Raw genomic sequence first — 130,331 nt, forward strand, 5'->3', positions numbered from 1 at the left:
GGGTGCACAATTTCTAGCAACCGACATTAAAAAGGTTTGATTTGAGCGCATATCAACCAATGTCCAGAACAAACCTAAACGTATAGCGCATATAACGTCTAGAGTATATAGAAGGGGGTAGGGGTTAATACATTCGTTGCTAATTCCCATTTGCTTTAAATATGATGAAACACACATGAAATTTAGATTATTATATACCTCATCGAATAAGGGGTGCACAAATTGTAGCAGCCGACATTAAAAAGGTCTAATTTGAGCCTTTATCAACCAAAGTCAAGAACAAATATTTTCGTTAATAGCGAATAACGTGTAGAGAATATCGGAGAATGGTGTTTCGGCCTTTCGGCATTTCGGCCTTTCGGCACTTGCCCCTCATTCCCACATGCTTTTAAATGTGCTTAAACTCACATGAAATGTAGATTATTATATATCTTTAATCGAATACGGGGTGCACAAAGTCTAGCAGCCGACGTTAAAAAGGACTTATTTGAGCGCATATCAACCAATGTCCAGAACAAACCTAAACGTATAGCGCATATAACGTTTAGAGTATATAGAAGGGGGTGGGGGTTAATACATTCGTTGCTAATTCCCATTTGCTTTAAATTTGCTGAAACTCCCATGAAATGTAGATTATTATATACCTCATCGAATACAGGGTGCTTAAATTCTAGAAACCAACATTAAAAAAGGTCTAATTTGAGCGCATATCAACCAATGTCCAGAACATATATTTTCGTTAATAGCTTATAACAATCATGTAGAGTAAATCGGTGAAGGGGGTTTCGGCCTTTACATTCGCCGCTAATTCCCATTTGCCTTAATTTTTCTGAAACTCAAGTGTTATGTAGATTATTATATACGTCAGCGAATACGGGGTGCACAAATTGTAGCAGCCGACTTTAAAAAGGTCTAATTTGAGCGTATATCAACCAATGTCCAGAACAAATATTTTCGTTAATAGCGAATAACGTGTAGAGAATATCGGTGAATGAGCTTTCGGCCTTTAATACATTTGGCGCTAATTCCCACATGCTTTAAATGTGCTTAAACTCACATGAAATGTAGATTATTATATATCTTTAATCGAATACGGGGTGCACAAATTCTAGCAGCCGACATTAAAAAAGGTCTTATTTGAGCGCATATCAACTAATGTCCAAAACAACCCTAAACGAATAGCGCATATAACCTCTAGAGTATATAGAAGGGGGTGGGGGTTAATACATTCGTTGCTAATTCCCATTTGCTTTAAATATGATGAAACACACATGAAATGTAGATTATTATATACCTCATCGAATAAGGGGTGCACAAATTGTAGCAGCCGACATTAAAAAGGTCTAATTTGAGCCTTTATCAACCAAAGTCAAGAACAAATATTTTCGTTAATAGCGAATAACGTGTAGAGAATATCGGAGAATGGTGTTTCGGCCTTTCGGCATTTCGGCCTTTCGGCACTTGCCCCTAATTCCCACATGCTTTTAAATGTGCTTAAACTCACATGAAATGTAGATTATTATATATCTTTAATCGAATACGGGGTGCACAAATTCTAGCAGCCGACATTGAAAAAGGTCTTATTTGAGCGCATATCAACCAATGTCCAGAACAAACCTAAACGTATAGCGTATATAACGTCTTGAGTATATAGAAGGGGGTGGGGGTTAATACATTCGTTGCTAATTCCCACATGCTTTAAATGTGCTTAAACTCACATGAAATGTAGATTATTATATTTCTTTAATCGAATACGGGGTGCACAAAGTCTAGCAGCCGACGTTAAAAAGGACTTATTTGAGCGCATATCAACCAATGTCCAGAACAAACCTAAACGTATAGCGTATATAACGTCTTGAGTATATAGAAGGGGGTGGGGGTTAATACATTCGTTGCTCATTCCCATTTACTTTAAATGTGCTGAAACTCACATGAAATGTAGATTATTATATACCTCAACGAATACGGGGTGCACAAATTGTAGCAGCCGACCTTAAAAAGGTCTTATTTGAGCGCATATCAACCAATGTCCAAAACAAACCTAAACGTATAGCGCATATAACGTCTAGAGTATATAGAAGGGGGTGGGGGTTAATACATTCGTTGTTAATTCCCATTTGCTTTAAATGTGCTGAAACTCACATGAAATGTAGATTATTATATACCTCATCGAAAACGGGGTGCACAAATTCTAGCAGCCGACATCAAAAAAGGACTTATTTGAGCGCATATCAACCAATGTCCAGAACATATATTTTCGTTAGTAGCGCATAAGATGTAGAGTATTTCGGTGAAGGGGTTTCGGCCTTTAATACATTCGCCGCTAATTCCCATTTGCCTTTATTTTGCTGAAACTCAAGTGTTATGTAGATTATTATATACTTCAGCGAATACGGGGTGCACAAATTGTAGCAGCCGACATTTAAAAGGTCTAATTTGAGCGTATATCAACCAATGTCCAGAACAAATATTTTCGTTAATAGCGAATAACGTGTAGAGAATATCGGTGAATGAGCTTTCGGCCTTTAATACATTTGGCGCTAATTCCCACATGCTTTAAATGTGCTTAAACTCACATGAAATGTAGATTATTATATATCTTTAATCGAATACGGGGTGCACAAATTCTAGCAGCCGACATTAAAAAAGGTCTTATTTGAGCGCATATCAACTAATGTCCAAAACAACCCTAAACGTAAAGCGCAACCTCTAGAGTATATAGAAGGGGGTGGGGGTTAATACATTCGTTGCTAATTCCCATTTGCTTTAAATATGATGAAACACACATGAAATGTAGATTATTATATACCTCATCGAATAAGGGGTGCACAAATTGTAGCAGCCGACATTAAAAAGGTCTAATTTGAGCCTTTATCAACCAAAGTCAAGAACAAATATTTTCGTTAATAGCGAATAACGTGTAGAGAATATCGGAGAATGGTGTTTCGGCCTTTCGGCATTTCGGCCTTTCGGCACTTGCCCCTAATTCCCACATGCTTTTAAATGTGCTTAAACTCACATGAAATGTAGATTATTATATATCTTTAATCGAATACGGGGTGCACAAATTCTAGCAGCCGACATTGAAAAAGGTCTTATTTGAGCGCATATCAACCAATGTCCAGAACAAACCTAAACGTATAGCGTATATAACGTCTTGAGTATATAGAAGGGGGTGGGGGTTAATACATTCGTTGCTAATTCCCACATGCTTTAAATGTGCTTAAACTCACATGAAATGTAGATTATTATATTTTTTTAATCGAATACGGGGTACACAAAGTCTAGCAGCCGACGTTAAAAAGGACTTATTTGAGCGCATATCAACCAATGTCCAGAACAAACCTAAACGTATAGCGTATATAACGTCTTGAGTATATAGAAGGGGGTGGGGGTAAATACATTCGTTGCTCATTCCCATTTACTTTAAATGTGCTGAAACTCACATGAAATGTAGATTATTATATACCTCAACGAATACGGGGTGCACAAATTGTAGCAGCCGACCTTAAAAAGGTCTTATTTGAGCGCATATCAACCAATGTCCAAAACAAACCTAAACGTATAGCGCATATAACGTCTAGAGTATATAGAAGGGGGTGGGGGTTAATACATTCGTTGCTAATTCCCATTTGCTTTAAATTTGCTGAAACTCCCATGAAATGTAGATTATTATATACCTCATCGAATACAGGGTGCTTAAATTCTAGCAGCCAACATTAAAAAGGTCTAATTTGAGCGCATATTAACCAATGTCCAGAACATATATTTTCGTTAATAGCTTATAACAATCATGTAGAGTAAATCGGTGAAGGGGGTTTCGACCTTTACATTCGCCGCTAATTCCCATTTGCCTTAATTTTTCTGAAACTCAAGTGTTATGTAGATTATTATATACTTCAGCGAATACGGGGTGCACAAATTGTAGCAGCCGACATTTAAAGGTCTAATTTGAGCGTATATCAACCAATGTCCAGAACAAATATTTTCGTTAATAGCGAATAACGTGTAGAGAATATCGGTGAATGAGCTTTCGGCCTTTAATACATTTGGCGCTAATTCCCACATGCTTTAAATGTGCTTAAACTCACATGAAATGTAGATTATTATATATCTTTAATCGAATACGGGGTGCACAAATTCTAGCAGCCGACATTAAAAAAGGTCTTATTTGAGCGCATATCAACTAATGTCCAAAACAACCCTAAACGTATAGCGCATAATTATAACCTCTAGAGTATATAGAAGGGGGTGGGGGTTAATACATTCGTTGCTAATTCCCATTTGCTTTAAATATGATGAAACACACATGAAATGTAGATTATTATATACCTCATCGAATAAGGGGTGCACAAATTGTAGCAGCCGACATTAAAAAGGTCTAATTTGAGCCTTTATCAACCAAAGTCAAGAACAAATATTTTCGTTAATAGCGAATAACGTGTAGAGAATATCGGAGAATGGTGTTTCGGCCTTTCGGCATTTCGGCCTTTCGGCACTTGCCCCTAATTCCCACATGCTTTTAAATGTGCTTAAACTCACATGAAATGTAGATTATTATATATCTTTAATCGAATACGGGGTGCACAAATTCTAGCAGCCGACATTGAAAAAGGTCTTATTTGAGCGCATATCAACCAATGTCCAGAACAAACCTAAACGTATAGCGTATATAACGTCTTGAGTATATAGAAGGGGGTGGGGGTTAATACATTCGTTGCTAATTCCCACATGCTTTAAATGTGCTTAAACTCACATGAAATGTAGATTATTATATTTCTTTAATCGAATACGGGGTGCACAAAGTCTAGCAGCCGACGTTAAAAAGGACTTATTTGAGCGCATATCAACCAATGTCCAGAACAAACCTAAACGTATAGCGTATATAACGTCTTGAGTATATAGAAGGGGGTGGGGGTTAATACATTCGTTGCTCATTCCCATTTACTTTAAATGTGCTGAAACTCACATGAAATGTAGATTATTATATACCTCAACGAATACGGGGTGCACAAATTGTAGCAGCCGACCTTAAAAAGGTCTTATTTGAGCGCATATCAACCAATGTCCAAAACAAACCTAAACGTATAGCGCATATAACGTCTAGAGTATATAGAAGGGGGTGGGGGTTAATACATTCGTTGTTAATTCCCATTTGCTTTAAATGTGCTGAAACTCACATGAAATGTAGATTATTATATACCTCATCGAAAACGGGGTGCACAAATTCTAGCAGCCGACATCAAAAAGGACTTATTTGAGCGCATATCAACCAATGTCCAGAACATATATTTTCGTTAGTAGCGCATAAGATGTAGAGTATTTCGGTGAAGGGGTTTCGGCCTTTAATACATTCGCCGCTAATTCCCATTTGCCTTTATTTTGCTGAAACTCAAGTGTTATGTAGATTATTATATACTTCAGCGAATACGGGGTGCACAAATTGTAGCAGCCGACATTTAAAAGGTCTAATTTGAGCGTATATCAACCAATGTCCAGAACAAATATTTTCGTTAATAGCGAATAACGTGTAGAGAATATCGGTGAATGAGCTTTCGGCCTTTAATACATTTGGCGCTAATTCCCACATGCTTTAAATGTGCTTAAACTCACATGAAATGTAGATTATTATATATCTTTAATCGAATACGGGGTGCACAAATTCTAGCAGCCGACATTAAAAAAGGTCTTATTTGAGCGCATATCAACTAATGTCCAAAACAACCCTAAACGTAAAGCGCAACCTCTAGAGTATATAGAAGGGGGTGGGGGTTAATACATTCGTTGCTAATTCCCATTTGCTTTAAATATGATGAAACACACATGAAATGTAGATTATTATATACCTCATCGAATAAGGGGTGCACAAATTGTAGCAGCCGACATTAAAAAGGTCTAATTTGAGCCTTTATCAACCAAAGTCAAGAACAAATATTTTCGTTAATAGCGAATAACGTGTAGAGAATATCGGAGAATGGTGTTTCGGCCTTTCGGCATTTCGGCCTTTCGGCACTTGCCCCTAATTCCCACATGCTTTTAAATGTGCTTAAACTCACATGAAATGTAGATTATTATATATCTTTAATCGAATACGGGGTGCACAAATTCTAGCAGCCGACATTGAAAAAGGTCTTATTTGAGCGCATATCAACCAATGTCCAGAACAAACCTAAACGTATAGCGTATATAACGTCTTGAGTATATAGAAGGGGGTGGGGGTTAATACATTCGTTGCTAATTCCCACATGCTTTAAATGTGCTTAAACTCACATGAAATGTAGATTATTATATTTTTTTAATCGAATACGGGGTACACAAAGTCTAGCAGCCGACGTTAAAAAGGACTTATTTGAGCGCATATCAACCAATGTCCAGAACAAACCTAAACGTATAGCGTATATAACGTCTTGAGTATATAGAAGGGGGTGGGGGTAAATACATTCGTTGCTCATTCCCATTTACTTTAAATGTGCTGAAACTCACATGAAATGTAGATTATTATATACCTCAACGAATACGGGGTGCACAAATTGTAGCAGCCGACCTTAAAAAGGTCTTATTTGAGCGCATATCAACCAATGTCCAAAACAAACCTAAACGTATAGCGCATATAACGTCTAGAGTATATAGAAGGGGGTGGGGGTTAATACATTCGTTGCTAATTCCCATTTGCTTTAAATTTGCTGAAACTCCCATGAAATGTAGATTATTATATACCTCATCGAATACAGGGTGCTTAAATTCTAGCAGCCAACATTAAAAAGGTCTAATTTGAGCGCATATTAACCAATGTCCAGAACATATATTTTCGTTAATAGCTTATAACAATCATGTAGAGTAAATCGGTGAAGGGGGTTTCGACCTTTACATTCGCCGCTAATTCCCATTTGCCTTAATTTTTCTGAAACTCAAGTGTTATGTAGATTATTATATACTTCAGCGAATACGGGGTGCACAAATTGTAGCAGCCGACATTTAAAGGTCTAATTTGAGCGTATATCAACCAATGTCCAGAACAAATATTTTCGTTAATAGCGAATAACGTGTAGAGAATATCGGTGAATGAGCTTTCGGCCTTTAATACATTTGGCGCTAATTCCCACATGCTTTAAATGTGCTTAAACTCACATGAAATGTAGATTATTATATATCTTTAATCGAATACGGGGTGCACAAATTCTAGCAGCCGACATTAAAAAAGGTCTTATTTGAGCGCATATCAACTAATGTCCAAAACAACCCTAAACGTATAGCGCATAATTATAACCTCTAGAGTATATAGAAGGGGGTGGGGGTTAATACATTCGTTGCTAATTCCCATTTGCTTTAAATATGATGAAACACACATGAAATGTAGATTATTATATACCTCATCGAATAAGGGGTGCACAAATTGTAGCAGCCGACATTAAAAAGGTCTAATTTGAGCCTTTATCAACCAAAGTCAAGAACAAATATTTTCGTTAATAGCGAATAACGTGTAGAGAATATCGGAGAATGGTGTTTCGGCCTTTCGGCATTTCGGCCTTTCGGCACTTGCCCCTAATTCCCACTTGCTTTTAAATGTGCTTAAACTCACATGAAATGTAGATTATTATATATCTTTAATCGAATACGGGGTGCACAAATTCTAGCAGCCGACATTGAAAAAGGTCTTATTTGAGCGCATATCAACCAATGTCCAGAACAAACCTAAACGTATAGCGTATATAACGTCTTGAGTATATAGAAGGGGGTGGGGGTTAATACATTCGTTGCTAATTCCCACATGCTTTAAATGTGCTTAAACTCACATGAAATGTAGATTATTATATATCTTTAATCGAATACGGGGTGCACAAAGTCTAGCAGCCGACGTTAAAAAGGACTTATTTGAGCGCATATCAACCAATGTCCAGAACAAACCTAAACGTATAGCGTATATAACGTCTTGAGTATATAGAAGGGGGTGGGGGTTAATACATTCGTTGCTCATTCCCATTTGCTTTAAATGTGCTGAAACTCACATGAAATGTAGATTATTGTATACCTCAACGAATACGGGGTGCACAAATTGTAGCAGCCGACCTTAAAAAGGTCTTATTTGAGCGCATATCAACCAATGTCCAAAACAAACCTAAACGTATAGCGCATATAACGTCTAGAGTATATAGAAGGGGGTGGGGGTTAATACATTCGTTGTTAATTCCCATTTGCTTTAAATGTGCTGAAACTCACATGAAATGTAGATTATTATATACCTCATCGAAAACGGGGTCCACAAATTCTAGCAGCCGACATCAAAAAAGGACTTATTTGAGCGCATATCAACCAATGTCCAGAACATATATTTTCGTTAGTAGCGCATAAGATGTAGAGAATTTCGGTGAAGGGGGTTTCGGCCTTTAATATATTCGCCGCTAATTCCCACTTGCTTTAAATGTGCTGAAACTCTCATGAAATTTAGATTATTCTATACCTCATCGAATACGGGGTGCACAAATTCTAGCAACCGACATTAAAAAGGTTTGATTTGAGTGCATATCAACCAATGTCCAGAACAAACCTAAACGTATAGCGCATATTACGTTTAGAGTATATAGAAGGGGGTGGGGGTTAATACATTCGTTGCTAATTCCCATTTGCTTTAAATTTGCTGAAACTCCCATGAAATGTAGATTATTATATACCTCATCGAATACAGGGTGCTTAAATTCTAGCAGCCAACATTAAAAAGGTCTTATTTGAGCGCATATCAACCAATGTCCAGAACAAATATTTTCGTTGATAGCGAATAACGTGTAGAGAATATCGGAGAATGGGGTTTCGGCCTTTAATACATTCGCCGCTCATTCCCACTTACTTTAAATGTGCTGAAACTCAAATGAAATGTAGATTATTACATACCTCATCGAATACGGGGCGCACAAAGTCTAGCAGCCGACATTAAAAAGTCTTATTTGAGCACATATCAACTAATGTCCAGAACAAACCTAAACGTATAGCGCATATAACGTCTAGAGTATATAGAAGGGGTTGGGGGTTAATACAGTAGATCTATTAGGAATAAATCATTGTCAAAATAATTCCATAAATTGGGGTAAAACAAAATATTTCAACTATTTGAGCGACAGTGTAGTTTGTATACGATATGCACAAGAGTCTGCAAAAGTCTGATTGTTCCTAATGTATTAACTGTAGTGGATTGTGAATAAATAATTAAACATATATATTATCAACACTACTTGAACTTCTTCTATATTCTATTTTTTGTTTTTTATGCTTCCGCCCAACGAAGGTAGTAATGGAGGCATTATCCACGCTTGATCAAATAAGAGACAGAAACAAACCGGAATGTGAGTTTGGTTGCGGCTTTTATTACCAAAAGGGTACGTACACCAACTCTTTTCCACAAATCAACATTTATGGCGATATCAATATCATATTTCATATTATCACCAAGCCCATAAGGCTACCTTGGCCCATGCCTTGACATGTACATACGAAATACCCTACCCATATTTCTTCACAACCAGCAAACTCTCGATACCCTTTACAAATATCTCAAAACTCGCCTCTTCTGTTAATAACATAATTGTAAAATGCATTAGAACATGTACAGTGCGTCCCAGAAGAAACGAAACCGAGAATTATCGATGTTATATCATTATATCAGTTATAATTGATAAATGACACATATTTGTAAAGCGTAGATCCTCCTCTTTCATTTGATACAACTCATATAATGCATATATCACGCACGAGTGATTAAAATCAATTTGAAGAGAGGAAACCAAAAAGTCATTTGGCGGACGGTATCTGAATTTCAAAGAGAAAATCACATTTCCAGAAAGTTGAGTTTCTGCCCTTTCATATGACACTTCAATAAGGAAAAAGGAGCTAGGAATAACAAAGTTCTGTTTGTTTAAAGGTACTTTGTCCCATTTGCAGGCCGAATTTACCGAATGGTCGTACGTTTTATGCTGCTCAAAGATTCAATCAGTTTAATTTAGGCCATTACAAGAAGTGGGTTATTGGTGTAGACAAATGCTCATGTACCCTTTACAGCTCATTCTATGTATGTTATTACCAAAGAAGACAAAAGCCAGTCAGTCACACAATAGTGTCTGACAGTGAAGTCTAGCAAGTAAACGGGTTTCCTTGCACAATTTGAATATTAGGACACTGCTAACGTTTAAATTTCACAGATAGGACATACATGACATATTCATAATTCCTGCAAATTTCTACAAAATTTGATGTTGGCTGCAAAAGGGACACTGTATCTTTAAAGTAGTGCTTGCATTTCCATAATTTTATTAAACGAATTCGTTTTCACTGACTGACTGCCGTAGCAACAAACGGAATTAACACAAGATTTAATTCTGTTTCGTTGACAATTAGTCATGCATGAAGTCTTTCGTCTACGGCTGAAAGCTGGAAACCCAGGCATTAAAAATATTAAAATCTAGGCAAACCTATTATTTTATTTTTTTTGTCACTCAGTAAAAGACTTTATTTATTTATTCAACCATGAATAAAAAGCAACTCGATTAATTCAAACAAATTGACATAACGGAAAAAGAAAACACGGCTACACCAGTTTGTTACAAATTATTGTTTTCAATACAATTAAGATCCCGCTCAACTTCATTAAAACGTTTTATCGTATTCTAGAAAGAATTTTACGATATCCGTTCTCTTTTTCAATTTGTATAGAGAACACAACATGTTTGCAGATAAAATGATTTTGTTTTCACTCAGTGAAAGACTTTATTTATTTATTCAACCATGAATAAAAAGCAACTCGATTGATTCAAACAAATTGACATAACGGAAAAAGAAAACACGGCTACACCAGTTTGTGACAAATTATTGTTTTCAATACAATTAAGATCCCGCTCAACTTCATTAAAACGTTTTAACGTATTCTAGAAAGAATTTTAAAGTAGATTTATTGATTTTAAAAACTAACTCTATTTTCATTATTGCAAAGTTGAAACTTTAATTCGACAAGGTTCTCAAAATTCAATGCTTGGAAACATTCGAAGTAATGATTATTATAAATTACAAAACGCTTATATACAGCCCCGGCAAAGCACCTGAAGAGCTCTCCGAACGCTGCTGAGATGTGTGAGATCACAGTATAGACATGATTTGCACAAGCAGACGATGTCCCATGACATCTCACACATTTTCAGTGCCTGTGTTTTCATCTTCTCTTACTTCACTACCGTCAGCCTGAATGTATAATCTATTGCCTCACTCTAAACCCCGCGCATGGTTTTATTTTGATGACAAATGCAGCGATACAAAAATAAAGGAATCTGTCGCTTGTAAACAAAATAAGACGCCATCGTATATTCAGTTGCACACACCGCGGTATGTTCGGCGTTTCAAGAGGGAACAAATGCCGTCCTTAATATCATTCCGGGGGGTTTTCAATTTGAAAGTCCGGTTTCTTTGATTGTTAATTAACCCATATTCTGTGTATTTACAAGCAAAAGATTTTAGTTATCAGAATCGGGTCATATCCCCTTTTGAATGGTTTGACATGCCACTTTATATACACTAAACTCATTATAATTTGACAAATAATAGCTTTGCAATTATGTTCATTCTTTATGGGATGTCGTCTGCTTGGGCAGTATTGGTCCATGTAGTGACGTCATTAAAACATCAGTGGCGGATCCAGAGGGGGGGCCCGGGGGCCCGGGCCCCCCCCCCCCCCCTTGAGAAAAAAATCATGTAAAATCACGTGATTTTTACCTTTTTTGGAGGTTGGGCCCCCCCCCCCCCCTGGCGCTCAAGGGGGGGGGGGGTGCAAATTGAAATTTTTTTGAGGATCAAAAAAAAAAATGTGCTCACTAACCCCCCCCCCCCCCCCCCCCCCCCCCCCCCCCCCCCCCCCCCCCCCACTGAGCGAATTTTTGGCCGGCGCGTTTTTCAAATTTTCGGGAGCAAAAAAAAAAAAAAAAAAAAAAAAAAAAAAAAAATTGTGCTCTGTTCCCCCGCCCCCCCCCCCCCCCACTGAGCGACTTTTCGGCCGGCGCGATTTTCAAATTTTCGGGAGCAAAAAAAAAAAAGTTGGGCCCCCTCCCCTAAGAAATCCTGGATCCGCGCCTGAAAACATCGTTATTTTTCCGGCGAATCTCTCGTATATCCCAGCTGCTATGGAGGTGGTTGTATTTGTATTTTTATAAATTACCCGATATGTAGTTGACCTAAAACTTGTACGATGGCCATCTGTTAACTTACCTGTTTCTAGTGATACATTAGTTGACATATTTGTGATTTTCTTTGAATTTCACCTTTAAGATAACCGTTCTCCTTTTCAATTTGTATAGAGAACACAGCATGTTTGCAGATAAAATGAGAAGGTTAAAGCTATATTTGTATACCATCTGGGAAACCAAACAAAAAAAGAAATGTTATTCAAATGCACTTCATTAGTTCGTTCGTTCGTGTCTCCTTAGAGCAAGATTAATGTATCTTGAGCTTCGAAGTAGTTGCTACTACCGGCCGTGTCAGACACGTTGCCCTGGGGTGCGAGATAGGACTCTTGTAGCGTGCCTCCATTTAAAACAATTATACAATAACAATTAACATTACATTTAATTAAAAGTATGAAACTATCAAAATTACTCTTATGTTACGGGAAAAAATATTATATATATATTATGAATCAATTGATTTGGTCGATCCAGTTCGATGGCACAAACACGGCGCTACTGGACAGAGATCCTAATAATTACAGAGCTTGGTCTTGTTGCTCTGTTCGCCAGCAGTTTGAGGATATGGAATCCCGCGGCTCATTACTCACAAGAGTTCTAACAAGCCAAGCTTTAATATACAGAGCCTATAATAAGAAATGTCGTGCATGTACCACTCACCCGATCGATCAAAAAAACTGAAAACTCAGAACTGAATACCAAAAAAATGAAGAAAAAAACAACGAAATGGTAACCATCTAAAATTTCACAATTGTGATAAATATTAGTTAGAAGAGAGCTTTGGAAGTCTTGAATAAATTGATGCATAAAAAGGCAGTCCCGAAATAAACAGTAAAATACTTTCATCAGAGGATAAACAAAATGTACATGAATTAGGATCAGCCAAGCCCATGCTAAGAAGATATTTGTTAATCCCAAGTATTCGGTGAAAAATTCTTTACTGAAAATGACAAGGCTTTGTATAAAGGCAACATTTGAAAGGAATATTATAATTTCTTCCCGTCTTGAACAGGTTGTCGTGGCCAATTTTATTTCCGATCGATCGCGGAACCTTCCGGATCCTTTCAACAGAAATTCGATGGGTACACCTGTTATCAATACTGATTTTTCACAATCACCCAAAATGAAAACGGATGCAAACTCTTCAGTTTGATAGCAAATTGTTGCAGTGCCACAAACCTGATAATAAATGAAACGGGGTTGATTGTGAAAAGTTAGTTCCGATAAGAGGTTAACCTGAACTTTCGGAAGGCAGTGTACCTCACAAGACTTTTTTAATTTAAATAATAATTCTTCTCGAGTTGTATTGCTGTCAGCATGGTGCTGTCGAATACAAGTTTTCAATTTTGTCATTGAAGACAGTTGATTTTTGTTTGTTTCGTGTTCTTTTGCTTTTCAGCTTTTAAATTTTTAATGATAGGCAAATGAACATTTCTTCGCATTTTCCTTCTTAATTCATTGAATGAAGGTCATTCATATTAATAATAAACACAATATAAAAAAGAGGTAATATAAATAAGAAATTGGCAAAAATAAATTTCAAACTACACTAAATGAAAGATGGAAGAAACAATAAAAGAAAGTGAATTTCATAGTTTTACAATATCACAATTCATTTATTCAAATGTCAGAATAGTCTTGCCAGTCGCTCCCTTGCGTGTCTCGATATCTCGATGACTAGCGATGACGTCATCCAGTTTGAATCTACCTCCGATGTACGGTTTGAGCCATCCTTCCTCTATCCCACGATACAGGGTATCATGTAAGGATAATCTCGCTTCCTACATAAAGTACACAAAGATCATAGAAAAGTTAAATTTAAATCAGACGTATGCTCGATGGCCCAATCACCCATTTCCTGGCCCTGTCAATGATAAGAAATCACTGCCCCTGCTTTCAGTTTTATTATAAAGACGGTTTAGATCAAGGTTTGTTTTGTAGTATGAAATCTTGGAGACTTTTTTATTGTTAAACTTTGTTATTTCAAACAATCAGTTAAAACTGTTCAAGGATCTAATCTAAGCGGGCATCATAATGCATGCCGCTGCCCCCCCCCCCCCTTTCCTTTCCTTTCAAAACGACCACCGCTTCCCTTTGGTAACATCCGGGGGGGGCACTCAATCCATGTTGAAAAATACGGATTTCTGTGATTGTTCCCATTTTCATATAATTAGCATTCCATCTTAAAAATAACTCGAGAAGACCTACCGTATCACAGAAAAACAGCGCACTTCCAGTCACTGTACTTTCTTTTGTCACCATATTTTGCGGATCACATTTCGTTATTCCGTGCTTGCCGATAATCTGATGAATTAGAATAAGTGCAAAATTCATATAAAATTCACGTTTTATCAACTTGAATAAGGAATTTGAAATGATGTACACTGAAAATTATTTAAAAAAGTTGTAAAGTGTTGAGTACTGAGTATTGTTGCAAAGCAGGAATATGAAGCATTATTTCAACCCGTTTGATAAATAACAATACAAGCGAGAGAGCAAGACAGTACATTATTTTACATTTTCATTCTTAATAAACGTACTTTCTTAGTCATGCCCTTATAAAAGGCATGGCAAGGGAACACAGCAACCGAAAATTCAAGTTTCTTTCAAATATTAAACATTTTAAATGCTTTCCAATTCACTTCTCTTTCTCAATAGGGACGCAAAGTTAACGAAAACCCTGATGTGTAATCGAAAGCACGGATTTTTTTTGTTAAAGTTGACAATTTAATAGTTATAATTTAATTCAAACGATTAAAATTGAACATTTAGATGTATGCACATTATCCTTTAAAGTGAGCATAAAAGTTACAAAAGTAGAGAGTTAGATTTTCTTAAATATCTAGATATTTAAACCTATTTAAAATCACTATTTACTCATCATATTTAACATTGGGGTGAAAGGATCACATCCTGAAGAAACAGAACAATACGAGGAAGCACAGGGCGCTTAAGAATATTTCGTTCTTTGAACCCTTTGGAAACCATATTTTTATGCAGTTTATCTTGAATTTAGGACTCATATAACTATGGTTGCCTTATCCTGAATCAAACTCCCCCCCCCCCCCACCCACCACCTTAAAACGCATGCCGCCATAGGTAAGAGTTTTTAAAGTTTTGTTAAATAACTTTTATGTATATATATATATATATATATGTATATTACTTTTTTTTATTACCACGAGCTTATATGATCTTATAACCTAAAATTGTGAGCATCATTTGACATAAAATGAATTTTCAAATCTTGTCACGATCAATACCAAATAATTGTATTATGACACTCAAATGAAACAAATCCACCTACCACAATGTGACCGTGTTTGGATATGATGTCAAGGTCGAAAGCAAAGTTGACGTCGACGTTGGTCTCTAAGATGACGTTCACACCCTTTGGTCCGATAGTTGCCTGTCAGTTGTTAAAATATGTCAAAGGGGTAAACAGTATACGTTACGTTATCAAGCCAACGGTATATACCATGACAAATAAATTACTATTTTCAGGTTCTCATGAAAGCAATAATACGGTTCCGATAGATTGTTGCTTGCATATATCTATTCCTAATTTCGGATTTCAGACAAAAACTCAAGATATTCCGTTTTTTGGTGTTTAAAAAAATGATATGTAGGTCATATTGAAACATTTACCTTTACAATTTCTCTGAAATCTTTGTCCTTGTAATCGAATACGGCTTCCGCTCCCATTTCCTTCACGATCTGCCGCCCTTTCTCGCTACCAGCTGTCCCGAAGACACTTGAAGCACCCAGTCCTCGAGCAAGTTGAAGTGCAGCCAAACCAACCTGGTGTGGAGATGAAAACCATCGAGCATGATGAGTTAGCAATGATAATAATAACAATAATAATAATAACACTTTATTCTTTTAAAGCGCATTTCATGTTTGTTGACATTTCAATGCCCCTTACAATATACATAATATATAACAAGATCATAAACGAAAGATGAGTAAAAAGAAGCACATACAGTTAATAATAAATAGTCAAAATGCCATTTGCATACATTACCTGTTGTTAGACAGGGCTAGTCATAATTTGTGTCTGCCCTAGCAACAACCGTATATAATTATTCACACCTACGCCAAAAGGCTGTATAATGGAATTACCTAAGGGTACCTAGTCTTTGTAAACATGCTTAGGATATGGGACTCTGAGTCCGGTGCAAAGAAAATGACTCTTGTCACGAAGTCATTCTTTCTTGCATCTCTATCTAATGTTGATAGTTTGGTTTTGTCAACGTTTGTCATTTATAATTGAGCAAGAAGTTCGACAGACAGATTTCCTTTTATGACCCGCTATGACAAAACCCGACGCTTCTAGGCAAACCCAATTGTACTGTAGGAGACTCTGAACACGACATTTTGACTTCAGGGACCAACACAATATTTGTAATGGTCGGATAGCTAGTGAATTTATTTTATATTGTTTTGAAGAAGGAATTAAGTCAAAAAGATTTGTGAGGTCAAAAGAATGAGAATTTATTGAGGTATCGCTTGCTGTTTTTCCTCTTAATTTACCACTTATTTATGTGTTGATCCCTGACACATTGGTACCGTAAAAGAAAGAAAAGCATGAACATTTCGAATTTGGCTATATGTATATAGCGGGTGGTCCTGAGTAGAAATGGAGTGAATGTATACATGTTATTCTGGCGAGAAGATGGAGCCAAATGCTTAACTTTAGACTCTAATATGTCTGTCGAAAAAATAATTGTAAAGTTTTCGAAAATAGTAATAACTTTGTCAAAATTCAATCAATTCCTTTGAATGAGGAATCATATCAAAGTAATTTCTTACTCTTACCAGTGATACCAAGAGCTAAATTTTCATTTTAACCGTGTAGCAGGTTACATATAATAAAGAATCCAATAAGAAGGAATCGAATGTGGTACAGAATTTTGAATTTGAAATTAAGGACGTATTATAAGCATATTTTGATGCATTTGTATTTCAAATCAGATTGGCATATCGTAAAATTTTCGGACAAAAACTTCCTTGGTCTTCAAACGGAAGAGGGGTGGCCTATATTAGCATACATGTAGAATGGATACTCCAGTTATCATGTTCCAAATCTGCTGAAATAATAATTATATACTCACTGCTCCACTTGCTCCCTGTACTAAGACACTGTCACCAGGTTGAAAGTGAGCTCTGTAAATCAAAGGAAAGAGAGAGAGAAAGAGAGGGAAAGTGAGAGGATCAGAAAGAGACAGGGAAAAGAAAAAAGAGAAGAAGAATAAGGAAGGAGGAGGTTTGGTTTTAAAGCCAAATACAGAGGGAGATAAAGCAGGTGAAATGGATCGATTGAGAAAGAGAAGGGAGAGCGGTAGAAGTCGGAGTCGGGCATCCAGAGAGAGAGAGAGAAGGAGAGAGAGAGAGAAAGATGTTAAACTTCAAAATTTCTTCCTAAATTTAAAGGTGCTTGCTTAAAAAAATGAGTATACAGTCATGTTCATCAATGAATTTAGATAATCTTCTTTTATAGTTAGGGTAATTAGTATAAAATTACCATTACCAAATATTGGCAAAGTTAAACGTTAAATTGGGATTTATACCAAGGCGATTCAAATAGCGCCAAATCTGTTTTTTCTTATTTATTTTTTACTTTGGTCTAAAGGACGATTCACATTTAAGCTACATATTCACTGAAGAAAAGCCTATTCTGCATTGGATTACATGTATTGTCAATGTATGGGGTGCCTCGAGTCGGAAGCCCATCTTTGTCTTGATACCTTCAACGACAGAGTAATATAAATTCAAGCTATTTATTCCAGTATCACGTATGGCAAACGCAATATTGCATACAGTTTATCAAAGAATGTTTTAGCAAGACGAATGCGCTCCTATTATGTTCGTTTATAAACGATCTCAATGTATTCAAGGTGGAGGCTCGGAGTTTGTGCCACGCGCCCCCCCCCCCCCCCCACCCCCGGGCCCACGCCCCAAGCTTGTACTGTTCTGGCGTGCCTTCCCATACTACGTAAGGCTTTAAAAAGAGAAACGGCCTCACAACCACCACCCCTACCAGCAGCAGCACCACCAAGCACCCTCACCTACCTGGTTAGAGCATGTAGCGCACTGAAGTATGGAATTGGTAATAGAGCCCCCTCCTCAAAACTGAGCTTTTCATGGAGTTCATACACCCTGTCTGCATCTGCTAAACAGTACTCCGCGTACGTGCCTGTAATTGGCTGGCACACATAGACACGATCCCCACGCTGAAGAAGACAAAAAGAAGTTCATTATTTTATTCCTGTACCAGTACTTTCACAGTAATTCTGTGAATCGCTTCCTGTGATAAACGTCCGTTATGACTGTAATTGTTTTTTGGTTAATCAAGCAAACGTGTTTTTTTTTTAATGTTTCATAGTACGGTGGCGAGAAAAAGACATAACAATAAAACTAATTCCAAGCATACGTTTTAAAACAAAAGGTTCTCTTTGCGACTGAAAGCTTGCCAGAGACTTGCCTAACATAGCAACAAACGAATGTAAGCAAAGTGAGTTCCATCCATAGAGATTCAATTTTACATAGCAGGTGAATCAAAATATTTGGTAATCAAGGGTCCGGGAAAGAAACATACGAACATTGAAATAGATTAGTAAACGGGGCAATAAACAGGTTTACTAAAATATTCAAATTGTATGCACACTCTTAAACAAAGGTTGTTCTTGATTACTTGAAAGCAGCTTGCCCGAGTTTTTCCCGACAAAGATAATAATCGAGAGTGCCAGGTGGTAGGAAGGGGAGGGACGGGAAAAAAAGAATCAATGTAGCATGGTTACAATAAGTTTGAAGGGTTTGGGTAATTCATATATATTTGTATTTCATGACAGATTTCATTCTGTATCTTTTTTGTTCTCTTTTTAACTCTCATTTAATGTTTGGAAACATGGTATATCATTATTTTGTTTACTTGCTCTAATCATTCAATTTTATTATGTATTAATTGACTAATTCATCAGTGCTCAACTTCATTTACTTATTTCTGTTTCTGTATATTCATCTAGTATAATTCACACTTTCAAATGGAATATAGTTTGTGTTGGAATCGAGTAACGATCACGGGGAAAATTGTCCTTTTTCGCCAACACCAGAGCCCCGTCTTGTAAAAAGTTGCGATACATACGAATCAATGGCAATTTGAAATTAATCTCAACGCCTTTATAATATACAGAGTTGAGATTGATTTGAATCATCGCAATTACGCATAATACAGGGCCAAGATTTGGTTGAATTACCGATAGGTATTACGTGTGTACAGGTCTCTCATGCAGCGTAACTCATTGTCCCATCATAAAATATCCCAGCTTGCCTTCATATAACTAGAGGATGAGAGAAATGTTATTACTATGAGAATTCCTTTGGGCCATATAGATTCAGGGCACAGTGCATTATCAGACCCGCATCTGATGCCAGACGGGTCCTCAGTAATAATGCGGGTATTAGTCCTGTCGGTCGTAAAAGTGAAGTCCACTCTTGGTGATTGGCACACCTTTTGGCGGTAAATTCCCAAATAGTTTCAAATTCTCAATGAAAACACACTACTTTAAGCAGTGAAAATAATATATTCCCTTCATCAGGGTTTGTTATTAGGTATTTCGAATGAATATATAGAATCCAAATGTCTTTTAACGCTTACCTTACAAGTCGTCACATCGTCACCTACGCACTCAACGACACCTGCTCCATCCATTCCGAGAATGCAGGGGGCAATGAAACCCCGCCAGCCTTTGGAACGAATACGAAGTTCAAGTTCGTTAATTCCAGCCGCATACAGACGAACGAGCACCTACCAGCAAGATGAACAATAAGAAACAATTTTTTTTTTTTTAATCTGTTTTGTAAAGAACCTTTGCTAATTATATATATAGTTAACAACTAAATTATTCATACCCTTACCAAGTTGTGTAAGTTTTTAAGTACTATGTGAAAATTTGATTTGTCCCGATTTGTTTCTTGAGAATGTGACATATTAAAACTTACATCTAAAAGTATTCAACAGAAGCTCCAATTCAAGCAGTCTTCCTTACATTCTTGAGTTACGGAAAAACTCAGAAGACCTCAAATTAATAAGGGTTAGGAATAATTTAGTTTATCACTGTATATATGCTACCCACAGTATATTTTGAGACGCGCCCCAATAGAGAAGGTGCATGGGAGAAAAACAGAAATTTATGATATTTTTGTATACGACGAACGGGAGAGTTGTCCGTGAGTACGTCATAACCCCATGACCAAATTATAGATTAAGTAATCTCATGTTTCAAACACTTATAATTTTCTTATTATTGGTCCGATATATTTTAAACCGCTTTCGTTCAAATAAAATTATTATAAGTGTTGGATTACCCTTTATGTTTCTGAGTTGACTATCCCTTATGCGATGCCGCAAATTCTATATTTCATGGCAGTCGTTTACGGCGATCCCAAATGGCAGCCGTATCATGTGTCGGTGCAATACAAAGCCAAACTGCTTTTTTTTATTTTTTTTATTCAGTATTTTTTGTTTTGTAATATTCTTTATTGTATTCACTCAATAAATAATATTAATTCATACAAATTGTAATATATAACATATTGAAACCAATTACAGAGTACAAAATACAGTAATCTCAATTATATTGAATGAATTAATATTGTTATAACCCCCCCCCCCCCCTCTATATTTTGTTCTGTGTTACTAGTATCCCTATTACATATTATAATTTATAACATATTGGAACAAAGTACAGACTATAATCAACTTAGTTATATCGAATGAATAAAGCTTGTTAAATCCCCTACCCCCGTTAAAAACAAAACCAACAACAACAAACACAAAACAAAAAAAACAAAAAAAAGAAAAAAGAAAACAAAAACAAAAACAAAAAACAAAACAAAAAAAAACAAAAAAACAAAAAACGATACAAGATGACGTGGGCAGTCTATGGCAGTCGAGACCGGTCAATCACACACAGCTGTGAACCGGGCAGGCCCCCCCCCCCCTTTCCTCATCCCTTGCATTTTCTTGCATATTATCCATGTTTACCTTGAGATGTTCCCATTTTTTATAGTGGAGCGTCAACGTATTTCGTTCAGTAGCACTCTTTCTTTCTTCCTGTTTACTTTTGAATATTTTCTCTCTTATTTCTTCAATATTTGGAGGCTTCTTTTTTTCCCTACTAATAAATATCAAATATTTAATTAATAAAACCACGTGATTAATCATTTGCCTATCTTCGGTTATTTCGTCTAATCCAATGTGAACTTCCTTCCAGCTCATATCTTTAAGGATTGGAATATCCAAACTATCACTACATTGATCCCATAATTTTCTCACCATTTCGCATTCAAAAAATATGTGCCTATATGTTTCCTCTTCTTTTCCACAAAATGAGCATTTATCACTTAATATGAATTGAAACCTGTATAAATAACGATTGACATAAACAATTTTATAAAGCAATTTGAATTGAAATTCTCTTAGTTTATTATCTAAAGTACTAATTCTTGGTCGGACAAAAACCTTTTCAATTTCTTTAACCGACAGATTGTATGATGAATGTAAATTCTGAAAACTGACAGGGACGTCTTGCATTTTTTGTATGCATGCCTTGTACAGATTTTTCGAACAAACCGATTCAAATTGGAATGTTTTTTGTCTGAACATAAATTCTATTTTTAGATCATGAAATGAAATTTGCCTCTTTGTTAAGTATAGTCTTCGTTAATTACTCGAAAAATATATCGATCGTTTTGCAGGCGTTCAAAGCTTTCGAGCGAGAAAAAAAATACACGAAAACACAAAGTGCACCGCATTCCATCATGTTATGTTTCCTTTATTGAAGATTATCATTAAAGGTAATAATTTACCAAAACATTTACGATAACAACAATGAGAATCCGGGAATGCATGCAAAAATGAATGAATACAATAAACTGTTATATCATTTTTTTTAAATATATATAACCACCGCTTACCTTTCCCTCCACAACTGTAGGCACGGGGGCGTCTGTCTTTATTTTCATCTTTTCTGCCTCGCCAAACTCTTCTACTAAAACGGCCTTCATTTGTCGTGGAGCAGCCATATCGAAGACTTAATTACTCTTATAATTAGTTCAAAAGTATCACACTTTGGCTTTCTTGAATTGATGGCTAAGTACAGTACACGTGACTGGTAATGAAGGAGTTCTCTCTCTCTCTCTCTGTCCGTCTTAGCGATTAATCACACTGAGAGATTTTCTTGTAGGTGAGTCTATACTTATAGACCAAATGATATTGGATCTATTAATGAACCAAGGATGTCCATAAGTGCAGTACCGGTAACTTTAACTTTATAGATATCATTCTGCAAAAAGGACTGTACCCGCCATTGTAAGAATGAACATATAGTCGCTGGTAGGATGATCTCCCATTTTCCTTCTTTGAAATCGTTTTAAATTAGTTTTCTTTCATTCGTCAGGGTAGACCGTTCACTTAAAATGACTTCTTAACCAAGGAGCCCCAATTCAACAATAATTTGCATTACATAATTGCATTTTTATAAAAATGAACATATAAATTGTAATGTCAATTTTAAAAGAATGAAAGGAAAAGTAAGAAATAAGAAATTGTAAGAAACATAGAGCGCATAAACAGAAATAAAAGAATGATAAATATATACAAGTAGACGTGAACTAATGTGAAAAACCCTGTTTGACCTGCAGGTGGAAGGTATAAAAAGAGAGCAATCCGTATTTGTACAGGATCACATTATTTGGTGCACTGACACCTTATTCTCTAAACTAAGAACACTAAAATTTGTTTGTGTGAATACAATTCAAGTAGCTGTTATTCTGTTCAAGACTAGTATATCAATAAACAACTTCCACCATCCTTGTTTAGTTATAATTGTTCTGTTCATTTCTACCCCACACGCATATCTAAAAATTTCCATCTAACTAACCCCAATTTATGAATAACGCACAAATCCATTAGACATTGTGGTCCGGATATTTGGAATAATTTTTCCGACAACATCAAATCTTTTTCAACCTTCTATTCCTTGAAAGCCACACTTAAACGAAAAATAATACAATCATATGTGCCGAATGCTCTAAATTAGTCTAATAGCTTTGTCTGAAACCACGATTTAATATTCATTTTACGTCTGCTGCACCCGCACCTGTAATTGCACTGCACCAAGAGAGTTTTGTTGCGAAATCTTTTTCTTTTTTTCACGAGGTCGCCATCTATTTCCAGCCTAACCGCTCACGATGGCGGTCTCCTGCGTTCTGAAATTTATCTCTTTAGTTCAATGAAAAATATATACAAATATCCGTTATACTTGTTTGTATGCTTTGTATAATGGTTATTGTATAATGTTATTAGACATGATTTGCTGTGTATGTAATACTTATGTAAAAATGTATAACCTTGTATTTTTTTTTATTGGAACGCAGAAATAAAATCAAACAAACAAACAAACAAACAAACTAACTTGCTTGTCAAGAGAATTTCAGTTGTACATTAATCCATTTCTTTACTGTAATCTATCGTTCGTAGATTTTCTTCGCACAATATACTAACACACAAGTATAATCATATTTCTGTATAGGACTGAGGGTAACTCTATACATACCTAAACCCAACCAGGACCCTTATAGTGCGGTATGGTATGTAATCCCGTAGGATTTTTGTGCCAAAGTTTTTTGTTGTTGCTGTTTTGGCTTCAAAGGGGTCCCAATTGGCCAAAAATGATGGGGTTCAAATTTTCAGACCCCTCCTTCATTTCCTGGGGGTCCCTATATGGCTTATATAACGCGCAATAGGGAAATTTGGTGTCTTCGGGAAAATTTGAACCCCGTCAATTTCTGATAGCTTGGACCCCAATGAATCCAAAAATGCAACAGAAAAAAAAATCAACTTTGGCACGTAAGTCCTACGGGAGCTGTTTCAGTGACATACCGTACCACACTATTATCTCTACCCCGACATTAACAATCAAATAATAAGCAGATTACAGTCTTCATTTATAGCGTACAGCGATGAGTGTCTAGGGTTATTATTTGCTGGTATGAAAACGGAACTCTATCTGATTAACATTCCAGCAGTATCCGAACTATTGGGCTGTTTTTGTTTTCTTTCGGGAAAAACCTATTAGTCTATATAAAATGTATACGTACTCTTAGAAAAAGATACAAAAGTTAAGATACAAAAGTATCCGGCCCCCATTATTACGTAAAAGGTAAAAAGAACCCCTCCCCCTATATTATGGGTTAACAACAACAAATATTATGCCACTAAGAATCCTTTTGCATTGCTTATGGAACTTTTATCAGGGGCGGATCTACGGGGGGGGGGGTCATCATTAGGTCAACCCCCCCCCCCCCCCTAGCAAAAAGCTAGATCCGGCCCTGTCCATCGATACTTGCAGCATCTTAAATGGTTCATAGGTTGGATATGGCTTCTGAGTGAACAACAACGACAACAAAGCGTAAATGAATTATACATTAATAAGCCATTGCTTCCTTTAAGACTGAGTGGAACTGAATGTGTACCAGCTCTTATATCTCTTCTTCATTCTATTTCTATATTAAAGTTTTTGACGGGGCGGAGATACGGAGGTACGGAGGACACGTGCCCTCCAATCGAATGGCAGAAATTGAAAGAGGTAAGAGTAAGGGAGAGATTATGGAAATTAAAGGGAAAGAACGTGAGTAAAATATTAGGGAATAGATTGCTCCAAAATGGTTCTAGGTTCAATTACCCCCAGGACAATCATCCCCAGCAATTACCAGCAGGCCCGTAGCCACGGGGGTGGGGGGGGGGGGGGGGCACGGGGGGGACACGTGCCCCCCCCCCCCAAAATTCTTAGATCGGTTGAACTTTTTTAGACCCCTCCCCAGGACGTCGATCAATTACATGTATGTGCCTCTCCCCCCCCCCCCCCAAAAAAAAAAAAAACAACATCAAACTCTAGCTACGGCCCTGATTACCAGCGGGACAATTACCTCCGGAAAATCACGCCCCCCCCCCCCCGATGACAGCCACCTCGAGGGCAGTTACCCCCTGAAAATTATCCCCTTTGACAATCACTCCCCCCCCCCGAGGACAATTACCCCCCGAAAAATTTGTTTTTGTTAAAACCAACTTATTATCAGGGTAGATTTCCCCTTTAATGAACAGGGGGTGTAATTTTCGGGGTGTAATTGTCATAGGGGGTAATTTTCCGGGGGGTAAATGTCCTCGGGGTGGTTGTCCTTGGGGGGGGGGGGGAATATTCCTGGAATTTTTGTCTGAGGGGGTAGTTTTCCGAAGGGTAATTATCTGGGGGGTTATTGTCGGGGGTAATGTCCTGATATGCTCCAAAATACTCTTCTAAGATTATAATTTTTTTTATTTTGTGAATGCCTCTCTTACACCAGATTATGATAAAGAAAATTCACGATTTTATTTGATTTTGAGTTTTTAACCTTTAACCCTTACTGTACTGGCCTATTTTGATCACCTCGTGACTGGGGGGGGGGGCTGGGCGGCCCCCCCCCCTATGATCTCGGCCGTCGAAAGTCCGATGAACACAGAATTTTGCATGTTTGTAGATATTTACGCAAGGAACAAGATGGTATAATTAGTTTTTTCCTAATATGCACATTTTTGTCGTTATAGCCTAATTAATTATGCAAAATATTAATTTTATGCATTTTACAGAAAACTCTACATACACTGTCGCTCATATAGGTGGAATATTTTTGTTTTACCCAAATTTATGGAATTATTTTAAAAATATTTTTGAAATAATAAATCTAGATAATAGTATACATTCTCAGATTTTATTGAATAATAATTTGTCAATGTGTGTTTTGCGTGACTACTAAAGCATGTGTATGCTACTATGCTTATCAACTAGGGGACCTACGCCCTTAAGTCACAAATGACAGTAATGAGGATTAATGCCCCACAATAGGGCGCTAATATAGCACATCGACACATTTGATCCTGGGGCCTCACAGTTACGAGACCATTGCTTTGTCACTGAACCATGACTGTACGCGGCGGGGGCTAGGGTAGGGGGCAGTTTTCATAAATAAAAATAAAAACAGAAAATGCAATAAATTTTCAATAATTTATTGCATTTTACCCCGGTCCCCAACATAAAAAATTCCTTTGGACGGCCATGCATTATGGCTCAAGGCATGGGCATACAGAGGATTTTTTATGTTGGGAACCGGGTTAAAATGCAATAAATACATGCAGCTGTTTTCTATAAAAATGTGTCAAGTTGTAAAATGCTCTAGTTTTCTTGAGGGGCGCCATATATTTGACCATTGCATATTTACATTGAAATGTGATGCAAACTCCTGGATAAATATTTCTGTTGAGACTGACTTTATGTGGTCGACATTAAGCTCAAATCCATCTCATTAAATGAGGACATCTTTAATGTAATAGTTGGTACAGTTTACTCGAGGCACAATAGGGCCTACCCGATCACTACTGACATCTCCATGGTGATACCTTTTTTTTTGTCAAATTTTTTAAACCTGTCTTTAGGAGTGAAAGATAGAAAAAGTCAGGAAAAGAGACAGTATGTATGTGTCCGTTTGACGTTAATATGCAATATTTACCCACTCAGTGCAAATGGCATATCCCCTCCCTACAATCTGCCCCCTTAAGTTTTGACCATTTGGTGCATTTATTTGTTGTTATATATTTGTTCTCATTTGCTATGTTATCTTTATATATATGTACATGTGTTTTTGAATGCTTTATATATGATTGTATGTTTGATATAAACTTGCATTTTTGGTCTTTGGACTTTTTGACAAGTCATGAATAAAACCTTATTTGAATCTTGAATCTTGAATCTTGAATCTTGAATCTTGAATCTTGAATCTTGAATCATTGTTTTTCAACTGCAGTGCCTGCAAGACATCTCTAGGGGTGCCGCAAGAGAATTGTTGTAATTTATTAAACAAAATATTCATGGAATAAAGTCAATTTCATGTAAAATGTAGATAAGTAACAGCGACAGTATGTAGTTTTAAGGGGAAAGAGCATTTTGAAGATAATAATCTTTCTTCTTTGTTCACCCGTAACATTTAGAAACAGAATTACAGGCAGCCATGTGCATGAATACCTCCATATGTGTGCAACAAGGATTGAATATTTTCACTCTGCACAGTCATTTTATACTCAGATGATTTCCACCAATCATTAGGCCATTTCTGACAGATAGAGCAACATGGAAGCAATGAAATTGTATACAAAATATTTATTATGGTATAGAATCATACTGCACAGGACGGAATGAAGATAGTAACTCAATAAATATAGTCTGCATGCATATCAAACACCTGACAAATTTTGTGAATATGAGAATCTAACCTCAAAACATTGCACAAGGAATTAATAACATGGAAGCATATTGGAAGAAATTACTGAGGAATTAAAGACTAAAGAGGTTTTAAAGAGATTTTAAAGATTGCTAGGGGTAATCAGATTTTTTTGGTAGGGAAAGTTTCAATAGATTATCTGGGTGAGATTTTGCGATAATTCCAACTCACAACACTTTAGTCATTTCTGCAATTTCTTTTTAGCCCAAACTAAGTATTTATATTGATTTTTTTCCAAATCAGGCTAAATTTTGATGGGCAGGTTTTGACAAAGATGTGTGCAATCCCACTGAATGAATTTACAGTTTGGACCACTTTGGTCATTTCGATCGATAGCTAGCGTTTTTCTGTGCTGCATGGGTTTGAAAGATGTTAAACCACGAGCTGAAAAAATTGGCCTGTTGTGGCTTACCGGTGCACTGTAAATTGTGAATCCATCCTATTGCTATACAAACTAGGGTTAAACCAGAATCTTGTATACATTTATATTGTAACAAATACATTCATTTAAGGTTCAAGAAAGATTCATGCTCTATATATATATATATATATATATATATATAATATAATCAAATCACATCTGACATTTCAAATCGCAGCTATTAAGATGACAAGATGAAGTTGAAGGGAAGTTTATTTCTCCTTAACCCCCCCCCCCCCCTCCCCCCTTTCATCGTAGACAGAAGAATGTTTCACTATATCCTAACATCCAATGCTCGAGGGCAATATTATGTTTTGGGTTATATTTTTGCAGATCGATGCATACAACAGAAATATATCCTTTGAGTTGTTGAAAAATAAGATCCAATGCAACTAAAATTGACAGAAATATAGTCAGCATCAAATCTTGAAGAAAATATCATTCTGTGCTCATCAGCAGATGGACATTAACAGGCAAGGTACATAATTACTAGACATGCTAATAATAGTGTGTTCTTGTACTGCGCTCATGTCTATCAAATTTGACACTCCTGGTGCTCCACAATTATTACCCGGCTTTAGCATGGCTGCCATTATGGCGCTCTAGCATTTCAAGGAAACAATTCCTGCCAAGTACCCATTAACCTCACCTGGATGGAGAGCGGCAAAAATGTAGATTAGTGTCTTGCCAAAATACATTAGTGCCGCGGAGGGACTCAAACCGCATATCATGTGATCCACAGTCCGGTGACGTATCCACTAGACCACGACAACTCCACAAACAGAAACATCAAGATATCATTTAAATGACTTGTTTTATAAAAATTCATAAGTTGTTTAAAAACCCTTTTTCACAAAACCTAGACAAATACTGTTCCTTCATTAAAAAAAAATGAATATTGCTCGGATTTAAAAAAATTCATGTTGATCAGTCTTTGGTAGTGCGTTGATCAGTCTTTGGTGGTGCAAAGTTCATATCTTTGGTAACATCATGAGGGGTCACCATACTCCTGCGTGTGTAGCGATGTAGGTACGTTGGTAACGGGAATATGTCCACCCATGCATCCTCGTCTATCGGGTCAAAGTTTGTGTCAAATTTCATGCCATGTTTCCTCAATCTCAGCATATAATCTGAATGGTATTTACCATCCGTGTAGTCCAGAAAACGTCTGTAGTCATTCTGAATATCCTGCAAAATAAGATATCAGCAAATAATCTCTAGGTTACACATCCTATGTCAATTGTATCAGACGCAACAATGTTCAGGACAGACATTCACTGATTTTACAGAAGACTATATTAATTTTCTATCATACTTTTACTCTTATGCTCCCATGTACAGATCTGTCTACAGGACAATGTTATTTTGATAAATGGGTACATTTCATCCCCCTTCTTTACACTCTCAAAACTCTGGATTACTTGTTCTTCATAAGCCGAATACTAGGGGACATGGCCGTCAATCTGAGCTTGAGCCTGGGGGGGGGGGGGGATAGGGAGGCCTGAAATTTGAAAATCGTGCAGGCTGATATTTCACTTAGTGGGGTGGGGGGCTAGTAGTGAGCACCAAAGTTTAGTTGTTGTTTTTTTTAACGAGAATTGAACTATCATCTCCTTGGCAATGTACTGGTATACAAAATCGTTGTTCCTGCATGGTGGTCCCCCTTCTTTTCTGACAAAACATGGGGGGACATTTGATATGATGTCCCCTCCTTATCGACGTCCATGCTAGGGGAGAGAGAACCCTTTCTTGTGCAGGACCTTCACAGTGGAATGCTTTGCCTCGAGAGATTCAAAATAGCTGATTGGTTGAAGCGCTCAATAGTAAGCTAAAACATGGTTAATTGATTTGCCATATAATTAATTACGTAAGTAATTTTACCTGAATGTTTCAAGTTCAAATAAAGATAATGTAAGAAGAGTTGCATACCTGGAAGTCTGTCTGTACCCAGTTTCTGGCTTGCATCTCATCACGAAGCTCCCTTTCGTTCTCATGAATACTGTCAAATAAAATTAAGAAGTAGATATAATTAGATATAATTACCAAAATACAATTTTGTGACCCTACGACTTTTGACCTTTTCTGCAAGAAATCTATGAAAAATTGGTTAATCCCTTTATCTTCATTTTTATCTCATCCAAGTTTGATTTGAACGCTTCAATGCTTTAAAAGTTATTGCAGTAACAAGATATTTCCTGGCATTTTTTTTCAACACTTTTACAACCCTGTGACCTTTGACCCTCGCTGCCAAAACCTAATCAGTTCATTCCTGTATAGTCATTCAAGCTTCATCTAAGTTTGATTTGAATTGTTTCAATTATTTTCAAGTAATCGCAGTAACAAGAAGTTTTGGGCATTTTTCAACACTTTTATGACCCAGGTGACCTTTGATCTTTTTTGTCAACAATATATTGAATCTGTTAATCTCTGTGTGCTCATGCATACTTCATCACATTTTGGTTTGAATTGCTTTAAAGGGACTTGGTAACATTGTTCAGATGAGAGATAGTGGTGCTAAGGTAGTGACTTCAATGCTAGATGTACAATTAAAGATAATCTGAAAATTTGAGTGAAAACGGACCATTATTCATGGTACAAATTGGGGAAAACTGATCTGATCGATTCCTTAATTCTCCCAACTATATTATTACAATTTAAATACATTTTAGGTGAATGGAAATCTCACAAAGCAATAAAATGTTATAAAGATATTTTCTGGCAGTTCTTAACACTTTTATGACTCTGTGACCTTTGATCCTTTCCACCCAATCACGTCATCCTTGTATGTGCATACACACTTGATCAAAGTTTAGTTGAAATCCACTCAATGGTTCTTGAGTTATCGTGGTAACGAAATGCAGCTATAGACTTACAACCTAAAAACATCCTGCCTCCAACACCATCTTCGTGCAGGAAGGATGAAAAAAGGGGAAACATACCTAATAGTATTATATAAGAAAGACTTACATCTTATTGAGTCTCATAGTTTCTTCTCTATGAAGCTTTGCAGCCTTTGCTGCTTCCTCTGCTGCCAACCTATTGCACTCCTCTTTTGTTGCTTCTATTGCCTTCTTCAAACGATAGGAAAAATGAAACTGAAATAGGAAAGAGAAAAATATAATACAAAATTGATTGAACATATAAACTAGATGGAATTTTGACTGCGCGCAGTCGAAAATGATGCCTCCGCCATAGAGCAATTTAAACAAGTTTGGAGTTTAAATCTCCAGTGGTTCTTGAGATATCATGATAACAATCTCAATGTATGGAATTTCATAAGTTGACCTCTGTGACCCTTGACCTTTGACCTACGTGCTCCAAAATCTAATCAGATTGTCTTCCTATGGTGATACACACTATCATTAAGTTTGAAGTTTAAATCTCCAGTGGTTCTTGAGATATTATGATATGGTGATACATACTATCATTAAGTTTGAAGTGAAAATTCTCCAGTGGTTCTTGAGATATCGCGATAACGATCTCAATGTATGGAATTTCATAAGTTGACCTCTGTGACCCTTGACCTTTGACCTACGTGCTCCAAAATCTAATCAGATTGTCTTCCTATGGTGATACACACTTTCATTAAGTTTGAAGTTTAAATCTCCAGTGGTTCTTGAGATATTATGATAACAATCTCAATGTATGGAATTTCATAAGTTGACCTCTGTGACCCTTGACCTTTGACCTACGTGCTCCAAAATCTATTCAGATCGTCTCCCTATGGTGATACATACTATCCTTAAGTTTGAAGTTTTTACATCTCCAGTGGTTCTTGAAATATCATAACAATCTCAATGTATGGAATTTCATAAGTTGACCTCTATGACCCTTGACCTTTGACCTACGTGCTCCAAAATGTAATCAGATTGTTTTCCTATAGTGATACACACTATCACTTAGTTTGAAGTTTAAATCTCCAGTGGTTCTTGAGATATCATGATAACAATCTCAATGTATGGAATTTCATAAGTTGACCTCTGTGACCCTTGACCAGAGCTGCCAACCTCCAGAACAGAAAATCAGTAATCACAAAGGTCAAAATCAGTAATTTTGGGTATAAATCAGTAATTTCCTATGCGGCGCTATGAATCTAAAAAAAAAAAAAGCACGCCGACACTGTGCGGAAGCACGATTATCTGATATTTTTGGTGATTTTACTCACACAAAGATGTTAAATATTGATATTCAGGTCACCACAACACAGTTTTCAATGAAAAATGGCTTCTCTCAGTACGGAATTTGTCTCAAATTCAGATTTAAAAAAATAAAAAAAATAAAAAATAAATAATCCGTAATTTGAGACAACATTCCGTAATGATCGTTAATTTCCGTACCAATTACGGGAAATCCGTACTAGTTGGCAGCTCTGCTTGACCTTTGACATACGTGCTCCAAAATCTAATCAGATCGTCTTCCTATGGTGATACATACTATCCTTAAGTTTGAAGTTTAAATCTCAAATGGTTCTTGAGATATCGCGCTAACAAACTCAATACAAGGAATTTCATAAGTTGACCTCTGTGACCTGTGACCTTTGACCTACGTACTCCAAAATCTAATCAGAGTTTAAATCTTAAATGGTTCTTGAGATATTGTGATAACGGTCAAACGGGACGGACGTACGGACGGACAACCCGAAAACATGATGCCTCCGGCACCTCCTTCGGTGGCGGAGGCATAAAAATATCATTAAAGGAAATAAGAGAAATGTTGCATTTTTCATTTTTTGTTTAAAAAATGGCATCAAATATATTGAAGATATAGAATAAAAAATACTCACCTTTTTCACAACACAATTTATTCCATTCATAATTTTGTATTATATTTGGTTTCAACTTGCTTGTTCATTGTTGCAGTTGATGGAAGCAACACAAAGTTTCTATGCTATTTAGTTATCATTTCACAAAGCTATTGAATTGTCTTGTTAATCTTTCGCACAAATTAGAGGGATAGTTGCCCGGATATAATATGGCCCTTACATACATGCATGTCACGTATCTCAAATATGATGTGTATAAATTTAAGATTTACAAATTGATTTATAAAATATATCACCTGTTAGGAGCTTGAAGGTCATCTACTCAAATATTCCACAGAGTTAATACCTCCAGGCTCCAAACAGATGAAATGGGCAGCTATTTAGAATTGTAGGTAATGTGCTCATCACCTCACTAAAAACTGACAAGTTTGCAGGCTCTAAGCATTACTCTCAGTGTTTCATAACCTAAATATAGCCTACAAACTAACTGTGACAACTTAAACTTTGTACACTAATCAACATGCTCTGTAGCATTTTCATTATATTTTTGTTTTGGCAATCTTATAGTCAAATATTTTCTTTTTTATTTTGAGATCCTATAGTAATCCCATATTACTATTCAAATTTACATCCAGTATACATACTCTTGCAATTTTGAGGGCTCTTGCAACAGCAAATTCCTTTGCAACAAGGAACTGTTTGCGTAATTGACGGGTAGTCTCTGCTATAGCGTCCTCTACTGCTTTCATTCTCATCTTCTCACATTCCTCCCATTGTTTCCGTAGAGCCTCTTCCTTCTCCTTCTTAAAGGCCCAAGTCAGTTTGGCAAAACGCTCTGATTCCATTTGATCTCTAGATGATCTGACTCTTTCAGCAGTGGCTTCTGCTTCCTGTTAACACATCATACAACAATATACAATAACAACACTTAAGACATTATGAAAAAAGCAGACTATTATGAATTGGCAATGAGCTTTAAGTACATCATGTAAATTCTTTGATCACTGGCTTGTCATTTTTGGACTATATAACCCAGGCATCATTCTTACCCCTGTTTTTACAGGTTCTATATAACAATGAAATATACATAAATAAGGGTCATGAAATATTAGTCCAAGAATACATGTAAGGAGGAGGAAAATGAGGTTGACGATGATGTTAATATAAAAAACTACCACACCTATGGGGCGTCTCAAGATTTTGATTACCAATATAAAATAGTACATATCCATCCTCATTGAAATTTCATACATAATGCTGTAGTAGCAGTGCACACTTGTAGACATTTGAATTAAAACAGTCATTAGAGGAAGTTTACAAGCACTGAATACAATGACCGGGGTAATAGCATATTTGTATAAAGCGCTTAGAGACATTTGTATTAAGCGCTATATAAAAATTAAATATTATTATTATTGTGATGGTCAGTACTAGATCTGATGCAATTTTTTTTTGTGAAGTTCAAAGGCAAAATAGAATGCTTTGATTTTTATACATGTCCGGACACATAACCCCCCCCCCCTCCCACCTCTTCCCCATCCTACCTGACAACGGGGGCTAGGAATTGATTTAGATATGACCAATCAAGTGAAGAATGAAATCTGCATAGGAATGCAGACTTACCAATCTCGCTTCTTCCAATGCATCCCTCTTGTCGTCTGCAGCCTTTTTCATTGCCTTTTCCAGAGTTTCTCTCAAGATCCGAGCTGCTCTTTCCTCTGTCTCCTGCACAGCTTTACGAATAGACTCCTCTTTGTCCCTCCTCCATGCTTCATGGGCCCTGGTGTAAGCCGCTCCACCAACATCTAATACAAACACATTTATAAATGGGATACATTCAAATCCACTCCAACACATACAATAATAATAATAATAATAGATCACATTTATAACGCGCCTAATACATTGTTTCTAGGCGCAGTGGTGCTGTTGTCCCAGCAGCCATTAGGTGAAGCAATATCCTTACACGAAATAAAGCTGGGACGACAGCACCACAAGTACACAATATTATTCAGTACACAATTATACAGTATGTTATGCTATGTTACGTTACAAAATCAAAATTACAGTTTGTTTATACAAATAAATGAATAAATCAGCATAATCTAACTTAAATTGTGCTAAAGATGACTTATTTCATAACAAATAGAAGTACAACATCATTTATTTATTTGACATGTTTAGAGAAGACAAAATTTATGGTATGTTTTTGAACAGATGGGTTTTTAACATTACTTTGAAAGTGGATGTAGGAGCATTTTGAATGTAGCACGGGAGGCTATTCCACAACTAAGGGGGACGCTACAGAAAGCGCTCTATCCCCGTATCTCGTTTTCACACGAGGGAATAAGTTGAAGGTGAGAGGATACAGTAGGCCATTTTCATAATGTAACCAAATTCACCTGTTACGTATACATGTAAATGTACTATCTCAATAGTCAGAATGCAAATAACATAGGTAGGGCAAGCTATAATGTTTTTCCTACCTAGCAACAACTTATGACTTACATATACAATTTTAATTTTGACTACCGGTATTAAGATACATTTATTTGCAGCATGTAATTGAAATAATTCCTATCAAGGTGCTTCACAAAGGCATACCGGTACGCATAAATTTGGTTACATTACAAAATTGGCTTATTCTTAAAAATGATGCAAAACGAGACAGAAAGTGGGTGCAATGTGCATGCATGTGCTTATTCTGGAAACTGTGAACTGCTGGTTTGTAAACATTTTATTGTTCTTGACAAAGTAGGCCTATAGAATGAAATTTTCTTCAGTTTTGTGTGTGAAAGATAGTATGAGGTACGTGTGTCCCAATTCATGATTGTTTAGTGTCTCCCATCTGTGGTTTACCATGAATCTCAGTTCTTACTGTCACTTTTTTCTTCAACTTGATGAATGTTATGCAGTTTGTGGAAAAAGAAAATGATGGATCAGAATCACAATTTCCCAAAATAAGTGTGATAATTTTGCACAAATCCTGCAAAGAACTTGATATACACAAATCACTGATTTGTTTAATGTTCTATTGCATCCAATATTTCCTTGCCTTATCCTTTTACTTTAAGGCCATCCAAAATTAATGTTACATTTTACAACGCTCAATTTTGAACATTCTATAAAATATTGCATGCTGATCATTGTTTATTGCCTATCTATTATCAACAAGCATTTGAGATTAAAAAAAAATAATATCCTTTGTCTCACACCAAATTTGAAACCTGTTAGAGGTATAAATAAAAATGCTATTGTAATAATAAGTGGATATTTATAATACCAATAGATGTTGTAGTAGTAATAGTACAAGTAATAATAATAATAATATTAATCATCATAATTATAATCGATGATATACTATTATTACTACAGTACTACTACTTCTACTACATTGTACTAGTAGTAGTAGTAGACTACTAATAATACTACCAACGATTATATTTATAATAATTAATATTACTATAATATCAATGTTGACTATAGTATTATATGCTAGTTTATGTCAAATAATGTTATTTCCTTACTACAATAAAAGATCATAATTATTTAACTATAATAATTGTGTTTTTGTGATTAATGTGATTCATGCATATTTAAAGGGGAATTCCACCCTGAAATTAAGTTAGTTTTAATAGGACTAGAAAAATGAGAGAAACAAGTCAGTGAAAGTTTGAGCAAATTCCGATTAAAAATAAGGAAGTTAGGATTTTTGAAGTTGTGATCAATCAAACACAAATTGGCAACTCTATGACGTATCATGCGAGCTCAACTTCCATTTGCTCAGTACTAAAAAAAATCTAAAATTTTCATTTTCCCTCAAGAAAAATTTCAACCATACATGCACCCTAAATATAATAATTGCAAATATGTTTCTATACTCCCCCTAGCTGCAAGGAACAAATATATATTCCGTCATCAATAACGAAGAAAACATGATTTTATGGAATATTATGCACAAAGCAAATGAAGGAGAGCTCGTATAATAAGTCACAGAGTTGCCAATTTGTATTTGATTGTACAACTTCAATAATTCATAACTTTCTTATTTTCATTCAGAATTTGCTCAAACTTTCACTCACCTGATTTTCTTATTATTCTGCCTCCATCAAAACAAACTTATTTTGGGGGTGGACTTTCCCTTTAAATCTTTAGATTAATCATGTAATATTGTATGATTGATTGTAGTAAAGCACAAAGAGAATTTATAATTATGCGCTATATAAAAATGACTTTATTTTTATGTAGGCCTATACAGTAGTCGACCGATCTACTCTCTAGCCCATTTTTCTTGGATGATATTTAAGAGACTCGAAATGTATGTCTCATCTCTCTAAAACTTAAAAGCCATGACAATATATATCAGCCTCCAACAGTAATATATCACCTTCAGCTTCATATAACACTCTTTCAACTTTCATGTGTCTTTGTTTTTGAGCGCCATGTAACGCCTGGCTGGAATGCTCCCCAGGGAGTGGAGATTGTGCACACATTGTGTGCGGGCAAGCACTGCATGAATCCAATGACCGGGGTAATAGTATATTTGTAAAGCGCTTATAGAGACATTTGTATTAAGCGCTATATAAAAATTAAATATTATTTATTATTATTATTATTTCTTTGTAAGTTACAATTAGTCTATGTAACACTAACAGTAACACTCGATATGAATAATACAACACTCTTCACACCGTCCATAGGAATAATATAGATCTATTCTGTTTATATTTTTCTATGGTGAACTTTGGAGCACGCTCTATTTTATAGGCCTAGAGAGTCTCTCAACTAAATTAACAAGAAGTTGCCTTAGATTAGAATCTTGTTTTACTATATACAAAACATCCGAGTAATCACCTTGAACATTTACATGAGCGATTCGCCTGGTTGTCAAACTTGTTCTTTCAAGCATTTGCTCCAAGAGTTCGCGTGGATTCTGTTTCGTTCTGCATGATCTCGTGGACATGATGATGATGATGATATAAATGGAGAACAATATGTCCTCAATAATCGCAAAATCTGCCAAAGGCTCACAGCTCAGGTCACAACATTCATCAGTTGGTTCACGTTTTTAGAGGATTGGACCCGTTTGGACGTGTATACTAGGCACAGACTATACGACGCGACCGACGGTCGTATCCCGATCGCGATAGCCTAGTAAATAGCCCAAGCGTTTGGCCGCGCCGGTGAAAACCAAGGCAACCCGTAGATCTATAACTCAACCCAAACCCAAACCCATTGCATCCAGTATACTCTACGCACGCGCGTATGGCGAGCCGTTTTAACATTTATTCATATTTCTTGATAGACATCTATCAAGAATTTTATTTTATCTAAATTAATTCTTGAAACACTTTTGAGCTCGAAATCAATCACTAACAATTTTTGATACCAAGAATTACCATTGGTTCACAACGGAAAATTATTTCTCGATTATATCAAGAATTCGATTATCAAGAAATAGACCTAGGTCTAGGAATAAATGTTAAACGGCTTGCCATATCACGCGCACTATCGCAGCTATAACAAGCGGCTAGCTCGCGCAGTACGCTTGCGAATTGCACGACTCATGGTTCGTTCACCTTTGACCTATTTTGGGTGTCACCGGCAAGCTAGTTCTGTATTGGCAAAATGGCGTCTCACATAGACAAGAATTTCCCTGTCGCCGGTCTGTTGCCGAAGAATGAAACAGGTGCAGCAGCTTTTCTCACGAAGTATCCGGAGTACGATGGAAGAGGTGTGGTTATTGCGATTCTGGACACCGGTGTTGATCCAGGGGCTCCTGGATTGCAGGTAAATACGACGACTAGCAAACAGACTTCATTTTATTTATTATAATTTAGCCGCTTGTGAATTAGTCTAGGGCAGGAGCAGGCATCCCGACCCTAAACCTAACTCAGGCTCAGCTCCAGGGAGCTCCGGCCTCGCCCGCCGAGGAAAACGATTCAAACAGCGGGTCGGGGCACATTTTGGTAATCCTCCGGTTTCTGCCCAAAGTAGAAAAAAAAGCCTGGACAGAGAATAGTTAGGCCCTACAAAATTTTAGAGTCAGGGTTAGGCATCTGTTCAACTAGACCACTTATGAAATTATGGCGCTATACTAGCTAGTTCAAATCAGAAGTCTATCCAGAGTTTGACCCGGAACTCCGGCGTGGAGAAACCCTACTACTAGATCTAAATCAACTAAATCTTCATCAATTGTTCACATAATGGTCACTATTTGAATTTCTAAACATTGTTGTTCCTGTATTCCTGTAAAGGTGATCTGTGTTTAACCAAGCTGTGCTTTTTTACATATTTTCAATGTCTTTATAACTTTCTTGTTATCGTCCATGAATTTATTCTTGTTGACGATGAACTTGTTCTGTTCATGAATGTATAGACAGCAATAACCATCTGATTTGGGTCATTTCTTTAATAAAACTGACATTTGTTGTCATTCCCCAATACAGATGGCAACCCAGAGATCTCGTACCGAGGGGATGGCTATGTACATATTTTCGTCCACGACATTTTCTCCCCGATTTTCTTTATTTAGATCTAATTTTCTGATTTCTAAATCAGATGTAAATTAGGTCGGTATGTCATTTGTCCTAATTACAGTTATCAAAATTTGATAACTTAATATTAAATACGTAATTTACGGACTTACTTATATGAATTATCCAATTTGTATCTCAGATCCGCGAAGCAGTACGTTCATGCATTCGAAATATTACCCGGCGGCCGATATATTTCCGGGTCCACCTACCAAAACATAGCCAAATGGCCACTCAGAGCACTCGTTTCGTGGGAGTTCGTTGGTCAAGCTGGGCCGACTCGTAGCGTAGCTACGGTAGCTATTGGACGTTCGAAAAGAAAAAATGAATATTCATCAACTAAAACCAAGACGGATAATGTTGACGACGAGACTTTCTCGGATTAATCATTAATTTAGGATCTAAATGAGGAAGCTATCGTAAGTCAAATAAGCTATATATATGTTATTTTTAATTTGTGTTGTAATTGCAGCAGTTATGAGGATGTAAAGAGTGAAAATCTCGTTGCATATCTCATTCATCGCGGTCCGGTCGAACCGAACCATTTGTTCCGTACAGTGCCTCACAGAAAGAGGTCCCCAGACTTCAGTCTCTATAATCGGAGGTCTAGTGGAGCCAGACGTAGTCTCAGTGGAACAACCGACGATTAGAGAGACTGAAGCTTTCGGTCTAATGAATGTACTGCTTTCATGTCAGTGTCTAAAGAAATAAATGAATCTTGAAGTTGAATCAATTAAAAATAAATGTGCAAGGGCCCCGGTGCAGGTGCCTAGGCTAGGGTAGACTCTAGGCTAACTTACTAAGTTAGTGAAAAACAGAAACATTTCATATTTCAAAATTCACAAAAGTAATATTATTATTGCAGTTTACTGAGTATTGAAGGCCTGATAAAAACCCGATTTAGAACTAAATCGGTTTCCCGATTTTTTTCTTGATTTTTTTTTTTCCCGATTTAAAATTAAAAAAAAAAAAAAAAATACCAGATTTTTTTTTTTTCACTAGGTCTAGTCTAGATCTAAATATATTTTATCCTGATTTTCCCGATTTCACCTCATTTTCTCTATTCTTCCTTATTTTGCCCTATTTTTCCCCAATTTTTTCCCAATTTTCTTACTCGAAAGGGGGGAATGTTGCTAGATGCCATTTTCCCCATGAATCCTCTTCTTTCTTTTTTACTCAAGGCCAAGGGGGCCTGGTTGAGGGGAAAACAAAAAACCTATTTTTTTTTTAGTGCTCACTATCACACCTGGCATTCCAAATTTCAAAATGCACTGTTTTACAATTGCAGATAATTCATTTAAACACATGTGCCAACAAATAAAATTGGATGGAATATGATATATCAAAGTCAAACAGCATTGTTTCATAAACCATAATCAATGCGATCAGTCATTTGCTGTTTCGCAACAATGTGCAGGCACGCACAATGTCTTGTGACTTTTGAATTGGGCCATTTTGTCTGTAAACTCATTCAGCCAGACAGTGATGAATATCTCTGATTTTCACACAAAATGTAGATAACAACTGTACCAATATGGTGGTAAGATGTCATTGTGATACATTCAAGGGTTATGAAATTATGGGCAGTTCTTTAGGGGATAGTTACTTTTTGTGTTCTGTTTAAATGTATGTGAAGTAAAATGGTGGTCATTTTGCCTGACTGCTAAAAAAGCATAAATGCTTTTCAGTAAGGCGCCACGGATTTATTCAACTGGCATTCGGAATGCATGTAGAATGCCCTATTCAGAATCTATTGTTCTGTTAATCCGCATTCCAGAATGTACCTAGAATGTACCTAGAATGCGGTACTTAACGACTTAATTGGCGCATTGTGGGTGCATTCTGGAATGCTCCATGAATAGGCCATCCAAACAAAGGCGAGATCGATCGGCAGCGACTACCTTCTTGATATTGCGTGCCGGAAGAGTTTCGATATAGAATGCACCATAAGAATTGATAGAAATCAACAGATATTTAATTGGTTTCGCTTCTGTCTCTCCCGCGATCGGTCGCTCTTTGCATTTCTCGAGCGCAGGTGATAATGGACTTACTTTGATTTCTTTCCGACGGCTTAATTTTTGTCATAAACTCCGGTAACATCAGCGATATTTAATTGTTTTCGCTTCTAGCTCTCTTTCTCTCACTATTTATTTCTCAAGCGTCGGTGATACTGTAATTGATTTTCTTTCTTTACTTCAGCTTATCAAAGATGGTGAAAAGAGTAGAAGAAAGATTGAGAAAGAATGAAGACAAATTTATTATGACATTCCCGCCAGGCCGCCACAAATATGTCCTGAGTCGGCGCTCTCAGAACAAAGGCGCGTAACAGTGTCAAATATACGCGGTGTTTTGAAACGTTGGTGTTGATTGACATGATGCCTCATTAAAGATGGTTTAAAGAGTAAAAGAAAGATTGAGAAAAAAAATAAAGAAAATATTTTGCATGAAAATGCGGATGAATCTGAATGATCAAAATGAGAGGAAGAAAGAGGATGCAAGAGATGGTGGGTGTTGAAAGATCGGAGGACTAATGAAATGATACATTTAGATAAAAAGCGAGAGTGGATATTTGTGGTGATTACCATTTTATTTTAAAACTTTTTGGGGGCAGGGATGGGGGGGGGGGGGGGTCCGTCTTTTTTTTTGGCCAGGGAGGAAGCAGCCTGGCCCCGTTGCCCCCCCCCCCCCCCCTCTTCATGAGTCTGCACATGAAGGAAAGCACATGCTTTAATGTAAACCTATGAAGTATGTTGTTTCATATAATCTTATTCCTAAACCAAGACAGACATAATTTTCTTTGTGGTCTGTACTTATGTTGCGTATCATTTTTTTAAATTTGTTACATCACTCACCTCATCTACCCTCTCTATTTTTTAAATTCCTTCTCTTATAAATAATGATTTTTTTTTTTGTGTGTGTGTGTGTGTTTTTTTTTTTCTTCAATTATAAATAAAATATGACTTACGGAATTTCATAAAAATTGTAGAGGGTGTGCTTATTTATAAATAAAATAATGACAGATTTATTATGTCATTCCCGCCACTACTATGTCGGCGCTCTCAGAATAAAGGCGCGTAACAATGTACGCGTGTTTTAAACTTTGGTGTTGATTGACATGACCCCTCATTTTAGATAAGAAGGAGACAGTGTTCATTCGAGATCTGGATTTATTATTATCGAGAGAGAGAGAGATTACAGGTGTAAATTGGCTGTGTGCCTATAACAATTCTAAAATGTTGGATTATTTTGTAATACACAAATGTTTTTGTCATCGGAAATAATTGCTCCTCACCATTGACCACGGTTGCAACAACGACATTCAAATAATGACAGATTTATTATGACATTCCCTCCACATGTCGGCGCTTTCAGAACAGAGGCGTAACAATCGTAAATATCGCGGTCTGTTGGAACTTGTGTGTTGATTACAACATTTCCAAGATACAGTCATCAATCCAACTTTCTACTTCATTCGTGCCTTTTCATCGTACCCACAAAAAATCAATAGACATATCAGAATCTCGATATTTAATTGCTTTCGCTTCTCTCTCTCTCTCTCTCTTTCTCTCTCATCACTGCCCCTATTCCGTTATCCTGTTATCCTTGTTATAGATAAAAAGCGAGAGTGGATATTTGTGGTTACCATCTTATTTTTAAACTTTTTTAGGGGGCAGGGATGGGGCGGTCCGTCTTTTTTTTTTGGCCGTTGCTCCCCCCCCCCCTCCACGAGTCTGCGCATGAAGGAAAGCACATGCTTTAATGTAAACCTATGAAGTATGTTGTTTCGAATAGTCTTATTCCCAAACCGAGACGGACATAATTTTGTTTGTGGTCTGTGCTTATATGTTGCGTATCATGTTTGTTTAGCGCACTCTATCCTACCCCTCCCCCCTTCTTTTTTTTTCATCACCTCCCTCATCTTCCCTCTCTAATTGTTTAATTCTATCTCTTTTTTTTCTTCTTCAATAATAAATAAAATATGACTTATATCATATTTCTCTACGGAATTTCATAAAAATTGTAGAGGGTGTGCTTATTTATTCCAAAAAAAAAAAAAGAGAAGGTCATATATAGATCAGTAGAGAGTGGGGGAGAGATGATAACTGAGTGAGAGGGGAATTGGAGATACCGAGGGAAAGAAAGAGGATGCAAGAGATGGTGAATGTTGACATATGAGGTGGTGAAATCTGATTTTAGTCTTTTTTTATATATATGAGAAGTAAAAAGATTTCTTATTTCTTATTTCCAATCTAAATAGTCCGTACTCCGTATGCTCTAATAATTTAACAATGTTATCTCACGCCAACATGGCATGTGGACAACAACATGACACGTGCGCAACAACGACATACCAATAATGACAGATTTATTATGACATTCCCGCCATAAGCATGTCGGCGCTCTCAGAACAAAGGCGCTTAACAATGTCAAATATACGCGCGTTTTAAACTTTGGTGTTGATTGACATGACGCCTCATATTAGATAAGAAGGAGACAGTGTTGATTCGAGATAGAGATGGATTTATTATTATTATCGAGAGAGAGAGAGAGATAGATTAAAGGTATTACAATCCTAAAATGTTGGATTATTTTGTAATACACAAATGTTTTTGTCATCGTAAATAATTGCTCCTCACCATTGACCAGTCGCAAAACGACATTCAAATAATGACAGGTTTATTATGACATTCCCGCCACATGTCGGCGCTCTCAGAACAGAGGCGACTTAACAATAAATATCGCGGTCTGTTCGAACTTGGGTGTTGATTACAACATTTCTAAGATACAGTCATCAATCCAACTTTCAAATCCCCACCAATCTTTCGTGGTCGGGGGAAGGAGGTGGGGAGGTGGGGGAGGGGGGGGGGGGGTAAGAGCATCATCCATTGATATTTGTTTGGTTCCTATCTCGTGAACTTAAATTGACAGTCGTAATGGATAACACTAGGTCTGAACCGTGAAACTACGAGACGTCCGGTAATATGAATACATGTATCTAAAAATGGCACATAATATTAATAGCATAACAAAATATCGGCCTTTAGACTGATCCCGCACCGTAATGTGCCCCTATAAAGAAATACGGGGTTCTCGAGCGATTTCGGTTAGATCGCAAGTAATGGAAAATTTGGCGGTGCTTTCTACTTTCATTGCGCCTCATTCAGTCAATTTCGTGATTCTTTTTGTAAATATAAAAATGAAAGTTCAGACTTTTTTTTATTTCTAAAGATATAAGTAATGTTCATCAATACGAAAAATAAGGTCTGTTATTTTTGAGGGAAATTGCCGTCTTATTTTGCTGAAGCTTGACGTCTTTCCTTTTCAATACACTCACGATACAAATTGCGTAAGATCGGTCGATACCTCCATTCATTCCCCCATTGTCTATGATTGTCGTGTGCTAAAGCTCGGCCGATTATCAACCGAGCCATAAATAATAGGCCTAAGCCTTCGTTTTACATGGGTTTTCGACACATTTTGTAACTATATTCTGACCAACATTATGCCATGATCTACACTAAATGCCCTTTCTTTTAAATGTGCAAATCAAATATAGGACTATTTGGGGAACTTATGCATTTTGAAATGAACATTGTTTTATTCTCGAAAACAAAAATAATATTTACTTTGAATACTTTCAACTTTGTTTCTCATAATTAGAAATATTCATTTGTCGTGTGCCTTACCATATTACAATCTTACCACTATTGCCTAGATATATTTTATGGAATAAAATGACACACAAATCCCATTTATCAGGATAACCATTGAACAGCTAGACTTGTTTTGGTTATCCCTCGTGAGAATTCAATTTATTTGTCTTCGTCTCCATCTGTGTTCTCGTTTAACCTATCCTGTCAATAAAACTTTGTTAATCTTCGTTTCATGATCAGTTCTGTAGATGGCATGTATACATGAAATGATGATGATGATGATGATGATGGCGATGATGATGCTTACAATATTGTAATAGAATAGTAATGATAATAGACATTAATTTCTTCATCTTGCACTCGCTTTTCTTTATTGCCAGAAAACTTTTTTTTTTTTATGTTGCCTTGCTTTTTTTCCCCCTTTTATCAATGGTAGCATATTTGCCCAGGAAAATTCTCATATTCGTGGCTATACCTATAACTCAAACCTGCTCTAAAATGGTTACATGCCCTCGTAAAGGTACATAAAGAGTGGTTGTTTGTATTGTCATGTAGCTTGACCTACGTTTGGGCCTACATCCTCTTCTTTCAACACGGTAATCTTCCAGAGTAGTTACACCTTTACATTCGTTTGTTCCTCTTATTGTGGGATCCGGTCCAGGCAGCTGAGATAAGCGTTTCATAATAGAGGAGGTCCATACATGAATGATTCGCTATATTGATCAAGTTGATAACATGAAAACTGTATTGTCAGAGTTCCGACACTGGTAATTACAGGGGAGAAGAATTACCAAGTCAGGGGTCGGTTATTTAATGGCTGTTTTCACAACCCGCAAAGGCCTTTGTTTTGTTATCTGATCTTGTTTATCGGATCGTTTTTCAAACTTTTATGAATGTTTTCCCCTGATTTGTTTTGCTTTCCTTTAAAGCAAATTTCCACCACAGGGTTGGATTGCCCATTTATTTTAATTAAGTACAATTTATAAATGCCAAGTCTCAGATTTTTCATATTCCATTCAATCTTTCGGGGAAGGGGGGGGGGGGAAGCATCGTCCATCGATATTTTTTGGTTTCCTAGGAACCAGTCGTTATGATGTTCCCACTGAGTAAAATACGTCCTTTGCCTCCACCGTTAAATCTTTTCCCTTGCATTTATTGAACGGGTAGTGTAATTTACTTGACACGCAGTTGATTTGAACGAAAGCAAAATGGCAACAACAAAAGAGAGAGAAAGAGATTGATGATAGTTTGACCGAGTTTAAAGAATTTGAAAATACAAACAATTTATTTTATATAAATGTAATCTTTTTCGAGCGGGAAAATACTTGTATTAGAACTCGTTCGTAGCGTCAAAATTCATTTTACCGGGGAAGAAATAAAGCGGCCGCAACTTTTTTATGGGAAAATGGAAACGTAATACCAAGATAATTTTTTCCTTCAATTAGGAGACAACGTGTTTCCGCTGTTATCAACTTCAGAAAATCAGAAGTTGAGAGAACGAATGTTATACCTTGTTTAAAAAGATAAATAAAAATAGCTCTTACTCCTTCTAAAAGTGCTCCGCGCTGTCTATATAAACTGATACTTATTCATATTCCAACACTATGTCGGCAGAAATATGAAAAGACAAACAATTTATTTTATATAAATGTAATCTTTTTCGAGCGGGAAAATACTTGTATTAGAACTCGTTCGTAGCGTCAAAATTCATTTTACCGGGGAAGAAATAAAGCGGCCGCAACTTTTTTATGGGAAAATGGAAACGTAATACCAAGATAATTTTTTCCTTCAATTAGGAGACAACGTGTTTCCGCTGTTATCAACTTCAGAAAATCAGAAGTTGAGAGAACGAATGTTATACCTTGTTTAAAAAGATAAATAAAAATAGCTCTTACTCCTTCTAAAAGTGCTCCGCGCTGTCTATATAAACTGATACTTATTCATATTCCAACACTATGTCGGCAGAAATATGAAAAGACAAACAAGTTATTTTATATAAATGTAATCTTTTTCGAGCGGGAAAATACTTGTATTAGAACTCGTTCGTAGCGTCAAAATTCATTTTACCGGGGAAGAAATAAAGCGGCCGCAACTTTTTTATGGGAAAATGGAAACGTAATACCAAGATAATTTTTTCCTTCAATTAGGAGACAACGTGTTTCCGCTGTTATCAACTTCAGAAAATCAGAAGTTGAGAGAACGAATGTTATACCTTGTTTAAAAAGATAAATAAAAATAGCTCTTACTCTTTCTAAAAGTGCTCCGCGCTGTCTATATAAACTGATACTTATTCATATTCCAACACTATGTCGGCAGAAATTTGAACAGACAAACAAGTTATTTTATATAAATGTAATCTTTTTCGAGCGGGAAAATATTTGTAGTAGAACTCGTTCGTAGCGTCAAAATTCATTTTACCGGGGAAGAAATAAAGCGGCCGCAACTTTTTTATGGGAAAATGGAAACGTAATACCAAGATAATTTTTTCCTTCAATTAGGAGACAACGTGTTTCCGTTGTTATCAATTTCAGAAAATCAGAAGTTGAGAGAACGAATGTTATACCTTGTTTAAAAACATAAATAAAAATAGCTCTTACTCCTTCTAAAAGTGCTCCGAGCTGTCTATATAAATATGATACTTATTCATATTCCAACACTATGTCGGCAGAAATTTGAAAAGACCAACAATTTATTTCATATAAATGCAATCTTTTTTCGAGCAGGAAAATACTTGTATTAAAACAAGCTCGTAGCGTCAAAATTCATTTTAACGGTTAAGAAATAAAGCGATCGTAACTTTTTTTTTAATTGGAAAATGGAAACGTAATTCCAAGAAATTTTTTCCCTTCAATTAGGAGACAACGTATTTCCGCTGTTATCAACTTCAGAAAATCAGAAGTTGAGAGAACGAATGTTATAGCCTGTTGCGCGCCGCGCTGTAGTCACTTTGGCAGGCATTTGAAGTCACGCAATTCTGATTAATCGCCAGCGTCTCGGGCATGCTTTTTAATCGCCCAATTCTCAAAAAGTCGATGCGATTTGCGCCTTTTGTCTAGAGAACAAAGGCGCATTCCAGAATGCATTCCAGAATGTGCGCATTCTGGAATGCCCCTTTGTTCTCTAGACAATAGGCGCAGGTCGCATCGATTTTTTGAGAATGTGGCTAGAATGGGGTCATTCCAGATACATTCCAGAAAGATTAACAAGGACATTCCGAATGCATTCCGAATGCCAGTTGAATAAATCCGTGGCGCCTAAGCAACCAGAGGACCGACGGTTTTAGGTCCTCTCCGAGAGACATGGTGATGGGGATTAATATCTTACCAAAGGGCACTAACCATTGCCTTGGTTTCAAACCGGGTCCCCGGATTACAAGACTACTGCTCTACCAACTGAGCTATCGTGCCTCCTCGAAAATGTAGTGTAAATGGTAAATGTAGTTTCAAACAGATTGGCTCATTTAAATCATTTTTTTTTGAGGCAAATTTGAACTTTATAAACAAACGTGAAAATGCAAAACAAATACCTGGTATATTTTCACTATTTTAGTCCTTTTTGTTACGGGGAAAGGGAGGTGGGTGGTAAATGCGCTACTTTTAGTAAACCGTAGATGGCATCAAATCACAGGCCATTTTATTGAAAATTAATCTTTTAATAACATGTTTTAATACGTGTACAAATTAATATCATATACAGTGTATAAGAAAGTAAGAATGTATGTAGCTATGAGCCTTTAACAAACAACCTCTTCAAAATGCAGAGGTGTTGTGGTCGAGTGGATACGTCGCCGGACTGTCGATCACAAGGTCCGCGGTTCGAGTCCCGCCACCGCACTAATGTCCTTTGGCAAGATATTGATCTACATTTGCCACACTCCACCCAGGTGAAGTAAATGGGTACCTGGTAGGAATTTATTCCTTGAAATGCTAGAGCGCTATAATGGCAGCACAGCTAAAGACAGGGTAATAACACTATGAATATGACAGACAAAGAAAGCGGACAAAATATACAGTTCCTCAGGTAGACAAAGGAACATCCCTTCACTGCTATTATGTAAAATGGTGAATATGCATGTGACACCTGTTCTACACATTTTTACATAATAGCAGTGAAGGGATGTTCCTTTGTCTGCCTGAGGAACTGTATATTTTGTCCGCTTTTTTGTCAGTCATGTTCATAGTGTAATATCCAAGTTTGGAAGCGCTTAGAGACTTATTGTGATTTGCGCTATATAAAAGCTGAATATTATTATTATTATTATTATTAAATACACTTTAACATCAAATTCTTACACATTTATTATTGTACATGTATGTATTATGTGCACACGTGTTATAATTCTGTTTAGGATCACATTCACCAATTTATTCTGTTTTGTTTTTCCAATCCATCATTGTGTCAACTCTCAAGTACGTCATTTTAACACCTTATATTGCTCACACAAAGCAAAAGGCCGCCAAAGGCAGCCCTTTCACAAGTATCTCATCAAATTGATAAAAAAAACAATTGATACATTTATGATACTTTCATACAATTTTTTTTCTTCATCATTTTTATTTGGTTGCAGACAACGACAGATGGTCTTCCCAAAATACTTGATATTATAGATGCAACCGGAAGTGGAGATGTGATTACATCAACTGTGGTAGAAGTAAGAGATGGAGAAATCACAGGACTGACTGGCAGGAAACTCAAGGTACTAGTCTCATCTGAATCATGATGGTTAAAGACACATACCCCCTGTCCACACGCAACATTTTCCGTGATTAGGTGTGATTAGCTATTCCGTTTCGTGATAGTTTTACAATGAAAATTGTGTGTGTGGACGCTCACTAACGATACGTCGTATAATGAAACTAGTCTAACGAAACGCAGGTTTGGGCATCGTTTCGAACTGAAACTCAATAAAGAATCACGCCTAATCACGCCTAATCACGGAAAATGTTGTGTGTGGACAGGGGGAGTGTAACTAGTGTAAACTAACTGGGCGGGGCTTAACGTGACCTCGAGCGAAAGGAGACCAGACCTCTCATTTTCGCTTCCATTTCATGACCGCAGTAGCAAAGTGCGCACCTATACGACATTTCGCTGTAGAGTTTCAGGATTACTTTCTTCTGTGTGTGGACATCCTGGAATTTATACAATGATTCTTTATATGACGTTTCGTTATAGAGTTTCGGGATAAATTTTTTTGTGTGTGGACACGCTGATAGTTGTAGGCTTTCATGGGGAATTCAACACCGATTGGGTGTTTAGCCAACAACAGGTGTGGTCAGTCACCAGGATTACCCTTCAGTTTTATGACTTACAGGCCTTATATAATGCTCTGCCTCTCGTCCCAATCGCCCCATATGGAGAAGAAAAAAACTTTATCTGGCATTTCCATCACCGGAACTTCCGGAAGACTTGAGTCTCTGAGAGACCGGGGGTATTTCTTGAAGGGAGCGTGGGTTTTGTGTGTGCAAGACTTGTGCATCGATTAATGTTATTATTTCCAAGTCTGGTGTCGGCAAATTATGACCAATAACACATGAAAGCCGACTACCATAGAATCTGGTCTAATGCCAAGCGCACATTACACGATCGTCCAGCTATCAAATTTTTGAACAAATGGCAATTATATTAGATATGGAAATGTAAACAAAAATCCTCTTCCTGATCTACTTTTGGAATGTTGATAAGAATACTAACAACATGAATTGTATAGCATTCAACTGTCCTAGTAGGATGAAACTGCTGGCATTCCCAGTCGATCTCAGCTCGGTTGACAGCACCACATGTATGTACATGTACATTTATTATGATCTTTCACAATTGCTATGGGTTAAACATGATTTTTAAATGACTTTTATTCAGAATTGCCAAAAAGAGAACTGAGTACATGTGTTTAATATCTGAATTTGTTTTTAAAAAATTCACATGTTAGTGCAAGAAGTTGAAGTTTCTTTTCTGTTCTGTTCTGTATCCAATCAGATCCCTTTGAATTGGGAAAATCCTTCCGGAAAATACCATATAGGAGTGAAGAATGCTTACGAACTTTATCCTAAGGGACTCAAGGAGAGAGTACAGGTAAGTTCACTTCCACTTTATTTGTTGATTTCTTTGATTGTAAAAACTTTTGTTGTAACTTTATGAAACTATGCACCCACTTCCATCACTTTCTGTCATTTCACATTTTTCATGTTAAATATTCATGGAACACAGAATGTGTATGAAGAGAAAAATGATCTTCATTGTTTTTTTTTCAGCTTATGTACATTTATGTAAAGTGTCTCTCTGTAGTTGGTTTCTTTTTTAATAAATGTATCACATGGTTGCCAACCATTACGTTTTTCCCAGAATTATTCTGTTTTTTCTTCAAAATTACCGTAGTACGTTTTTTATTCATAAAATACAAGTTTTTTGTTTGCACATACTGCAACGTCAACCAAATGCCCTAAAATGTTGACCAATACTTCAATAGAGATTTATAAAGAGTACAAATTTACAAATAAAAAACGAAAAAGAAAGAAGATAAAAAGTGAAAGGCATAATTATTCTCAAAAAAAATGAAACGTTGATAATACCAACAACAAAACTATAGGTCCTAATATTGAAATAGCGGCATGTTGAATGGACATTTCTGCATTGGAGGTGTGTCGCATGTGGTTGTAAGTTGTGTTTTAATGAATTCCTTTTTTCTTTGGTTGCACAAGGTTGGCAGCTCTGGTATTAATACATTTGACAAAAATTACCAAATAATACAGTGCACAACAAAAAGAACACCCTTTGAAAACATACTCCAAATTGATGATTTCCCAATACACTAAAAGTATTTACAATATTTTATACTTGAGTGAGCACTGGCTTCTTTAGAAAAAACTCATAAAAATAGGTTTGCTCAAAAAACGATTCATTCTTGATGGGTGCGAAGTGCTCATCAGACATCAATTGCTATTGCTCTGTAAATAAGCCAGTGCTCACTGAAGCGTAAAATATTGTCAATATTTTTAGTGCCATCCGATTGAATGAACCCTTACCAATAATTTTGGTAAGGAAATTTTAAGTCCTCTTTGAGGAACTTGGTATAATGAGGATTAATGCTTTACCACAGGGGCATGAGCGCATTGACTTTTTGAACCGGGGACCTCTGGGTTATGAGACTACTGCTCTACCACAGAGCCATTGCGCCCTCCTCCTTAAAAATAGCATGGCATTGACGTCAACTACTGTAAATCATGATTGAAATGATAGGATATCTGTAGCTGATGACTGTACATGATGAAAGGATTACTGGTAACCAATTGTTATGATGATTGTTTATTTTTATTTGTTATACCTACAGAAAGACAGGAAGGAGAAACTGTGGGATACATATCACAAACCTGCGATTGCTGAGGCAACCCGTAAGCTTGAAGCTTACGATGCTGCTCATCCGAATGTTACCAAGCAGGAAGAGAAGCTGGAGAGAGAGAACTTAGTAGCTATGTTAGATGTACTCAACAATGCAGATAAGAAGTACTCCGATCCTGGCCCAGTATATGACTGTCTTGTATTCAATGATGGCAACACTTGGAGGTACTTGCATTCAGCAGGGGTTTTAAATGAATTATGCTTGTATTATAATCAAATAAGATTATTTGTATAGTTGATATGATCCTGGTCATGGAATTAATTCATTTCGTCACCCAATGTGTACCATCTCCATCCCCTCCCTATTCAGTCAGTGAATTCCTCCCAAATATTTGGGAAAAGTTTGTTTGGGCTGAGAAGCTCTCTATTTTTCTTCCAAAACAGTAAAAGTTACTTCAATTGTGACGATTATATCCATTGCAAATATTTTTATTATGCCTCCGCTACAAAATAGCCGGAGGCATTATTTTTTTCTGGTTGTCCGTCTATCTGTACGTCCCGTTCTCGAGATCGTGTTATCTCAAGAACTGATTGATGGATTACCGCCACATTTAGGTCATGTATGAATCTTGCAGCGCTAATGAATTGATTAGATTTTGGGGTCACAAGGTCAAAGTTCAATTGTCACAGGGCTCATTATGTATGCAAAAATAGCTCGTGATCACGTTATCTCAAGAACCGATTGATATATTAGCGCCAAATTTGGGTCATGTATGTATCTTGCAGAGCCAATGAACTGATTAGATTTTAGGGTCTTGAGGTCAAAGGTCATGGGGCTCATGTATGCAAAAATAGCTTATGAATGTATTGTCAATACTGATAGATGGATTACTATCAAACTTGGGACATATATGTATCTTGCAGAGCCAATAAACTGATTAGATTTTAGGGTCATGAGGTCAAAGATCAACGGATCATAGGCCTACATGTATATGAAAAATAGCTTGCAATCTCGATATTTCTAAGAACCGGTTAATGGATTACCATCAAACTTGAATTTTTGTTAATTGCCTCAGTTTTGGTTTGTAAAATCGCTCTATGGTGGAGGCATCAGTTTCAACTGCATGCAGTCGAACATCCATCTTGTTTTTAAAAGGTCAGTTTATCTAATAATCAGCATCTTGATATGTCAATATCTCGTTCTTTAGAGTTCATTTATGACAATTGTTTAAACCTTGATGGCCACAGAAGGGGTTCATGTCTAACGCTGGCCATATGTTAAAAATGTTTACAATAGGTTAAATACAGATGACAATACACTGTACACTTTTTCTTTGTTATTATTGTTGGTAGAGCTGTGATAGATACTTCAGCATGCGGTGATCTCGCCTCCTGTACTGTACTAGCCAATTACAAAGAAGATCATCAGAAAGCTACACTCAGCAACCTTGGTATGTTTACTCAAATGATTTAAATCGGTTTCCTGATTTTTTTTTGATTTTTTTTTTTGTTGATTTTTTTCCCTATTTTTTCCCAACTTTTCTTACTCAAAAAGGGGAATGTTGATAGATGCCATTTCCCCCCCCCCCCGAATCCTCTTTTTTATTTTTTACTCAAGGGGGGGGGGGCATGGTTGAGGGGGGGGGAATTCAAATGAAATATTCTTACACACTATTAGCCATCTCAATTAGATAAGATATTTGCATGTATATTTTAATTGAATGCTGGTGTAATTTAATTGTAAAACATTTAGAAATAGTATTCAAGTGACTGAGCTTGTTGATGCAAATGGTATTTTGTTGACAAGAAATATGATTATCTGTGAATCTCTGGCTTAAGGATCACTAATTAGATTTAGGTAGAACCTAGACTTTACTATAACTGATCTATAAAAATATTGAAATGGTAGAAAAATACATGATGTATATATCGGACTTGTTTTTGCCTTCATTCAATGATAGCAGTCACATGTATCAGTTTACTGAATTAAGCTGGTACATATGATTTCAAATTTTGATTGAATTAAGAATTGCTAAACCAGGAAAAACTCATTCATCAGGAACACATAGAGCATACATTAAAACAAATATATTTATATGTAATATTTATGCTAATTATATTCACATTTGTATTTTGCTTCATACTTTGTATCAAAGCGCTTTATATTGTAATTATCATTACCCGGTCATTGGATTCAATTGCTAATCCGCACATGATGGTGCACATTCTCTGCTCCCTGGGGAGTATACCAGCCAGGCACACACTTACTAATCCAACCACATTAATGTTTGTATCCTTCATGGCACCCATTTATCACCTGGGTGGAGAGTGGTAAATGTAGATTAATGTCTTGCCAGAGGACATTTATGCCATGATCATACTAGCTCATTAATGCGTGCAGTCACATATGTTCTAGACAGTCAGTATTGAAGGCCCTATTTACTGTAAAAAGTATCTTCCATTAATCAGACTTTTTACTTTTGATTCATACTTTCTAGATATGCTGAACTATTCTGTGAACATCTACGATGATGGTAATGTCTTGAGCATCGTAACCAATGCTGGCTCCCATGGTACGCATGTAGCTGGTATTGCAGCAGCTCATTTCGCTGACAATCCGGAGAAGAATGGCATAGCTCCTGGTGCACAGATTGTAGCTATTAAGATCGGAGATTCACGCCTAGGATCTATGGAGACTGGTAGCGCTCTGGTCAGAGCGGTAAGTAGTGCTCTCTTTTCATATTTGATTATATCATGAGTATTAAAAGAGATATTTATATAAAATAATGGATTTATGGCTGAGATCATGAATCAATTAAATTTGAAAAGATATTTTTGTGATTTAAATCTTTTTTTCACTGCTTAAAGGCATTGTTTAACAATGTTTCCAGTTGTACAAATCTGAGATGCATGGCCCTACGTGTTATCAGCGTCTGTGATATGGTGTAATATTGAAGCCGTAACAAAAATTGTGCTTCAAAATGATCACGAAGTGCTTCAAAAAAGTAAAAATACTGTAGTGTTATAAAAAACCATTGGGGGAAAACTGTTTTTTTAATTTTAAATTCCAATCATAAATATCTTGATAATCAAAGAGGTGATTGGCTTTTAAAAGTCATGGGATTCATTTCTGACCTAAAGGTTCATAATTATGATTGCAGCATGAGCTAAATCCGGGATTTTGTTTAGAATCAGAGGCAAAGTTACCTACTATCTTTAATGTGGCAGAATATTGATTTGTGTGTTTGGTAGTTATAGGAAAACAGTTCAATATATAGTATATGTATATTCTTATTTCACCATTTCCATAATCTCTATGCGTATTATCTCCCTGTGTAGATGATAGCTGTGATAGAACACAAAGTTGACCTCGTCAATTTCAGCTACGGTGAGGCAGCCCACTGGCCGAATGGAGGGTAAGCTATCTTTTCTAAGTAAATAATCAAATTGTTTTGCTTAGGTCGGCTTGACACTAACACAAATTTCAGTCCTCCGCTGCGCTCTCATCATGCATACCAAGTTGAGAAATTTTGTGGCACACAGCCAGGTGAACAATATACAAATAATTCACAGCAGTGAGGGCATTAGTTAGAATTACCAGCACAAGGTACCTTTGGAACAAGTCTAACCAAGTGTGGATAATTTTACTAATGCCCGAACAAAATGATGTGTATTATTTGTTTTATAAGATTATGTTTTATTTGTTTTATTTAATGAAGTTTTTTTTGTTTTATGAAATGATGTTTTATAACGTGCTTTTACTAATGACCGGTCATTAGAATTGGATAATGACCGGTCATTATCCAAAATACGTGTTAGGCAAAATAAATGCCTGGTCACGTGTACGCTTTCAACCAATCATTTGATTACGATCCCCGTCATCATCTTGTAATACAATTGATACAACTCACTCCTAGATTCTAATAACATGGTTGGTCAAACGCAGTCATGTGTGATTCATTAACCGTGTCTATCTCACGTTTATTCATGAAAAAGCATACAATAGTTTCCAGTACTATCCAACAATGTTGATGTATGCGATGCACAGCAATGTGTGTAGATGTTAAGGCATGTTTACAGTGTGCGAGTGAATACATGCGTAGATTGTGACAATTTTCTTTGAATATCAAAATTCTGACCTGCACTTTTTCATTTACTGCACATGCCCATGAATACTTCATGCATACATGTAGCTGCCAACCATTCCTATTTTGGAGGAATTATTCCTCCTCTTTAGACCTCAAACTAATATTATCAATTTGAGATTCCTCTCTTTTGTCAAAAAGTATACAAAATGAGTGTAATCCTAATTCTGCCTTGGAAGGATTTTGCTTTGAAAGGTAGCCAGGTATGTTTATAGCTACTCCCCTCATTGTGATGCAATGACATGCCAAAGTGTGTCCCAATGCGTAAACCATTTTCATGCAACTCTCAATGCACCTCTACATCTAGAAAGATGAAGGCAAAAAGTATACTAATAGTGGATGAGATACCCAGAGATGCCAACCAGTACGATTAAATCATATTTAGTACGATAAGAAGAGTGAAATACGATAATACAAGATCAACTCTTAAAATTCGATTTTTCATCTTGAAAAAGAAAAAAAGGAAAAAACACATAAAAATAGCGGAATCGCATAAAAACATGTACAAGTAAACCCCCGCAATCCCAACAAAAACTTTGCTTTACAATTTTCTCATTAAATTTTAATGAAAGAGCAAACATTTTACTTGACTGTACTTACATGTACCAGTAAAACATTTTTCTGAAATTTTACTGGCTGGTGGCCGACGGGCCAGTGGTAGTGTCGAGTTTTCGCGAAAATCTGATTTTTCTCTCCATACTTACAGGTGTAGTCTGTTTTTTTGTGTCAAGAGGTTGGCATCTCTGGATACCATTATTGGTTTCCCTTTTTCCAATGGAAATATATCTTTTTTTTTCTGTTTTGTATTGTAGAAGAGTGTGTGACGTCATTTCAGAGGCAGTCAACAACCATGGCATCATATTTGTGTCATCCGCTGGTAATAACGGACCGGCGTTGTCTACTGTAGGATGTCCAGGGGGTACTACATCAAGTATTATTGGTAAGATCACTACCTCATTTTCACTTTTCTTCTTTAATCTAATTTTGTGGAGAACTTGAATGAAAGAATAGTGTGGATATTGTAAATAGTGCGTAAGTGTAACTCATTTGAAACTTAGACTTATACTTTTAATTAGAAATCAAGGAAGATTTTGTCAGTATTGAATGTTTGAAAACTGGTTTACTTTCCTGGTTGATACCAGTATAATTTTCATGGGGAATGAAGCATAACGAGGCATTATGAAGAAAAGCAGCTGTCTGTGCTGACCAGGTAGTTTGTCACTTTGTGCATGGTTTCTTAATGGGCCCAAGGTGAAGAAGCGCTTGCAAACAAGTATAAAGTACATTATGGAACTATGATCCTTCAATATATGTGAACGATTTGCCATGGGAAATGCCTAAGAAACTCATGCACATTCTGGGAACTTCTTTGTACTCTGTGGGGAGTTTGACATGATGAAACAATCCCTGGCTTCAAAAAAAAGAATTGGAAAACTCGGGCATGTTTTTACATGCCTCATGCCTCATGCCTCATGAGCCCAATAGATTCAGTATTGCTGCATTTGATGGCAAAATGTCTATACGCATCTAAGAAATCCACCCAAGTTTGATTGGTCCAACCTACTCGTATTGTTTTAAATTCTTCTTAAAGCTTGCATTTTGCATCACTGATGCTATGGTTCCTATAGAGTAGGTGCTTATACAGTATTTTGCAATGTGCAAGCTTAATCCCATCTTGAATGCATTGTGCTTTTTGAATTATGATCAAGCCAAACTTGCATTCTTTGTAGGTGTTGGAGCATATGTGTCGCCTGAAATGTCTGCAGCTGAATACTCGCTCAGGGAAAAGCTACCAGGAATGCCCTATACATGGTCATCAAGGGGTCCTACGTAAGTGATTTGATCATTTATTATGATAATGATAATAATATGCCTCTGTTAACCCAGGGTAGCCTCATTAGTTTTGGTGTGATATGGTGTAATATTGAAGCCCTTAAAAAATTGCGCTTCAAAATGATCAAGAAGTGCCTCAAAAAAAAAGGAATCTTTGAGTGACCGGTTTTACCATACTCGTTTTCCTCAATAGACTGTAGTGTTACAAAAAACATTAGGAAAACGAAACATTTGGTTTCGATTTTCAATGATAAATATCTTGATAATCAGACAGGCGATCGGCTTGTTAAGGTCATGGGGTTCCTCACTGACATAAAGGTTTATAATTATGATTGCAGCATGAGCTAAATCCAGGATTTTGTTTCAGAATCTGAGATAAAGTTACAGGATCCCTTTAATAATGTTCTCCTTGAGGGCCCTGCAATCATGTTATTACCCTGGCTTTAGCCATAATTCATATCTTGTTGATACAACAAATAAATTAACAACATAGTGAATCTGATGTAATAAACAGTTACAGTTAATAGCAACTTATTTGCAATCGATACAGATCTCAACTATGTAGGTACAAGATAGGGGACTGCAAACTTGCCATTGATTTGGATCAAGCGCAACTCTTTACAAGAGAGGGCCCTGCAATACCGCTTATCAATATCATCTTTTGATTTCAGTGTGGATGGTGCATTAGGAGTGAGCATATGTGCCCCTGGGGGCGCTATAACATCAGTACCAAACTGGACATTACGAGGTTCCCAGCTCATGAATGGTACCTCCATGTCCTCACCAAATGCTTGTGGAGGTATAGGTATGTATAAATAATCATTTTAGTTTAAGGGGAATAGAGGATGGGGTTCCCCCCCCCCCCCCCCCAATACAGTATGTGCTTCTTACTTTTAATTGAAATTCGATACATTTCTCATTGTATGTAGTTTCTATTTGTGTGTAGCCACTTAAGACTGATCTGAAATATTGATTTTTGGTAATATTAATGATATTCCGCATTTACATAGCACGTAATAAATCGATGATGTCTCTGAATGCTTTACAGCTATATCATTACCCCGAAAATTGGATTCAGGCTTCCCAGCACACATAGCATGTACATTCTCCACTCCCTGGGGAGCATTCCAACAAGGCGCAATTTTACAGTCGCTCACAATGCTGAGCTACATTAACATTTTCATCCTAACGGGTACCCATTTCACACCTAGGTGGAGAGTGGCAAATGTAGATTAACGTCTTGCCAAAGGAAGCTGGTGCTGGGCTGGGATTTGAACCCTGTAACCTGTCACAGTTGGGTGACTTATCCACTTGACCACAACACGTCCACCTTTAGTGTGAGCATAACAAGTTTTTGTCTCTTCTTCAATCAGGTCTAATTCTAAGTGGTTTGAAAAAGGAAGGTATAGCATATACACCCCACAGCATCAGGAGAGCTGTTGAAAGCACAGCACAGAGCTTGGACAATGTAGAACGCTTCTCACAAGGCTACGGTCTGCTTCAGGTAAACCAATCTCATTTAAATAGTATATCTCTCCAAAATGGACAATTCCTTATTCCTCATTTGGTATGTGCTCGAGTGAGAGGTTAATGTTTTAATAATATTATTCAGCTGAAATAATGTGGAAAGGTGAGCTTTGATAAGTTGTATGAAGGGGTAGTGTTTTGCAAATGAATATAATGCAGAACAGATGTGAAATTTGATTTCTTACATTTTTACCAAAATAAAGATTTGTTCATTTTGAAAAGATATACTTTTTTTACCAATGTATTTTTTGATTGTTATTCCCCAGAAATCTTTGATTTCAATCTTGGACCTGTATCACACCCCTTCTGTATTCATAAATTAATTTGCTGAGAACATTTTCTGACATTGCTAAAGAAATGTCCAGGATATTTGAGAGAATGTACAAATTCAGAAGTCTGTAGTACTGTGGTTTGCATCATGGTATTGGTGTTTTGTATTTCCTTTTTTTCGTCTTCCAACAGGTAATATGCAACGACTGAATTTACCAACCAGCGGCCCGCTTATTGGTTGAGCGCCTGTGTGCTTCGGCCAATAGGCTGTGTCCGTTATTGTTCTAATTATTTGACCAATGGCCTTCCCTAGAGTATAAAACACGCTTGCTTACATCATATTTTATCACCTGACGAAGTGTTGCAGCTGAGACAAACAAATATCACTAACAATATTATTTTCGATTCTACATCCGCAATGAGTAATGTATTTAGCACAATTGACTTGTTATTTAGGATAATACCATAAAATTTGAAAATGATTTTTAATAGAATCCCAATCATATATTCATTTGTTCAGGTTGTCCAAGCTTTTGAGTTTCTGCAGAAGTACTGTGATTGCCCTAGCCGGAATGTGAAGTTCAATGTATCATTCGATGGAGGACGAGGCATCTACCTCAGGGAGAATAACAAGGCGCGAGAATGCAATGTATCTATTGAACCAGAGTTCGTAGAGGGCACAGGTTAGAATCAATGGATTAGTTAATGTACAAGTTGCTTTCTGTCAATTTTCGTGAATCACCCACCAATCAGAAGTTAAATAGCATGCAGTAATGTTGCAACCGTTGCATTTCAGACCTTGAAATATGGGCATGTGTGCTTGTACTCTAAAGGGTATAATGCCCACCACCGGTATACGTACCATGCCGGTAGAGTATACAGTAATGTGCAGCACATCAGTACTGTCCTGCATATAGTATGCAGACAAAAACGGTTTTCTAACAGTGTAGACATAGTATAAGGCAGTAATTAAAAGCAGTCTACATTTCTATATCAGCATCTGCAATTGCACTACATTATATGGAGAATAGATATTGAGATTTAAAGCTTATCTGCCGTAGTTTACAGGAGGGATTAGACCGCTCTGCAAGGTCACTGGACAGGTGGTTATCTCATCAACTCAGCTCTCAATTAACATAAGAAAAAGAGGATCATGGGGGACCAATGGTCACCGATTAGGCATTGTTTGTTATATAGAGGGTGCAAGTAGCTACCAGTAGTGCAGTGGGCCTTTAAAGGTGCATGAGAATGTTGCATGACTGCCAACCACTTCTCTTTGTTGGACTTCAAGCTATTGTTTGAACCCTAGTTTCCTTTCTTTTTCTGAACTATTCTGTGTGAAAGTATGGATAATGGCGCTATATAAATCTTATGTATTATTATTATTATTATACAAAATAGACTGTATTCCTAATTTCAGCTCTGAAAGTTTGGCAGGTATAATGTGCTGCAAGAATTTGATGATACAGGTCATATGACCTGTATCATCAAATGTTGCAAAATTGAATGAAAAAAGGAGAAAATTTACACTTTACTCTTCTATATGGATGAGACCGTCATTGTTGGTCAAACAGTTTGTAACCCCTGGCTTGAATGCTGCCCAGGGAGTGGAGCAAGCACTGAAGCCAATGACCAGGGTAATAGTATATATTTGTAAATCGCTTAGAGACATTTGTATTAAGCGCTTTATAAAAGCTAAATATTATTATTATTATTATTCTAGTTGATATTCATTTCTTTGTAAATTCTTTTGTGTAGATCCTGCAGAGAAGATTGCATTCAATCTCCACATAGCCCTAGCAGTAGAGGCACCATGGGTTCAAGCACCAGCACACCTTGTCCTGATGAACACCTCAAGATCAGTCTCTATCAAGGTCGATCCTCAAGGTCTACCGGAGGGGGCACACTACACTGAGGTGAGGGTGATATCACCTTCATATAATATTGACTGGCCTTGAGGGAGATACCAGGAAATATTGCCTGTATTGAAAACATATTGATTGAGTCAAAGACGAGTTCAAAATGATTTCAGTAAGGGCAATATATTTCCTCCTATCTCCCGAAAGATAAGCTAGTCAATATTACAATTATTACGTATCTCTTTGTGAATCAGGAGAGGGTGCTGTACGGTTACTATACCCTACTACGGCGTCGCACGATTGTCTGCTCAAACTTTGCAGGGAATTATGCTGCTTGGAAGGTCAGGGATGTTATATGAGGCCAATACGTATCAGGCTCACTATTGAATACAAAGTCAATAGCGTAACCAGGAAGAGTGAAAATATCGGGGATTATATCCCTTATAGTAAGATTGTTGCATTAGTAAGTACACACAACATGAAAAAGAATAGTTTTACTAGAAAAGATGTTTCCTGCCGAATTGTTCATTTTTTATTGCTGACGTCACAAATAGTTCACCTTTTCCCAGGAAAAAGTGAACTATTTGTTTTTGGCGCTGTCTTGTCTCAACAAAAGTCCAGATTTTCTATTATCTCACAAGATGGTGTTTATTGTGTCTTTGACTTTCCATAAGTTTCTTTTCCAATATTTTGAATACCGCATAGGCCGCACCCCAACTTTGACATTTCAAAGAGGGGGGAAAAAAAAGAGAAAAAAGGGGAAAAAAACAAACGGACAAAACAAAATGATCAAAATTTAACTAATTTTCTCGTAAAACGCTATGTTTTTTTTACAAACTGATACCAAATTCATCAATATTCTTATAATTTACCGGAAGTTTAGCTCAAAAAGTGATCGCGGGCAGATTTGGTGTCCGATATATACCCCTACCACAATGTACGGCGTAATGCGAGACTGCATGAAATGGAAAACGAAATGGCGACTTCGGATGGATGCTTCGCGGCAGCTTCGTTAAATGGTCCCTTCCTTTACTTTTGCAATACATTGGCACGAACTTAGATCAAGATCTATCTGCAAATGTTGGTTTAGCAATTTATTTTCATATTCATGTCAACAATGCAAGATAAAATTGTCGGTAAGATGTGTGGAAATGTCCTGTACCATAGTGGTAAAGTTATTGTACCGTTCGTAGTCCCATATGTGCAAATTCGTGCTGGTTTTGACTTGAGTTTTTTCTTTGTTTACTCTTTCGCCGTAAAGGCCGCACCCCGACTTTTTGATATTTTCTCTTCCAAAAATACTGTGGCCTTTACGCCGGCAAGTACGGTATATGTTTATTTCGTTAGCAACAGAAGACTTCAGAAATGTTTAATAGTGTATCAAACATTAAAACACAGCTGGCAAAAACTAGTAGTGATAGCTTTAATGAATAATAATAATACTTAGCTTTTATATAGCGCTTAATACAATGTTTTTAAGCGCTTTACAAATATAATGTTACCCTCGTCATTGGATTCAGTACTTGCCCACACACACTGTGTGCACAATCTCCACCCCCTGGGGAGCATTCCAGCCAGGCGTTACTTGACGCTTAAAAAATTTTGACCAACAATGACAGTCTCATCCTACCGGTACCCATTTAACACCTATTTGTGCATGTTTGTACATATTTGTTTCTGTTAGGTGTGTGGTTTTGACCTGACTCAACCTGCTAAAGGACCACTCTTCAGGATACCAGTGACTGTGATAGTACCTCAAGACCTCAACGGTCAGATTGATGTGGAGTGGAATGACAAAGAATTCAAATCTGGCCAGATTAGAAGACAGTTTGTCAGGGTACCTCAAGGAGCTACGTGGGCAGGTAAAGCACAACTCTTTCCCTTAGAGGTCCAGTCAAAGCTATTTTGTCCACTACATCTACAGGGATGCCAGTGTTCAGGCCCTGGCGAGTTATTTTTAGGCCATAGTTTAGGCTTTTTTGTGTACAAAATAGCTTATTATAGGTGATTTTCAGGCCCTCTGATCAATTCTAACTGGCATCCCTGCATCTAGAATGTCAAGAATATCTGATGACTGCATCAAGTTGATAGCCATACTAAAATTTGAATCAGACAAAACATCAAATAAAACGATATGTTATGTCACTTTATGTTAACAGTTCCAATGCTATTCAGTAATACTTTTACAAGTGACAGTCTAATTTGAACTAATCATGGGACTAGAAGTTAAGTGTACCAATCGTCAAAAAGTGTTTAGTTCTGTATATTTAGGGTTCCATGTTGCAATACTACTATTTATCCAAGATATGAGCTCCAAATATTGCTGGCACAGAACCCAAGTCGGACTTGGATGCAGGCCTTTTTGCAGAGTTTTATGTTATTCTTTAACGTCTTCATACTCGTTATCAATTAACCTTTAGAATGCCAGGTAATTTTGTTTTGATGTTTTATTTCACACATTCTACCTTTACTGAAATGTGATTGGTGCACTTCAAGCCTCTAAAAACAAAATGTTTGTGTTCATGTTTGATAATATGTACCTTTTGTTTGTTAATCAAAGTAAATATTAGTATGTCAGTGGTGCAACTTTGTTTCAAACTATGTACAGTTGTGCAATGCTGTACAAATTGATCTCCCTTATGCATATAGGCGTGAAGAAAATGGTCTAGGAACGTGAGACGTAGCTGTACTTTACAATTTTATTACGAGCTTTCGGCTTGTGAGGCCTTCTTCAGGTTCTGAAGTGCAAACACATACAGAAACAAATACATTGTATGAACAGATATACATGGCATACAAACTTATTATCACTCAATCATAGTCAAGTATCATGAACATAGCAAAAATTAGTACGTTGTGAAAATAACTAGGGCTATTCAGGCCTAAACTTCAAGTAATCAGAGATTCTGAAATCTGAATTAGCTATCCTTCATGTTTCAACAAACTGATGGTGTGCCAGATCGTGAGTTAATTTTGTGTTTAAAAAATTCTTTCCTTTTCCCAGAGATCAGTATAACATCATTAGAGCGAGAGCAGTCTTCACGGTTCGTCCTCCACACCATACAGCTGCAGCCTCAGACAGCCTACAGAAACAATGAATTCTACAAGTTCCTTTCGCTGCAAGAGCAGTGTGAGGTCCAGCACTCCTTCGCTGTCCATGGTGGCCAGATCATGGAGTTCACCGTAGCTAAGTGGTGGGCTAGCTTGGGAAGATCAAGGGTCAAGTATAGTCTATCATTTCATGGGCTACAACCTTCTCAGAAGACAGTGCAAATGGTGAGTCACTTTACTAACAGTCTTTACCCAGATAAAGTATGGTTAGTCACTTTACTAACAGTCTTTACTCTTAAAGATAAAGTATGGTCAGTCACTTTACTAACAGCCTTTACTCTTAAAGATAAAGTATGTTTAGTCACTTTACTAACAGTTATCACTCTTAAAGCCTGTCTGCACTAGTTTGGCCAGGAGAGATTAGAGCTCCAAGCGTGGTCACTGATAGGGGGTTATCTCATCAAATAAGCTCTCAATTAACATAAGAAAAGGTGGATTATGGGGGACCAATGGTACCGCTTAGGCATTGATTGCTATATAGAGGGCGCAGGTAGCTACAAGTGGTACAGTCCCGCTTTACCTTCTCAGAAGACAGTGCAAATGGTGAGTCACTTTACTAACAGTCTTTACCCTTAAAGATAAAGTATGGTGAGTCACTTTACTAACAGTCTGTACCCTTAAAGATAAAGTATGGTGAGTCACTTTACTAACAGTCTTTACCCTTAAAGATAAAGTATGGTGAGTCACTTTACTAACAGTCTTTACCCTTAAATATAAAGTATGGTGAGTCACTTTACTAACAGTCTTTACCCTTAAAGATAAAGTATGGTTAGTCACTTCACTAACAGTCTTTACCCTTAAAGATAAAGTATGGTGAGTCACTTTACTAACAGTCTTTACCCTTAAAGATAAAGTATGGTGAGTCACTTTACTAACAGTCTTTACCCTTAAAGATAAAGTATGGTGAGTCACTTTACTAACAGTCTTTACCCTTAAATATAAAGTATGGTGAGTCACTTTACTAACAGTCTTTACCCTTAAAGATAAAGTATGGTTAGTCACTTCACTAACAGTCTTTACCCTTAAAGATAAAGTATGGTGAGTCACTTTACTAACAGTCTTTACCCTTAAAGATAAAGTATGGTGAGTCACTTTACGAACAGTCTTTACCCTTAAAGATAAAGATAAAGTATGGTGAGTCACTTTACTAACAGTCTTTACCCTTAAAGATAAAGTATGGTTAGTCACTTTACTAACAGTCTTTACCCTTAAAGATAAAGTAAGGTGAGTCACTTTACTAACAGTCTATACTTTTAAAGATAAAGTATGGTTAATCACTTTACTAACAGTCTTTACTCTTAAAGATAAAGTGGACTTATAGTCATTGCAATAGACCGGTTTACTTTCATATTCAAATTTATGGAAGTTTTTTCCTGAGGACCTAGTGACAAGGGATTCCATTAATTGATTAACCTGTTATTAATGAATGAACTATAATACTTGGAATCCGGTCCACATGCATTACTTGTTGCTATGTCGGCTTTCAGGTTTTAAAGAACAACCTTTCTTCAAAAAGTATGCATACAATTTAAATATGTTAGTAAACCAGTCTATTGCAATGTGGAAGCGATGGAAATTGTGCTCATGTGGCACATAAGTATTGGTGTATACTGTGAGGCTTAGAATCATCAAAATGATAGAGAAATCTTTTACTCGCATGCTGGAATGCTTACAGAATACACAGCATCGGGGTCTTGAGTTTGTCCAGTCTCACCACCCTATCAACTTGAAGCAATTGCACATACAGTCAAACCTGCTTTAGTGACCACCTGTCTACAAAGACCAGATTTTTTGTTTCCCTTGAAAATGGTTTCTCATTGAAACATGTACTAAAGGAACCTGTCTACAAAAAACACTTTGTGTGTTTCCCTTTGGTGGACACTATAGACAGGCCCTCAGGGAGAACAGTATGAATACTGATGAGGCTATATTGGGTAAACAAGACATATTATTATTATTATTATTATTATTACATGTGTATCTATCCACACTGGGCAGAAGGTGCAGCATTCAAAACCATTGCAAAACACTTGACATTGACAAATATTCTTCTAATAAATTTAAGTTTGCCAGTTTGACTGTTTTTTTATTTTTTTAATTTTACCCTCTTTGTGAGTGATCATACAAATAATACACATCAGTGATGGGCATTATTGCCTCGGGCATGTTAGACTGTTCCAAATGTACCTCGTGCAGGTAATTTTACTAATGCCGAAACAAAATGATGTGTATTATTTGTTTCATCAGATTATGTTTTATTTGTTTTATAAAACGATGTTTTATATTAACATGATTTTGATAATGACCGGTCATTATCCAAATTATGCGTTAGGCAAAATAAATGCCTGGTCATGTGTACGCTTTCAACCAATCATTTGATTAGGATCCACGTCATCATTTTATAATTATTAATATTTCTGTATTGTGTTTTGACAGCATGCTGCTAACGGAGTACGGAGGATATATGTGAAGTCAACACTCAGGGTACAGGAGCTTTGTCCATCCATATCTATCAAGAATTGTGTGCAACCTCTCAGGTAAGGAAAACCAGTCAGTGATACAGCTGTCCCATGTTGCATGAACTACACTGGCTCCCAGTTGCTGATAGAATACAATACCGGATACTTGTTCAAACTTTCAAATCTATGTCGACCACCCTTCCTGTATATATTTCCTCACTCTTTCAGCAACAGAGAACATCCTATTCTCTTTAGGTCTTCATCAGCTCCTACCTTTGTCATTCCCAAATCCCGTAAACAGGCTGGTTTCAAATCCTTTCAGTCCTTAGCCCCACGTCTCTGGAGCAAACTCCCCTCGTTCTTAAGAAACGGTACTTCACTAGATTTCTTCAAAAAACAACTGAAAACTTACCTGTACAACTCCTCTTAAATTGTTGATAGTCTAAGAGACAGCGCCTTGTATCCTTTGGAAAAGGCACTATATAAATCTTATCATTATTATTATTATTATTATATTGTCTACTCGGTAAAAAAAGGAAAGTGGACACTCTTGAAGAGGAATAGAAGTGCGCTTTCATGGGGAACTTTACACTATTCGAGGGGGGGGGGTACCCAATAACAGGTGCTGTCAATCACCAGGATTAACCTTAAGTTTTTATGACTGCCAGGGTTTATGTAATGCTCTGCCTTTTCCTCCCATTCGCCCATATGGTAAAGTTCTTATCACACATTTCCATTACCTGAAGACTAGGGTTTCTATGTGGATTGGACTACAGGTTTGCTGTGTGCAGACTTGTACACCCATTAATGGTATTTCCACCAAGTCTGGTGTCTGCAAATTATGACCTTTTGCACATAGAAACAGATGACCCTCTCCCTTTGATTTTCTCTACAAACTGTCAATAAAATATAAGAAAATCATTTAAGTTCAAGTTTTAAACTTCCATGCTTGGATGGGCACATTAATTTAACCGTTATAAGGTCTGATTAAGAAAATTGCACAAGTAATGATAATATTACATATTTTTATAGCACACATATCCACCACACAAGATGCTAATGGCAGAGCTGCTAACCATTACGTTTTATCTTTTTTTTTTCCTCAAAATTATGGTAATACTTTATTTGCACAAACCGCACATCAACCAAATGCCCTAAAAATACTACTTAAAAAGAAATCTTCTGTAGAGAATTATGAAGAGTACGAATTTACAAATAGGAAACGAAAAAGAAAGATAACAAAAGTGAAAGGCATATTTATTCTCACAAAGAATGAAACGCTGATAATGCAAAAAAAACTAACTACTTGTAAATGAAATATAGGTCCTAATATGGAAATAACAGCATGAGGAATGGACATTTGTGCATTTGAAGTGTGTCAGGCAGGCATGATTGTAAGTTAAGTTTTAATGAGTTCCGTTTTTTGGTTGCACAAGGTTGGCGGCTCTGTTAAGGTTCTCCACTATTACCCCGGCTCTGCTAGCCTACCTATATTAATGCTCACTGCATTCAGGCAATTTCTTACTACCGGTACCCATTTAACACCTGGGTGGAGAGTGGCAAATGTAGTAGGATTGTACAAGTATTACATAGTTAAATCTTTTAATGTGACCTATGATTCTGTTTGACTCTTTACAGGCCTAATGAATGCGAGTTGCGCCCTCTTGGTTCAAGGGATGTATTACCAAAGGGCAGGCAAATCTATGAACTCATCCTGACCTATAACTTCCATCAGGTAACTGATTACGTTTCCTCAGTATAATGTTGCATGTACCGTATTTCAAATGTGAGTATTGTGTAATCGTAGTGAAATAGATTAATTTGGAAATGAAAATTTCTTTTTTATGTAAAGTGATTATTGCAAGTTTTTCAAGGCAAGACTATGTTATTGTTTCTCTGTTAGCAATCTACACAATGTTATTATTATGATAGTCCCCTCATTGTTCAAATCATTTTTATTTTTACCAATTTCAAAATTAAGTGACTAAATTTTATAAATCAAATGTAGGACTAGTATTTATTTTAAGGGTACTTGCTAGCTCTGATTGAATTTTTACATGTAATGAAAGACAATTAGAGAGTTGATAATTTCCACTGACCTTGCAGGTTTATTTATCCAAGGTTAGTGGAACAGTGGTGTTTCCTGCATTATCCACAGCTAAGCATAATAATAATAATAATTAAACAGTGCTTATAAATTGCTTTCCAGCGAAGTCTCTAAGCGCTATGGAAAATGTTTATGTGCACATATTCGCAATAAGGAAGCCATTATTAGAAATATAATTTTTTTTTTTTTTTTTTTTTTTTTTTTTAAATAAGAAAAGTAGATCAGTACTATTTCATTTGCAGAGCTGACACATATTGTTCCCATATGTATGTAAAACATCTGAGATCACACCCAACTGCCCCTTGCTGAGTGATCTGTTGTATGAATCTGAGTATGATCACATTATAATGTGTTCTTTGATTGCCTTTTTTTACAGAGTAAAACGTCTGAGATCACACCCAACTGCCCCTTGCTGAGTGATCTGTTGTATGAATCTGAGTATGAGAGTCAGCTCTGGATGCTGTTTGATGGCAACAAACGTTACATGGGATCAGGTGACGCCTACCCACATCAGGTAATAATCACCTCTCTTTAGGCTGTGTTACATGCAGTTTTCCCGATCCAACTTGAATTATCTAGATAATAGTTATCTAGACAATTAACTTACGTAGGTGACAGACAGGCTACAAATTATCCAGATAATTGATGGGCCAGTGCGCATGTACCGTTTTGGTAGATAAGCATCACACGTTCAATAAAAAGTAATGCGCGATTAGCGCGTCTCATTTAATGCGCGTTTATATAATTGAGCGCAGGTTATGATAGCGCATTAACAACCATATGCCAGCCAATCATAAGTCAAACATTGACCTTACACTGACCTATAAAGAGGATTATTTCAACATTGGTGACAGGCAGAAAACTCCCGCCAAAAAATCTCGTGAAAAATCCTTTCAAGGGAGAATTTTCTTGTTTCCTTATAGGATTTTTCACAGGATTTTTCGCAGGATATTGATGACAGACAGCCAATTTTCTAGATAACCATTATCTAGATAACTGGCTCTGTCTGGCACCGCCTTTTATCTATCTTGCATTGTACCAAGAACCAAGACAGTCCGTGAATTCTTTACCATCCCACCACAATTTTGAATCAATGTCGGGGTTGTTTTATTTTATTGAAACTTGTTGCTATGTTCTTAACAATTAGTCAGTTATGTTCCTTTAGATGATGTAATTCATCAGGATAGCTATGAGGAATTGAACATGCTTGAACAAAATAAGTGATATATTTATATAATATTGGCTGCTCTTGAGTTGTATATCAGATATATTGTATTCAGCTTGTGAATATTGCACGGGTTAAAGACGAGTTCAATATTCATGCTGGGGTATGCATGCTAGGGTATGCATACCCACATCAGGTAATAATCTTTTGCTTCACCATTTTATTACAATTTTTATTCAATTTTATGTCTATGTACATGTATACCAGGAATGGAAAACAGATCTTCTTTGATGAAATTTGGATTGTGGTTATGCAAAACTTTTTAACTCCTCCCCGTTCTTACAAATTTCTAAGCTATGTATCTCTAAATGGTCATCAAGGATTAGTCATCCAATTAATTCTCAGGAATTGTACATGTTTAAACAAAATAAGTGATATATTAACCATTGTTTTACAAAAATTAATTGGTTTGTGAAAACCATTTCTCCTGAAATTCATAGAATTATTTTCTTCATGACCATTTAATCAATCGGTAACTATGTGCAGGTCACAGTATTTTGTTTTTCTTTACTAGGTTACAAAGATTAAAGGATAATTATTGGGGTTGCTATACTGTTTTTATAGTTTTGCATTGTCCCTTATTTTGTTCTAAATGATTTTGATTTTGTAATTTATTAGCTTGATTATTTCTTATCCCAACCACGCTGGGGATTAGCCTTTGATAGACCTTGGGCCTAAGCTAGTCCCCCCACATAATACAGTACTCAAGTATCATGTTAAGAATGTATCTTTCTTTATTCCATGTTTATGTTAATATAAATTGTAATAATTCAATGTTTTTTTGCATTGTTGTACACATTTTACCCAGCTGTTTTTTTTTGTTAGTTTTGTGGAACTAAAATGAATTGAATCCACAGAAAACAGTATTTAACTACTGATGGAGCCACCCTACTAAAAAAAGACTAATTAATCACTGTTTATCATGATTGGATATTGAGAGGCGTATTTGTTGTTGTGTTTGTGATTACAGTACACATTGAAGCTTGACAAGGGAGACTACACACTGCGCCTTCAGGTCAGACATGATAGGAAGGAGATGCTAGATAAACTCAAGGACATGGTACTACTCATAGATCAGAAGCTCTCATCCAGTCTATCTGTCGACGTCTATCAAACAGTCAATGGTGCCCTCAACGGCAAAGCTAAGTTTGGTTCCACCATGACTGTACCACGAGGTGGCTCCGTTCCTGTCTTTGTACCACCAATACCCGATGACAAACTACCAAAGGGTGCCAGCTTGGGACAGATTCTAACGGGACAAGTCACATTCGCAAAGAGTGAGCTCGGGAAGAAGGTAAGAAAACCAAACAAGTCATTTTTCGGGTTACTTTTTCATTTTCAATTAGGTCCTGTTCTGTATTCTAAACAGGACTGTGCTTTAAAGATAAAGTTGAGTTCTGGTCATTCGATTGCATTGTGAAAGAAACGTCGATCGTCTAGCATATAAGTATTGATGTGTACTGCAAGGTTCTGGAATCATCGAAATGATAAGAAATTTGGGCCAGTCTTGGTCAAGTTACAAGCACTGTACACAGAAAGATTTATATGGGACTACACAAACATATGGCATAAAAGTCCGTCCAGATTTGTATGCTGTTACATGCCATATTTAGAATATTAAGGCATTTGAAGAACCATGCTGTTCAGGGAACATTTTTTATCCCATGTTCTTCCACACTTGCATAATACATTTGTAGCAATGAAAATGCTCACAAATTGTTTTTCACCTCTTCCCAGAACTCAACTTTCTCTTTAAGTCAAATTTTCACCTCTTGAAAGTTTTTCTTACAATGGTCTAAAAAGTTGGCTCTTGGCACTGAAAACTTGTCTGTGTAATATTCAGGGATTTCCAGTTTAATTGCATTTTATAACAAGAAAATTTGCTACCCTCGAATAATTTTACAATAAAATTAAAAAATGGGTCAAATCTGATCTGCAGGCCAAAATGTCAATGAACTTTCATTGAAAAACACTGTACCTGCAATAATTGTCTATATCTTTGAGGTAGGGTACATCTCTTGAAGGTGTCGGCCAAGTTTAAAAAATGGGTCAAATCTGACCAAGGTCAAAGATCACAAGGTCAACAGTTTCATCAAACCTTATATGTACCTTATGAGAACCATTAGGTGTGGGTCACCAGGTCAATAGTTATATCAGATGAGGAACATTTTCCTTGAGGGATATTGCTTCGGAGGCGGAGACACATTTCTTAAATACAGAGAGCTGAATCTTTCTAGATTGCTTTGTTATTTTTTGTACGAATATTGGTTTCCTCACTTGTATAGAGTAAAGTTCGAGATAGCATTCTAAAGTGATGTCCTCCAAGTTTCCAAGGATAAAGTCTATGCGATATTGCCATTATTACTAAGTGTAAACTGCCGGAACTAAAGTTGACATCCTGAACTGCTGAAAGCCTGAAATGGCATATATTTCATATGAGCGAGACGTAGGTGAGACAGCACTTGGCGTTTGTCGTGTCATTCATTGCACTCACGTCTACTCCACCAGCAGGCATACAATGACAAGTTCCAATCTAGTTGCGCAAGTTGGCTACTCCATAGTTGTTAACTAGATATTTTTACTTGGCTCCTACGACCTACTTGTTGTTGGCAACTAGCTTTAAGGTTTTATGATGAATATGGGCCCAAGGGCAGTATTCTGAACCTTGTGTTATCTCTAATATTGTTGTATCTTTGAGATAAGATAAAGTTGGTATTCTGAAAATTGTTGCAACATATGGTAACAGACTCCACAAAATTTGCGTCCAGCCTCCTCACAAAACTTTGAAATGGCTATCTGTTTACACGAGGTAAGTATATTCGAGTAAACAAAAACTAAAAGTGAACAAAGCTGCAGATCAACATCAATAACATTAAAAACAAAAAAACATGTATGTACATGAAAAGAACGTAAACAAAAGGATAACACATAATTATAAATACTGAAATAACAAACAATATACAAACAATGTTCTGCACCTCTCACATGAATTGAATAAAAACGTCAGTAGAGAAAAGAAAACAGAAAAATCAAATAAAGAGTATAGAGCAATTGCTTGGGAAAAAGAAAAGTTGTTCCATTAGAAAGTGTGAACAAAGATTGGAATTTCACACATGTATACTGAACAGCATCATGTTTATTTGCTGAAGAATGGTAGACCTCCAGCGCCTCGCCCTTTCCCTGCGTAAGCTGTGGGTGCTCTTATAGATCGCATGCATTCTGCTTTGAGAGAGTCGAGAGGCTCGGCTCTCATTCTCGGTGCTGTGGAATTGACTCCAGCGCCGAAGAATCAGGTCTTGGAGTCTCAGAACCAAAGTGTTCGAGTAGTCCACTCTCTAGAGATTGGAATCGACTCCTTATTGGTTCTGAATTTCAGATTCGGGAAGAATCAGGTACTCGGTCCAAGTGATTGGCTGGAATGCTTCCCTTGGGAGTGGAGAGTGTGTACTGGAAAGTGCAGAATAGTAATAAAGTCCAATGATCTGGTTTATAACATTGTACCTCCAGTAAACATATGAAACAGTTGTTATTTTACACGTTATACAGATACAGATAAGGTTGCAACCACATCACCAGATTTCGTGTGAAGTACATTGTAGACATTGTTAGTTTGATTCCCAAAGGGAAAAACTGTGGCAAATAGAACTACATGTAGCTGTCCACTTGTAACGGAGATCATCAAAATGTAGCATGAAAAACAAGCAAAAACATGAATTTGTTACCTTGGCCGAATGATATTTCAAGACATTCATGTGATTAAAATCAGTAATTGGGAACATGCATGTTGATTGCAAATGTTAACTATTGCTCAGTTAACTTTATTGTAGCATGGATTTTTCTTGGACGAATTAACATTTGTTGTGGGCTTGATGTTTATTTTAATTCTAAAGTGTGCATTCTAATATGCTGTAACTGACATTTATGTGAACTCAGTCTGTCAGTCGCCAATGCTCGATCTGATTTGCATGATTGTCAATACATTTAATGCCTGCTGAGTATGTTTTGAGGTGACATGTGTTGTACCCTCATTTCCATTTGGCCTTTAACCTTTTGACCTTTTGTAGGTAAAGGGCAAGAGAGGTCATGCAGCAGGCTTGGGGTCAGAGGGCAAACGGAACTTGGGATTAAAGCCTGTAAGTCTATACTACAGAAAATAATTCAGTTTTTTTTTTTAAGTTAAAAGTTTACATGATGAAATTTAGTACAGCCACACTGTTTCTTGAAACTCCTGACATACTATTTTAATTAAAACTCAAAGATGTATGACTATTATAATATTGGTATGAGATTTTTTTCTTCCCCCATTAGAAAGTGGAAACAGATGAAAGTATTTGTGCATGGCTTGATTTTTTTGGGAAGATTTTAGGTAATTGAAAGTGATTTTGTCAGAAATACTTCAAAGTTATATGAAATGGAACTTAGCGGGTATTCAGAATTTATTTGTTCTATATAGATTTAACAAAAAAGTTTGCCAGATACTCCAATTGAAGTGCTCACCTATGCATGTAAATCTTTAGGATAACAAAGTCGTTATACATTGAGGTGTGTTGCATGAGCCTATCCTCTTATTCATGTGGTCCTGTCTTGGTACTTATCATTTTCTGTTGATATATATGTGTGTCCATTTACCACTAAACCATGTGTAGTATTCTGCATGACAAGGGATGGAATTTAATTTAATAATTGGATGTAATTTATTCAACCAAATGCTTGTTAAAGCAAAACATACAATAGAAACTAGAATACATAAAGCATACAAAATACAAAGCAAATATATGGCCAGGACCACAAAGAAGCAAATTGATTATAAATAGGGGCCCCATATAAAACACATAATATTAAATATGATACAGTCACCATACCAACACACACACACATACACATACATACAAAATACTGCATACACATGTACCCACACAAAATTATATTCACATGTCAGTCTGACAGCCAAGAATGAGTGGGTATAAAATGATGAAGATGAGCTTTTAAAGTGCAAAATAGACTAGAAAGTCTCTCTTTGCAGTTCTGTACAGCTATATAACGAAATACAGATTTGTACAGATTAATTCCTGTAGAAGAGGAAAAAAGATAACTGACTAAGGTATGGTATTGATATATTGATAAATAATGTGTGGGAAAAGCATACTATGTTATAAGTGATATGATACTGCTAGGCCAGAGTCTTAAAGGCATTGTTTAACAATGCCAAATCTGAGATGCATGGCCCTACGTGTTATCAGCGTCTGTGATATGGTGCAATATTGAAGCCCTAAAAAATTGCACTTCAAAATGATCATGAAGTGCCTTAAAAAAGTAAAAATCTTTGAGTGACCGGTTTTACCATACTCATTTTCCGCAATAGACTGTAGTGTAATAAAAACCATTGGGAAAACTGTTTTTGAAATTTCGAATTCCAATCATAAATATCTTGATATTCAGACTGCCAATCGACTTGTAAACATCATGGGATCAGTGAAAAAAAAAGATACATGGGGGCTCGGGGGTGAAATAGCCCCCGAATTGCCCAAAAGAGCTGAAAATCAGAAAAGAGCCCTGTAAATTTGCATAGAGTTCATTGCAAAACAAATTGTAGAATGTTATTTTCATGCAGACAAGCTTGAAAAGTAGCCCCCGAAAAAAAAAAAAAAAAATCCCTAGATGGGATTCATTTCTGACCTAAAGGTTTATAATTATGATTGCAGCATGAGCTGAATCCAGGACTTTGATTAGAATCTGAGACAAAGATACCTAATCAGACTATTACTTACTGGCTTGGTAGCACTTAAGTCGATTCGAGAAACTACATGTAACACAGTAACAGTCATTATTTTCCCACTTAAAGACATTTTCAAGCCCCCTTTTTTTGTTAGGGAAGTTGTAAATTAGTATTATTTTTCAAATGCCGATGGAATTTAATCTTTTCATTTTTGGGCCTGCAAATGGGATGTAGTACCTTTAATTTAAAACACATTTAAGTTCTACCTCCTTTATCACTTATTTTAAACTCCTACACTGGCTTATGTATGTGAGCCACAATATTTGGTAGTCTTAATCAGACAGGGGGCCAAGCCCTGTTTGATTTCAAGTTTACTTTGAAGTCTTTTTTGGTTCGTTGATGTTTTAAGCCCGTTTTGCACTGTTAAAGATAAAACATCCTTGTAGCTCAACTCATTAGTGCAGGTATTGCAAAAGCACTAATGATCAACTTGTATATCCCTTGTATGAACTGTTCATGGGTTAGTATCTTAACCCTACATGTATATACATGTAGCCGGGCTATTTTGAAACTGCATAGCCGGGGGGGCTTATTTGGCCCGCCCCTAAGATCCTGGCTGTGAAATGGCTGATCGCCACGTAAATTTGCATGCATGTCAAGTTAAGTGTATAGAATGCTATGGTAATTTCAACAACGATAAAATTCACTCATTTGCATATTTATGGTAATTTTTGCAATTAAGGTCATAAAATTCACATTTTTACCCATAAATCATATATTCTTTGTATTTAAACATTTTTCTGTACATATATTCTTTAAACCATTTAGAATAATAATATAACAAAAAAAATTGAAAGAGCTAGGTTCTTCCTTATGTTAACTATTGTTTTGATAATTTCGTATCTATTTCTCTGTTTTTTTAACATACGGTTTGTATTTTATTGTTTTTGTTGTTTTTTTCATTTCTACCGGTAACTATAATTCAACTTTTTTGACTCCCAAAAAAAACACCTAAACCATAGATAAGACCAAATTACCAATGTTTTAACTTTTTTTTCGGAAAAATGATATTTCCATATGTTTTGTACACAAATCACATAAATGAGCAATTTTCGGGCTGACATGCAAAGACCAAATGTCTCATGACTTTATAATGGTTGGTCCGATTTTCAAAAACTTTGTTTAAAAAAATAATGCATACATTTTCAGCGCAAGATTTTTTTGGCGTTAAAAAATTATCACGAAAAATGTAAAGGCAACCCTATGATGCAGTAAACCCTCAGAAAATAACTACTGCATTTTTCGTAAACATGAAAATGAATGGTACTGTGCAAAACAAACTGTTTATGCATATTCACTTGACTTTGTGTTTTGATACATAGAACAACTAAATGCATTAAACTCAAGTCATAAAAATATCTGACACAGTTTACCAGGTCATATCTGAAAGAGACTTTAATGTGGCATAATTTTGTTGGTATGTCTCTTCAATATCCTCCCTAGAGGCCCATTCTGAAAAGAGATTGTAAACCACTTAATGAAAAAAGTATCGTCCTATGACATACAGAATCAATAATGAGCATGCATAGGGGTTATTGCACTTGCAGCTTTTGCCACTTGTCATTCATGCAAACATTTGTAACATTTTTTATTAATTTATAAACTTTTGTTAACCCTTTTATTTATGAACAGGACTAAGCTTTATAAATATGGGATACACTATTGCATTGTGTTTCAAAGACATACTGGCTGCTCTCAATGTCATTTGATTATAGAGTCACTAGAAATGTTTCATTAGCTATCAAGCACATTTTAACAAGATCCATGACCTTGTAATGAACAGTAATCATATTGGAACTATAGGCGGTGTCACACAGAGGCCAAAAATCTGGATTTTAGTTATCCTGATTCTAGTTATCCTCTCAATTGCTGTCTGTCATCAATTATCCCTTCAAAAATCCACTAACGAAGCAAGAAAATTCTCCCTTGAAAGGATTTTTTGAGGGATTTTTCTGTGTGACACCCCCTATTGTGTAACATAACAGATGTCCCTTTTCTTTTTCTTTATTTCTCCAGGACACCTATCCATTTGTGTATGTGTTGACTCAATCACCACACAAGGCCCATCTACCCAAACCAGAGAAATCTGCCAAAGAAAAGGAGAAGACTAAAGAAGAGGAGTTTGCAGAAGCAACGAGGGATATGAAGATCAGCTGGCTATCAAAGTAAGTTCCTTGTTATAGACCACTTATTAACATCTTCAAACTTGATGCATACTGTTTAAAAAAAAGGTTGTTCTTGACAATGTGAAAGCTTGCCTGAGCCATGCCCGACATATTGTATTGTATTTTATTCATTCATAACAGGTTAATGCAAATCTCATCACTAGGTCCCCAGGAAAGAAACATCCATAAATTTGAATATGTTCGTAAACAGGTCTGTTCAACCATCATGTTTTGGTACATTTTGGTTTGGTGTTCATATTTTGTAAATATGACAGTTGAGCTACAGCACTGCTTGTCCTTGTCCTGTTCAACTCAATGCAACCAGACCTCATTGTGACATTGACATGTGAATGAGCATTCTTGGAGGTAATTTGGCTCAGTAGGTAAAGTATCTGCCTGTTGTACAAGAGATCATAGGTTCAAATCCAGCCCAGGGCTTCGTTTTATAAATCAAATATCAATTCGAATCGAAAAAATTTGAGTTTGCTTAGTTACAAGCATACACATGATTTCTTAGCAGTTAGATAAAACAAATAGACAAACAAATTCATGACTCATTCGGCATTATAGAATTGATCTATTGACTCGCCTTTGAGTTGATTTCTTCAACCATTATGATCATGTTATCCCAATTAAAGCTAAGATACTTCACTACTCAATAAATGGAGACTCTTAAGAAGATTAGCTATGGTGCTTTTGGTTAAGAATAATGAGAACATTCCTTTTTATTTCTCCTTTTTTTCCCCTTTTTCTTTAACATTTAACAAAATGTCTATTTTGTTGTTTGTTTGTGTATCATCAGACTTGAAGGTGATGAGCTTTACAAGGAGCTTAGTGAGCAGTATCCCACCCATCTACCTCTCTATGTTGCTCAATTGAACAAGAAAGAAAATCAGAAGGTAATACCATCAACGAACACAGGGAAATATGCTGAACCTTACTTAGGCATACATGTAGCTATTTCTCAATGAAAGGAGTATTGACTTGTCAGGAGTCAACTCCCGTAGTTGGATTTTGCACAAAAAAACTATTATAATTTTGGAATAAATGTATTACATAATTTTTTAATTAAAAAAAATGATGACTATTTAGTATGAAAACAGTGTATGTATATTATTTTCTGTGTCTGGCATATGCGTAAAGGAAATAGCAGGTGAAACTTGCATTATAATTTACTTGATATTTTAAAATCAAACACGATACAGAGTAGTAGAATGATGGGTTATCTTTTGCAAATTGATGCAACATTGGCCATTGATTTTAGAAGTTGAGTGATACCTCTTCTACCCTTTAATCCTCGTTCATATATGAAGGGGTAAACCTTGTCAGATATGAAGGGGTAAACCTTGTCAGATATGAAGGGGTAAACCTTGTCAGATATGAAGGGGTAAACCTTGTCAGATATGAAGGGGTAAACCTTGTCAGATATAAAGGGGTAAACCTTGTCAGATATGAAGGGGTAAACCTTGTCAGATATTTCTAGGGTGACATAAGTGTAATACGCTTCACACTTCAGTGAATACACGCTGGACCTCTCTCTGTTGCGTGCAGTTGCCATTCTTTTACACATTACAAAAAAAAACTGTTAAGGTTTACCACTTTCTTTATGAACGAGCCTGTAATGCCTTAAAATGAAAACAAAAATTATTTACTGAAACTTACTTTATTTATGCATGTACAGTTAACAACTAAATTTGTCATACCCTTACCAAGTTTTGTCAATTCTTAAGTATGTGAAAAATAGATTTGTTCTCATTTATGTGACATCTTAAAGCTGACATCTAAAAGTATTCAACAAAGGCCCTAATTCAACCACTCTATATTTCATTTTCTGGGCTGAAGAAAAACAATCAAAACATCTAATTTACATAGGGTATGAATAATTTTGTTGACAATTTTTATTTTGAGTGTGATCTCATTGTCTTTACCTGAAGAGAAAGTAAAGTTACGTCCTTGAATTTAGAAGGGAAGCTCTAAATGTTGTTCTTTTCTTTGCGTAGGAGAGAAGCAAAAACCTTCAAGACATCGTAGAAGCTGCCAATCAGGTTGTTTCTTTGATTGACCAATCCGAGTTGGCTATGTTTGTCGCAGTAAAGAATGACACAAGACCGGATGCTGTCAGCATAAAACAGTAAGTTGGTGTTACTGCTAGAAATTCTGCATCTATTTCTGCCTTTGCCATTCGTTTTTATTGTCATTCCATCCATGCTTTTTCTTCTGTATATCTGTGTTTTATGATTGCAACTTCATCTTAGATCCCCTTTAAAATCAATAATAATGTAGATTTATATAGCGCTTAATACAAAATGCCGTCTCCAATAGCTTTACAGATTTAATTACCCCGGACACCTGATTCATTCACGCACAATGTGCACCATCTCCACTCCCTGGGGAGTAATCCTACCGTATGGTCACCGTGAGGGAATATTTCAATTCAATTCAATTCAATTTATTCATGTTTCCAACAAAACATGACAAGTCAATTATACGCATTTAAAACAAATGTAAGAAATACATGTTAGAAACAGAGGGGTCCACTAAATGCAATGCTTGTACAATATCAAGATATAAAAAGAATTAATAAAATGTTAAAAAATGTATATAATTTCAAAACTCAAATGATATACTAGCAATTACTAACACAAATGCATTTGTCATCCTACCAGGTCCCCATTTCACTCCTGGGTATGGAGTGGCAAATGTAGATTAATGCCTTGCTAAAGGACTTAAGTCACATAAGATCAAAATGTTTTCTTGCTTATTTGAACAAAAGATGGCTCACCACACCTTAAATAGAACCTGGTGGAAACCACCTTTGATAGTATAGATATATTGACTGCTATGAGAGGCATCGCTATTTCTGTAGGCTCAAAGGGAAGTTACATCCTGCTATGACCCCGAAGCGAAAGCCAGTTTAGAAACAGCTATGCTTCCAATATTGCTAAAATCATGACTCCAATTTCGACCAATTGGATGACTAGATTTATTGAACATACTAAAGAGAGGTATAACTTGCAATATGTGTATACTGTTACATGCCAACTCCATGTGTTCAATAAATCCATTCTTTCATTCATTCATTTAACTTTGACTGATTCACTTGAATTTTGAGCTTGTCAAAGTTGATGACATTTGAGGCTCATGAAGTAAACTATTGAATGGTGATATAAATTTAGAGATCAAGACAAAATATTTTTACCAAAACATGTTCTGAACAACTAATGCAATTTTAAACCCAAATTGACTACCGGTATAGGAAAATTAAATAGTCCCATAGTTTTCGCTGATGATATTCTGATGGCTTTTCAATCTTATGGTTACTAGGGAAATGGAGAAGCAGAAACATCATCTTGTATCAGCACTATGTCTAAAGGGTGTTGCTCTGGCAGATCAGCTTCTAGCTGCAGCTGAGTCAAACCAAGTAGAAAAGGATTCTTCTACTGCCATCACTACCACAGCCGCCACCGCCGCCATTGCCACCGCCACCACTTCATCTACAACACCTACCACATCCACAACAACATCAGTCACTGTACCATCAGAAGTCAGCTCTTCAACATGTCCTGATGAAGACATGGCACTCAGAGATGAAATGGAACATACTTATACAGAACTCTTGAAATGGGCTGATGCGGAAGAAAAAAAGGTATTTTAGCCCCTGATATCGTTTATTTTCTTCTGATAGATATGATAGATTGGCATTTTTCATCTAGGACATTCATAATAAAAATAATATTCAGCTTTTATATAGCGCTTAATACAATGTCTCTAAGCGCTTTACAAATATACTATTTACCCCAGTCATTGGATTCAGTGCTTGCCCGCACACTTTGTGTGCACAATCTCCACTCGCTGGGAGCATTCCAGCCAGGCGTTACTTGACGCTCAAAAACTGTTTGACCATGTAGATATGATTAGCCATTTAGGGGGTCGCACCTGTTTCTGTGGTTCAAAGTCTAAGTTATTCATGATAATGAGGTGCTCTTCCCTTTTATCTCTTTCTCTTCTTACCATTGATAACTATTGAATTATAGTCAAACCTGCTTAAGCGACTACCTGTCTGTATAAAAGACCACTGATGGTTACTCATTGAATTCTGTACTAAAGGAACCTGTACATAAAGACCACCTGCCTGTAAAGACCACTTTTCAGGTTTCTCTTGAGTGGTCTTTACATACAAGTTTCATTGTATATAATAATGAATGTAATACAGTCAATCCTGCTTTAGTGACCACCTGTCTACAACAAGCACATTGTTTGTTTCCCTTGAAAATGGTTTCTCATTGAAACATGTACTAAAGGAACCTGTCTGTCTACAAAGACCACTTTTTGTGTTTCCCTTGGGCGGTCGCTGTAGACAGGTTTGACTGTAATAATAGGCATTTATATAGCGCCGTCTATCTAGACGATTCTATTCAGAGGTGCACAAGAAAAATAGAAAGAATAAGAGAGTTTGGATGAGTTTCATGCACATTTATATTCACCTCATTTTGTGTGAATTTTCAGTTTTCTTTGCTTATGCAATAATACAAAATCCTACCTGTAGCTATACTATGATTGTATCTATGATTGTATCTACGATTGTATCTATCTATGATTGTATCTATGACTGTATCTATGATTGTATCTACAATTGTATCTACGACTGTATCTACGACTGTATCTACGGCTGTATCTACGACTGTATCTATGATTGTATCTATGATTGTATCTATGATTGTATCTATCTATGATTGTATCTATGATTGTATCTATCTATGATTGTATCTATCTATGATTGTATCTATCTAGGATTGTATCTAGGATTGTATCTATCTATGATTGTATCTATCTAGGATTGTATCTACGATTTTATCTATGATTGTTGTTTTGTGTAGGTGTTACTCTTCACTACAAGACATGCTCAGGTCAGCAAACACAAAGGACGAAGACTCAAGTGCATGCTCAAACAACAAGAGATGGAATCTAGACCTACTAAGGATGGTGAACTTAGGATTATAGAGGTATGTATGCTGCTCATGATGATAATTGCTTTTGATATTGTTGTTGTTGATTTTGTAATAAGCCAGTTCACGGTTGCAGTCTGAGCATGTGCAGATATAGGTCATTGCAGAAAAAAAATTGAAATACATGGAGACGAAATACTGAATACGTGCTCATGAAAGTTATGTCATCATTATTGATTCATGCACAAGCAGTGCACTCCATGATACATCGGTAGAAGTATTCTTTGAAAAGGAGAAACAAAGGCGATTTATATAGCACCTCCATCGCTGTAGGAGTGATTATATCAAAATGTACAAAGTGGGACCTCTTCATGTTTTGAAAATCTGTGGATATTTGGGGTCATTGCAGTAATGTGCTAACTGTGAGCTGGTCTATTGCTGTGCGATGATGATTCTATTTGATATGATAGCATGCTTTAGGAAAACTTTTATGATACAGTGGAACCTCGTTATAACGAAGTCCTTGGGACCATGGAATTGACCTTGTTATATGAGGGTACAAAAACAAAAGAATATAAAGCACTGGATCCAGCAAAATCACCTTGTTATAACAGATACCTTGTTACATCAGAGCGCTTTATAACGAGGTTCCACTGTACTTCTTGAAAATTGATTATTTAGACTTTCTGGATATTTGCCTATTGGAAATTTGTCATGCTTCATTTTTGGTTTTCTTTCAATAGGTGTACAAGTCTTTAGGATGGGATCACATTGTAGAACATGCTGTCAACTGGCTTCCTGTCAAGTACCCACCCAACTTCATCTCGTTCTAAACTTGTTTCAAGATTACATCTGTCAGGGGTTGATGATTCAATGCTGCAAGCAAGATGTTCCCCTCACCCAATATTCTACTTCAGTCATCATTACAGTGCCATCTCATTCAAACAGTTGAGATCAGTGTTACTCATTGCTTAGATGGTTGGAAAAGAAGATGATAATGGTCAAAAACATCTTCTAATAAATGAAGAAAATGAGTGTAATAATCACATGTAAAGTGTGTAAATGTGAGAATGTCTTTTTGTGAATGATAGTTAAATATAAACATATTTAAATGACAAACATGTTAGAAGCTAGAGTGATCTATACATAATTTTACATAGATAGGACAAACTGGTTAAGATGCAGTACTTTGATTATAGAGTGTAAATCTCTTTTTACATTTGCTCTATATTTATTGTAACATTTTTTCTCATCTCAGGATTTTGTGTAGTATCAAGGAACAGTATTGTCTCCACCACGAAGACACACACATTAATTTGCTGTAAACAAGGTTCTATTTCAAACTTTCTTCAATCTGCGAAATTGTTCTTTGTGGGTTTTTTTACCTTGATTTTATTTTGTATTGTATATATCTTAATGTTATAAATAATGTCCTTCCATTGCATAGACAGATTTATGCTTTTCTTTTTCCACTGAGGCATTGAATGCATGTTTTTATTGAATATCCAGAAACTTGACTTTACTTTTACTAGCTTCACTGAGAGTATGATGTTGTATTATGTAGTTTTTAAATGGAGAGGTCCTAGGATTGATTGACAGGACTTCAGCTTAGCTCTCAATCTGATACCACGTACACATAGTATTCAAGCATTTTTTATTTGTTTTAATTCTATCTTCATTTTTATTTTTAGGGGAGGGGGGAGTTTTCATGTAATATAATGACATAAGGTTCCTATGTAACATATTGGATTATCATTTTATATGACACATATTCTCCTAGACTCCAGTCAGAGCAAGTTGAGTCTGGTATACAATTGGGTATATTCTTCATTTGTATAGGTTTAGGATAGGTCTCTTGTGATTGTTGTCTTTCTAGTCCGTGCATGTCACAATTTATACCAGGTTAGATTTTTAAAATTTATATATTTGTAGACTAGTCAAGAAAGTGTAGGAAAATCTATTTAAAGACGAATTTTGATGTGGAATGTAGCTTTAAAGAGTGAATGTGGGTTTTATTTTCCAGTGACAATCATTTTGTTTCAGCTAGTAAAGAAAATTGTGGAAGAATACTTAGAAGCGAGACATGTGTTCCATATTCTTGTAAGGTATTTCACAATGGTGCGACTACTTCAACTACCACAACCTCTACAAAACATGCATACTAAAATGATGTCAGCATGGTCTCTCATTTTGCATTTATTATATACAGCACTGAAAAGCATTTATAAAAAGGAAGAGTTCTGACATTTTCCTTGACCAGCATCATGATTCTGGCAATATGTTTCATAGTTCTACTTAGCCTGCATGAAATTATCTTGGCCATTCGACCTGTATTTCATTATATCTGTTTTGCCAAAATTCTGCCAAAATCTGGAATTGCATTGAAAAGGTAATTTTCTCACTATACAGGGTGTACCTGAAAAAAAGGAAACAAAATTTCAAAGATAATTTACTCAAGAATCCCAAACTACATGTTATCATTTCTCTTCTTTCATATGGCAGTAATGATATGATCAATGAATCACACATGAACGATTTCAGACCAGACAGTCCTAAGTTGCAGTGTTGGGAATACAATCATCAAAAGTAAGCAAATGGCTTTATCTTTTAATTCATTAATTATTTAAAGAATAGGAAATGAGTCTGATGATTAATTTGTGTAAATGCACATGATTCAAAAGTTTATATTCTAATCTCTCACATGTTACCTTAATTATAATGGAAGGATCATGCATGACCAATGAGACACAATTTGTAATCGGTATTAAAGACACATGGTTGAGGTCTCATATATGCAAGATGAAAATATGAGTTTTGAAAAGATGTATATATTTTAACATTTTATTAATTCAAAATCATTTTATATCTTGATATTGGACAATTTGGGTTACTAACACTGTCACAACATGCTGTCTGTTACTGGTCATGTGTGATTTATTGATAATGTTTTTAGTGTGAAAGAAGAGAAAATAGGCTTTTCAATCATGTGCATATTTACTGAGAAATAATTTGGATTTATCAAGTAATTCATCTGTAATCTTGGGTTTCCTTTTTTCAGGGACACCCTATCTTATTATTATGATGATGAATGCTGTATGTTACATCAATGAAGGAGACCCTTTTTATTAGGCCAAAGTAATGTGTTATGTTTTTTTAAAGAGTCCTTTGAAAGTTAACAAAAAAATTACTGGGCTTTCGTGATAAATACTTCTGCTTCAATTGCCTAAACTGTCTGTGCATTATGCAATATGTTTTCATATTTAGAGTTATCCATCATCTGCTTCTCTGTTCTTTACAACCCATTGTACTCAAAATTGTCCATACTTTAAACAGCAGTTCTACTATTTGTGGCCTACTTGTATGTTCATTTGTTAGGGCACCAAATGTGATGACATCTTACAGTTATATGAGATGTGTAGAAGTTTTGTTAGTTATCCTCAGTCAAGAAAAAATAATTTTTATGAAAAACTGTGTGATCTATGATAAATGCTGTTCTAGATTTTGTAGGTGTGTTCATTTTGGAACTATTTAAGGACTCCTAGTGTTATCGTTTCGTGGATACTTCCATTTTCTATTTACTGAAAATCAGATGTGACTCATCTTGTTCTTGTGTTATATGATTTCTACATTTTGTTTACATTTATTATATGCAATTGTTGTTACTGAAATCGTGTATGTTTTTCTGATGTGCATTCCTTGTCAGATGTGGCATGATAATACATAGTAGGTTTTTGTTGTAGAACTTTGTTTTTCCTATGAGAAACAAATGTTTTACTAACCAAATCTAGATATTGTGTATATTTTGTTTGTGCATGCTTAATGGCCTCTTTTTCAATCAAATGTTATTAAATCATATTAAAACAAATTAGGTTTTGGGACTAGAGGTTCTATATGTGCAGTTGACCTTCTTTGCCTACTTGTTCAGATATTGTCAAAACTAACAATTAAACTCTCAGCAATCTGTGAAATTGCATCAAAATGATCAAAATGATAACCCTATATAATTTTCCATTTGCTTTATATTTTGTTTGGCTCTGTTTAATAGTAAGTAAACAAACCAATTTTTCTTACGTTTGCATGACATTTATGTATCCCAGAATGTAAGTTTGAATTTTTCTTTTGTCTAACACCCTAGCTCTTTGGATATTTTAAGCAAAATACTATATCCACTACCATGTGAAAAAATACATTTGCCATAGTTAGTTGGAAGATTACAAAACATTACCATACACATGTGAGTTAAAGACACATAGATGCCTATATGACTTGTTATAAAGTACAGGAAATCTCTTTCAGTTTTTGTTTTTATCAATCAAGATGTCACATGAATTGAAAGTCATTTGGTATTAATACAAAACTGGAAGATTATGAAGTGAGAGAAACACACAAAGTTTCAACTGGAAAGTTCTTTCCAAGAATGATTGAAAATGGGATATAAACCTCTTCATCAGATTGTCATGATCAAATTGTCCCCTAACCTGGGCCCCGTTTCATAAAACTTGTTATCAAGAACAAGTGCAACAGATCTGTGACAAATCTGCTCATAGCCAATCAAATGTAAGGATTTCAGTAGCTTATAACAATTATTGTAACTTGTTATAGATAGCAAGTTTTATGAAACAGGACCCAGAACCAACTTTCTCTTGAAGGCAACCCTAATTGAAAGGGTAATACACCTGGGAGGTGTTTCACAAAGATCCTAAGTCGAACTTATCTCTAAGTTGGACTTAAAAGTTATGGAAAGCCATTAGCATCCTTGAAAATATTTTGTAAAAGTTACTTTAAAAGGCATAAAATGTCGATCAAATCATTCGTATTTTCTATTATCATGGGAGATTTCATGTTCTTGATGTGGAATTTATGGAAAGTCTAAAATACTTGATTTTTCGCTTTTGAATATATTTTATTTTAAGGCTACAAATGGCTCTCCATAACTTTTAAGTTCAACTTAGAGTTAAGTTCGACTTAGAATCTTTGTGAAACACCCCCCTGTTTGGAGATGGAAGAGCACTTGTTTACTTTAACACATAGTCAATACCCTTCTGCCTGCCTCGAAATAGATGAACATCCATGTGTAATATGTGTATGATTATAATGGAAGTATTGTGACAGCTTCACTGATTTAAACCAAACTTCATCTTGCAAATAGGTAGAGTTAAGATGCAAGGAATGTTGGTTATTCTAGGCATTTTAGGAGATGTAACCAATTCTTAAAGATTACTTTGAAATGGAGCACTTTGTAAGCATGTTAAGGTGTCTTCCATAATGACATAAAGTGAATGATTACAGGGTCCTTGCAGTAAAGATTTCTCCCATTATATTGTATTTATTTTATTCTTGAAATCGTCTTTTTAATATTGATTTTTTTTTTTATATAAACATTTTTTAAATTAAAATGATATGTAAAGGCAATCTAATGAAAGCAAAAGCAAGTGAGGGTTTCGTCACCGAACACCACAAAAATATATAGTTGGAGCAGAATAGTATTGTATAGACTCTACATGTAGTTGATAGCTGAAGAAACTTACCTCATTAAATTGGAGTTGAAATAGGACAGTGCCTTTTCTTTCAAATTTGGTTCTAAAGTCATGTTCTGTGATGTAAGTTGATTCAGAGTGTTAATTAAAGGGACCATTCACCAAAAATATTGTGCTTTGTATGTTTACGGTTCCATGGCAGTATATTCTCTTCATACTATCAGGTTTAAATATTATTTCTCCAAAGAGACATTGCAAGTTTGCGAAAACTGAAATAAAGAATCAAAGTAAAGGTGAAGCAACTTGTGAGTCCACCAATCTTATTTATACTCACACACATGAACACACAAGGTAATTCTGCAGGCTTTAATATGAAATCGATATTAATAATAACAAAATTATCTCGGCAAGAATTTTTGGATGACCGGTTCCCTTTAATGAAACTAATTTTCATTAAATATTGTTCAATATTAAATGTCCACTAGTAAACTTGTGTGAGTTAAAATGTATATAGAGTAGGAAAGATAGGAACTTAATGGCTGCATACACAAATCCATTTATTCATGTGAAGAGTTCCAATAAGTAGTTGGTGGGTTTAGCAAACATTGTACTGACCTGTATTCACGGTGGTCGTATAGACCTTGTTTGGCTGTATGACGTTATGTGGAATAGAGATGATTATATGTTCATGTTCTTAGTCTATTGTGAGTAAATAAAGACGTCTAACTCTGATGCAGAAGATGTGTCTGTCTTGTCCTATTAATGGAACTTTAAAGGTAAAGATCAGTTCTGGTCGAGCGATTGCATTGTGAAAAAAACGTTGTGGAAGCGATCAGAAAAGGTTGATCATCTAGCATATAAGTATTGGTGTGTACTGCAAGGTTCTGGAATAATCAAAATGATAAGAAATTGGCCCAGTCTTCGTAAAGTTACAAGCACTGTACACAGAAAGATGTATATGGGATTAGCGACACTTGCGTGACACGTACGCGATATCTATCAGGTCCAAATAGATATAATAATATTACCAAATATATCAATAAGTAGGCAGTTTCCCTGCAAAATTTGTATCATCGTGTATTACGGTAGTCATTATTCTTTCACATGTGTGGTAATGAGAGCTTCCATTTAATTTTTTGAGAGGAGTGCGCTTCCAAAACCGGTCTTTACCTTGAACTCTATGTGAGATCTGGTAATTGTCTGGCTTGGGAGCCTTCTAACCACTTTTCAGAGAGTTCACTATAGACTGATGGACAAGAGAGCAACACTTTCCTATCTTCCCTCCCTTATTTAGTTATTTGGTTTGTGTTTCTTGTGGGATGTAGGTCTCATGGACCTTCCACAGTAGCATACGCAGGATTATTTAAAGGGGGGGGTCTTAACATTTTTAAATAGGGACGGAAATTTCACAACGACTCGGCCAGCCACTGAATAAGCTGGGGGGGGGGGGGGTAGGGGTAAGAGAACAATTTTTTTTTTCCAAAAAAATTCGCAACGACTCAGCCAGCCGCTGAATAAGCTGGAGGGGGGGGGGGGGGTAGGAGGACCCTTTTTTCTTTTTTTTTTTTCCCCCAAAAATCGTAACGACTTAGCCAGCTGCTGAATAAGCGGGAGGGAGGGGGTATGAGGGCTTTTTTGGGGGGGTCTCAAAATTTGAAAATTTGACCCCCCCCCCCCCCCCCTGCGTACGTGCCTGACCTTCAGTAACCTTTAACAAGATCGGTCCATCAATCTTTGGTGCTTGCAAAGACTATTGCACACGTTTCTATATGTAAAAATGTCAGAGGTTAAAATGCAGGAGGTGTAATGCAGGAGTTAAAAATGCCAGAGGTAACGATGTGGAGGTAAGGGAGAACTCTACACCATCGAATTCCTTAGACATGTTTCCATTTTGCACACGGTTCTGTGTAAAAATATGAGAGGTTAAAATGCCAGAGGTAGAGGTAAAAACCAGTCAGTCTTTTTCCCATTTAATCTACAATCCACAAGCTCTATATAATCATTTTGGTGATTATATTATTATACATTATTTAAACATATTTGTGGCTTACACCCAGTAAATAAGATTGATTGATCGATCTTATTTACTGGGTGTAAGCCACAAATATGTTTAAATAATTGAAATTTCTCCCAGGAAGTATTACATTTATGACAAATTATGATACATGTTTAAATGATTATTAGACCAGATAGTAGATAAAATGGACATTAGACCGACTGAAAATTAGACTAAATGAGACTTATTGGAGATTAGACGAAATAAATATTTGCCTAAATGGTCATTCGACCAAATGATAGGTACCGGTAAACGAAATGTTCATTAGACCAATTGGGTAGTAAACGAACTGGTTGTAGACCAAATGGCAATACACCGATATGAGGCATAATGATACGCGGATGAATGTGAATGTTTCCCCTGCAGATCGACATTATGCTCCATAACTGATTCATCACGCGTTACAAAATTCCTGGCGATAGCACTTTTATTGTTGAATGAGATTTTAGTTCTATTAAAACCATATCAAAACTTAAGGAGGGTGATTGACTCGGTACATAAAAACTAATTTTTCTGATACTGCATCAATATTCGGTTTCCAATGAATCCGTTAGATACTACAATATTGAAGCAATAAAATTAATTCATGAGTGCACATTTTTACCTCTATACAGTTTTTACGTCTGACTTTTTTACCTCTGATATATTCATACCTCTGACATGTTTTGCTCTGATATATTTACCTCTTACGTTTTTCCCTCTGATGTTTTTACCTCGTGACATATTTACCTCCGATGTTCTGCGTGGCTCCGTTACACCCTTACTATTTTTTTGCTAAACTGACATCAAAACAGCAAAAAAGATTATATTCTCTACCAAATTGTTTCCCTCGATCTGTACGTGCTTCTAGATACGAGAGGAGTTCAATAATAAGTTCACAGCCCTGCTATGAAGGAGCAGGTAATCGGTGACTTTCCCATCACATATTTAATTTCATCAAAACCCCCACCCATAGGTTTTAGAGCAGCCGTTCAAATTGGAGTGCCTGAGACTTCAACTTTGGCGCAATTAAGTCGATTTTTTCACTCTCGCAAACAATACCTCGTGTTCATCCAAGCGTGAACACATTCCACACAAAAATTATACTAAATGATTTGGGATAAAACAATAAATAATAATTTACTGTTTATAGATGTGTGTTTTTTTTAATAATAATTAGCAATTTTCTAGGTGTAAACTTTTTTTTGGACTCGCATTGTATGGCAAACCCGGTCCCCCGTGACCCCCTTTTTAATTGAGAGCTGATTTGATGAGATAAACAACTGTCAGTGACCATGCAGGGAGGTCTAATCCCTCCTGGCCAAACTAGTGCAGAGGGGCTTTAAGGGAAATATAATCTAGATAGCAAACTACTTTAAAGGTACTAGGTCCCATTTGCAGGCCAAAAATGAAAAGGTTTAATTCGAACGGCATTTGAAAGACAATACTAATTTAGAACTTCCCTAAAAAAAGGGGGAATTGAAAATGTCTTTAAGTGGGAAAATATTGACTATTAGTTGTCAAATCGATTTAGGAGTTAAAGAGCCAGTAAGTAATAGTCTGATTTTTCAGACCATTGTACCGAATGGTCGTACGTTTTATGCTGCGCATAGATTCAATCAGTTTAATTTTGGCCATTACAATAAGTGGGTTATTGATGTTGACAAATGTTCATGTACCCTTTACAGCTCATTTTATGTATGTTATTACCAAAGATGAAAAAGGCCAGTCAGTCACTCAATAGTGTCTGACAGTGAAGTCTAGCAAGTAAACGGGTTTCCTTGCATAATTTGAATATTATATGGACATTGCTAAAGTTTAAATTTCACAGAAAGGACATACATGACATAGGGTAGGTGCAGGGAATTGGAGACGGACCCTTAGGCACATTTTACATAATTTACATAAACATGAAAAATGTTACATATACAGAAAGTTTTGTATTCTCTTCAGTAACTTCTTTGGTAACAAAATTGTGGGCATAATGTAACTGATTAATAAGATAACAATGATTAATGACGTCAGCACCAAAGGTCTAACATTACCTACATGTGCAGGTAATATAAGGGACAGTTAAAAAAATCAAGACATTTTAAATACAATTTGAATGAAAATGGGATTGTTATGGTTAGTTCAAACACTTTTGAAAGAGATATATGCAGCCAATGAACTTACTGTAATTTTGAAACGATTTTAAAACAATGTGGCCCAAAATATTTCTGTACATGGACAATTAACCAACCAGCATCGGGTCATTGATTGTCCTGGGCATACTCGACATTCACAACAAACGACCCCATCTCTCTCTCTCCCTCTTTCTCTCTCTTCAAAATTCTCTCCATCTTTTTTTCTTTTAACCTTCCCTTTTATCTCTTCTAGCATGTACTTGTATGATGATTAACGTCTCGCCAAAATCTAACTCTCTTAATTTTCATTAAAGGTTTTACAAAGTTTTGGTATATGTGGTCATGAATTTGGTTCAAATTTACATATTGGAAGCATATGCGTTTCTACAATATTCATTGATCGTTGTCCCGGTTGAAATCGAGTCTAAAGTTATGAAATTAGAAATAATTAACTCTTCATGTTGTATAGCTCCCTCTCAAGGTCAATATATTAATTTAGCTATGAAACAATGTTTCTTGACAAAAATCGACTGATTAGCTATTCCCGTTTGGAAATTTTATATCACAACTACATATTCTGAGATATTCATGGTCGCAGCTACCATTGTACGGCCGTAGGCGCTATTTGAAATTTACCAAAATTTACCGGGAGCACCGGTAAATTTTTATATTCAATTTTTCTCGAAAACAGAAGTGTTTTAGGGGTTAATTTTGTTAGTGCTTATAATACATCCACAGGGGCATCCAAATATATAAAAATTGTAAAGATTCACTATCCACCCAATTTTCAAAATTTCCCAAAACTTTGTATTACCTTTAATGTTTTACATGTAATTAGGAATAATATGTTTATTTAATTATCTCTCTCTCTCTCTCTCTTCCTTTCTCTCTGTGTACCTCCCATTTTCTCCCATCCTCTCTCTCTCTCTCTACTCCATTCGCTTTACCACTCTCACTTTCATGAGCCATATACCTTCCCCTGCTCTTGTATATCTTCTGCTAGTACATCCTTTCACGTAATGTGCATAAACGAACGCAATATAATTCTGCTGTATTGTCATTATGTTACAGATTTATTTACTATGTTTCGTAATACTATTGTACATGTATATTATTTACATCACTATACCTTTGTAAATTAACCCTTTCAGTCTTGTGCTGCTGGTCGATCATTTTAATAATAATAATAATAATAGCCTAATATATACCAATAAATGAATAATAATAATAATAAATATTGGACCTGGTGTCCCCCATTACCTGCACACATTTCTGATCAGACACCTTTCATAATGTGCTGTGCAACACCTATTCGCAACATACAATGGCCATAAGTTTTCTGTGATGGTTGGCACACTTCATAAACTTCATGTTAAAACTACTTTTTAAGAGCCACCCCCTTAAATATTGGCATACATCACAACATTCAATGAAAATTGTGTTTTTATATCAGAGCAAAATTTTACGATCAAAATTGGTTACCTTGGTCAATTTTGCCAATTTCTCGGAGAAAGAGCACATTGTAATCTTCGAAATGAATTGGATATAATTATGCAGTAGTGTTGTTAAAGGCCACATATGGCGCTATAGCAATATTGGAGCAAACACTGACAGTCAGTGATGTGTTCAAGCTTAGTGGACTCCAATTCCCTATACGGTCTCCAATTCTCTGCACCTACCCTATTCATAATTCCTGCAAAGTTCTACAGAATTTGATGTTGGCTGCAAAAGGGACATAGTATCTGAAAAATCAGAGATGTAGTCTGATGAAAGTTCGAAATGGGACAAAAAATGAGAAATTCTAAATTGTTAAAAGTTTTAGCTATAGGTATGGGTCCTTCAAATTGGCTGGACCGGTAATGTCTCTGTGATGTATGAACTTATCAAGTATAATATGGCAGACAAACGTTTTTTGCAACACAGAATTACTGAAATGCAGTTTTCCCCCAAATATATGACTCGGGAGGACCTGACTAGAATAATATGCTATCAATAATATGTTTCGGGTAGTGCCCCAAGGGAGAAAGTACTTATTAGAGAAACACATAAATTAATGATATTTTCATGTACACGAATGAACGGAAAAGTTATCCATGCACTGACCAAACTACGAATTTGGGATTCGCGTATATAAAAGTGATCTCATATATATATGATAATTCATTACTTTCTTATTATTAGTCAGATTAATTTCAATCTTCCGCCATTATATTAATCTTATTTTTTACTTTTTAACAAATGAACTTGTTATAAAAGTGTTTGGTTGCCCTTTCAAGACATTTTCAATTTTAATAAAACTGTTTTCCGCGTTCTGTTCTACTTTCCTCCGTGTAGTGCACATGCCGGCAATGTAATCTCTGTGTGTAAATTTAAATTTCATGTTGCTTTCTCTCTCTCTCTCTCTCTCTATCTCTCTCTCTCTCTCTCTCTCTCTCCCCCCCCCCCCCTCTCTCTCTCTCTCTCTCTCTCTTTCCTTTTCTCTTGCACCCCTCTCCCTACGTATATCATTTTCTATATATATTTTAACTTCTTTTCTCTTTCGTTTCTTAGTTTCTTCCGTTGCTATCTTTCTCGATCTTTCCTTTTTCCTTATTTTTTGGCCCCATGGATGCCAAACCCGAAGGACTTCTTTTTAAATCCATGTGTAGGCATACTACAGCACATACTAGAAATGTATATAGTGAATGGTAAGTATAAAGAAAAATAAACATGAATGCCGTATGATGTACATTTATCATCTCTCTCTCTCTCTCTCTCTCTCTCTCTCTCTCTCTCTCTCTTCCAAGAAAAAGAAAAGAAAAACAATCATAATTTATTCTCAACTTAACATTACATGAACCTGAAGAGGGCGCTGTGTATGATCGAATCTCTTTGTGAATACAATTTTGATAATGTCAGAGGATGCCTATATATGGAGCTGATTTTGGTTTAAAAGAACTGCAATAGATCTGTATATTATAAAGTCATAGTTACAGTTAAGAACATATTTTATGGATGTGATCAGAAATCATGATGAAGTTGCTTTTGAAAAAGTGCACATCAGAGTAAATTGACTGCATGGAGACACAAACATATAAGCATAATAATGACAGATTAGGAAATTAAGAAAATGATCCTGCATTGCTAATTAGAAACAGCCTACAAATCAAACTTTAAAAAGGAAAACAAAAATCATATTCAGTTAGAGTCAAAAAATAGTTTACACCTAGAAAATAGCTAGTTATTTTAAAAATTGTTTATGCAATAATATACATCTTATGAAAGAGTGTTTTATCCCAATTCAGTTGGTATCATTTTTGTGTGGTATGTGAACAGGATCTTGTTTTTTGTTGTTTTACTCACACGGTATATATATATATATATATATAGGACAGAGATAATTGAGTGCAAATGTCAAAATTACAATAGACAGAAATAGCAAAAATGTAAGTATACCTCTTCGGAAATATATAATACAGAGATCATGAGAGATGAATATATTAGACTAGTTATGTAAAAAAATATATTATAATTGTCATTTTGTATGAACTATAATCTATATATTATTCACATAAATAGCAAATATTCATATTTAGAATTCAATATCAGTTTTGTTGATGAAAATCCAAACAAGTAGCTAATGACCTTTATCATGAAATTTAACACAGTTTTTGACTGTCCCTTCGACCGACCCTCTCCCATCAGTTCGCGACCCGGAGGTTCAATTTGCATATGTAAACATAATCTAATTTGCACCGTGCGTTTTAATATGTTGTTTAAGTCATGTGGTCTAGGTTCGCCCAATCAAAACGTTCGTTTCTTCACCACCGCCAAGCTCAGTTTACTAGGGAACTCCCGAACGACCCGGTCCCGATTCTAACTTAGTGGGTTATTTGGTTGTTTGTTGTCTTAAACTCTGTACCCAGTGGAGACAATTTATCTTGTGCGATGTTTCATGTGCCTACAGACGTTAATTTTACAGTATTTATCATCAAGTCTTAGATTCTCCAGTTGGTTTTGACAAACTTTACGTGAAATCACCCGTACACCGCGAGGACAGAGACGATGTCGTACAGCTGCACCTTGAGAGAAAAATAAATCAATGGGACGCCATCTCTCAGTGTACGACTATCGACTCGACTCAAGTCAGGCCAGGCAGACCGGACCACTGACAATCGAATCTACGCGAGCCTAGCCTTATGCATATGATGTAGGCTAACGAAGCGTGTATATCGCCAGTGCAACCGTTTGGGCCTGCTGACGACGTCATCGAGACAAAGCAAACATGTCTTTTTAACATCCCGTCGACCCAGCTTCGACTAATAACGCTAGAATATTATATCGACTATTTTCTCATCACTATGGAATCAAGTGCTAGTTTAACTAGCTTGTGGGGTCCTGAGGGTAAGCTTTAGTTAAAGTTCTTCTTTTTTTCTATAAAATTCTAGATCCTAAATCTAGTAATGAATGAAGTTAAGAATAGACCTCTAAGAATAAATAAAAGTTGATGAAGACATGATCAAGTTAAATCAATGATCGATCTGACTCTGAGTGAAGAGTGTTTCTCTAGAATCTAGTCTGTGATTTAAAGGAAACTTCCCCCACAGTCACAGAATAGCCGGTAGAGTCTAGATCTAGGCCTAGACTATTCGATATTCTGAATCTGGCTTCTGAGATTGTGTGGAACCGAGGCAGAGCTAACTCGGAACCGGGGACAACTCGCCCCGCTGCAAAGACTGACTGTTTTGCAGCAGGCCGAGTTAGCCCGACTCCTTGTATTCTTGCCAATTGAATTACGTGTATGAGAGAGATAGTAGTATGTTAAAGCAAGGATAATGATTAATAATAATATGTCAATGACTTACTCTATGTAAATCTTAAAGGGATCGTTTAACAATGTTAAATCTGAGATACACGGCCCTACGTGTTATCAGTGTCTGTGATATGGTGTTATAATGAAGCCCTAAAAAAATTGCGCTTCAAAATGATCAAGAAGTGCCTCAAAAAAGTAAAAATCTTTGAGTGACCGGTTTTACCATACTCGTTTTCCCCAATAGACTGTAGTGTTATGAAAACCGTCAGGCGAACGGTTTTCAAAATTTGTAATTCCAATCATAAATATCTTGATAATCAGACAGGCGATCGGCTTGTAAAAGTCATGGGGTTCCTGACTGACCTAAAGGTTTATAATTATCATTGCATCATGAGCTAAATCCAGAATTTTGTTTCAGAATTTGAGACAAAGTTACCGGATCCCTTTAATAAACATGACGTGATCCGATGTGGAGTCATTTATCAAATATAATGTTATGGATGCTTCCTATTAATCCTTTGTACTACACTCTGCCAGTAGGGGCGCTGGTCCGAGATTAAGGATCGTCTTCCTAAATGCGACGATGCGAAAAGCGGATTCCGCGATGATATTCTTGATGCATTTTACATTGACTCTGTACAGAGACTTTCACATTATGAGCGATGAATCCTCAAGAGATGGACAACCCATAAAAGAAGATGGTGTACTAGGGTTTTTTTCTTACGCGGAATCCATTTTTTGCATCGCTCGGTTCGGTAACCCGAAACCCGAAACCCGCAGAGCTATGATGAAAAAAAATGTCCGCAGACGATCCTTATTCTTTAGGACAAATTTTGTCCGCGTTTACGAGGATATCCTCGTTTATGAAGACGATCCTCGTTCTCGGACCAGCGCCCCTGCTGTCTACAGCAGTATGATTGATCCTACCTCAAGTACAATAATCTGACAACGTTCATACTGCGCAGGTCAACACATGATACCATACATGTACGTCCTTAAAAAATGTACAGCAGTGTTAACTAATTCCTTACTTTTTGTTGATGATAAAGGAGGAAGGTATATAACAGAAAATAGTGGAGGGACATGATCAACCTTTTCTGATCAATTCCACAACGTTTCTTTCACAATGCAATCGCATGACCATAACAGTCATAACTGGTCTTTATCTTTAAAGGTACTATGTCCCATTCGCAGGCCAAAAAACTTAAAAGGTTAAATTCCAACGGCATTTGAAAGAAAATACTATTTTAGAACTTCCTGATTTTTTTTTTTAATTTTTGATTTTGTGTGTGTGTGTGTTACTTTACCAAGACTGGGCCAAATTTATTATGATTTGGATGACTCCAGAACTTTGCAGTACACACCAATACTAACATGCTACATGATCCACTTTTTCTGATCCATTCCACACCTTTTCTTTCACAATGCAATCAGATGACCAGAACTCACCTTTATCTACATGTATATGACAATAATTGGATTTTTTCAGTCTTCAGAAAGTTTTTTGTTAAACTTTCGTAACTGAACACACTCTGTAAAGCATATATATTTAATTAAATTGAAATTAAATCTGTGAATTTTATATTTTATTTCTAAATATCACTGAGAAATTTAATTTTGAAATATCCAATACCAAAATCAAATATTCAAACTTTGGTGTTAGCGTGAACCATTTTGACTCAGGCCTACCGTATTTGCCGGTGATAAGGCCACAGCGCCGCATAGGCCGCATCCCCGATTTTAACATTTAAAAAAAAAAAAAAAAATTGTCGGAGGCGGGATATGAACCCTCCCCTTCAGATGTAGATGTGACACAAATTAGCGTCTTAGACCGCTCGGCCATCCCGACCCTGATGCTGTCTCATGCAGCTTTCTCTTGTGAATGGATTCAAAATGGCGACTTTGGCTGGATGCTTCGCAGCAGCTCCATTAAACGGTCCCTTCTTTTACTTTTGCAATGCATTGGCATGAACTTAGATCAAGATCTATCGGCAGATGTTGTTTTTGGAAGTTTATTTTCGTCTTCATGTCAACAATGCAAGATAAAATTGTCATTAAGATGTGTGGAAATGTCCTGTACCATAGTGTTATAGTTATTGTAGTCCCATATGTGTAAATTCATGCTTTTTTTTCATGGTTTTGACTTGTTTTTGGTTTTTTACTCTTTCGCCGCAAGGGCCGCACCCCAAATTTTGGACATTTTCTCTTCCAAAAATAATGCGGCCTTTACGCCGGCAAATACGGTAGTTGGAATAGAGTCCCAAAGCTGTGACATCTTAAAAATCTATTCTTAGAATTTCTCAATTTTTTCTTCATTTTTCTGAAAGAGCATCAAAAATAATGTCCAAATGTAAAAAACCAGCTGAAAATGTTAAGTATTGGCCGAGATATGATCATCTGAATAAAAATATTTCCTACAGGAGCTCAGTGTTATATGGCTCCTAATGTTATGAACATTTTCAACTGGTTTTCGACATTGGTAATACGCATTAATTGTGACTAAGCCAATGGATACTGGTACCCTTGCAAAATACTTCGGTAAGGACAAAATTGTTTACTCTTTGTGTGTTTAATGTGCAACTTAATATCAAACATACAGATGTAATGGTGACAATTGAGATACTAGGTTTCATACATGTACTTTTGAACATCTTTTTATTGGTTGGACACAAGGGTAACTTGCACTCGTTTTGAGAATATTTCGCTCGTCGTGCCAAATCATGAAGTAAGCTCATCAGCTCTAGACCTAGGGATAATACACATAAATCATTTTTGCGAGTGCATAATTTGTGATATGTACTGCACACAAAGTGAAGTCACGATAGGATAATGAACAAGACTTCATGTCTCAATTGTCTGTCTCATTGTGACTTACTGGTAACCAAGTGCATTGCATATCACTCTTGCACAAGTTAAAAAAGCATACCGTAAGGCCGCAGCACCGCATAGGCCGCACCCCCAAACAAACTGATACCAAATGCATCAATATTCCTATATAAAAAAATTTACTCTTTCGCCACAAAGTTTTGCACCCCAACTTTTTGATATTTTCTCTTCCAAAAATACTGCGGCCTTTATGCCGGCAAATATGGTATTTGTTTTAAAAGAGGGGTCTACCATACCTGCCAACCACCCCGATTTAGGCGGAGTTCCTCCGCATTTTTCATACCAACTCCGAAATCCGAGTGCATGCCTCAAAACTCCGAGTGTAATGCACTTGGAGAGTATATAACTATTATGTTTGTATTTTGAAATGTAAAGCGCCTTGAGCATGTTCATGTAAAGGCGCTCAATAAATACCAATATGTATGTATGTATGTATAAGACTAAAGCATAACACAGCACTGATAACCAGATCACACCGACATCCGCGCTCGCGCTCATAGAAGATATACACAGCGACATGGAAAAAAAAAATAGACCCTAAAGTCCTGTGTACCCCCCCCCCCCCCCAATCTACGGGCTACTACCCCAATCCTTCGGTGGTTCGCGACCTCGTAGTCCATCCAGAAAAATTTACTCCTAATTTCTCTTGTCTCAGGTTGGCAGGTATGGTCTACAATGATTGGAGGACATGCGATTGATTTGGATCAATCGTAAATCTTTATAAGACAGTGCCCTTACATAAGAAGGTCAAAGATCAAAGGTCATACAGGGAAGAGGTAAATTTCTGAAATTGCAGGTTTTATCCTCGGTTAGAATGCATGCATTTATGGTATATAAATAATGTGCCAAAAGCTAGTTATTGTTATTTAGTGTATCTGAGCTAAAAAATGTATTTGATTTGATCAAACAACTGTTCTCTTGAAAAGAAAGAGAGTTACAAGATCAGCCACTGGACAATGACTGTCCGTGCCATTGTGCATGAAGCTTTTCATACACCCCCAATCAGCAGTGTGTACCCTTCTTTAACTTTGGACTTTGTATGCCTCTAGACACACTTCCACTGATGCACGCATACCAATAGGAGCATTAATAATAACTTCCTCTGTATCCCCATTGAGGGGGCATTTAAAGTCCCCCATTGTAACACGCCTGTAGACACACAAGTGAGGAAGGAGGTGAGTGGGTTCACAAGCTGTCCAGCCAGGCCAGAGCAGCCTCCCTTTCACACCCGACCCCGTACTGCATGCTTTCCCATTTCTGGGTGTAACAATAGATTGGTGGTTTGCATGAAAGCAGGTGGTATCCCCTATCCATTGTGTAGGCCTACTCATGGTATGCTGTCACAATGCTATAGGCCTCTGCACTATACTCTGTGTGTGTACACTAACTCAAACTGACCATCAATGTTTAGTTTTAAAAAATTGGCTTTAAAAAAAGAGCAGGGCACTGTCTCACCATAGTGTTGTAAGTATAGCGATTAGAGACTTCGGTGTTAAGCGCTTTATAAGTAACATTTTCATTATTATTATTAAGTACAGTGTATGTAATTAAGTTCTGGCATCCTAGATAATTTATTAAGTTGTACAGTATGGGTTTCAAATACGATGTCCGCAAAAGGCGCAAATTGAGACTCCCCACAGTATTGTGATTCTCTGGCCATTATCATGTATCTTTTTCGCTATAATAATTATGAGCTGTGCCTGTGGAGCAGTCTACTTTGAGCTTACACTGTGTGTCAACTTGTAATTGCAGCCTTTTTGTCTAAAAAAACGGGAGGAAAAAATTGCCCATTTAGATTACACAACATCATTTGCTGAAAGAAAAATGCATTGAACTTAATTTCAACTAAAACATAATTGTCTGTAATTCATAAAGTTTGGAATCATTACTGTCACATGATTGGTACTACTGTGATGTAGGCAGCTAAAGCACGACACCAAAAATGGCAGAAGTTCAGAGCCAGATACTATCTGCAGTTCGGCAAACAAAATTTTAATTTAGGTTTCAAAACTGTTACAAAAGACACTTGAGCTGCATTTACACTGCAACCAAAATTGTCTGTTTATCTCACATCCTGGTATTTCGCTAGTAGTTGCATTTTTGTAGACAAAAAAAAAAAAAAAAAATTTTTGCTTTTTTGAAGACACCATGAGCAGCAAGCCAGTTATTCTAGAAATTTCCAGTACCATTCATTGTAGTCCCATATGTACAAATTCATGCTGTTTTCATGGTTTTGACTTGCGATATTTTACTCTTGCAGCGCAAAGGCAGCACCCCGACTTTTTGATATTTTTTCTTTTAAAAATACTGCGGCCTTTACGCCGGCAAATACGGTACCGAAAAATTGAAGATTTTTCCAAATGGTGTTTGGGATGTGTGAATGGGCCTATGGTCATTGTGGATAAGGAAGAGTTTTGTCATGTTAAGGATTATCTCTTGTTTCATTTGCTATTTACATGTATGGTATACACATTTAACACAGGTACTTCACACAGGAAATGACCTTTTTTCAGGGGAAAGAGCACTACTGAGTATGTGATATTCTGTGAACACTTTTAGCTGGAGAAAAAGAACTTGATATTGATGACTTGTATTTCAGATTTTATAAGAAAAATACAAGAAGTATATTGGAGAAGTACCGGTAGAAAATGAGAGATGAATTGAATGCAATGTTTCGGGAGAGAGAGAGGGAGAGAGAGAAGAAAGAGGAGGGGGATAGAGGAGAATGGAGGAAGTGAAAAAGAAAGAAGGAAAGAAAGAATTACACTAAAGCAAGGATTGAGAAAGGATAGTATGAAGATAGTCAGTAAATTAGTTTGCCTGTTCAGTTTACAACATTCTCCAACATATGTTTTGTCTTTTCTTCTTGCTCAGGTCAGGGTAGCCCATTAAAGACTCAACCATCGACGCCTTCAAAGTCATCGGGAAAAGATATCGTTGGTGACGAGGTTATAAGCTTCTATGATGATGCTGGGCTTGGAGGCATAGCGCGAGAGGTAAAGCAAATATTTCAAACCTATATTTAGGTGGTCTGTTGTCATCAACAAGATCACATGTTAATTTCATCAACATGTTCTTTATTTGTTTAGTATTTATTGATTTACATAATATTTATTTATACCCCCCCCCCCCTGATTTTTTTGTGGCATGGATTACTGGAACTCAAAATCACTATAGTCAACGTTCTTATTTTGCCTAAAAGCAATCTGCTTAATGTATATACAGGGTACATTTTAAAAAAAATCAAATCACAGCTTTGCAGCATAGGCCTTCCCTCACTATGCAATTTCCCATCAATGAATTTCATTTACATGTAGAAAACATGGCAAATCATAATGATTATAATAATAGGCATGCGCGCATTTAGCTCCGTCTATCTAGACAATTCTATTCCGAGGCGCACAATTGATTATTACCCCAGCTTTAGCCTAGTTGCCATTACACCGCTCGAACATTTCAAGGAATTAATTCCTGCCAGGTACCCATTTACCTCACCTCACCTCACCTCACCTGGGTCGAGTGTGGCGAATGTAGATTAATGCCTTGCCAAAGGACATGATAGTGCCGTGTTGGGGATCGAACCACGACCTTCGAATTTCAAGTCGAGTGCTTAAACCACTCAACTTTGACACTTCTGTACTATAACATACATGTATGACAGTACAATTTCAACAGTACTGGAGAACAACGGATATTACAATTTGTAAAAAGGTGAAACCATATTGGTTAAATAATGTTGTTCGTGCATTGTACATATACTTGTTATTATAATTTGGAATGAATGAAGTTTTGAATAATGGTTCTTTGGGTTCTTGGTACACACAAACAAATTCCTGAGCAGTTAAAAAGTCAAACAAAAAAACAGTGGGTGTGATAGGTCCTTCATAATAGAAGTTACTTTGGACAGTATATGATCTTCAAACTACATGTATGTTGATATTGCCGGGGGGGGGGGGGAAGCAATTTTGCGCCTATTAGATGTTACGCAATCTTCCTGGAAGACATTCTAGTTTGTTTTGTTTTTTGTCTGCTCGTGTGAGGTTTCTATAAATAAAACACAAATAAGATTAAATACCGGTAATAGAACACTTTGATGGATTGACAAAAGTTTAGGTTAAGGTTTTAAATTTTATAAAAGTTATTTTGTCGTTTTTTAGGAACTGCAGACACGGTTTCATAACTTGAACTATACTCAAAGTTATTAACAAGAGATCTTGAGTTAAGTACGATATTAACGAGCAGCGGAGGGTCCTCACTTTAATTAATTTGTGTTCACACAATTGACTTTAAGGAGGTTATGCCAGCTTGAAGTTAAAATGAATGCTTTCCCGGCTTGTATTTTTAAGCTTTGAATACTCATTGTTATGGTCTTGTGTGATCCCTCGTCATCGTCATAGCAGATCATTGTTTTTAACTTTGAGGTTTCGCTAACTTAAAGGTATAGACCAGTTTTGGAAACACCCCCCTCTCAAGAAATGAAATGGAAGCTCTTATTACCAATCATGTGAAAGAATATGTTTTGACTAATACGGGATCATACAAAATTTGCTGGGAAACCACCTACGAATTGATATATTTGGTAAATTATTATATCAATCTGGCCTGGATAGATATCACATGGTCCCTTATACACTGTGTACAGTGCTTGCAACTTTACCAAGACTGGGCCAAATTTCCATCATGTTGATATTCTAGAACCTTGCAGTACTCACCAATACTGATCAACCTTTTCTGATCGATTCCACATTTCTTTCACAATGCAATCACATGACCGGAACTGGCCTATACTATCATTAAAACTATCATTGTCCTGTGTGAACATAGCTTGTAAATTTCATCACCACAGTGTTGTACTACATGAAATACATACATTTGTAGAACTTAAATAGTAATTTATACCAGTGTTTGTACATATACATGTAGTTGTGTGCTGTATCTCATGTTTTCAGTGTCTCTGTTTTGTTTATTTTGCAGGCAAAGTTGATTGACCCTTCAGGTATTTTGAGAAGAGACACTAATCTCCAGCAAGTTACAAGAGGTAAATAGTCAAGCAAAGATATTAAAAACAGCACGACCAGCTCAATCAATAGACCATTTTTGTAATGGAATCAACTTTTATGCATGAATCTTTGTTGAGTGCCATGTTATAAATTATTTCATTCACCTGTTATGAATATTTGTATTTCAATAGTCAGAATGCGAATTGCATGCATTCATTGTCGCTAGGTAGGACATTATGGTTTGTCCTACCTAACAACACAGAGGTTGTACGCTTCGTGAAAATGTAACCCCTTGGGAAAATATAACTCCCTTCGGTGGTCTAAAGAATGTTGTATTTTTAACCCTACCAGTCAATATGTGTATAATATATGATTTGAAACCTCCCTTTCTCTGCAGTCATTCAGCTTCCTCAGTTCATCTCTCCCAAGCCGTCACCCATGAAGACCACTACCCAAATCCTACCTAAAGTGGCAACTATCGTCACGACTACGAATGTCAGTGGGCTTCCAATGGTAAGTATAGGTGCTGATCAATGAAGCCATTTTATATTTGAATAAGTTATAGTGAAGCATTATTACATGTGACTACAGGTTGATATAACCTTGATGCTGCAATGTCCTAGAATACACCATGTGTAATGAAAAAAAATCATATTATTTTGGATTGTCAATCTTATTCTCTCTGTCTCCCCTATCACCCACTCAATCTTCCATTCATTCCCCTTTTCATGTTTCTCCATTTTTTCTGTACATGCATGGTTGCAGTTTTAGTATTGTACTGAGTCAATACATGTATTTCAATTTTAGGGAATTTTTGGAGGTATTTTCAGTTTCACTTTTGTTTTTAACTCTTTTCCTGCTTTCTCTCTTGTGCTGTATATGTTGCAAACGAGTTCACGTGCCAGACAAATTTCTATGAAAAGTGACACGAATACATATTTAGAAACAAGTTAATGAGAATCCTAAATGGCGGATCTATGTTTATTTTGGTTCAATATAATGAGAGATCTTACCTTTATTAAGACTACAACCAGTTTGTCCAAAGTGACCTTTCGGTGCTGTATATTTTACATGTCCATTCTGATGCAAGTTTTATTGTGTTGATTTGCATTTTTGATCGACTGATATGCTTTTCACACTGTTAAAATTGTTCTTAGCCCCGGACTATAGGTGGGACTAAAGGGGGGTCGTAGCCCCACCTATAGTCCTTGGCTAAGCTTAGCCCACTTTATTTTCCGACACAAATTTACAAAAGTGAGCTAGCCTCGCCTAAAGCAAGGCTAACTCTGCCGTTCCAGTGCCAAGCTCACATTTATAATGCGGCTACCAGTAATACTTTGTTTCTAGGTGCAGCCCATATTATTACCCCGGTCATCAGATTCAGGCTTACCCACAACACAATGGATGCACATTTTCCACTCCCTGGGGAGCATTCCAGCCAATCGTCATTTGACAAGCGCAACTTGCTAATCCAACCACATTAACTTTTTCATCCTACTGGGTACCCATTTAACACCTGGGTGGAGAATGGCAAATGCATAACAGAAACAACAAAAAATAGCGTAGTCCCAGTGTATCGAAGCAGGCCAGAGAAGAAGCAAGAAACCTACTGTCCAATCAGAGGCGACATATTCATGAATATGCATTTCCAGTAAACCATTACCAGTGCAAAATGTCATACATTTTTATCGTGAACCTTGACCGGCCTCCTGCTAGTGCAAGCAAGTTCACAGCTGCAGAAAATTTCCTAATGAATATTCACGCTATACAGCTTGTCCTAGGCTAGCTACATGTAATTCCTACATATATCCTAGATAGGTGCAAAGTATGGGACTAAAACAGCGTGTGTGAAAAGCCCAAAAGGTTAGTCTGGGGCTAAGCAAAACAAGTGTGACAAGCATATGAATAATGATTAAAAAAAAGGTCTGCTTGCTGCTCGAGCTGTCTCTTTTTCTTTGCATTGGGGAAGGCTGAGTTTTTTTAAGCATTAAAGGCATCATTTAGCAATGTTAAATCTGAGATGCATGGCCCTACATGTTATCAGTGTCTGTGATATGTTGTAATATTGAAGCCCTAACAAAATGATCATGAAGTGCCTCAAAAAAGTAAAAAATCTTTGAGTGACCGGTTTTACCATACTCATTTTCCCAAATAGACTGTAGCTACTCCACTAGTTTGTAAGTCTGAAAATCATAGTGTTGGTAAATTACGGTGTGTGTAACTGCATCTCCTCTCCTCTCTTGTTGCAGATACTAACACCACAGAGACCGTGTACAACAGTCTTAGCTGCTAGCCCAAGCCAATCACAATTCACACCAGTGTCATTGCAGTCACCGAGTTGGTCGTAAGTTACAAACAGATTGTGCAACTTGTATTAGGCCTAAAAAAAAAAAATGATGTATTGCCCTTTAGGTGCCAAAACATGGGTCGGTCGGTCGGAATACTTTTTTACTCCCTCTTTGGGCTGATATTTTTTAGTTTTGAATGCTTTGATACATTTTAAAGGTAAAGACCAGTATTGGAAACGCCCCAATTTCAAAAAATTAAATGGAAGCTCTTATTACCAATCATGTGAAAGAATATGTTTTGACTAATACATAATGATAATTTTTTTGCCAGGAAACCGCCTTCTAATTGATATATTTGGTAAATTAGTTTATCTATTGGTGTGTGAGAGTTAAACGCACGTGTCGCGCACGTGTGCCTAGTCCCATATACATCTTTCTGTGTACAGTGCTTTTAACTTTACAAAGACTGGGCCAAATTTCTTATCATATTGGTGATTCCAGAACCTTGCAGTACACACCAATACTTATATGCGAGATGACTAACCTTTTCTGATTGATTCCACAGCGTTTCTTCCACAATGCAATCACATGACCATAACTGGTCTTTATCTTTAATTTTGTTTTTTAAACGGTTTAAACGGTAAAAAAGAAGCCGACCGTAGATTTCAAGATTTTTGGGTCAGTCGCAAAGGGCAATACAACATCTTTTTTTTTTATAGGCCTTACTAAGATAGTGGTCTTTGATTTGATGGTGTAAATCTGTCATATTTTACTTTGGGTTTCCCTTTTATGATTGTAGATTCATGATTTGTATCATTATATGCTTAATATGATTATGATGTTAATGATTGTAGTGTCATCTATGACATGACTGTATATGTTGTACTTGAAAAGTCATAATTTCACATTTTTCTGCGCACATATTATTGTGACTGTTGATGAAGATGTTTGTGAGTGTCATGTTCGGTATCTTTAATCCCCACTGCACTACTTGTAGCTACTTGCTCCCTCTATATGGAAAACATGCGTAAGCGGTGCCCGTTGGTCCCCCATGATCCTCTGTTTCTTATGCTAATCAAGAGCCGAGTTGATGAGATAACCATCCTGGGAGGTCTAATTCCTCCTGGCCAAACTAGTGCAGATGGGCTTTAATAACTTTGCTTAAAGTACAAGCTCTGGATTCATACTAAACTGTATCTCTTGAAGGCCTTTGCCCACAAATTAAAATAAGTTAATTTTACATCATCCAATTTTACCTTATCCAATTCATCATAATATAAAAATTCATGTTTAGTGTATTGGAGGACCTTGGCAGTCATGAAGTATGGAAAAGGAAGTTATGGACAGTCTAATTAATATTATTTAATTCATATGGAGCATTTGAAAGTGCCAAGAACAAAGATTTCTCCAGCCCTACTGCCATCTTGAGTAAATATGCCCTAATGTAAATTGGCAAAATACTTTTGCTACCAGCGGGATGAGCCTGAAACAAACCTGTAGTTTTAGCAAAACACTTATGTTTACTCACACTGTATTTGTTATTGTTTTACAGAGGGTCATCACAGAAGAGAAAGGCTGACTTTTCAGATGAATTTGATAAGTAAGTCCAATTGTTTGAATAAAATATATGCTAGCAGGGAAAATAAGTGTTCAAAGCACTAGTTGAGGCTGGCGTAAGGTCATCAATGCCAAGCGACTCAGCAATGATTTGCCTGATTTTAGTCAAAAGATTTGTTAGACCTGAAACATTGCAAAGTAAACATGAAATTAAAAGGGGTGGGGGTGGGGGTGTATGGCCCCAGTCTTATAGTTGTTGAAGGTACACACATATCTTGTGCTGTGACCAACGATCCCTCCTCCGTGTTGGGACATCGATATGTAACTAATGAATGGAGCGCCTGGAGTGTCAAGTCTGACAGACATGAGCGCTATATCCACTATTATTATTATTACTTATTGAAAACGGTCTTTTGATGCAATTTTCTACTCAAAAAGTGGAATTTTATAACTGATTTATGCATTAAACCCTAAGAAAACTATGGATTTGAAGAGAAATTATATTCTATTTTGCAGATATGAGTTTGTTACAAAGTAGGAGTTTTAAATGAAAATCGTTGTAATATTTTGTCTTAACATACACTGATCTATGATGACGACAAATCACATCTCCATCCTCATTCACAATTGACAATTTATCATACAAGTATGGATATTTTATTTTTAGTCTTATTTTGAAGCTAGAAAAATGTAATTTCTTTATAACATGCATTTCATTTTGCTTTTTATGATGTCTTGTTCACAGTAGTAACAAGAGGAAGAAGAGAGAGAAAGAATCAAAGGGTCTCCGGCATTTCTCAATGAAGGTGTGTGAGAAAGTACAGCAGAAAGGCATCACGTCGTACAATGAAGTAGCAGAGGAGCTCGTTAGAGAATTTAGTCAGCCAGCGCATCAGTTCTTACCATCAGAATCGGTATGCTATCTTATGTCTCATTTAATATACTCGTCCAACTCTATGCTCTAATGCTCAATACTATGCTCGATGGGTAGACAATCTTACTTAGCAAGGCGATAACACTGTAAACTTGCAACCTTCATTACAATAACGCATACATGCCCGCCTCATGAACGGGAGGTCGTGGGTTCGAACCCTGGCCGAGTCATACCAAAGACTTATAACAATGGGACCTTCTTCCTTCTAGCTAGGGGCTCAGCATATTAGATTGGAGAAGGGTAGTAGTAACACATTATGTTATGCAGGGCCCGCTGGAAGAGCAGTTTCATAACTGAAGTGGCTACCCTGGGTAAATGAAACGTTATTATATATATATATATATATATATATATTATTATAGTATTAGATTATCTTATTTACAGTATTTTTATTCTCTTATTCTACAGCATCAGTACGATCAAAAGAACATCAGGCGGCGGGTGTACGATGCCCTCAATGTCCTCATGGCAATGAACATCATCTCGAAAGAAAAGAAAGAGATTAAATGGATTGGCCTGCCAACCAACTCTAGACAAGAGTGCGACAAGCTGGAGACGGAAAAGAGGAAAAGATTAGACAGCATACGACAAAAGAAATCACAGCTTCAAGAGCTCCTCTTACAGGTAGGTCTTAATGGGAGAGGGTCGTCCGATTCCATGTGCAGAAGACTATAATTCGCTGATACCTGGCTCGGTGAAAATACCATTGATGGGTGTACAAGGCTGAACACAGCAATTCCATGGTCCTATCAGCTTCCATATGCAGAAGACCATAATTCGCTGACACCTGACTTGGTGAAAATAACATTAATGGGTGTACAAGTCTGAACACAGCAATTCCATTGTCCTATCAGCTTCCATGTGCAGAAGACCCTAATACGCTGATACCTGACTTGGTGAAAATACCATTAATGGGTGTGCAAGTCTGAACACTGCAAACCTGTAGTCCTATACGAAAAAAATACCCCCCTTGTCACTCAGAGAGTCTTGGGTGAAGATAATAATTTACCACTTTACTATGGGGGTATGGGTGGAAGATGCAATGCGTTACATCGGGCCCATTGGTCATAGAACCGAAGGCTAATCCTGGTGATTGACAACACCTGTTATTGGGTAAACACCCGAATGGTGTTGAATTCCCCATGAGAGCCGACTTCTATGCATCTTTAATGCAACTTGTAGCTCATGTAGAAAATAGTGGCCATCTCTTGAAGACGTAGGGGCACAGCTGGAGCTCCAAAGATCTGTGATCCAATGACTTTTGCCCTTGGCTTCATTTTGCCAAAGGTATTGAGAGAGATAGGTGTAGGAATGCAAGTGTTTTTATGTTAGGTTTAGGATAGCTTTGGGTAAAGGAGGCCTTGTGTTTGGTCCAGGGTTGAAGTTAGGAATTTGGTCACTGTTACGAATTGACCGCAGAGCAATTGTCCCAGTAGCATGTGTCATGGCAACTCAATTTGGTGATCAGAGTATCAAACATTTGAAAGTTGAGGGGGGGAGGTATGTTTTCAACAGAGCCATCTATACACAGAGTTTGGCCAACTTGTTTTGTGCTTGCCCAACAAAGCAGTAGTCACCGTATTGTGTCCAACTCGAACCGGGTTGACCAAACTCTGTGTATAGATGGCTCTGGTTTTCAAGTACTTGTGTGCATGGCAATGGCTATACTGCTAAATGCCGGGAACTTGGGTTAAATTGTATAAATGATAATTTTGTCTTTATGTATTTATCTGTCTAACCCCAATGCCAGTGGTCTATATGAATTACTGTATTACGGGAAAGTACAACTGTAAGGTTCTTCCAAAAGGAGATGCCTTGCACTAGCATTTTTTCTCAAGCCTTCGGACCTCTCTTGTCCAGTGTTCTTTCCTCCATTAATCCATTCTATGTCAAATTGATTTGATGAATATCATGTAACGTAAAGACATGTAAAATATGAATAATTTTTGTTTAATCACCACCTTTTCATGAATACAGCAAATTGCATTTAAGAACCTGGTGACACGCAACAAGAGGTTAGAAGATACAGGGGCAAGTCCACCAACTAGTAACTCAGCCATCCACTTACCTTATATTATTGTCAATACCAGCAAGAAAACGGTCATAGATTGCAGCATATCAAATGATAAGTAAGTATGCATTCATATTGAACAGGCACAGCATAAAAGGGGGGGGGGGGGTTGGGGGATTTTTCTGATATTTACTAGTTCCTTGTTGTTTCAAAGTGCAGTTTGATTAAATTATACTTCTATTCTTCAAATTGTTCAGTTATGCCCATGTCAAGCTCTTTATAATATTTCACTTTTTGCTAAAAAGAGATGATCATGCCTTATGCTGGAAGGGCCCTCTATTGCGCCTCGCCTGTGGAATTTCCTCCCATCATTTACTTGCGAAATTGACAACCTGGACTACTTCAAAGCTTCACTCAAAACTCACATCTTCCTTCAGACATTTAAATGCTCACTTTATTGGAGGAGCTCGCGCCTTCAATTGCTTTTTGCAACAGATATATGGCGCCATACAAATGCTGTGAATGATCATCTTAGAAGCTGGATCCTCGGTCTAGGTCCTCCTGCCAGCCATTTCAGCCCTTTATCCTTGATATGATCAGCAGTATTTCTGCTGTTTAGTTGACTGATCCGTGATGCCTTGTATTTGGATATGGTCCTTAAACATATAAGTTTGATTTAAGGCTGAGCTGGTTTGTGCTCATGTTTTTAAAATCAAGTGGAATTTATTAATTTTTATTTTATTGTTTTACTTCAAAATAAATTCATTTTTTCCTGAAAGGTTACTGCCAAAGTATTTTTATGCCTCCGTTACGAAGTAGCCGGAGGCATTATGTTTTCGGGTCGTCCGTCCGTACGTACGTACGTCTGTACGTACGTACGTCCCGTTCTTGTGATCGCGTTATCTGAAGAACCGATTGATCGATTCCTGCCAAACTTTGGTCATGTATGTATCTTGCAGAGCCGATGAACTGATTAGATTTTGGGGTCACGAGGTCAAAGGTCAAAGGTCACAGGGCTCATTAGGTATGCAAAAACAGCTCGTGATCGCGTTATCTGAAGAACTGATTGATGGATTCCTGCCAAACTTTAGTCATGTATGTATCTTGCAGAGCCAATGAACTGATTAGATTTTGGGGTCACGAGGTTAAAGGTCAAAGGTCACAGGGCTCTTTATGTATGCAAAAACAGCTCGTGATCGCGTTATTTCAAGAACAGATTGATGGATTGCTGCCAAACTTACGTCATGTATGTTACTTGCAGAGCCAATGAACTGATTAGATTTTGGGGTCACGAGGTCAAAGGTCAAAGGCCACAGCGCACATTATGTATGCACAAACAGCTTGTGATCGCGTTAACTCAAGAACCGATTGATGGATTCCTGCCAAAATTAGGTCATGTATGTTACTTGCAGAGCCAATGAACTGAGTAGATTCTTGGTTCATAAGGTCAAAGGTCATGGGCTCATTATATATGCAAAAATAGCTTGTGAACGCATTCTCATTAGAACTGACAGATAGATTACTATTTAACTCAGGACATCTTGCAGAGCCAATGAACTGAGTAGATTTTAGGGTCATGAGGTCAAAGATCAAAGGGTCATGAGAAATTGCTTGTAATCACGATATTCTGAGAACCTGTCAATGGATTACAGTTGAACTTGAATTCGAAAAATTTCTTCTGTTTTGGTTTGTAAAATTGCTCTATGACGGAGGCATCATTTTCGACTGCTCCCAGTCAAATTCCATCTAGTTTAGAACTAAAGACCGAAACAAATGAAGTTGAACTCTGACTGTCAGGTCTCAGTTTTCATCCCTCGCAGAGTGAGTTAGTGACATAATAAAGTTATGTGACGTTATAATTGGAATGAGAGCTATGCCTTTATTGATCGAACGCTGAATATTGAATATGAATCTGTCTTAAATCATCATAGGTATGAGTATCTGTTCAACTTCAACGATACATTTCAAATCCATGATGACATTGAAGTATTGAAGCGAATGGGAATGGCATATGGACTAGAGAAAGGGCAATGTAGTCACAGCGATCTAGAGAGAGCCAAGACCATGATTCCCAAGACATTGGAACCTTACCTAGCAGGTTAGACAACAATTTCAACATCTTCTTTTTCTTGTTTATACAATTTTGTAAACATAAGGAGTAAGACAGTCTTTGTTATGTGCAGTTGTAAAGTGTAGGCAAGAGATACTTTCTTGGATGCAGTTTGCACAGACTTTGTCTCTGTTTCATTGCTTACTTAATAAAACTACTATATTTAGAATAAATTCAGATGGAAGTGGAAAAAAGAGAGCCTCACAGAGGTCAATACTATATTTCTTAATATTTGAGATGTAAGGTTAGCTTGCCATGTAGCTGATAAAATGCCCCCTGTAGCCCTCTAAGTATCCTCCATATTTTTCATCTTTAAATTATTTTTTTTACTGTTTGCTTTACCAGTGAATTTTTGTAAGAAAGTCTTTGAAAAGATTCCTGAAAAAACAATGACAAAATTTGTTGGGCTGTTTTGGTTGGGAAATGATAGCAATTAAACTGTAAATGAGTGCTAAGATGTTAAGAATAACCTTGTAACACATGTCTTTCTTTTTTTTAAATAGAGTTTCTATTCTAACACTGAAAGTTTACCACAAATTTGGATGGAGAATTAGAACTGGGATTTGAATTGTGACATCCTAATGTCAAGATATCATATTAACTTCCTTTAAAAATAGATAAGACATCCTTACTTCAGTTCTCTATGTAATGATGAAGTAGAAACATATGCATATTGTTTTCAACAAATCAGGACGTGTTTTGCAGCAAGCATGAATAGACTCTGACATGTGTCCATGTGGTCAAATTCAGACTGTTGAGCATGTTCTGAAGAAGTGTGCTGTAGCAGAACACCCATGTCCGTCCCTTACAGTGACAACCCCCAACTAATGTCATATTTAAACAATCGTCAGTTTTAAATAGCTATAGTTGATATATACGAGATAACAATTGTTTTTGATATGATTAGAAATGGCCCAGCAGAGTCAGAGTTCTTCAAGTACAACCATCATTGCTGGACCCAGTGGGATCCAGACCCAAGGTGCCTCTAAGACACACCTACCTGGTGATCCTCAATTCTCACCTCTTGCTGTTCCGCTGGCCTTAGCGCATTCTGTCGATGCTGAGGTAAGACCACTCACTCAAATTAGTAGGGTATAAGTTTCATATGTTTTATTCAACTCCCTAATTCATCAGGGTATTGCAGTGCATGGCGACCGACTGTGACATTTTCATGTCATGGCAGTTTGGAAACTTGATAAGTTGTTTGCAGAACAGTCACTTTGTATGCATTTGATTACAATTATATAATTTGTTTCCACAATCACAAAACCAATGGCATTGGAAATTGAAAGCCCCTATTGTTTGATATAAAGATGAAATGGTAAAGAAAGTATAGGTTATTTATTTTGTTTTTGTGATATTAACATGTCCACATATTCTGTCTGCTCAGCCTGTATGACATAGAAACTGACTTTTTATTGATTTCCGATAAATTTATGATTTTTTGCAGTACTTTTGTCTGTACTAAATTGATGGAATTGTTTTGTTTTTGTCGTTGTAGGTTGCGCTAGCCACCGCAGACCTGGCGATCTCACAGTCATCTAGTCTAAGCTCGTACTCAGATGCAGGGCCGTCACGAGGCGCTACAGATACCCCCAGCTCGTTACTAGACAGCGAGAGTGATGAATCAAGTCGCGAATCATTCCAAGTGTAATACAACCTCATCCTCTTCCATCGAGCACCTTTAATGTTAACTCTATGATCAGCTTGTATGTATCGTACAAAGATTTGGCTATGTTGACTGACACACAGACTGAACATGTGTGATTGATTGGTTTCGTCCTGGTGTGACTTCAGAGACTACGTTTAACTTTGAGACTCATGTCAACTAGGATCGATGGAACCTACAGCACATGTATGTGTGCTGTATTGTAAAAGCCTTGGAGAGTGCATGTAGGATATTTCTTGAAGAATAAAGAAAGTGTAACGAGTGGAAGGACAAAAAGAATTGATCGCTGAGATGAGCTGAGCTGAGCCGAGTTGAGCTGAGCTGATATGTTGAAGGAGGGCTTTGCTAGATCAGCTGACATTTTGAAGGATAGTTTCGAAGACAGACATGGATTGGAACAAACAATGTGCCTTGGGATCAACATATATAGCTTCATTTTAAGCTATCCAACAGAGATTAGTGGAGATTTCCCCCAGCATCATACAGAGGTTTAATCGTTTTCTAGTATTGATAGTGAAGAATTGCATAGATGGGTGACTTGAAGTGGTAAAGACCATTTATTCTACCTACCGGTAATGAAAGAAGAAAAAAAATGACATCAAATTGAAGCCAAGTTAAAATGTTCTCATCATATTGCATACTTGATTTGGTTTGTTGCATGGTAAGTCTTGATGTTCTAGATTATATAATATTTAATGTAACAGAAGTTTTTGTGGGTACTTAGAATTGGGAACATATTGTACATGTCTAGAAACAGTTTTATCAAAAAAGATATTTCTATACAGAGAGATTGAAATGCTGTTTGCTGTGAACGTTTAATATTGCAGTGCTACTTGCATTAACCATGTGAAATAATAATGATAATAATAAATACATATCTAATAACTTACTCAAGGCGCTTTACAAAACAAAATACACAAAACTAAGCAAACTTTTTGCATAAAAGTCTTGGTAAGGATTATTACCAAATTAAAAAAACTATGAAGCAGGGGTCCACGTTGAAATAAAATCTGATTATATAAAAGTAGAAAAGACACTACTTTAACTGGTCACAGGTGATATAAGAAATGAAATGACATAGGATAACAATGTGAGGAGTTTTATAAGTTGTGAAGATCATTAAACAATCTGGCAATTCTGTCATTTCATTTAGGAGCTATTGTACATTTGTTCATAAGAATTCATATATACTTTTATTTTTCTTCAAAGAAACTTCTTTCTCAAATATCTGTCAAAAATTATTTTGAGAAAATTGTCATATTTATCCTCTTTACAATGAAGCTACCCTGTAGCGATGTTGTATTATGTTCTGGTGGATAAGTCTCTTGACTGTGAACCACAAGGTACAGGGTTCGCATCCCTGTTGCAACACAGGTATCCTTTGGCAAGACATTAATCTGCATTCACCACTCTCCACCCAGATGAGGTAAATGGGTATCTGGCAGGGAGTAATTCCTTGAAATGCTGGAGCACCGTAATGGCAGCCATGCTAAAGCCAGGGTAATACTTGTGGAGCACCAGGAGTGTGACAGGCATGAGTGCTATACAAGAACCCACTGTTTTTATTATTTTATCATTATTAATTTATTATTATTATTATTGTTTACTTTTTTTTTTAAAGAAAACAAGTACAGTGTCCTTTTGCATACAAAACTTTAGGAACGGAAAATCTGAACATCGCGGAGTTGCGTAATTTGCTCAAAAGTTGACTGAAAAGTCTTAAATTTGTCTGCCTTCCAATGTGGCCTTATATAGAATTCTGTCATGATCTTGTCAACTCTTCTGTTAAATTAGACCATGTGTAAATTTTCATGATGAGTGTGTGTACATGAGTAAAGAATCAATGCCTGTATATGATCTTAACCCTGTTTCATTCAACTTTTAATCAGTAACAAAGTTACAATAACTGTTATTAAGCTACTGAAATTGTGGCATTTGTCATAGAAATCTAGCTTTTGTTATTGATGAAAAGTTTTTATGAAACAGGGCCCTCTATTTCTTTTGTTTCTAGTCTTGTTAACATATTTATGAAGGGTTATTGAACAAGACTGATGAAAAAGATCAAGATGTCAGATCTCTATCTGACAATGTGTTTTTTTCCCTCAAATTTCTGAGATGTTATCTGGAGTACACAAAATGGAAAGTGTTTGAAATCTTTCACTTAGATAAGGTATCTGTGCAAGTAGTGGATTGGCTCTAAGACATTCTGATTTCGACAAGCTGTATTTGAATTTTAAAAGTTCAAATTGCATGATCATGTTTTTAGGAAAAACTGATTTTGTGAGGGTGGACTAGGTGGTGGGACCTCAGACCAGGCTGGGTCCCGGAAACCTTCCTTTTTTTGGCTTCCGGTACAGTTCCGGTCAAAAGTTTGGGAAGACAGACGGGCAAGCAAACAAAAATTGTGGTAAATGCTTACGTCATTAGCGGCAAACTGAGTTTTAAAAAATTCATTAATTAGGCTGTATGGGGTTAATATATTTCATGTCCTTATCAGACCAGGGAGGTGAAAGAAAAGGAGGCGAAACTCTTGTAATTTATTCAAACGCATTCTTGAGTTCTAAAGCGTAACAATGGGATGTGTAACATTCCACTTGGCTTTGAAGTTCCATGCTCCGAACCGCGCTTCCACTGCGGGGACTTTCGGAAGCCAGGCACCAGTTTTACATTTATTACAAAATATTAAATTACCCGCAAAATTTCAGTGTAAATCAAAAACTTTATATGGGGATTTTATTTGGAATAGTGCATCAAACAAATTTTCAAATTTAGAACTCCGTCCTTCCTTTAATTTGTGTGCCAGAGTTGGTAAAAGAAAAATTACACCCTGTCAAAAACTCAATATTTTAGGATGATGCGCTAATTTGTGCATGCTTTAATGCCCCGTTATTTGATCCATGATTTACAATCTTCAATAACATTAAGTTTGCTAATGCGTGTTTTCGCGTGTTTTTTGTATTTTTCAAGTTTAAAAAAGGATGAAAGTACACAAGTTTGTGTTTGCTTGTTCTACTCTTTACACATTCAACAATGGATGAGAAATCATTGGAAGGGACAGCGAACAGTTGCAGTGATACTATTTTCTGATGTAGGAATTCTAAATCCTGAAATTTCATGCGCTCTTTTATCTCACCACCTGGTCAACAGTTGTAGATTAGCGCGTAACTTTTCGGTGGCTTGGAGCATGGGGTCAAAGGAGAGCGGCTTGATTCCAGTCCTTCTCTATCACGTCCCTGATCAGACATTTCCTCCAATTAACCAAGTTAAGTTGAATTTACATGAAAAATCCCTATAGTATCGGACAATGATCGGACTCCCTTCTCACGTCGGGCCGTTCTAAAGAAATATGAAAAGAAATATGAAACATAAGTGAATCAGAAGTAAGCCGAATACCATTTCAAATGACTTCGTTATATAATGATGATCGTACTTGCATCAAGCCATCCTAAATAAGTGAGAAACTTACCAGTCATTGAATCGGCTGTCTTGAGTAATTATGAACGCAAGTGAAACGGATGATTCTTGTTAAGAGCACAAATGTCCGCTTTTAACATCAGTACGTCACAGTAGGAATGGTCTTTACAACGCACATGCTGGCATCAAAACTGTTAGGTCAAACTTATTAGGCATTCCCGTCTTTTCCAGTTTCCTGTCTTGTTGAGGGTATCAGAATATCAGAAACAATATTGCAAATTTTCTAGTCCGGTTCTGGTCCAGGCTTTTCTTTTTAAGTCCCAGCACCAGTGTAGACATATCAATGATAGATCAAATCATTAGCGGAATAAATGTCATTAATTGTTAATAGACAAATTTAGCTGTGACAAAAATAGGCAGAATAGCTAATTAACCAATTTGTTCTTGGAAGAGAAAGTCGATGACAGTGGACAAACTGGTCTTAAACGAAAGCGGTTTAGAAACCAAGCTTTGGGTTTCAATTTGAGTAGAATACGGGCCATAAAGTTTGTGCATATTTGTAAAGTTGTTTTTACTCAGAATTTCTAACCATGAAAATCAATAGAAAAGAAAGCATGAGATTTTAAATGTACAGAATATAAAGATTTAGAAAGTAAGATATGGTGACTTTGTTCAATCATTTTCTTCATGCAATCATTTGAGATTGATCTTTGCTTTCTAGTTTGCTATAGAATTATGCAATTTGACATTTTCTAATTTTGTTTATTTTGGGTTTAACATTTTGTACATGAATGATACTTTAGGTCATTACATTTCATCAGAATATGTACGATTCCATACAAATAGGCTTATAATTCCAAAGCATGACATCCCCATGTCTGTATGTCTGCTGCCATCATGTTTCATCTCGCTGCTTGTCATTAATTGACAAGTCTCGACGGGAGAGCGGTTCGATTTCTTGTCAAGTTGTCATTATTTAATCAGTACAATGCTGAAGAGTCCTGAAAGAGACAGGTTTTGATTTTCCCATTTCTTTTTCTCTTTCTTTTTTAACTACAGTGAGTGGAACCTCATTCAAAAAATTCTTTGGGACCAAGTAAATTTCTTTCTTACATAAGGTTGTAACCAAACTATGTATCATGTTGATCAAGAATGGTGAATTGGATCTAGTCATGTGATTGCATTGTGAAAACAACTAGACTTGAATGGAAAGGTTGATCATATAGTAATTATATAATATTGGATGGCTTTGAGTGTGATACAGTCAAACCTGCTTTAGTGACCACCTGTCTACAAAGGCCACATTTGTTGTTTCCCTTGAAAATGGTTTCTCATTGAATCATGTACTAAAGGAACCTGTCTACAAAGACCATCTGTCAACAAAGGCCACTTTTTGTATTTCCCTTGGGCTGTCGCTATAGACAAGTTTGACTGTGCAAGAATATATTGCTCGAGCTATGACAATATTGGAAGACGAGTTCATTATTGTCATAAGTTTTATCTTCCAGTATTGTCATAGCTCGAGCTATGTATTCTTGTATCACACAAAAACAAAGCCATACAATATAATTATTATTATCTATATCAGGCTGACCAGCTAAATAACAAAATTTAGTATCGACAGTTGAAGTTCTCAGATCACTGAGCAATACAAGAACAATATTGATCCGTCATCCGGGTACTGCGCTAAAGATATTAAATACAATGTACACTGATTTATTGTACCACTTGGAAGCCTTATATGGATAATAATGGTGTATATTGTGAGGTTTTGGAATCATCAAAATAATAAGAAATTGGCCAAGTCTTGCTAAAAGTCAGATGCACTGTACACAGAATTGTATATATGGGCCTACACAAACAAATGGCATGAAAGTCCACAACCTTTAGCTGCTACTTTACTTGTGATATTCTGAATATGGGGGTAATTGAAGACCATGCTTTTCACTGGACATTTATTCTATGATAATCTCCCCACACCAACATAAAATGAATGAAAAAAGATTACACATCCATTTTGCACCTTTCCCAGAATTTGCCAATCTCTCTGCTTCAAAATGATGTAATTGATGCCTTACATGATCTGTTGATAGACATGCTCTGTTTCGATTCATTATTCATAAATTGCACAGAATCAAGCATTGTGATGAAGAAAAATGCCTCTAATGATTGAACTGTATTTTTAGATACATCACTTACATGTAGGATCTGTTCCCATATTCCACAGGACTGTTTTCCCCATAGCTTCCTATCTATCACAAACTATAGGCTTATCATTGCAGAATGAAATAAACAGACACCATGTTTTTTTGACAGTTTTTTTTTTTCTTCTATTTTTGTGCTTTGTAGTACATGTCATTGTAAAAAGTGAATATGCTCTTTCTTTTTTCTTTATTATGTGTACATTATTCCCTGTATGAGAGATCATATTTTAAATGCAAAATGAATAATATTAGTAACTTATGTGTATAAAATGACAATGAGAGACGGGTAAGACAACTTGCTTCATTAAAAGATATTTCCCACTATGTAAGAAGCATTGTGTAAAGTTTAGATATAATACAATATTTCTCATGTACATACTGTGTGCTTTCTTGAAATAAACACACAACTATGAGTGGATAAAATGTGTTCTTGTGTGGTTGATTTTATTGTGGAAGATAATTTACATTCTTATGTTTTCTATTCTCCTGTGCTCCTGGGTTGTGAGTCCAAGTCTCCTTTCTTTGCATGTCTCACTTATATTTTTAGGTGGTCATTTTGTCTTCCCCATTATATGTGATTGGGAGAGCATAGGTAATTATAGGTAACGCCTCTAGCTATTTAAGCTTTTCTAATTTTCCTATAAATCATTTTACTTGTTTAAATATGCTTTTATTGTACTTGATTAAGGAATTTGACTTGGACCCCGTTTTATTATGGCGCCATACAAATGCTGTTCATCATCATCATCATTATCATTATCATCCACATCATAAATGCCACAAACATGGTTCTAATTTTTGTTTTAATTCTTTGAATATAAGCTCTGAATACAATTACAGAATTGAGCTTATTTGCCGTTATTCATTAGATAATGAAATTCACTACAAGGAGACCATCCTGCTGCCCGAATATGATAATAATAATAATAGCTACCGTAGTTCTTATATAGCGCAAGAACCGAAGGCCCTCTCCAAGCACTTTACAGATATATATATATGCCTGAATATTTAGGGCTGGTTGGGGGCACAAGTCCAAAGATTCTTAAAAAAGGGTTAAGTGTTTTAGCCTTTGTTAAGTGGTTTAGCCCCCCCCCCCCCCCTTTCTGGATCCACCACTGTTGTATTCTCATTATTCTTTGTAATATGTAGGCCTATCGATCCATCCTATTCATGAACCTGTATCTACATAGCAATTAGCATACACTGTTGGGCAGATCATCGGGTTCAAGAAAATTAATTAACAAAGTTCTTTGTTTGTGATGGAGTTTACTTTTCACCAGCTGCTACCAACCAGATAAATAAGTCGTACATATTCGTTCTCTTAAGAATCATTTCTAGTTCATTGCAATCTTGTTGGAAGTCACTGCTATAGCTGCCGAGATGAAATCACTTACATCAACTTTACTGTTAATATGCCTTCTGCATTGGTGGACTTTAAAGACTGATGCTAGAGCTTTAGGTAAGGATTAATATTTTTGTAAGATTCCCGATTGGTTGATGCTGAATTTCATATTTTTTTAACCAGTAAATTATGCTTAACTTTCCATGTAGCATTGTAGCCTACATGTACATGCATAACTTCCTACAGCTGTGTGCTAAGATTACCAAATTCATACCACAGGTATATCTCTTGAAGGCAAAGTTAACAAATGGGTCAAATCTGACCAAGAACAAAGGTCAAAATGTCCATTAACTTTCCTTGAAAAGCACTGTATACATATGCAATAGCTTTCTATAGCTTTGAGGTAAGATCACCAAATTCATACAATGGGTAACGTATCCGGACACCTACCCCCTGGACATAACCACCCCCAGTCAACTACCCCCTAGGACAACTACCCCCAGACAACTACCCCCTAGGATAGTTGTCCCGGTGGGAGTTGTCCTAGAGGATGGTTGTCGTAGGGGGTAGATGTTTGGGGGGTAGTTGTCCTAGAGGGTAGTTGCCCTAGGGGGGTAGTTGACTGGGGGTGGTTATCCGGGGGTAGATGTCCTAGAATCAGTGGGTACATCTTGTAACTCATCACCTTGTATGATTATGATTCAGGTCCTAGGGCTCCTTTCGTAGCTTCTGGGCAGTCCGTGGACGAAGATGTTTATCTTGATCTGGACGATGATGGCGGTACTGACCACGGAAGAGATGGCCAAACTAAATATATTAAAAAGGGGCAACGACCACAGGAGGAGAGAGTCGATGGGTACGTTCATTTAGGGAAAGAGAGCAGGAGAAAAGAAGAGAGAGGGAGGAAAGAGAGAGAGAGATAGACAGAGGGAGACGGAGGTACATGTAATGTTGACAGAGAGAGTGAGAGAGAGACGGAGAGAAACGGAGGTAATGTTGACAGAGCTAGAGAGAGAGAGAAGATAGAGGCAGACAAACAGACAAGATTAATAGGAGAATCTCACTAAGAAGAAGACAATTAAAAGAATGGTATGAACATGCTCTTCTGGGAGAGCACCGGACTTAGATTTGTAATATCTTCTCTCTCATACACACTCCTACCCTCTCATCAAATCTAGACTCACATCGATTACTATTATGATTTTTTGTTTTACAGAGCACGGAAGAAGCAGGGTGATATGATGAACATTAACGCACCTAAGAAGCCTATCACCCCTCTCGCTCTTAACACTAAACCTGTGGAAGCACCTTAATCATCTTGGTGCTTCATTATACCCATCTCACTTTTAGCACAAAGCCTGTGGAAACTCCTTCATCATTTTAGATCTTCATCACATCTTTCTAGCCCTTAACAACAAACCTTAAATATAATCCTTGTATAATCATATGCTTTTGTAGTTATCTTATGTTTACCGGTATTCAGATACCTTAATTTATATACAAACCTATTAACTGGGACCTACATAATAAAAGCTTTGCTTTTTAGTAGATCCCCCACTTTATTAAGCTTTTTGCAATGTATTTATCATACTTATGATTGTATCTTTTGTCATTAGTATTACCATGTTCATTATGTTTCTATATTGTATGTTGAGTTTTAATTATTACCATGTTCATTATGTTCAATTATGTTATCTTTGATAAAGTGGAAATAAATAAACTTAAAACTTGAAACCTGTTCTCACATAATTGTCTTGGTGCACACCCTTTTCACTCTCAGCACAAAGCATAAGGAAACCCTGTACTTGTCATGGTGCTTCATCTCATTAACACAAATCTTTGGAAACCCCTTTATCGTCTTAGTGCTTCATCACATCACATCTTTCTTGCCCTCAACACCAAACCTGTTCTCACATAAACGTCTTGGCATTTCATCACATTTCTAACATCCTTCTCGTTCTTAACACAAACCCTTGGAAACAATTTATTCATCTCGATGCTTCATCTCTCCATTATAACTCACAAAACCAAACCTAGTTACATTCTTTAAACGTGTTAATGATCTGATCTGCCCCAAGGGAGAAGTCATTTCGACGAAAACAACTCAAAATGCACTGGCGTACCGAAAATGTCCACATCATTATTGCCATATTGTTATTTGGAAATTGGCTTTGTGTTTGTAGAAACTTATAGTGGAAATAGCCAAGCTGTTGCATCTATGGCTGGCAAGGCCAGAAAGGTGTTGAATATATGGCGTCTGCATCCTTCTTGCCCTCATTAGACTGTGCATCGGGTGTTTTATCGTGACTGAAGCAAAAAATATTATGGAGGATACACACTTGTGATTATTGTGAAATTGATAAATCAACCAGGAGTACGAGTCTATTCTTCTCCCCCCCCCCCCCCCCCAAATATATATTCAACGGCCTGGTCCCTAAATAGTTTTTCACTCTAGTGTGCAGTGCCTCTTTATTGTATTTAATTAATTTATGTATCCTTATTTTTTTAGGGGGGGGGGGGATTAAGTGCCTTTCGTAAAATTACTGATATTTTGGGATCTTCGTGATTAAAATATTTTCACAACTTGCGATTTATATTGTATTTGTTTATCTTTTGTTTAAATTTGTTTGAATAATACATATTATTGGTGTGCATGCATTGTATTAATAAAAAGGGTAATACTTACCGGTAATAATTTACTTAATACTTCATTTGATATTAAATGAGCCATTAGGTCATCAATAAAAATCTAACCAATGATGCTGCTGGATGGAAATGTCTATTTGAACTGTTCTTCAAGACTTGAAAATTGCACAGACAAGTACTTTGATTTATTTTAGACGCAATAAACTTAAGGGTCACGCCAGCTTGTAGTTACCGTATAATGACTGCTTGCCATGCTTGTACTTTTAAACTTTAAATACTCATTTTTGTCCAGTGTGAACCATTGCAGTTGTCAGTGGATTGTTGTTTAAAACGTTGATTATTTGCAAACTTAGGTTTAAAACTTTATGTGCACTGGTCCCAAGAAAAACACTTACAACCAAGAGTTTGTATTTTCATAAGAATTTGGTTTAATTCATGGGACAAATAATAGATTATAACATTGAAATCATTGACAATGGTATATTGCAAAAATGGTCTACTAAGCAAGCCTCTTTGCAAATGAAACAACACTTTTGTCTGTGGGTCAAAAATCGTGATTAACATAAGGAAATATTAAACCTCAGTCTAACTTCCTTTATTAAACCTGATTTTAACAAAAGCTTGAACCCAGTTGTTGGGTTTACATTCTAGTAGAATATGGGTCAATATGAATTAGTCAATAACCATGGCTTATAAACATTTTATATGTCAAACATTCATGACATTTATTAGTGTATGTAGATTAACCTGTTTTTTAGAAGAATTTTCAGGCTTGTCATGCACACATAAAACTCATTGGAACACTTTTCTAACAAAGTTGAACTACATAATTTTAAAAAGTATAAAGCTCTCATAATGATTGGCAGGTAATGGGAACATGAACTATTAAAAGGACATCTACGGTATATCAAGGGATATCAAAACATGCCCAACAAAGAACCCAACATTATTACAAATTTCACAAACCAAAGAAAGAAAAATACATGGCAGTTGGTAAAATACTGTTTTCAATTCCACTCTTACTTTATATAAAACATTAACAAGAGATAATAGAAACACTACCACCATGCAGCAGCACTTTCAATTCAACTTTATGACTATTCATCTTTCAAAAATACTGAAAATTCTGTTTTTACTAAATACAGTTCAAAATGTAGCAACATCTCTAATGAAACATAAGTACACGCAGCCATTATTTTCTAGTATACACACAAAATATATAGAGAGAATTAATATCAAAAAAGGATACTTGTGAGCGATAGAGATGCTATTATTTTCCACGTATAAATGTCTGTTTACAGAGAAAAAGAGTCTTTATTGAGGTATATATTTTAATAGAAATATTGAGAATAGAATGATCTCAAGTAGGTATATACATATATGAGACAATACTTTAAAAATCTCTCCCTCTCTCTCTCTTTCTCTCTTGAGCTGTATCAACAATACCACAAATATTGTCATTCAAGTCACAATTATTTCTTAATCAAACCAGATAGTAATGGAAATGAGAAGCAAATATATTCCAAATGAATTCATATCCAGGGACTTACTCGTTGGTATCACATTACTTGAGTTACATACCAATCAGATATTAAGTAGATTATCAAAACCATAATCAAGTTGTACACCCTAAGTGCCCATTTTCATTTGATAACATTTTCATTTTATTTGATGAACAATTCATTTTTATCAATTATGGATGATCATTATCCTTTACCTCTTTGTATAAAGATATGGAGCATATGACAGCCGCAATGCCTATTATTATACCTTGTATATGTACAGTATGTGAAGATTGTAATGCCATCCAAGTAATGCCATCCATGTAATAGGCAGGCTGTACATTGACTTATAGGTAATTCATCATTTAAATATACTTTTAGAACGAGGAAGTCCTGCTTTTCATAAAACAATATTGTTAGATTTGAGTCTCTCTGATCATTACAGGGTAATTCAACATCGGAGCACTATTAGTGATTATCCCTGTTATTTCATGAAACATGGCTGAGAGGCTGAGAGCCTTAGAGAAGAGTATTTGGGACACTTTCAGCTTCAAATGAATCGCAGCATACAGCGCAATGATAGTTTCACTATAATCACATATTAACTGAGCCCTGTCTTATAAAGAGACAACATTGATCGCAAGTCCTATTCAGAAACTCACTAGTGCAAATTTGCAATAAATTTTAGTAGTAAAATTGGTAGTAAAATTAGTAATGCATTTGAATCAATCATAATTTTCTTTATAGGGCCCTGGATGTACAAATGTAAAAAGTGGTTTGAAACGGTTTAACTCCCAGAAAAAGAAAGTATTCATTTTATTTCTATATTGAGCAGTATGTTCTATATATTTACATATTTTATCACTATTTGCTGAACACATGTTTTGTATATCATTCTATGCATACATGTGTAAATGTTTGCTAGTGTTTTAAATGCTGTGTGGCAGAGGTAATTTGTGACCATGCTTCTTGAGAGGACCATAGGCTAGCACATCAAAGCATTTCACAAAGGAAGCAATCTTGTATCCAGGTTTTTTCTTTTAAATGGTCCAAAACCTGATCTGATTTCACTAGGCCTATTTTCATCGGCTTGAGATTGCCAAATATCCAGCTATTTGAACTATCCCGATCCCGAATTATCCAGTTGATTTGTGTCTCAATCAGCCCGAAGTTGCAATTAGCAGGATATTTGGTCGAGATAATCATCCCAAGATATCTTGGGCTAAATTGCAAAATTTCCTGCTATTTAATAGCTAGTTCTTATATAGCGCTATTTGTCGAGTGCGTCTTTACCAGCCTGAAGACTTGCACTATGCGCGAATGCTGAGCAAAATATCTCGAGCTAATTTCTCGAGCTCAAAGTTTCAAATTTCGAGGTCAAGTCTCGAGCTGATGAAGACGCGATTTGTAACTTCGGGATTATCTCCCAAATCGGAAATAGCAGGATATTTGGCTATCTCGAGCTGATGAAGACGGGCTTATTGTCAATATTATAAACTGACTAAACCAGTCAGTGACCGCAAATGTTACTTTTCAAGATAAACACATTTTGACGACATTTTCAACTGCCTGAATCTTTTTATGAATGAAAGATCTATTTTTTTCTGCTTCTGCATTAAATCAGACCTTGAATATCTGTCAGGGTACAGATCACATCTCAAAGTATGCAATGAGAGGCAAAAACTGAATTTTGAAACTTTTAAAGGCCCACTGTACTACTAGTAGCTACTTGCTCCCTCTGTATAGAAACATTGCCTGATCAGTGACCATTGGTCCCCCATGATTCTCTTTTTCTTATGTTAATTGAGCGCCGAGTTGATCAGAAAGCCACCTGTCAGTGACCTTCTTGGGTGGTCTAATCCCTCCAAGCCAAACTAGTACAGATGGGCTTTAAAGCAATTTGGTTGGTCTGTCCGCTCATGAAAATGCTGACATGCTGGAAATGTTATCTCAGAAACCAAAAAACAAGCATTCATTTCTAAATTCAATGGCAGTGGTAACCTTTCATAGTAATGCCAAAAAGTCACCTATCCCCACATTACCATCATTCCACTGAATTCAAGACAAAATAATAACAACTTTCATTTTGAATGATTCTCAACACGTTTTAAGGAGAGCAATACGAACAATCTGCATATCAAGAAGACAATTTGTATTTTGCATGAAACTTTTCACAGGGAGCTTTTACTGCAACTGTCAGTTGAAAACCTATTCCCTAACTAAACTGGGCAAAAAGAAGAGTGATTCTGACTACCGTATTTAAAGAGATAAGTGAGTTCTGTTTTCAGACAGCAATTGCCTTCAAAGTGCCATGGTTATTGCTCTTATTCATATTTATGACATTTCTAGTGCTCTTTTAGGACCTAAAATTGCAATGGAGGTAATTTTGGACCCCACATTGTGTGAAATTTATCCAATACGATCATACCAATTCAGCTCCACTTTCCCCAAAAATATGGTGACCGTTAATTAATTAATTAATCAATAATAACAATACATGGGCCGGCTGGTTGTGCGTATTATAACCGACACGAAAAAGCCAACATCAGCATTGGTTGGAATAAAACGTATAAGACGCTATCTTGTTTTTCCATCGGCTTGGTTCAAATTATCAAATATTTGTGGG

At 36.4% G+C, this 130,331-nt stretch overlaps 5 protein-coding genes across 6 annotated transcripts; 3 read left to right on the plus strand and 2 right to left on the minus strand.

Annotated features, from left to right (window-relative positions):
* Positions 1-13,168: 13,168 nt before the first annotated feature.
* On the minus strand, positions 13,169-22,474 carry LOC576506 (quinone oxidoreductase). Its single transcript, XM_776806.5, has 8 exons — positions 22,191-22,474; positions 19,870-20,019; positions 18,285-18,445; positions 17,327-17,378; positions 15,861-16,013; positions 15,520-15,621; positions 14,421-14,516; positions 13,169-13,993 (listed from the first exon to the last, which is right to left on the minus strand). The coding sequence occupies exons 1-8, from the start codon at positions 22,296-22,298 to the stop codon at positions 13,829-13,831; spliced, it is 987 nt and encodes a 328-aa protein (XP_781899.4). The 5' UTR covers positions 22,299-22,474; the 3' UTR covers positions 13,169-13,828.
* A 4,974-nt stretch (positions 22,475-27,448) lies between these two features.
* Positions 27,449-37,949, minus strand: LOC100893224 (stress response protein NST1). Its single transcript, XM_003729006.3, has 6 exons — positions 37,622-37,949; positions 34,391-34,572; positions 33,412-33,657; positions 30,973-31,100; positions 29,935-30,004; positions 27,449-29,193 (listed from the first exon to the last, which is right to left on the minus strand). Exons 1-6 carry the CDS (start codon positions 37,728-37,730, stop codon positions 28,933-28,935), a joined length of 996 nt encoding a protein of 331 aa, XP_003729054.2. The 5' UTR covers positions 37,731-37,949; the 3' UTR covers positions 27,449-28,932.
* A 356-nt stretch (positions 37,950-38,305) lies between these two features.
* On the plus strand, positions 38,306-87,711 carry LOC583848 (tripeptidyl-peptidase 2). Of its 2 annotated transcripts, XM_030981656.1 has the most exons (26): positions 38,306-38,557; positions 49,525-49,653; positions 50,931-51,026; positions 52,282-52,514; positions 53,643-53,740; positions 54,788-55,008; positions 55,629-55,705; positions 57,247-57,374; positions 58,165-58,264; positions 58,939-59,072; positions 59,641-59,771; positions 60,585-60,747; positions 61,823-61,980; positions 63,608-63,785; positions 64,928-65,199; positions 67,471-67,571; positions 69,132-69,228; positions 69,977-70,114; positions 71,796-72,119; positions 74,890-74,958; positions 78,618-78,766; positions 79,569-79,665; positions 80,767-80,897; positions 82,091-82,412; positions 83,644-83,769; positions 84,456-87,711. In XM_030981656.1, the coding sequence occupies exons 1-26, from the start codon at positions 38,396-38,398 to the stop codon at positions 84,543-84,545; spliced, it is 3,924 nt and encodes a 1,307-aa protein (XP_030837516.1). In that variant the 5' UTR covers positions 38,306-38,395; the 3' UTR covers positions 84,546-87,711. The 2 variants fall into 2 exon arrangements, with proteins under 2 accessions (XP_030837516.1, XP_030837517.1); XM_030981657.1 differs by lacking the exon at positions 74,890-74,958 and having other exon boundaries at positions 38,307-38,557.
* Positions 87,712-97,160: 9,449 nt separating this feature from the next.
* Positions 97,161-117,505, plus strand: LOC594176 (transcription factor Dp-1). The gene is made up of 12 exons (XM_793624.5): positions 97,161-97,733; positions 103,903-104,024; positions 106,003-106,066; positions 106,426-106,541; positions 108,278-108,372; positions 109,869-109,916; positions 110,619-110,787; positions 111,216-111,431; positions 112,785-112,936; positions 114,750-114,916; positions 115,836-115,993; positions 116,430-117,505. Exons 1-12 carry the CDS (start codon positions 97,691-97,693, stop codon positions 116,580-116,582), a joined length of 1,503 nt encoding a protein of 500 aa, XP_798717.1. The 5' UTR covers positions 97,161-97,690; the 3' UTR covers positions 116,583-117,505.
* A 5,832-nt stretch (positions 117,506-123,337) lies between these two features.
* Positions 123,338-125,943, plus strand: LOC105444680. The gene is made up of 3 exons (XM_011679236.2): positions 123,338-123,674; positions 124,263-124,413; positions 124,774-125,943. Exons 1-3 carry the CDS (start codon positions 123,596-123,598, stop codon positions 124,868-124,870), a joined length of 327 nt encoding a protein of 108 aa, XP_011677538.2. The 5' UTR covers positions 123,338-123,595; the 3' UTR covers positions 124,871-125,943.
* Positions 125,944-130,331: the final 4,388 nt, after the last annotated feature.

This window comes from Strongylocentrotus purpuratus, unplaced genomic scaffold (assembly GCF_000002235.5).
Source record: "Strongylocentrotus purpuratus isolate Spur 01 unplaced genomic scaffold, Spur_5.0 spur5_scaffold_12, whole genome shotgun sequence".
In the NCBI taxonomy this organism is placed as follows: Eukaryota; Metazoa; Echinodermata; class Echinoidea; order Camarodonta; family Strongylocentrotidae; genus Strongylocentrotus; species Strongylocentrotus purpuratus.

Bases quoted from the DNA above. Each gene is read 5' to 3' on its own strand.
- LOC576506 (XM_776806.5), bottom strand. From the start codon at position 22,298: ATGGCTGCTCCACGACAAATGAAGGCCGTTTTAGTAGAAGAGTTTGGC. The intron at 20,020-22,190 runs GTAAGCGGTGGT...TCTTGCTGGTAG, and splicing joins CTACAGTTGTGGAGGGAAAG to GTGCTCGTTCGTCTGTATGC. The intron at 13,994-14,420 runs GTAGGTCTTCTC...TACTTTATGTAG, and splicing joins CGCTGTTTTTCTGTGATACG to GAAGCGAGATTATCCTTACA.
- LOC100893224 (XM_003729006.3), bottom strand. From the start codon at position 37,730: ATGTCCACGAGATCATGCAGAACGAAACAGAATCCACGCGAACTCTTG. The intron at 31,101-33,411 runs GTATGTATACTG...TTCCTATTTCAG, and splicing joins GAGCCCTCAAAATTGCAAGA to TTTCATTTTTCCTATCGTTT. The intron at 30,005-30,972 runs GTAAGTCTTTCT...TTTATTTGACAG, and splicing joins ACTATGAGACTCAATAAGAT to TATTCATGAGAACGAAAGGG.
- LOC583848 (XM_030981656.1), top strand. From the start codon at position 38,396: ATGGCGTCTCACATAGACAAGAATTTCCCTGTCGCCGGTCTGTTGCCG. The intron at 82,413-83,643 runs GTATTTTAGCCC...TGTTTTGTGTAG, and splicing joins CTGATGCGGAAGAAAAAAAG to GTGTTACTCTTCACTACAAG. The intron at 83,770-84,455 runs GTATGTATGCTG...TTCTTTCAATAG, and splicing joins GTGAACTTAGGATTATAGAG to GTGTACAAGTCTTTAGGATG.
- LOC594176 (XM_793624.5), top strand. From the start codon at position 97,691: ATGGAATCAAGTGCTAGTTTAACTAGCTTGTGGGGTCCTGAGG. The intron at 106,542-108,277 runs GTAAGTATAGGT...CTCTTGTTGCAG, and splicing joins ATGTCAGTGGGCTTCCAATG to ATACTAACACCACAGAGACC. The intron at 111,432-112,784 runs GTAGGTCTTAAT...TCATGAATACAG, and splicing joins TTCAAGAGCTCCTCTTACAG to CAAATTGCATTTAAGAACCT.
- LOC105444680 (XM_011679236.2), top strand. From the start codon at position 123,596: ATGAAATCACTTACATCAACTTTACTGTTAATATGCCTTCTGCATTGG. The intron at 123,675-124,262 runs GTAAGGATTAAT...ATTATGATTCAG, and splicing joins GACTGATGCTAGAGCTTTAG to GTCCTAGGGCTCCTTTCGTA. The intron at 124,414-124,773 runs GTACGTTCATTT...TTTGTTTTACAG, and splicing joins CAGGAGGAGAGAGTCGATGG to AGCACGGAAGAAGCAGGGTG.